Source organism: Equus caballus, chromosome 31, assembly GCF_041296265.1.
Source record: "Equus caballus isolate H_3958 breed thoroughbred chromosome 31, TB-T2T, whole genome shotgun sequence".
Taxonomy (NCBI): Eukaryota; Metazoa; Chordata; class Mammalia; order Perissodactyla; family Equidae; genus Equus; species Equus caballus.
Window position 1 is genome coordinate 20,372,922 of NC_091714.1, and position 144,179 is coordinate 20,517,100.

Consider the following 144,179-nt stretch of genomic DNA (forward strand, 5'->3'; position numbering starts at 1 on the left):
GCATTGAAAAACACCCATGTAAACAGGGGAATATAGAAAGTCATCGTCATGACCAGAGCAAGATGCATGCTTAGAAAACATCTAAGACTCTAGGCTTTCACCTCTGGCTGATCTATAGGCCCAGCACAAGCAAGAAGTGAAGGCTAAGGCAGAGTTGTAAACAGTCTGGCTGAGCTGAAGGGGCACCCCCAACACAGAGCAAATCTGCAAAGACTTGGAGACTTTTTCTTTTCTCTTTCTTTCCTTCTTTCTTTCCTTCTCTTTCTTTCTTTCTTTCTTTCTTTCTTTCTTTCTTTCTTTCTTTCTTTCTTTCTTTCTTTCTTTCCTTCCTTCCTCCCTCCCTCCCTCCCTCCTTCCTTCCTTCCTTCTTTCTTTCTTTCTTTCCCTCTCTCTCTCTCTTTCTTTCTTTCTTTTTATTTTTGCTTCCTTCCTCTCTTTTTTTTAATTTGTTTTGTTCTCTTTTTTTTGGCTCCAGGCATTCAAAACACTACCTGAACACAAGCTAAACAGTTCAGGGACCACGCACAACAAAGAATACAGATGTAAATACAAATAGTTTAGAAAGGCCATTAAATAAGCAAACAACTAGAATGTACAACGAACTATGAAAGCAAATGCTGAGGAAGGGAAAGAGTCTGATTTCCAGAGGTACCACATTATAATATTTTAAATGTCTCATTTGCAACAAAAATTGCAAAATATAAAAAAAAAACAATAAAGTGTGGCTTAATCACAAGGAGAATCAACCAAAAGTGTCCCTGAGAAGCACAGACATTGAACTTACTGGACAAACACTTTAAATCAGCTGTCTTAAATATGTTTATAGAACTAAAGAAAAAAATTGAAAGGGAGCTAAGGAAACCATAATAACAACAAATAGAGAATACTAATTAAGATAGAAATTATAAAAAAGAACCAAAGTAATTCTGGAGCTAAAAAGTATCATAACAAATAAAAATTCATAAGAGGGTTTCCACAGCAGATTTAAGCAGGCATAAGAAAGAATCAGCAAACTTGAAGTTAGGTCAATTAAAACAATTTAGTGTGCAGAGCACAAAGGAAAAACAATGAAGAAAAATTAACAGAGCCTCAGAGACCTGTGGGACAGCACCAAGGAGAGAAGGATATGAACGAGAGTCCCAGAAGAAGAGGAGAGAGAGAAAGGAACAGAACAAATATTTGAAGAAAAAGTGGTCAAAAACTTCCCAAGATTGATAAAAGACACTAATCTACACATGCAAGAAGCTGAATAAACTTCAAGAAAGATAAACACAAAGAGACATACTGACTATGAGGTGCTATTCTGAAATGAAGGATGGTAGATATAATGTGCAATTGTTAAATCTTATCAATTAATACCCAGCACTAGTCTGAAATTTCTCTGAGATCAATGCCTATGTCTGATCACATCCTTAGTTCCCAGCAAAATGGCTGGGAGATGTTGGTAAAGCAGAACATAAGTAAAGTTGAAATATCACTGAGATAAACAGAAAGGGAGCTCGATAGGGAAATTTAAAGACATAATGCAAGTTCAGCTGAGGGTAAAATTTAGGAAATTTGTGACACTATTCCGTATGTTTTCCTCTATCATTGGCCAAAAATTCAAGTTAAGGTGCTGAAAAGGAAAATAGTGGGAGAGGCAGATGGAGAAAAATGAGAAATAAAAAAGGTGCAGGAATAGGTTTATTTGGTACCTGTAGCCACCCAGGATGGTTGAGACATGATATAAAGATAAAAGACTGAAATATAGTTTCAAATCTTTGATAAGGATGATAAGATTAAGCACATATAAATGATTATTCAGTATGATCATTTCTGCACTAAAAAGCTTCAAAAGAGGGGACAGGAACTTGTCAAGAAATCAACTCTGTTAAAAGCAAGTTATATGTGGAAGAGAGCCCCACTCCTGAAGCTTAGGCACATAGGACCTGACTGAGACTGAGACTGACCTAGGGGAACTGAAAACAACAGTTGTGACCACGAGCTTTGCACCAAGTCATAAGAAACAGCAGTCTACTGCTGAGGGAGGGAGCACGGAGAGAGACCTCCACAGAGGCACAGGAGTTCCGGGCCTGCTGAAAGCTGAGAGTGAAGCAGGAATACAGAGAAAAATGCCCCCTCGTGCCAGTCCTCACACTAGTCATAAGAAAACAGCAGTCCCCACCAAGTAATATGAAAACTGTGATGCACTAAAGGGAAGTGGAATGAAAACAAAACCCAAATCTGGTTCAACTCCTGACTATATTAATTCAATCTTCTGTTGACAAAAACATAAGTGTGCCTACTCTGGGTAAAAATATTATTTACCTTGGTCTCTACTGTTCTTTTACATATAATGTCAAGTATTCAATAAAATTTTAAAAAAAAAACAAGAAAAAATTACTCAAAGTCTAGAGATAAAACAGTAAATAGAAACAGAATCAGGGATGTCCCATATGGTGGAACTATTATGCAAATAATTTAATACAACTATGGTCATATATTAAAGGATCTAGTCAAAAGGGTGGATAATATGCATGGAGAGATGGGAAATTTCAGCAGAGAGATGGAAAACATAAAACCAAATGGAAAAGCCAGGAAAAAAATCAGAGATGAAGAATTCCTTCAATGTGCTTGTCAGCAGACTGGACAAAGTAAAGTTAAAAAAATCAGTGGACTTGAAGACAGGTCAGTCGAAAGTTGCCAGAGTACAGACTGAAACACAAAGAGAAAAAAAGTTGAGAAAAAACATAACATAATATCGAAGTGCTCTGACACAATATCAAAAGGTCCAGCACATGGGTAAGTAAAGAAGGAGAAGGAGAATGGCACAGAAGATATGCCTGAGGAGATACTGGCCAAGAACCGAAAATTAGTGAAAATCAACAAATAGCAGTTCCAAGAAGCTCAGGGAATCCAAAGAAGGATAAGCAAAGAAAAGCGTATCTTAGAACATTGAAACCAGAGGTAAAGAAAAAATCTTGAAGGCAGCCAGAAAAAACTGCAGCATTAATTGAGAGGAATAAATAAAAGATGACAGCAGTCTTTTCATCAAAAAAGATGCAAGCCTAAACTCAAAGAAGTACAAAACAAAACAATAAAACATTGTCAACTTAAAATTCTACACCTAGGGAAAATATCTTTCAAAATGAAGGCAAAATAAAGACTTTTTCACATAGACAAAAGCTGAGAGAATTCATCTCAGCCAACCTTCATGACAAGTAATGTTTAAGAAAACTCTTCAGACAGAAGAAATGATACCAGATGGAAATTGGGATATACTCAAAGGATATGCGGGGAGAAGGAAGACAAATATAAAAGCAATTTTATTCTCACTCTAATCTCTTTAAGAAATAATCATCTAACATAAAAATAGGGGTAATGTATTACATGGCTTAAAACAAATGCAAAGTAAAATACATGACAGCTATGCAAAGGATGGCAGGGAGAAAATGGAAATATACTGTTACGTATTCTCGAAAGAGTCTTACATTCTATGTGAAGTGCTACAATATTATTTGAAGGTAGAGTGCGACAAGTCAAAGATGTATATTAGAAACCTTAGAAGAACCATTAAAAAATTTTAAAAGTGGAGGAACTAACATGCCAAAGTAAAATGGGATCATGAAAAGTCAAAAAAATAATTAATCTCAGAAAAAAGCAGATGATAAAACACTAAGAACAGTTGAACTTGAAATGGGCTGAAAAGTTTCATTTTAAAATAGAGCCTCATTTCTTAGAAATAATGACTTAGTGGGAGAAAAAGAAGCACATTAGCAGAATAAGATTGTCCTAGCTTTTGATAGTGGACAGATTCTGCCACGGGCAGCTATGAACTTGTTGGAGGACATAATCGCAGGAGTGAAAGCTTGCTCCAATAGAGAGTAGCAGATCAGGTATACATTTTTTTTCTCTTTGTTCATTCAGTTTTCACTTAGAAAAGAATAAAAACAGTTTATAGACATCACTGAGAAACGGGCCTAGATATAAGGAATCACTAATTAGAAGTATGAGGCTAAAATAATCTCTCATGAACTAAAGAACTCTGCAGCCAAGAAAAAGCAGAGATAAAGAAATGCTTTTAAAAGACAGAGAGTACATAAAAAAAATTTAAATCAAGTTTCTTGATAGAAAAGCAATATTTAATTAACTAGACTTGGAAAAACCCCAGAATTTAATGCTACGAGGGGACTATACCCTTGCCTGCATGTTACATTTCTTCTAAATCTCATAATAGCTTGTATCTCCAATCATTTTTCATAGAAAGGCAACGTAGAACAGATGAATGACTACACATTCTGGATTCAGGCAGATCTGTTTTCGAGTCCTAGATTTTCTATTTACTTACTAGGTAACTTGAGCAAGTTACTTATGCCTCCATTTCTTTAATATTAAAATACAAATAACGACAGAATGGGATCATTTTCAAGATTAATGAGACTGAGAATGAGCAGTGCCTAAGACTGCCTATCACGTGGAAGACACTAAAGACGTGATCGTCATTATTAGATTTAAAAAAGTTTAAAATCATATAGTTATTCTTATGGTTATATTTATCGAAAGCAATAATTAGGTTGAAGTGTCTTTTTTAAGTTATCATTCATGGAATATCTAAGCTGTAGAGTATATGCTATCTTTAAAAAGTCCTAAAGAGGGCCTATCTAAATGGTAATTAATCCTTTTATCACGAAGAAGGGTTACCCATCCTTTCATATTCTCTTCACGGATGCAAAGAATTTCAATGCTTTATTTACAACAATGCAAAAATTATGCTGTTGAACTGATATAACCCAGGCAGAACCTAAAAAACTAATGGTTTAGTTAGCCTAAGTGGCCTCACCTTGAAGAAACAAAACTTTCATTAGAGTTCTTTAACAATATTACATTTTCTAGTAGACCACAGAGTGATCTTTGAGAAATCTCTAGTGTTCCCAGTATCTCTGGTCAGGAAACACCGCTCTGACCAACCCTAAGGAATATGCCTTGCAAAATCAAATCATTTTAGTGCTAACCAAGTAATAGATAATCCTAGAAAACCAAATTACCTAAGTGATACATCGTTTTGTTTTCTTGACTTTTGAGGTTTTCTATTCAAAAATAGGCAAAGATTCAAATTTAAGAATACAAGAAAGGGATAAGAACAATGTGAAGAAACATCACATTGAATGACAATGTTTCCTTAAACACATAGAAATGAGATGACACTTAGCAATGGATCGCAGTCAAAGAGTCAGAGACTATTTCACAAAGGAGTTAAATTTGAATTCGGTTTTAAAGAGGAAAAGGAATGTGAATTAGTAAAACGATATAAGGAGAAGAGCCTTCCAGATGCGACATAGTAGGTTTGAGGGAGAAGAAGCATTACATGAGTGAGGAACAAGATTAGCTCGGATGAAAACGAAGACATATATTTGGGAATAAAATCCAGTTAAGTGTTGGTGTGACTGCGTAAGGTTATCTGTACCGTCTACTGCTTACCAGAAAGTTTATAGCTACACGATCATGATCTGCTTTTGTTTGTTTGTTTATTGTTCGCCTGTTTGTTTTTTAGGATTTCCATGTCAGGAATTTCACCAAGTCCTGGTAGCCTGCTCCAGGGTATGTAATAAAAAGGGAGTGAAGTCTCTAAGGTACAAAGGAGTTGCAATTGGCTGACTATATTCCCCTGTGCATGTTAATTTTGTTCTGCTTTGTTTTCGCCAATTACAGATTTCAACATAGAAACAGCCTACTAAAGAAAATAGCTCCTGGATATACGTTGTTCTTAATGATGGGTTACTAAGTATTTTCAGATCTTAATTTGGGGTCAGGTCCTTACTGTAGTTGCTAATTTCACTTTGAAGCTTAAAAATGAAGGGGTTACTGTGCACTCACATATCCACCCTGTATCCAAGTTATTAAAAATTGTGTTATTTTATAAGCCGCGTTTTAAAGAATTTTAATAATATTGCTAAGTGCCTCTGTTTTAATAGGAAGCGCTCAAATTTTGTCTCAGATATAATAAGGCACAATACCAGAAAGTCCAGGAGTCAGTCCATTGAATGACTAAAAACAATATATTCATCCATTCATTCATTCAACAAATATTTGTTAAAGGCCTGTAAACATATACACACATGCATACACACACACACACATATATGCACACATACACACATATATTCCATACTCTTTTGCAATGATCAACAACTATTGAACCACGTTTTCAGTTCTAATATGCTGAGCTGGGAGACTAGAAATAGCAAATAAGTGGGTATTTAACTCTGAATAAAAAACAGTGGGTCTTCATTCCTTTCAAAATTAGATTACACGTTATATTAACAGACACATTGTTCTCTTTCAAGAGAAGAAACTACAATGGAAATGTCAGCTTACTTGTGATTTCATTAGTCTCAGATAACCCTGACATTCAAACACAAAATTAGGAGCCATGAGAAAAATCCTAAGGGCTCCTCCTATAAAATAGTACAATGTTTGTCTTAAGTGATAGACATTTTTGTAACCAAAATGGTTATTGTTACTTTATTTCATTCAAATTTTCATTTTTTCAACACAATCTTAGGAAACACATCATTGGCTCTTCAGCAAGGATGATGCTGAGGATATTATTGTTATAGTACACGTTTTCTTTTGAGACACTCAAGGGACATCTTTTTCTGGTCTTAGTGAGGACCATATTTTTAAGCAACTACATAACTTCTGTATTATATTGCCTTGAATCCCATATAAAAATATGCTTCTGCTTTGCATTGGCTTCTAGAAAACTCAAAGTTAAATCTATGATTGACTCATAGCAAATATATAAGGAGAATACATGCTCCGTAAGAATAATGCTTACTCCATGATTAATCTTTCTGGAGTGTTTACATAAACACTGACATCCTACTAACTGCACCAATTCTTCCTAAGTTGTATTCTTTGGTGGTTTGCTTTTATCATTAAACTTTGCTCGTTTTAAATAACTTGTTGTTCTTTAATATTTTTTCTATTTTGAGTCATAGCTAAAAATAAATTTGTTCGCACATATCTTTATCCTTACACAATCACACGTGTGTACACGCACACACACTTCAGCACAGATGTGACAACCGTGTACTTGACATACAAACACAATAAACACATCTATGAGACTGGTTTATTGGAGAGTACATTGAATTATAAAGATGAAATAATTGTTTTTGATTTTTTTCCAAAGAGCTATACCAAATCTCTCCCAGTGGACTTCCTTTTCTTTCTGAGGAGCTATTCTCTCACTATCATATCCAGATTATATAATTTTTTAGCTATTTTAGTTATTAGAACAGTCTGAACCCCAGTAGCTTAGACTTAGTCGTGTTCATTTTAAAGTTTTAATTTTATGTCTGACTCAAGACCTTTTTAAACCATCATCCTAATCCAAGATAGAACTGTGACTCTAGAAGCCTACATCTGGGGCAGTGATATCTGCCTTTCACACACCTCTCACTTCTCTTGGCCTCTTCACGGTGCTGATTCTCCCATTATTGAGCATACCTGAACCAGCTGAGGAGTGGGACCAAATAGAATAGGATGACTGCTTAAGGCTTGAGTCTAAGATGCATGTCTCAAATCTACTTCACCAGGGGGTTATTGGAAGACTGCAAGATCATTGATAATGTGGTGCTTGGATGCCTCTTCTGCTACTGTTTCTTAGATGTGTGGTTTGACAGAAACCAAGGGGGGAAAAGGGAGAAGAGATAATCTGGATATTCTCGGGTCCCTGGCTGAAATACCATCAAAATAGTACCAAAATACATCACCACTAACCTCTAACAACTATGCCTCATATAACTATTCAGAACCATTGGGCATAGGAGTCAACAAAACGTCCTACATAATAAGCATCTATGCTAAGAAAGCAAATAAGTACACAATGAGAAAAGTAGTTTCTGTGAGTTCACTTGGGCACTTACGTCTATTCTACAAAATGATTAAAGAATTCAAACAGGCAGATGTGAGTGGATATTTTTTAAGAAACCCACAAAATTCAAGTTATTCTCTTGGGAGCGCCCCTTCCCTTAAGCTTAGGGAGAGGAGAGGAGAGAACAGACCTTCTTCACAAACACTGCATTTCTCCAAATGCCGTTCCTTACCCCTTATAGTGACTGCTAGTGACAGGACAGACAGATGGCATCAGAGCCTCTTCTCTGAACCGGCAGATCTCAGAAGCCCTAAAGGACAGTAGCTGGTCCCAATTACTGGTGGGTAAGGATTGTAATAGATGGAATATGTTTTTGTTTTTATTGCCACCTTTGAGTCTTAGCCATAATTCCAGAATAGCAGGAAAAATCTTACTCTATATCTTGTCAGGTCTTCCCTAACAGAATCTTGGTTGTATTCAGGTGGGCGGCTAAGATTTGTTGAACTCAGGGAAGGTAGGTTTTTTTGTCAGCTCTAGAAAATGACTCATGATTTATATAGAAGTTGTAGAAACCCAATTATCCCATTCTCCTTCATTAGACACTCCTTCCCATGTTCCTTGGAGTTAGAGGTGGCCATGTGGGAACAGTTATGTTCAATGAGACATAGGAGAAAGTCTGTTAAGAAGATTTAGGGAAAAATTTTGCTCCCGGATAAAAAGATCTTGCAAGAAGAAATTTTTGTGCCCCTGCCCCTTCCTCCATACTCAGGATGCTGGTTGTGCAGTCTTGCTGCCTAGAGCTGCTGCAACCATTTTGAAACCATGAAAGGAAGACCAATGAAAGCACAGAGATGACAAGAAAGAGAATTTTTATCCTTTAGTTGCTATGACCAACTTACTAATCACCTTCTTCCAGATTTCTTGTCTGTATTATTTAAGCCACAATCCATCAGGAATTCTGTTCACTGCATATAAAATCCTTCCTTATAAAATTAATTCTTTAAAAAATGCACAGTTAAATTATTAATGACCATGCATTTTTCATTAAAAAATTATATTGACCTCCAGATAATTTCCTTCCAGATATTAGTACTTGCAAACACATTCTGTCTTGATGACACTCTTTCTAACAGTGTGAGAGGCAAATATTGCTTTCTGAAGTAATTACTCATTGGTCTCATTATCTTCAACAGATGTGATTTCAAGAGATTGGGCATAAAGAACTTTTTTTCTTTAAAAATAACTAAAGAGTTCATTATCAACTTATTGAACATCTAGTTCTTGTAGTTAGAGCTAGATAATTCAGTGAAAAAATGGAATAAAGTTCTAAAGGGTGTTACAAATGGAAAAGTTAGACTAATTTTTAGAGTTAGACTTGAAGTAAATATATCACATAAAAATAATCCTATAATTTAAACATCTGTCTTGGCAAAGATATAGATGGTTAAACTTGGGAGAAACTGCTACATGGCTTTAATTCCTACTATTATTTGCTGAACAGGTAAATTCAACTGTCTTTTAGGATAGTTTACAAGAATGGTTTTATGTTATGTATATTTTTGCAAGTAAAAGCTTTTTAAAAATTAAATTTATCATGTGTGTGAAGAGAAAAATAGAGTTGTTAACTCATTATATTAATAATATATTTTCAGCTTATTTTTATTTTAAGTATATAATTAATATCATTCTAGCCAACTAACAACTTCTATATCCAAATTTACTTTACAGACAGAGGAGTATATTCCTTTTTCTTGAAATCTAATTCTTTTATATTTAATCTACCATTCACAATACATTTCAGTTACAAAAGCAGATTTATTTAATTTTATTGAACTGATTAAATGTGATAGATAACCATATGTAGAATTTACAAAACACAGCCTCCTCTTTCTGCTGGAAAGTACATAGTACTTCAATTGTTTCATAGTCTAGTCTAGTTATTGCGGCTGAAGTAAATGGTTATTCTCCAGTTGGAGATTTGATCTTAGAAAGAAATAAAATATTTGTTTGCTTACGCAGGTTCAAGCAGCTTTGTTTCCCACAAGATATATAAGACAGATATTTTTGATGCTATTATTCCCAGGCTAAATTTGCTAATATTTCAAAAACAAAATTGGTTTGGGATTTTCTTCTGTTCTCACTAAAGAATTATTAGGATGTGTATCAAACATAATCCCATTTATTGTTATACTCAAATTGCTTGCATGGTATTTTCCCTATTATATACTCAATGCATAAACCACACATACACAGATCTGGGCATGACTTGAAAAGTAAACCAATTTTTCTTTTCCTGAACTGGGATCTTAACCAACTAAACACAATATCTTCTGATTACGATGTTCAAAAAGGGACAGCTATAGGTGAAATTTTGACTTAGGCAATGCTCATTTTTTAATGCCTTCTTTACCTCATCTCTGGAACCATTCTTTCTATTTTCTAGAGCCTTGCCAACAAATCGTTAATCCAAGTGGCCACTCTCACAAAAGCCCTGAGTGTAATGGGCTTTGCAGGGTTATCACTCATCATATGTATATGCCCTCCCTCCCACTCCCTTAGGACTCAGGTTTCCCTGGTGAATCTCATACTACTGTGGCTGACACTGGTTTTATTGGATTGTTCCTCCCCCAAGCCACTTCCGTATTTAATAGAGTCTCTTAAAAATAAAGCAAATGCATTTTAAAAACTCTAAATTGTCATGTAAATACAAGCAATCATTGTCTTAGTCCCTTCTGGCTGCTATAACAAAATGCCAGAGACTGAGTAGCTTATAAACAACATAAATTTTTTTCTCTCACAGTTCTGGAGGCTGGAAGTCCAAAATCACGGTGCCAGCACAGTAGGGTGAGGGCCCTCTTCCGGGTCACAAACATGTCCTCACAGGGCAGGAGGGATGAAAGATTTATCCAGAATCTCTTTTATATGAGCACTAATCTCATCATAAGGGCTCTACGCTCATAATTTAATCACCTCCCAAAGCCCCACCTCCTAATACCATCACCTTGGGGGTTAGGTTTCAATATGTAAATTTTGGGGTGGGTGTTACACACAGATTCACCGTTGTTGTTGTTATTAATTCAACAACAGTCAATGCTTATGGAGTACCTACTATTGCCAGGTACCTTTCTAAGTGATTGGGACGCGTCAGTGAACGAACTACCCAAAAAAACTCTGATATCCTTCTACCAGGAAGAAACAAGAGAAACATGAAGCATAATAAACAAGTAAATTCAACATGTCACAAGTGCCCTGGCAAGAAGAAGAACTGCAGATTAGGAAACAGAAGTGTAAACTGGAGACTAGAGAGTGAGATTTAGTTTCAAATGGGATAGTTGGGCATTATTGAGGTGACATTTGAACAAAGATTGGAAGGAGGTGAGAGAGTGAGCCTTGAAGAGACGCAGGAATGTCCCAAGCAGAGGAAACATCCAGAAAAAGGTCCTAAGGTTTGAGGGGTCTTGGTGGGACTGAAAACACACCACGGCATCATTCTGGCTGGAACAAAGTGAATGAGGGAGAGAGCGGTAGGGGATGAGGTCAGAGAACAAGTGGGGATGGGTTTATATAGATCCTTGTAGGTACTGTGAGGAATTTGGTTTTTATTCTGCAGGAAATAAGGAGTCATTGAACACTTATGAGCAGAGAAGGGACATGATCTGACTTATAATTTAATAAGATTACTCCGGCTACTTGGAGAAGACTATACTGTGAGGAGGCAAGAGTGGAAACACTGAGACTAGTTAGGAGATTATTGCAATAATACAGACAAAAGATAATGGTGGCTGAATTAGACTGGGAGGTAACAGAACAGATAGTGAGAAATGGTCAGCTTCTGGATAGAGCCAACAGAATTACCAGTAGAGCGAATAGGATTTTCTGAAGGAATGAATGTGGGATGGAATTTTTTTTTAATGAATTAAAGATGACTCCAAGATTTTTGGCTTGACAAGGAGTTTTTGAAAGGATGGAGATGTCATCAACTGTTACTACCAGTAGGCTTAAAAGTTACCCCATTACCAGCGTCTCAAACAAATTTTGGCTATCGTTTCTTAGCTAGCTTCTCATCTTAAACAACATACCCAGGAAGGGTCAATTCTGTACATGGAAAGGGTGGTCTATGTGGCATGATTTCCAGGTACCAGGAAGGTACAACACCCTCCAAAATCCCCCATCTCTTATTTGTATCTGGAATCTAAATTGTTAGAACTTTTTTTAAAGGTTTTGAATACTTTTACAACACAAATAAACCTAAGACAGATGCCATTTAAGTTGTTATTAACTAACAAATATGTTGACACCTTTGTATGCAAGAGTGGTCAAAGAAGCATAGAAAGGGAGGCCGGCCTTGTGGCCAAGTGGTTAAGTTTGTGCACTCCACCTTCGGTGGCTGAGGGTTTTGCCAGTTCAGATCCTGGACACAGACATGGCACTGCTCATCAGGCCTGGCTGAAGCGATGCCCCACATAGCACAACCAGAAGGACCTGCAGCTGTGTACTGGGGGCATCAGGGAGAAGAAGGAAAAATAAGGATTGGCAACAGATGTTAGCTCAGGTGCCAATCTTTAAAAAAAAATTGAAAAAAAGAAACAAAAAGATGGAACTAGAAAGGGCCTTCTCAACTGTTATAGTTTAAAAATAAGTAACTTGAAAGTCATAGAAATTAAGTGACTTGCCCAGGGTCATAAAACTCGTTGGGACAAGACATGAGACTAGAATCCAAGTCTCCTCAATCCTAGCACAGTGCTCATTTGGGGTAGATTTGCAGGAGGCACCGAATGTGTAGTGCAAAATGGATCCTATTTTGGGAAGACAGTGGTGCTGAAGACTGAAACGAACATCAAACACAAGCAAGAATTATTCTAAGTTGTACACCTTGAACACATACAACGTTTACATGTCAACTATACCTCAATAAAGCTGTTTAAAAAGAAATAAAATAAACAAACAATACAAAAGTAAATAAAAATTCCTCCGTTGACCCTAGATTCTTCTTCACTTCCTACTGCATCTCTCCCCATTCACAACCAACTCCGAGAAAGAAACTCTACGCTGGATGACCACTTCTCTTCTCCTTACTCACTCTTCAACCTACTGCAAGCAAGTTGCCCTTTCAACACTACTTAAACTCCTCAAGCAAAAGTCACTAATGACCTTCTAAGAGATCCATGGGATCTTTCTACTTCTCTGCATACTTGATTTCACTCCAGCGTTTAAGTGCTAACTGCTTCCCCTGACATTATAGCTCTCTCCTTATTTGGTTTCTGTGACTTTATGTTTTGTGGGTTTCCCGTCTTACCACTCAGCCCACATATTCTCAGTGTCCTTTTCAGCTCTTCCTCCTATATTTGCTCTTTAAGTGGTGGTGTTCCCAGGGTCCTATACTTGGTCCTCATCTCTCCCTGCTTTACAAGCTGTCTCTGAGTGACTTAATCCTTTCCCTTGATTTCAACTAACACCTATGTGCACATCTCTATCTCCAGGCCTGACATTCTCAAGTAGTCATTCATTTAATCATTCAACTCATCTAAACCAAGTGCCCCTTCTGTGCATATCTATCTACAGGTATCTGAACCTCAACAAGACCCAAATTGAAATCATCTTTCTCTCCAAATTGTGCCTGCTGATGGACTCCTTACCTCTGTGAAAGGCACTTCCTGACTCATAGATTGCTCCCCTCCTCTCCATTCCTCCCAATACTGCCTTAGTCCAAGTCCTTATCATATCTGAGCTCATCAGCTGCAATGGTGTTCTAATGGTCCTTGTCTCCAGAGTCTCCTGATCCATTCTTCCCTCCATAGCATAACTGGAATTATCTAAGACACAAATCCACAAATCTGACCATATCATTTCCCTTATTAAAATCATTCTCTGCCCCCCATATTGATAATGGAATGAATCCCAAATTCCTCGTCAAGTTATAAAATGTTCCCCATAATCAAATTCTTGGCCACTCTCCCATTTTATTTCACTTTTTGCTCTTCCCTCACCACTCCTTCACTTTCACTCTTCATTCCACGTATGTCCAACAGTCTGAAATGTCTTTAAATAATCCAGTCTGTGTTACATCTCCATGAAGAGGCTCTTTTTATTGAGGATACCTTAACTGTTTGTTTACTTGGAACATACCCATAACTCCTTGAACATTCAATCATCCTTTCCTCTATGAAGCAATTTCTAATCATCCCAACAGAGTTTGTCATTCACTCATTTTTGCCCTCAAAATAATCTGCACTTCTATCACAGCACATACAGAAATTCATTACACTATTTTTAACGTCTATCTTTTCTTACTAGTGAGAAAATTGACTTGGACTCTACCTCATTCAATGTTATACTCTCAACAATTTGTAAAGCGTTTGACACACAATTCTGTAAAATATTTACTGAGTAGAATTTATCATATGTAAGGTAAAAAAAAAAAAAAGGATTCCTGCATATGTGATATCTTCATTCAAAGAAATAAACATCTAACTATATACTTTCAAGTACCAAGGCATCTGTGCGTGGATATTCTAGAGATGGAGGAGTGGAGTTGATTTCTTCATTTTTACGTTATTCTTACATTGCTAGTGCTTCTACTTTGCCTGCCTTGGGTATATCTGCCTCGTGGACTTCATAAATTTTCCTTCACATTATATTAGCAATAAGGTAGCAGAGAAGTCAACTTTGTGCAGAAATTGTTCTCTACTTTTACCTCTTCTGTGCATTACTTAATACCTCATTCAAACTAGCAAAACTTCCTATAACTTTCAGGCAGGGTCTCCACCAAGCCACAGCATTTTCCTTCAAATTGTGGGTAACGACCATTTTCCTATGAGAATTGATCCCACAGTAGCAAGGTACTTATGTTTCTCCAAGAAATGGAAGGATATTAAATTAAAAGGAGAAGTTCAGACTAAGTTAGAAAACCTGTCTAGATTGATATTTTGAAGCCTGCCACAAATTATTTTAATATATCTGGTTTAAAAAAAAACACTCTGAAACAGAAAAGGGACCCATAAGAGATAACAGTAGTGAAACATTATTCGTTGCTTCCACATAGTTATGTTTATCTCTAATTAGAAAATAAAGCATATGGCACAGAGAATCTAAAAGCAAGATTTATTTACATCTGCACAGTTTTTTTATCACTCATTTCAATATTTTGAATTTTCTAATGACTGTGTAGCCAGCAGTCACTATAAAATATTCCATTACACCTCCTTTAAGCTTGCACCATAAAAAGGATGTGAATGATGAAAAACTTAACTAAAACCAGTCCTTTAGGGCAAAGGAACTTCAATAAATCTGAAGAATTTTCTAAGTGCATATCTGTATTCAAAGCTACTAAAAACACACATTCATAAATATTCTATTTTACATAAGAATATGCCTCTTTTGTAATCAGGGTAATAATCACTAATGATTTGGATTTATTTTAAATACTTGATTAAATATTTCACTTCTGCCAACACATCCACTATGAATTATCCTCCTTAATGATACAAATTTATGCTTTTCAGGTTGATTTTAATATATTACATTTAACTACAAAGAAATTGAACAAATATTCTGCATAGGAGAAAGGCATTAAAGCAACAGGACTCTGTCATTGTTTTCTGGTAGAACAGAGAAAATATTGTCTCATGACCCTTTGCCAAACAAAATCTAGAAAACTCTCATGTATTAAAAATATTTGGAGCAGGTAAAGCTTTCTAGCTATTATGTTGTTTGGCTAAGAATTTCTTCTACGTAGATAATTACCCTTCAAATGATTGAAATACCATGAAAAATATAACGTAATACCCATTTGATTACAAATAATCACTTTTTGATGAGGGCAGTTAAAATTGTTAAAATTTCTCAATTATCACTCTTTTTTTTCAGCTTCATTGAAGTATTGACAAATATAACTTGAATATATCTAAGATGTACAACCTGATGGATTAATTTACAAATACATTGTGAAATGATTACTACAATCAAGTTAATTAACATATCCATCATCTCACATAGTTATATTTTTTGCAGTGAGAACACTTAAGATAAACTCTCTTAGCAAATTTCAAGTATACAACACAATATTATCAAACATACTCACCATGCTGGACATTGGATTTCCAGAACTTATTCACCCAGAATAATTGAATCTGTCTACCCTTTGAAAAACATCTCCTCATTTATTTCATGCCCCAGCCCCTGGCAAATACCATTCTACTCTCTGATTTTATCAGTTCAAATGTCATAGATTCCATAAATGAGTGAGATACCGCAGTATTTGTCTTTCTGTGCCTGGCATATTTCACTTAGCACAATGTCCTCCAGGTTCATCCATTGCAAATGGCAGGATTTTCTTCTGTTTTAAGGTTGAATAAGATTCTATTTTATATATACTACATTTTCTTTACCCGTTCTTCCATCAGTGAACATTTAGGTTATTTCTCTATATTAGATACCATGCATAATGAAGGAATGAATGTAGGGCTGCAGGCATCGCTTCAAGATACTGATTTCATTTCTTTTGAGTATATACCCAGAAATGGGATTGCGGTATTACATGGTAGTTCTATTTTTAATTTTTGAGGAGCCTCCATACTGCTTTCCATAATGGCTGTACTAACTTACATTCCCAGCAGCAGTGTGCCAAGGTCCTTTTCTGCCACATCCTCACCATCACTTGTTATCTTTTGTCTTTTAGATAATCGCTATTCTAAAGTGTAAGGTGAAATCTCATTGGGGGGGTGATTTGGATTTTTCTGATGATTAGTGTTGTTGAGCACCTTTCCACATACCTGTTGGCCATTTGTATGGGCTTCTTTGAGAAATATCTGTTCTGGCCCTTAGCTCATTTTTAAATCAAGTTATGTGGGGTCTTTTGGTTCAGTTGTTTGAATTCCTTAAATATTTTGGAAATTATCCCTTTATCAGATATATGGTTTGCAAATATTTTCTCCCATTTGGGTTTCTTTTTCACTCTTTTGATTGTTTCCTTCACTGTGAAAAAACTTTATAGTTTTATGCAATCCCATCAAAAAGTAGACAAATCACATCGTCTATTTTTGCTTTTGTTGCCTGTGCTTTTCAGGTCATATCCAAAAAATCATTGCCCAGACCAATGTCAAGAAGTTTTTCCCTAAGTTTTCATCTAGTAGTTTTAGTTTTAGGTCTTATGTTTAATTCTTTAATCTGTTTTCAGTTGATTTTTCTATATGTTGCAAGAGAAGGATCCAATTTCATTCTTCTCCATGTGGATATCCAGTTTTCCAAACACCATTAATTGAAGAGACTATTCTTTCCTCATGTGTTCTTAGCACCCTTGTCAAAGATCAGTTGACTATAGATGCATGGATTTATTTCTGGGCTCTCTTTTCTGTTACTTTGGTCTATATGTCTTTTTTATGTCAATACCATAGTATTTTGATATACCCTTGGAATATATTTTGAAATCAGGAAATGTGATGCCTCCAGCTTCGTTTTTCTTGTTCAAGATTGCTTTGGCTATTTGGTGCCTTTTGAGGTTCCATATGAATTTTGGAATTGTTTTTATAGTTTCTGTAAATAATGCCATTGTGATTTTGTTAGGGATTGTGTTGAATCTCTGGATGGCTTTGGGTGGTATGGACATTTTGACAATGTTACTTCTTTCAAAGCATGAACACAGCATGTCTTTCCATTTATCTGTGTCTTCCTTAATTTCCTTCACCAATGTTTTATAATTTTCAGTGTACAAGTCTTTCACCTCTTTGGTTAAGTTTATTTCTAAGTATTTTATTCTTTTTGTTGCTATTGTGACTAGAATTATTTCCTTAATTTCCTTTTTGGATAGCTGTTTTTGTATAGACACGTGACTGATTTTTGTATGTTGATTTTGTTTCCTTCAACTTTATTGAATTCATTTATTATTTCTAACAGTTTCATTGTTGTTGAGTTTTTAGAGTTTTCTACATATATGATCATGTCATCAGGAAACAGAGGTAATTTTACTACTTCCTTTCCATATTGAATGCCTTTTATTTCTCTTTTCGTGTCTCATTGCTCTGGCTAGAACTTCCAGTACAACATTGAATAGAAGTGGTGAGAGTAGGCGCTCTTGCCTTGTAGCAGATTTTTGAAGGAAAGCTTTCAGTCTTCCCCCATCAAATATGATGTTAGCAGTGAGCTTTTAATATATGGCATTTATTATGTTGAGGTAAGTTCCTTCTGTACCTGTTTCCTTGAGAGTTGCATCATGAATGGGTGTTGAACTTTGTCAAATACTTTGCATCTATTGAGATTATTATATAATTACACTATATATTTATTATATTCTTATTATATATTATTATTAGGTTGTTTATTTGAGATTTTTCTTGTTTCTTTCTCTTTATTTTTTTTAGAAGATTGGCCCTGAGCTAAAATCTGTTGCCAATCTCCCTCTTTTTTTTTCCTTCCCAAAGCCCCAGTACATAGCTGTGTATCCTAGTTGTAAGTCATTCTAGTTCTTCTACGTAAGATGCCACCACAGCATGGCTTGATGAGTGGTGTGTAGTTCCACACCCAGGATCTGAACTGGCAAACCCCAGGCTGCCAAAGCAGAGCACGTGAACTTACCCAGTTGGTCACAGGGCAGGCCTGTTTCTTGTTTCTTGATGTGGGCATTTATCACTATGAAATTCTCTCTTAGAACTACTTTTGCTGCATCCCATACATTTTGATATATTGTATTTACATTTTCATTTATCTCAAGATTTTTTTTCTCTTTGGATTTGTACTTTGACCCATTTGTTGTTCAGTAGCATGTTGTGTAATCTTCACATATATTTGAATGTTCCAGTTTTCTTCTTGTAATTTATCTCTAATTTCATACCCTAGTGATCAGAAAAATGCTTCATACAGCTTCAACCTTCTTAATCCTCAATCTTCTTAAGTTTATATGATCTATCCTAGAGAATGTTCCAGGTGCATTTGAGAAAAACGTGTATTCTGTTTCTTTTGGATGGAATGTTCTGTATATATCTGTCAAGTCCATCTGGTCTAATGGGTCATTTAAGGCCAATGTTTCCTTATTGATTTTATCTCAGGATGGTCTATCCATTGATGTATATAGGATGTTAAAGTCCCCTTTTATTATTATATTGCTGTCTAATTCTCCCTTTAGGTCTGCTAATATTTGTTTTATATATTTAGGGGGTCCTATATTGGGTGCATAAATATTTATAAATGCTATATCTCTCTGTTGGAATGACCCCTTTATTGTTATAGAGTGCCCATCTTTGTCTTTTATTACAGTTTTTTGTTTTAAAGTCTATTTTGCCTGATAGAAATATAGCTACCCCAACTTTCTTTTGGTTCCCATGTGCATAGAATATCTTTTTCCATCCCTTCACTTTGTGTGTTTCCTTATATCTGAAGTGAGTCTCTGGTAGGTAGCATATAGATGGGATTTTGTTTTTTTATTCATTCAGTCACTGTATGTTTTTTATTGGAAAATTTAGTCCATTTATGTTTAAATTCATTATTGATAGGTATTTAATTAGTGCCATTTCATTCATTGTTTTCTAGTTGTTTTATAGTTTTTCTCTATTCCTTTCTTCTTCTCTCACTTTCTTCCTTTGTGTTTTGATGACTTTCTTTAGTAGTATGCTTATATTCCTTTCTCTTTATCTTTTGTGTACCTATGATAAGTTTTTGCTTTGTGGCTACCATGAAGCTTGCATATAACAACTTATATCTATAACGTATATTTTAAGTTGATAAGAACTTAATTTTGATCACATTCTAAAGCTCTACATTTTTACTTTCCCCTCCCTACATTTTATGTTTTGGATGTGACATCTTAAGTCATTTTATTTGAATATCCCTTAAGTAATCATTGTAGTTAGAGTCCTTTACTAGATGTGTCTTTTGCAAATATTTTCTTCCAGTCTGTGAATTGCCTTCTAACCCTCTTGATGTTGTCTTTTGCAGAGCATAAAATTTCAAATTTAATGAAGTCTCACTTATCAATTGTTTCTTTCATGGATCATGCCTTTGGTGCTGTATCTAAAAAGTCATCACCATCCGCAAGGTCATCTAGGTTTTCTCCTATGTTATATCCTATGAGTTTAACAGTTTTACATTTTACATTTAGGTCTGTAATCCATTTTTAGCTAATTTTTGTAAAGATAAGTTTAATATTTTTAAGGTATGAAATGGGTTTCTGGTATTGGAGCCCCAGTTAATAACATTGTGGCTATAGGAAATAAGGGTTTGATTTATATGAGCTGGCTTTTTAACCATCCAGGAATCAGTTAGGTCATAAGTTTTATATCATCTGCTCAAGAAGTTCCCAAACAGTTGTCTTCTAATTGGCTTCACTAAAGTGGTCAATTGGAGAGAAAAACGAGACCCATATATGTGCTGCATACATGAGAGACACACTTCAGACCTGAAGACACTCACAAACTGAAACTGAAGGGATGAAAAAAGATATTCCATTGGGGCTGGCCCCATGGCCGAGTGGTTGAGTTTGCGTGCTCCGCTGCAGGCGGCCCAGTGTTTCGTTGGTTCGAATCCTGGGCGCGGACATGGCACTGCTCGTCAGACCACGCTGAGGCAGTGTCCCACATGCCACAACTGGAAGGACCCACAACGAAGAATATACAACTATGTACCAGGGGGCTTTGGGGAGAAAAAGGAAAAAAAAATAAAATCTTTAAAAAAAAAAAAAGATGCTCCATTCAAATTGCAATGAAAAGATAGCTGGGGTAGCAATACTTATATCATACAAAATAGACTTAAAACCAAAATGGTAACAAAATACAAAAAAGGACACTGCATAATGATAAAGGGAACAATCCAACAAGAGGATATAACACTAGTAAATATCTATGCACCCAACATAAGAGCATCTAAATATATAAAGTAATTATTAACAGACATAAAAGGAGAAATAGACAGTAACACATTAATAGTAGGGGACTTTAACACTCACTTACACCAATGGATAGATCACACAAACAGAAGATCAATAAAGAAACATTGGCCTTAAATGACACATTAGACCAGATGGGCTTAGTAGATTTTGTAGAACATCCCATCCAAAAACAACGGAAAGCACATTTTTTTAAAAACCACAAAGAACATTCTCCAGGATAGATCAATTATTAGCCCACAAATCAGGTGTCAATATATTTAAGAAGATTTAAATGATACCAAGCATCTTTCCTGACCACAATGGTATGAAACCAGACATCAATTACAGGAATAAAATCGAAAAAGTCACAAATATGTGAAAATTAAACAAAATGCTACTAAACAACAACTGGGTCAATGAAGAAATCAATGGAGAAATCAAAAAATACTGGAAGACAAATGAAAATACAACATGCCAAAATTTATGGGATACAGCAAAAGTGGTTCTAAGAGGAAAGTTGATAGCAATACAGGCCTACCTCAACAAACAAGAAAAATCTCAGATAAACAATCTTAGAGTGCCCCCAAAGGAATGGGAATAAGAAGAACAAACAAAGCCCAAAAATCAGTAGAAGGAAGGAAATAATAAAAAGCAGAGCAAAAAGAAATGAAACAGAGACCAAAAAAGAAAAAAAGATGAAAAAAATCAATGCAATGAAGAGCTAGTTCTTTGGAAGATAAACAAAATGGACAAACTTTCAGCTAGATGCACCAAGAAAAAAGATAGAAGGCTCAAATAAAATCAGAAATGAAAGAGGAGAAATTACAAAGACACCTCAGAAAAGCAAAAGATTATAAGACAATTCCATGAAAAGCTATCCCCCAACCAAATTGGATAATCTAGAAGAAATGGATAAATTCTGAGACTCACACAACCTCCCAAAATTGAATCAAGAAGAAGTAGAGAATTCAAATAGACCAATCACCAGTAAGGATATCAAAACAGTAATCAAAAACCTCCCGAAAAATAAAAGTCCAGGACCAGATGGCTTTCCTGGTGAATTCTACCAAACATTCAAAGAAGACTTAACACTTATCCTTTTCGAAGTCTTCCAAAAAATTGAAGAGGAGGGGAAGCTTCCTAACTGATTCTATGAGGCCAATATTATGCTGATACCCAAACCAGACAAGGACAATACAAAAAAAGAAAATTACAGGCCAATGTCACTGATGAAGATTGATGCAAAAATCTTCAACAAAATTCTAGCAAATCAAATACGACAATACATTAAAATGATCATATACTATGATGAAGTGAAATTTATTCAAGGGATGCAGGGATGGTTCAAAATCTGTAAATCAATCAATGTAATACACCACATTAACAGAATGAAGAATAAAAATCACATGATCATCCCAACAGATGCAGAGAAAGCATTTGACAAGATAGAGCATCCATTTATGATTAAAACTCTGAATAAAATGGGTATAGAAGAGAAGTACGTCAACATCACAAAGGCCACATATTAAAAACCCACAGCTAATATCATTCTCAATGGAGAAAAACTGGAAGCTATCCCTCTAAGCACAGGAATCAGACAAGGATGCCCACTTTCACCATTGTTATTGAACATAGTATTGGAAGTCCTAGCCAGAGCAATCAGGCAAGAAAAAGAAATAAAAGGGAACCAAATTGGAAAGGAAGAAGTGAAATGGTCACTATTTGAGGATGACATGATTTTATATATAGAAAACTCTAAAGAATCCACCAAAAAACTCTTAGAAATAGTACATGACCACAGTAAAGTTGCAGGATACAAAATCAATATACAAATCAGTTGGGTTTCTAAACACTAACAATAAAGTAGCAGAAAGAGAAATTAAGAATACAGTCTCATTTACAATTGCAAGAAAAAGAATAAAATACCTAGGAATAAACTTAACCAAAGGTGAAAGATCTGTACATTGAAAACGATAAAACCTTGTTGAAAGAAATTGAAGAAAACACAAAGAAATGAAAAGCTATTCCATCCTCTTGAACTGGAATAATTAACATAGTTAAAATGTCCATATATCTCAAAGCTATCTACAGATTCAATGCAATCCCTATCAAAGTTCCAACAGCATTTTTCACAGAAACAGAACAAAGAAACCTAAAATTTATGTGGAACAACAAAAGACCTTGAATAGCCAAAGGAATCCTGAGAAAAAGAACTAAGCTGGAGATATCACACTCCCTGATTTCAAAATATACTACAAAGCTATAGTCATCAAAACAGCATCATACTGGCACAAAAACGACAAACAGATCAATGGAACAGAATCGAGAGCCCAGAAATAAACCCACACATCTATGGACAGCTAATTTTAGACAAGGGAGCAAAGAACATACAATGGAGAAAGAAAAGTCTCGTCAATAAATAGTGTTGGGAAAACTGGACAGCCACGTGCGAAAGAATGAAAGTAGACCATTACTTACACCATGAACAAAAATTAATTCAAAATGGATTAAAGACTTGAATGTAAGACCTGAAACCATGAAAATTCTAGAAGAAGACATAGATAGTATGCTGTTTGACAGTCGTCTTAGCAGCACATTTTCAAGTACCATGTCTGACTGGGCAAGGAAAACAACAGAAAAGATAAACAAATGGGACTACATCAAACTAAAAAACTTCTGAACAGCAAAGGAAACCATCAACAAAATGAAAAGACAACCTAACAATTGGGAGAAGATATTTGCAAACCATATATCCGATAAGCGGTTAATATCTAAACTATCGAAAGGACTCATACATCTCAACAACAAGAAAACCAACAACCCAATTAAAAAATGGGCAAAAGATCTGAACAGATTTCTCTAAAGAAGATACATAGATGGCCAACAGGCACATGAAAATAAATTCAACATCACCAATTATCAAGGACATGCAAATCAAAAGTACCATGAGATATCACCTCATGCCTGTCAGAATGATTATAATTAACAAGATAGGAAATAACAAGTGTTGGAGAGGATGTGGAGAAAAGGGAAATCTCATACACTGTGCTGGTGGGGGTATGAACTGATGCAACCATTATACAAAACAGTATGGAGATTCCTCAAAAAAAAAAATAGAGCTATCATATAATCCAGCTATTCTACTGCTGGGTATTTATTCAAAAAACATGAAAACACAAATGCATAAAGATATATGTACCCCTATGTTCATTACAGCATTATTCACAATAGCCAAGACTTGGAAGGAACCTGGGTGCCCATCAAGGGGAGAATGGATAATGAAGATGTGGTATATATACACAATGCAATACTACTCAGTCATAAAAAAACAACAAAATCTGTCCATTTGTGACAACAGAGATGGAACTTGAGGGTATTAGGCTAAGCAAAATAAATTAGAAGGAGAAAGTCAGATATCATATGATCTCACTCATAAATAGAAGATAAAGACTACAACCAACAAACACAGAGAGACAGAGATTGGATTAGTGGTTACCAGAGGGGACGAGGGGAGGGAGGAGGGTGAAAGAGATGATTAGGCACATGTGTATGGTGGTGGATTTTAGTCAGTCTTTAGGTGATGAACATGATGTAATCTACACAGAAATCGAAATATAGGGCCTGCCCCCGTGGCCAAGTGGTTAAGTTCCCATGCTCCCCTGTGGCGGCCCAGGGTTTCACCAGTTCGGATCCTGGGCGCGGACATGGCACCACTCGTCAGGCCACGTTGAGGTGGCATCCCACAGGCCACAACTAGAAGGACCTGCAACTAAGATATACAACTATGTACTGGGGGGGATTTGGGGGAGATAAAGCAGAAAAAAAAAAAAGATTGGCAACAGTTGTTAGCTCAGGTGCCAATCTTTAAAAAAAAAAGAAATCGAAATACAATGATGTACACCCAAAACTGATATAACGTTATAAACCAATGTTACTTCAATAAACAAACAAACAAAAAATACACCGATGCTGAAGTCTAAGCATAACACTGCCCTTCTAGTGGATGGAAGCTTTGGAAAGGTTCTTTATTTTTGGACAAGTGTCATTTTATGCTAACACTACTATGACTAAGCTTCCATGAGATTTTCGATTCATTCTGAAAGTGTTACGACACTATTTTTGTACTTTAAAATGATATATGATGGTGACTCTTGAAATATTCAAAAAATGTTTTACTTGTTTTTTTCTCAAAACTGCGTAATAAATATTACCTAAGTCATAAGCGTTAATAGACTCATCTACAATTTTCCTGTATCTTAATGCCCAGAGGCCACACTGACAAAATTAGCTGGAAAAAAATAAGCCATTGAAAAAGTAATAGTTGGGAAAGAAGGCAGGGACGGACTGGGAAGCAGACCAATGATACAGATTTTTATCTTCATTGATAAACACTGAATGTAATCTCACATCTTTCGTTACCCAACAGACTCACCTTCAACCTTGCCGTTGCTGTTACCTAACTTACAAGCATTGCTTTATTAACACCCAAGACAAACACTTAAAAAGAAATGATGAATTTCCTTATCTTTATGTCATAAGTTCATGTCCAATGTAGCATTTTATGTACAGATTACAAATGTTACTTTACAAATTATAAGAGGCAGAAGGGACACAGCTTGAGTTTTTAGTTTGCAGGTTGAGCTGGCAGCAGGGGAGATAGAACAAACTTTGGACTTTGAAATAAATCCAATCTGCAAATTACCACGGAAAAATTTAATTGAAATTTAACAATTAAACCTATCCATGGCTGGCCTGAGGAAAAGCTGTGCAGCTCTAAACATGACAATTTGTTTTCAGGTCACATACCTCCTGCCCTCCACATATCCTACTCATGCTACAGCAAAGTGTGCCCAGTCCTCTGATGCCATTGCTTGCTTGTTTGACTTGGCAACACTCCCTTCAGGACAGCTGATCACCCCTGCCAGCACCAATTTTCCAAGACCATGTTTCTTTGTCCCACTCTCTGTTAGTACCACACATATTTTGACAATGGCTTTGGACATTGTAATTCATTCCAGAATAGTGACTTTGACCCTGATGTTTTCAATTTGTCTGGAAGAGGGAAAGCAATCCCAAGAGAGGTTGGTAGTAGAGGAAATGGCAACAGAGAGTCATCTTTGGCAACCATACTGAGTGGCCATCAACTTTGCTTCCAGACAGCAGGCAAAGATATGTAGAACATGGAGTAAATTTCTCAAGAAATTTTATTAAGGAGAAAACAGTGCTGGGCCCAAAGGATCCCTATTGTTGATATACACAGCCCTGTGTCATCAAATAATTACACACCTCTTGCCTTTATTTTTATTTTTCCCACGCCAACCTAGGAAGATTGGTGATAAATTGTTTATTTTTATTTGATAGAAAATATGACTTAGGAATAAGAAGCAACAGCCTAGACGGAGAAGTCAAGAGGAATTCTCGGTCTTCTTGTTCCCTTAGAGCTAAACTGTGGCAAATCACCAAATTTCTCTGAGTCTCAGATCCTTCTTCTGTGAAATAAAAATTTTAAATCTCATATTATCATTCTAAGAATCAAATGGAAAAATGAACATGAAAGAGCTTTGCAAAACATAATGTTCTACTCACAAATCATCAATTATCCTGTTTCTTCCCCCAAAGGGAGTTAAATTTGCATTAACTCAACTACTCTCTCTCAACCAGTCCTCCTCCTTGAGAACAACCTATAGCATTCGTTTCTAATACAGATGACTTGGGTTAGGGCTATGGCTGGAATAAAGCTACTGTCCCCAAAAGGAACTGGAGCTAAAGCTTTGGCCTCACACTAGGAAGCAAGTGGTCTGACTGCTATCACATTGATGGTTTCAGGAAGAAGCAGTTGAACTCTATGAGCACTGATTCACTGATTGGTTTATGTTCAATCAATTTATTCCCACTTGTAGAATGCTGTTAGGTCACTAGCATCTAATAAGTGGACAGTGTTGTCAGGGGTGAACAGGTGTTTCACAGCTGGGAGCTTCCAGAGAGCTAAGGTGCAAAAATAAACCAAGTTTTCTGAAATTAGCTCGAGTGATTCTAATTTGACAACATTATCCCATGGAGGTTTTTCAAAGATAATACAGGACACCTTGCAAATACAGAATTGAACATACCACTGGAAAATTGAAGAGAAAAAACTTTGTTTAATTGTCATCACTAAACGATAGTGTATAGAATTCCATCTCTGTAGCTGAAATCACCTCTCTCCACAATTACAACTGGATCTGTAGTTTAATATATTGCACAACATAACAATAATTATGTCTATAGAGATTAATTACCCCAATCAAGGTGAACAAAGATGAAATGATGCTGTGTTTATTTTAAAATATTTCCGCCTGGCACCAGCTGGACTCAATCAAACTATGAACTTAATTCCCTGCTCCGATGGTGAGAAGTGACATAAAATTATCAAAGATAAACTTTTGCAGCACAATATACATTTAAATACTGAATTGCAAATTACACTTCCAAAAGAAAGGTTCCACTATGTCTTGTACTTAGTAAAACGATCAGTTCGCCAATAAAGAGAGACCCTGCTTGCCCAATGCCCCCGCATTAGCACTATTTCTTCAACTTGACTCATGAAACCTTGGATAAGGTCTCTGATTTCCATCAAATTTTACAGGGTTTTGTTTATGTAGATGGCTTCTTTCTGGCTATCTGAGAGGTTTGTGATGAAGTTCTTTACTAGGTCATATAGGGGCCACTCTGGATCGTCTCTGCAACTACAACAGATGTTCTCTCAGGCAAGAGCTTACTTTCATGTTTCTGTGATCACACATGCCAAGATGCCCAGTCTTTTTGAATCAGCTGCTATTCACAGGATTTTCATGGCCAATTTTTTCAGAAGTGGGTGCCAGGTCCTTCTTGCTGACTGGAATGTCTGAGTCTAGAAGCTCCACTGAAACCCGTCCACCATGGGTGACCCTGCTATTTGAAATACTGGTGGCATAGCTTTCAGCATGTCCACCTTCGTGAGAAAGAGGCTTTCTCTCAGTGAAGAGAAGGAAAAAAAGGCTAAGATATTGGAAGGCCAACTTCAGCACAATACATGTAGTTTTTCACTCACCTTAAAATATTTACTCACATTTCCCTGGAAAGTCTTTTTCAAAAAACTTTTTTGAGGGAGATAAGCCTCATCGGTACCTAATTAGTGGTTGCTTTCTAGAATCAATAAAAAAGATGCGTTTGCACAATTCTTGTCTGCCTTTTTACCAAAGCTATAAATCATTTACACCCGTCACTTGCTTCAAGGCGAGCCCCGCCCCTTCAGCAGGGAGCCCCGCCCATACAGGCTTAGAGCCCCGCCTCCTCCTTAGAGGGTCCAGCCAATCCTGTACAAATTCTTTAATAGCGTCGGGCAGAGCTATCGCGAGACTTTAGCTGTAGCCTTTGATAGGCTTTAACCGTGTGGACTTGCGCAGAAAAGACTCATGAAGCTATTGCGGGAGGAAAGGGGCGGGGCGCCCCGACGTGCGCGTTCACCTTGACCCCACGCTCCAGCGCGCGCCCGGCAGCTAGGAGCTGTGGTTTCTGGGTCCCCACGGAACCCCAACATAAACCAGCATAAAGCGCGCGCCCACCTCAGGCGGATGTTCGGTGGGTGGCCCGTGATCTGCGGGGGCATTAGAGGGCCCCGGGCCGTGCTGCAGAGAGGCTGAAGAGGCTTGGAGAGCCAGTCTTGGTAGGCGCTTGGGTGATAGAGGGTCAGGGGTCAGAGGTCGGGGACGGGAAAGGTCTCTGGACGGAGACAGGGAGGGAGGGAGGGAGGACTCAGTTGCTGTGGAGCCCGGGAAGTTGAAGGGCTGAGAGGCAGCCGCAGCGCGAGTCTCCCCGACCCTTCCCCATCCCGGACGTGCGGGCCTCGGGACGGCCAGGCTCCCCCGGGAGAAGGTGAGGCCGTGGGAAAGCGGGCTGTACTTCTCCCAGGGGCCGGGGCCTGCGGAGTTTTGTTCGGGGGTCCGAGGGCCTGTCGTCGCGCCCCTTGGGCTCGCGGTGGCTTGTTTGCCCGGCTTGCTGCAGCGACCCGGCGCCAGCACCCTGCTCCGAGTCCCGAACCGCTCTGCAGCCTTTCGGAAGAAAACGGAGTGGGGATCACCGTTCGCTGCAGAGATGCCTCTAGAGGCCGCAGCTGGGCAGCCGCCGAGCTTCTGGGTGCGCGGGATCGCAACGCAGCAAGAGGGGAGGCCGAGGCTTCTAAGTTAGTCCGAAAGTTCTCAATTACCTTCGGGGTCTGGTTCATTACATTCGCATTCAAAGCCACCCTTGCACTTTGTACTTTTTGACTCCAACGTAGTTGCTAGGTTTATGAACGAAGCTGTGTTAGCTGATGATTGACAGTCACTGTCTGATATACAGTATTACTAAATAATGACCATTAGGCTTGTGCCTTTTTTCTAGGTAACTTGACATTAGCCACGAGGTAGAAGTCCTCGGTGTTTGATGTTTTCTTGCTTGTATTTAAATTAACTTGAGGCTTTAACTGAACAAAATAAAATAATTTTAAAGTCATTATACCTATCTTTTGATAGAAAAAATGATGAAACTCCCATGGATAGAAGTGATCCATGAGATCTGTACTGTCACCGAAAAGACTGGTTGGTTTATGATCATTAACCGTGCAGGAAGCAGAGTAGTAGTGGGCAGTAGTTGGTCTTCCTAGAGCCTGGAAGGACCAGTTAGCCAACAGGCTGGCAGATTGAGAATAGAATAGTTTACTTTTGAAAGATGCTGTTGTATATATCCTCTTTTTACCCAGCCTAAAAGAATTGTACTTATAGAATTATTAAATCTTTTGTGAAGAGTTCAGGCTAGAACAATTTGGGGGAAACAGAATCTACTGGTGAAAATGCCTCTTATGAGGGCATTTTTCAAGCTCATGCAGTTAACACATATTTTAGAGTTCAACAGATGTAAATACTCTCACCCTACTGGAGTTATCACTACAGAAAAAGATTGTGGGCATGCCAGGTCGTCAGGAGCTTTTCAGTCATCAGTAATGATTAGGCTTCATTTGCATAATGTTCACCCTGGACAGCAATGTGGCAAATGCATACTCCTTGTTGCCTTTGATAGCCTAAAACCAGATCTGTCATGCATTTGCTGTAATTCAGGATTGGTTTGTGTCTTTTAATGAAGAGAGAATAATTTGGAGGAAAAAAATCAATTTATTTGTTGTATTGTCTTAGTAGCTTAACATTTTGTGTTTATGTTTCTAGCAATCTGATAGAAGTCAGTTTTCTCTGTCTGATTCTGTGCCAGAAATAGTAAGGAATAGTTTCATATTACCAATAGTCTTCTAGAATGTGATTGAGAGACACTTGTTCAAAAAGAAATGTGAGTAAAGTACTGTTAGGTCCTTAGAAAGAGAGAGAATATTCAGGGAGTTAGAGATCTTTGTTTCGCCTTATTTTGTATATCTTTTTCATCCTGGCACTAACCTGGTATTGGGGGTACAATGCTTAATAGGGTACTATTCCTGCCCAGCTTTCAAACAGCTCAAACAACTGAGCAAACATTCATGATCCCCCCTGCCCCTCTCTCCAATCTTGTTTTGGTTAACTCTTTTTCTAAGAGATCTCTATCTAGGAATAACTTCATGAACCAAAGAAGATATCATTTAATCAACTCTACTTATCACCATAATGTTAACTGGCAGCTAGTAAGTCAAGTACTAATAAAATTCTATATATCAAACAGTTAAGAGCACTGTAGCAGTTGAGATCAAGGGGAAGAGGCCTGTAATTCAGCATACCTGGTCATGGAAGGTTTCATGGGGAGATTGGGACAGTGATAGGCAGAAAAATGTGAAAGGGCTTTTCAAGTATAAAGCTTTTTACATTTAAATGTGGGACAGTAAAAGTGTGGTCCATATAGAAAACTGCATATAATTGTGTTTTACCCAAACACTGATACTTAAGGGGGAGGAAGAAGAAGTGGAACCATCAAAGGTGTGATTCATGTGGTATGAAGAAAACCAGGAGAATGATTTGGAATTGGAATATGATTAGAGATATATAGAATTTTATTAGTACTTGACTTACTAGCTGCCAGTTAACATTATGGTGATAAGTAGAGTTGATTAAATGATATCTTCTTTGGTTCATGAAGTTATTCCTAGATAGAGATCTCTTAGAAAAAGAGTTAACCAAAACAAGATTGGAGAGAGGGGCAGGGGGGATCATGAATGTTTGCTCAGTTGAGAACTGAACAAAAGGAGAGCCTTGCTGGAAATCCTGGTATTTATGTTTCTCAGCTTATCATTATAATTGATAAGCACTTTCAGCCTGTAATGTTGAAAGAATCAGGTTGGAGGCAAACATCAGGAGTGTGCAAATTATAGTGATATAGGTAATTCTAAAAGAGACTGGATGAGTGTTACCAGAGCACAGAATAAACAGTTAAAGAAATGTGTTCTGGTTCAATATGTCTATTACAAGATTGTTGTAAGAGAAATGTCACACGTTACCTCCACTTACAATTCATTGGCTAGAACTGGTCATGGGACTATGCAGTGCCAGTTGGGCAGACATATCCCTCCATAATATACTTTGGAAGGAAAGAAATGGATTTTAGTAGGCAGCAGGTTATCCAAACTTGGCTACACAAAGGAATCACCTAGGGAGCCTAAAAACTCATGGGGCTAATGCCTGGGTCCTATCCCCAGAGATTCTGGCTTAATTGGCCGTGAGGTACCTGGGCCTCAGGATTTTTAAAAGTCCCCCTTCGGTGATTCTAAGGTGCAGTTAAATTTGAAACACACTGATCTAGGATCCCCCATCCCACTACATTAAAGTTTGGATATTGTAAACTGGAGTTTATATTGTTCTCAGGTTGGTGATGATAGCAACTGCCACTTACTGAATATGTGCTAAATTTCTGTTACTGTGCTGTTGTATTTCATTGTCTCTAACCATAGTCCCACTATCATTCCTATTTTAGAGAAGAGAAAACTGTCAGAGAGAGGCTAGATAACTAGTCCAGTGCCACACAGTTAGTAAATGCCAAAGCTAGAATTAGAACCTAGGGCTTCAAAGCCCACATTCTCACCTGTCCGCCGCATCACTCTGCAGATGTGAGACTCTATAGCTGGTTGCTTTGGGGGGCGTTAAGAGTTAATGATTCCATAATTACCATGTGATTAATACTACTGTGGTTGGTGTGATGGATTGTGTAACTGGCCCAATTCCCTCCCCACCCCCTACCTCATATCCACACTCTTTGCCATGACCAGTTGTACCCAGTAAAGAAGTGTAGTATATTTCCTCACCTCTTGACTGAAGTCCATCTGTGTCACTTTTCCTTTGGCTCATGGAACCTTAGTGGTTTTGCCATGACCAAGCACTTTGAAAAGTACTTGTGTAATTGGATTTGCACTTTCACACCTGAGCCATTGCCGGAAGAACATGCCTGGGTTACTTTGCTGGTCCCCGGAGGAGGATGAGAACTACGTTAAACAGAGCCAAACTGCCTCTCCAGAAACCTAGCCTAGATCAGCCAGTCGTCAGCTAACCTGCTCATCTGTGAAAATAAATGGTAGCTGTCTCAAGGCATTGAGCTCTAGGGTGGTGTGTTACAGAGCATATTTGTGGCAGTAGTTAACCGATAAGCTGGTAGAGCCTAACTTCTCAACATTCCAGCTGAGTGACCTAATTCCAGTATTCCACCCTGTGCTTTGAGGAGAACTGGACAAAGATAAACACTTAGGTTATTAGGGGCTTCCTATGCTATTCTGATCTCTTATCAAGATAAGAGAGGAGGTAAGATGCTTGAAAAGTGATTAACCGTAGTCAGATGGATTATAGACCATCACCTGCACATTGGTAACCAAGCGCTGGCTAAGGGAATGGAATTCTCATGATTGGCGTAGACCAGCCCTGGTGTGTGTGTGTGTTTGTTTGTTTGTTTTTTCCTCATTAATTTTTTTTATTGTGGTCATAACAGCGTATAACATAGTGAGATTTCAGTTGTACATTATTGTTTGTCAGACACCATGTAAGTATGCCCCTTCACCCCTTGTGCCACCCTCTGCATCCCTTCCCCCGGTAACCACTAATTTATCTCTGTCCGCAGGTTTGTTTACATTCCACATGTAAGTGAAATCATACGGTGTTTGTCTCTCTGTCTAGACCAGCACTGTTTCATAGACGTTTTGCAATTATGAGAATGTTCTCTGTCTGCACTGTCCAGTACACTAGCCACTAGTCACATACGGTTTTTGAGACCTTCAAGTGTGGTGAGCTCAGGAGCTGAGTTTATATTATTGTTTAATCTTATTTAAAGTTAAATAACTACATGCAGCTTGTGGCAACCTTACTGGACAGCAGAGACAAACAACTTCCTTGGGGCTGCTGAGAAAACCACCCTCCTTATAAGTCACAAGGCCACCGTGTTCCTCAATAAAAGGGAAGTTCTATCAGCAAGGAAGCAGGGTAGATCTTAGCTAGATAAGTAATGTTACTTCGCTTTCTTTTATGGTTATCGTTCTATTCAGATTTTCTATTTCTTGGGCCAATGTCATTCATTTATATTTTGTTAGTAAATTACCCATTTTATCTAGATATTTCAAGTTTATTAGAATAAAGCTGTTCTTAATATTCCCTTATAATTTTTAAATCCCTCCTGTATCTACTTTTTGTTTTTGCTTTTTAAATCAGCTTTATCAAGGTATAATTTACATATAATAAAATCCAACAATTTTAAATGTCCAGTTTGATGAGTTTTGACAAATGTGTGCAATCATGGAATCACCATTTGACAAATGTATACAATACAGGCTTTATGACACTTTCGTTACGATGCTTAGAACGTTTCTGTCACCCCACAGCTCTCCCTCCAGGTCCTTTACTGTCAGTTACCTCTTACCACTTCCTGGCGCCTGGTAACCACGAATCTGCTTTCTCTCACTAGGTTTTTGCCTTTTCTAGAGTTTCGTGTAAATGGAATCACAGTATGTAGCCTTGCACATCTGGCTTCCTTCACTTAGTGTAATGCCTTAATAATTCATCCTTGTTGTATATATCAGCAGTTTATCATGGAGTAGTGTTCCATTTGTTTATCCGTTCACCAGGAGATGGACATTTGGGTTGTTTCCAGTTTGAGGCTTTTATTAGTAAAACTGCTGTTAACATTCAAGTTTGTCTTTTTTTGTGAATCCGTGTTTTTATTTCTCTTTGGTAATACCTGGGAATGGGATTACTAGGCTTCGCAGAAGGTATGTATTTACTTTTATAAGAAACTGACAAACATTTCCTGTTGGCGTGTTGGAGAGTTCGGTTCCAGTTGCTCTATAGTCTCAGGTTTGTGAATTTTAACCATTCTAGTGGATATGTAGTTTCTCACTGCAGTTTGTGGGTTGTATTTGCCTTGACTTAATGACTGATGATGGTGAAGATATTTTCATGTGCTTATTTGCCACTTATAGATCATCTTTGGTGAAATCTGTTCAAAATTTTTGTCCATTTTTTTAATAAGGTTATTTGTCTCACTGTTGATTTCTGAGAGTTCTTTATATATTCCACATACAAATCTTTCATCAAATATTTGTTTTACTAATAGTGTCTCCCATCTGTGACTTCCCCTCTCATTTCCATAACAGTATCTTTTGAAGAACCAAAGTGTTTAATTTTGATGAAGCTTAATTTATCATTTTCTTATAGTCTCTGCTTTTTGTGTCCTATTTAATTACTTTTTTTGCCTAATCCACTGTTACTTAGATTTTCTCCTCTGTTTTCTCCCAGTTTTATAGTTTTAACTTTTATGTTTCAGTTTATGATCCATTTCAAGTTAATTTTTATATGTGGTGTGAGGTAAAGGTCAAAGTTCTTTTTTTTTTTGCATATGGATATCTGTTTATTGAAAAGAATATTCTTTCCCCATTGATTACCTTTCAACTTCTTTCAAAAATCAATTGACCATACTTAGGTGGGTCTATTTCAGGACACACTATTGTGTTCCATTGATTTACATGTCTGTCTCTATACTGTGACCACACTGCTTTGATTACTGTCAATCTAAGTGCTGGAGTCAGTGTAAGTCTTTCAACCTATTCTTATTTTTCAAAGTTGTTTGACTTTTCTAGAACTTAGGCATTTCAATATAAATTTTAGAATCAGCTTGTCAGTTTCTAAAAAAAAAATCCTGTTGGGATTTTGAATGAGATTTCTTTGACTCTAGATCAATATCCAGGACTTGGTATCTGGAGTCTTCCAGCCCATAAACATAGTACATAGGATGTCTCTATGATTATATTACCATACTGTTTTCTCTCTTTTTACATAGGCTTGACAATTTTCAGAATAAAAACTTTTAAAAATTTAAAAAAATTAATTATAAAGAAATGTAAAAACGAGAAAACATATATATTTATACACATATTTTTCATTTATGATGTTTTTATTCCTTTGTGTAGATCCATGTTTCCATCTAATATCATTTTTCTTCTGCTTGAGAACTACTTTTAACATTTCTTGTAGTGTAGGTCTATAGGTGATAAATTCTCTTGGCTTTTGTGTGTCATTTTTTTTGCCTGAATTTTTTAAAGATATATTGCTAGATTTAGAAGTTTATGTTGAGAGAAATGCCTAAAGCAGGAAGATGGGGCTAACCTGAAGAGATGGTCTTGCTTTTCAGCAATTTAATTAAATTGTATACCTTTTTGTGGTTGTCCTTGTGTTTACCCTGATTAGGTTTCTTTAAGCTTCTTGGTTCTCCAGGTTGATAGGTTTTAGCAAATTTGGAAAAAATTTTTGCTTCATTTTTTTCTTCTCCTTTCCCATTTCCTCCTGAGATTCCGGTTCCATGCATGCTGGACTGTTTGATGTTGTCCAGTAGGTCTCTGATTTTCTGTTTTTGTTTTTCCAGTCTTAGTTTCTTTCCCTGCTTCTTTTTGGTGAGGAAGATTGTCCCTGAGCTAACATCTGTTCCAGTCTTCCTCCATTTTGTATGTGGGTCGCTGCCACAGCATGGCTTGATGAGTGATTTGTAGGTCCACATCCAGGATCCAAACCCACGAACCCCTGGCTGTTGAAGCAGAGCGTCCAAACTTAACCACTTCACCACTGGGCCAGCCCCCTCTACTGCATTTTTGATAGTTCTGTTGTTACTGTGTTTAAACTCATCTGCGTTTTTTCTGCCATGTCTCATCTGCTGTTAATCTCATACAGGATATTTTTCATTTCAGATATTGTGTTTTCCATCTGCATAAATTCCATTTGGGTCTCTTGTATACCTTCCATATTTCTTCATCATCTTCATGTTTTCCTCTACCTTCTTGAACATATTCAAATTGTGTACGATGGCTGTTTGAGAACTCTACATGATGCTTTGTTTATTAGGAGTCTTTCCACAAGCAGTTCTAGCCATGTACGAGTTCCAGGGATTGCTCCACCTACTTCTGCTAGTGATTCTTCCTCCAGCTTTGAATATTGCCCTCACACAAAGATCCAGGTCATCGCCCTCTCAGAGACTCAAGGGACTCCTCTGCGTATCTCCAGAGCCTCCTCTATGAGCAGCTCCTGCCTCTCTGGTATTTTTGCCCCACAAATTCTAAGTTCTGTCCCCTTAACTCAAGAGAGACCACTGGACCCTGTTTGAGTTTCTTCTCCCTGTGCTGTGCCTGGAAAGTGTCTGCTAGGGGTAAGCTAGGGTGGGGAAGACCAACCATTCTGGTTTGCCTGGAAGTAAGGGGTTTCCCTGGATTTGGGACTTTCATTGCTAAAACCAAGAAAGTCCCAGGCAGACTGGGAAGAGTTGGTTACCCTAACTGGGGCTGTGGTAGAACTTCCTTCATTTGTTTCATTTCTTTGAGGGATCACTGTAGCAACTGCTCTGTAGTTATACCCATTCTGCTATTGAGTCATTGGCCAAGTTATTTTTTCTTTTAAATTTCAGTAATAGATTACTTTTCTAAAATTGCTAATTTTTTTTAATAACCATCTTTTTTGCATTCTGACTTCCTGCTTCTATTTCATGAAAACAGTATTTTATCTTCTTGAGAATGTGGTGATGTCAATTGTATGTGATATAAAGTCCTATTCAGATTACTCTACCTGTTTCCTTGGGTGAAAGTTTGTCTTTGTTGATTTATTCTCCTGTTGGAGATCCCTTAATGTTTGATTGTTGCTTGTGAGCTCATCTTTGTAGTTGAGTTTCCCTGCTTCACCTTCCATTGTCTCTGCTTGTACGGTTTGCTGAAGGAGAGGGTCAGAAGCAGCTGCTGGGACTTGTTTTCCATTGTGTTGAGTGAGAATGGGGAATTGGTGAGAACTCTCTATAGGCAGAATTCATTGTCATCTGCTTTTTTTCTTCTGTAGTCAGTAAGAAAGGGCATCTTTCCAGTTTAGGGACTGCTCTCCCCAGGAAATAGATACTCGCATCACAGCTACCTTGCCTTTAGGAGAGGTAGGACAGGCAGGGACCTGCCAGTTCTCACTTTATTGCTCCAATATTATCTGTGTTTGTAGCCCTGGACCCACTTTGGTTTCCTCTACCAGGTCCGCCACCATTGAGCTTGGAAGCCCTCTTGATGGTGCTCCCATCTTTTGTGCTAATACATTCACCTGTCACTTCGCTTTTCAGATTGATTCCCTCTGTATTGTTGTTTAGGAATTCCTCAAAGTTTCTCCTCAACTGAGATTTCTCCTAGTGGTTTTGTTCTGTTTTAAACAGGGCTGTATATTTCTGAATTGTTTCTTTGCAGCACATTTCCCGTTCTCTCCTAGATTTGCAGCAGAGTGGTTCAGGATGGGGGGAGTCTGTAGGGGTAGAGGGGTGTCAGCTGCTCTGTGTGCTCAGTTTGTCATCAGACATCAGTACATCATGTACTGTGCTCAGTACATCAGTCTGTACTCAATTAGAGATAGCGATTTGATCTATACGTCTTTTGTATCCTCCCCTAAAATACAGCACAGTACTGAGTACTTAATGGGGACTCAGCAAATACCTGATTGGATTCTACTGAAAAATGGGATTATTGAGAATATTTCTTAAACTCTAGTTGAAGTCAAATTTTAATTGTCTACACATTCATTTTTTTTCAGCTACATGGTAGGAATAGGCAGCAACCATCATTATGACTTTATGATTTAATCTCTTTGAATTGTTCTAGATTTCATATAGGAATTGGCTATTATTTTAGCAAGGGTGTAGTTTGGGCCCTACTTTATATAGGCTTCTTTCAGCCTGATTTTCTCTTTTGAGATCACAAATCTTTCTTTTCTTTTTTTCCTGCACTTTTTCTTTTCTTTTTCTTTTATTATCTCTGCCCCATTTCTTCTGGTTGCCATCATTACCTTATTCTTGGCCCAGCTAGCCCTCTCATCTTTTTTATCTGCTAATCCACAAAAAGAAATACATTTTGGTATTTTCATCATCCTTTTTTGAAAGAAAAGATACATTTGTAGGGATTTTTTAAACTATGTAAGGGTCAAGTGAAGTTTTGTTAACTCTTTGGGATTATAAAATAAAATTGAAATTCTGCAGTGATGCAGACATGAGTTTAAATGGTACTAAAACTCTTCAAATATGCATTTCCGGGATATTTGAGAGATTCACCTTACTGTCATGCTGCTCATTAAATGTATTTTTAGAATTTATTTTAGATAAATTGTTTTTATTAAATTTATCCATTGAACAGCAGTAAGACCATTAGAATTTATATCATGCCTGAGATTAAGGTCAGTATGTTCTTTAGCTATATTTGACTTATTAAAAAATACTATCCATTGTTTTGTGTATCTCTCTGAAGATTTCATACTATGGGTATGGACTATAAGTTTATGCTGATTTTCTCCTTGGGAAATTTGTCAGGAACATTTTGATACTAAAATCCTCTCTTGGAATGCCTACTGTTTTTTACCTTCTAGAATTCACGTTTACCAACCAAGAAAACTTGAAAATGAGCAGCCGACGGAAACGTGCTCCTCCGGTGAGGATAGATGAAGAAAAGCAACAGCAGCTCCGTTGGAATATGCATGAGGACAGAAGAAATGAACCCCTCCTCTTAACTGATGACGAGCACTCCTGCCCTGGTTCAGATTCCTCTTCTGCTCATTGCATCATCCTAGATGATAGTCTGAAGGAAGAAGTGGCTCCCAGAGATAAGAAGAGGTGTTCGGAAGTGGTGAGCGTCTCAAAATCAATCGACAGAGAAGAGACTGGTGGCACTTTTTCCCCTCTCTCTGTAAAGCTGAATATTGTGATTTCTCCCTATCACTTTGATAATTCTTGGAAAGCATTTCTAGGAGAATTAACTCTTCAGCTTCTTCCTGAACAGAATTTAGTTGAAAATTTTTCTGAAAGGAGTTTTACCTTGATGAGTTCCGAGTCCAGCAATCAGTTCCTGATCTGTGTTCATTCAGAATGCAAAGATGTAGAGAAACAGGAAAAAGGCCTCAATGAGCCAGTCAGTGTTTATGACAAAGGTATTCGAGTGGAAGCATCCTTCAGTGGAGAAATGTTAGAAGATTTGGGCTGGCTGCAAAAGAAGAAAAGAATAAAACTTTACCAAAAACCAGAAGGAAATCGCATAATCAAGGTACTCGATTTCTGTGATGTCTTTTAAGGCTCTTCTGCGTTGGGCAGTCCATTTTGAAGTTAACTTAGAAGGAAGGTCTAAAAAGCCAGAAATAAGTCTCTCATTATCAAGTTTCAAAGTACACTTTATTTTGGGCTTTCAGTAACCAGTAAAAAATATTTTTTTATAGCTAATCACTTCCAGGCTGTACTCCTTCAAGGAGGTCTTCCTGATTCCTCCTTTCCAGCTCTGCCCTCAGTGACTTATTTTGGTCTTCATTATCTCCTCCTCTTCCTGTGGCAGTCCTTTAACCATTTCCCTGTTTGCCTTTTCAGTTCCTCCCTCTACTTTGTCTCTGGAATGGCATATGAATGCAAATGGAATTCTCTTCTTTACTGCCTGCAGAATTGAGTATAGTCTGGCACATAAATCCCTCCTTTAGTAGTAGACAAGTAGCGCTTGTCAGCTTCTCCAGCCTCATCTTAGATCATTCTGCTTTGTTTTCTGTCCCAGAAATTCCAGATTGATATGTTTCCTGCACGTTCCCTGCCATCTTTCTGCATCTTTGTTCTTTTGCTCTCACAGTTCTCTCTGCCTGGGTTGTCCCCTCCTCTTCCCTGCTGACGCCTGCTCATTCTGTAATATTCAGCTCAGAGTTTGCCTCATCTAGGGAGGGCTTTTCTTAAACTCTGGATGCTGTTACATGCCCTTCCCCCGTCATACCTGATGCGCATGTTGATTTTTGCCGTGGTCACTTGTAGCATACTTAGATTTTAGATCTTTCTCCCTCACTACACTGTGAAGTCTTTTGTCTTCACAGCCTAGTAAAGTGCTTGATACTGAAAAGATTTTCAGTAAATGTATGAATAGATTTATAATTCATTTCAGGCTCTGCTGTGTAGTAGCCAAGTAACTTTATGTAAATCATTTAAATGCTCTAATTTCAGCTTCTTTCTGTATGAGATGTAAATCATACCCATTATTTTTGCCTCATACAATTGTGTTGAGAATCAGGTAAGAGAATGTAAGTAAATGTACCTTATAAACTATGAAGCAGGTTAATATGCTTTCATGCTAAAACTTGAAAAGAAATTCTAAAATGTTAAATTCACCTTTGTTCAATTGAAAACTGTCCTATACGTTTCTCACATTAAAAATAATTAGATCAATAGCCATGTTTATAGTTTCAGAATTGACAGGAGGAAAGGAGAAATTTTAGAAGTATTAGATTGTGATTAATTCTTCCCTGGATAATGAAACTGTGCAGCCAAATATTCCCTCACTTTGCTGATTGTGAGTGCCAAAATTGTGGCCCAAAGATAACAAGTCTGTAATGGCTTGCGTGCGTGTGTTCTATCCACCTGCCCCACACACCACGGCAGGTGGATAGAACACACACACACCACGTCGTGATCTCTTCTGTCTTCTCTGATCTTGATTTTTATAAATATTGCAACATTTATTGCTGCTGTAGTAAGGCCTCTCTAGGTGAACGCAAAGTAGAGTACAGATAATAATGGAATATAATCTGTACTGCTCACTCCTATAGGAAGCTGTTCGATTCTTGTTCTTTAGGGAAAGAATGAGCATCTCAGTGATTAGGGCTTTAGGTCCCTGATAATACAGAGAAATGAAGGGAACTCTGTTTATTGAGTATCTGCAATTAGGAAATGTTAAAATTGTATTATCTAGGCGTCTCATATAGGCTTCTCTCCATTTTGCAAATGAGAACTTCTCTCTAGGGTCGAAGTAAATGTTATGTTTCCTGTTTATTTAGCTCCTAAATATCAATGCCAGTATTCAAATTCAAATGTTTTAACTGAAATACTTCATACTGCATTGCTTCACCAGAATCAAGATATATAACATTAATCAAGGTCTGTTTTCCTAACCATTTTAGTGTTTGATCTGATAATAGGGATTCCCAAGCCTAATTGTGCTTAAGAATCCTAGCATATGTCAAAACCTCCTGGGAGAATCTGCATTTTTAACCAACTTCACTGATTATTCTGATCCTCATCAAGTTTGGAAATCATTGACTTGCTAGATAGAATTGGTGTTCTCATCACGTTCTCCCAGGTTCGGTTCCAGTTAGGGAAGTATTTTTTTCTGGCAACTTGAATGGTGCATCGACCCTAGCAGACCCTACATTTGTAGACTGAATTTGTTATTGCAAGTGAAAATGTGTGAGGGAGATTTGGTAGGTATATATTTAGTGTTTGTGGGGCAAGTACTCTGAATACTTTTAAAAATGGTGATGGTAAAAAATGTTTTTCTTATGTCCTCATAAAGAATGGTATAATACCATTAAAACTATTTTTATGTTGATTAATTCTTTCTAGGTTGGAATTTATCTTTTGGAAGATGGCCTAGCAAAACTAGACTTCTTGAGTGATGCAAATTCGAGAATGAAAAAGTTCAATCAACTCATGAAGAGAGTGATGGAAAAGTTATACGATTTCATTATTCCAGGTAATTTTTAAAGTAAACTTTGAAACTACTATTACTTAAGAGTTGTGGGTTTTTCCCTAACTCCTATAGATAACAAACAGAGAAACAGCTAATAAAACCATAATAAAAATTAAACAACCGGGGCCAGCCCCAGTGGCCACGTGGTTGAGTTCAGCATACTCCACTTCGGTGGCCTGGGTGCAGACCTCTACTGCTCTGTTAGCAGCCATGCTGTGCTGGTGGCCCACATACTAAAAAATAGAGGAAGATGGGCACAGATGTTAGTTCAGGGCGAATCTTCCTCAGCAAAAATTGAAAAAAAAAAAAACCTCTGTAAAATCACTATATGACAAAATTATGTTTATCTGAAATGTTCCCACTAATATATTGTGTCTTTATTTGCTTAATATTGTGCTTAGCTTATAGTAAGTAGTCAAGAAATATTTGCAGAGTCAGTAGGCAGAGTCTAAAGGAATCTGAGTGGTTGGAATTTTTGCATTATTCCTGTGCTTTTATTTGGCCATGGCCAGAGATTCTTGGCTGGCCTTTATTCCACCTCTCCTTTGCATTCTGACAACTCATCTCAAGAGTGTGCTTCCCATAAAGACCAGTTCATTTTGCTACTGTTCCTTGGCAAGAAGTTGCATCCTTGCTCATGACTGCAGGTTCAGAGTTGTCTGCCATTGCTTCCCAAGGGAGAGTGTGGATGGCTTGGCGCAGCTCATCAACACTGCTGGGAAATGGTTTAAATTATCCAGGTCCTGCTTATGGTCAGTCAGCATTATTTCAGGTGCAAATTATAGAACATTTCATACTGGAATATTCGGGAAATGAGCTTCTAAGCTTGCTTGTCGAATTGTTTCTGCAGTACGTTCTTTGCAAAGCTTCATAATATACTAATAATAGTAAGTCATTTGTGCGTGTTTTTGCGTGCATAAAGACTTAAAAGGAGGAACATCTCTGGTTTCAGAATTGGATGGAATGCTTTTAAGTACGTCTAGAGCTTTTAAAGTTATGGTAAGAACTCCATTATTCTGCCTTTTAAAAATGAAACAGTTTGAACTTTTCAAAGGAAAACTTCAAAGAATTTTGAAGGAAAACTTCAAATTTAGTTATCAATGCTAGATTATGCAACTACAGTAACAGTTTGAAATAACCAAGCATTTACACATCAATTGTAAAGTTTTAAGAATCTTAACATGGCATATTTTTTATTGAAAAAGTAAGTTATGTATTTTGTGGCTGTGCATAATCTTTTATATGGAATAATCTTTTCATTCTAGGGCCTATGAGGTATGTCCTATAAAAGTGTATAGGCCTTCTTGAAACAATTCAGGAGTAAATCATTAGCTAAAGAGGGTTTGTAAATACAAGATTCTGAGTTTTTTCATGTTATATAGGCACAAATCTTCCACAGGGCAATTGTGTCCAACAAATGAATCTGATATTCTTACAAATTTGTATTAATGGCAGAACACTTATCTGCTAATTGGCTGATGCTGCTATCCCCTATTCTTTTTTAGCACAGGAAATAGAATGGGAATCCTCGTCTTATTAGACATAGAAAAATTATGTCTGCATAGGGATTTTTTTATGTTAAGATGTAAAAGTGAAATAAATTATGCTTTTATAAACTGGCAAAGGATATTCACATTAAGTTCCTCAAATGTTTATTAAATATGTACAATGGGCAGAGCGTGTGCCAGTTGCTCTGAGGAGCTATAAAAACAGAAGACGCCGTTTGCTTTCAGAGCATTACAGTTCAGTGCAGAAGGGATGAATACACGTAAATGATTGCGCTGCCAGACAGACTGTGACTTATTGCTGTATCCAACGTGTGAGTATTACACGAACACAGGAGAACATTAATTCTAACCGAGGAAAACAAAAGAAAATGCCATGGAAAAAGTAGCAGTTGAACTATCTTGCTGGATGGATGGGTAGATTAATCAGGGAAGAATTAAGGGTAGGGCCTTCCAGACACGAAACCCACTCAGCAAGACCCCAGAGGTGGGAGAGTGCATGTATGCTCTTGGAATAAGAATGACTTGTAGGAATAAGAATGACTTGTAGTTATAAAAGGTGGATTGGGTTATTTTGAGTACATTTGTTGTTGGGTGTACAGATGTGTTGGAAGAGGATGAGGAAGATTCAGAGAGTGAACCAGAGGGACAGGACATCGATGAGCTCTATCACTTTGTGAAGCAAACACATCAGGAAGAAACACAGTCCATCCAAGTGGATGTCCAGCATCCTGCATTGACTCCTGTGTTGAGACCATACCAAAGAGAGGCTGTCAATTGGATGCTACAACAAGAGCGTTTCAAAAGCACTCCTGCTAGTGGCAAGTATAAGATGCTTAAAGAAAGGCAAATTGATCAGAGGGATTATATGAGAGAAAGGGTGGGGGGGATTGATTATTAAACAAATCATATTGAAAAGATTGATTTAGAATGGGTGTTACTATGAATAAAATTATTTTCTAAGAAATCCTTCATAATTGAAATCTGGAGAAATTCATTTGTGAGTTCCTTGTCCATAAAAGTTTGAACTGATTTTTCGTGTCAAAACATAATGTTTTGAAATCCGATCCATGCTGCGTGGATCAGTAATTCATCTGTTTTTCCACAGACTGGATTTTTTGATGAAATCCCGTGTGTCGTGTGGTAGTTCTTCTGTCTCCTATAGTTCCCATAAATTGAAGCTTTTTCTCTTTAATTTTTTCATTTTATGAATCCTATGTATCTGTGTTCCTACTTCATCTGTTAATCCCTAAAGAAGGCAACAAGAAATTACTTGCTGTTTCACTGACGGGTGGAGACATACTTCCCATTTGGCAGTTGCTTTAAACAACGTGAAATGTTAAGAGAAAGGACAGTGGAAAATTCTGACTGAAACAAACTTAGTTCTTGAGTGTTAGAGTTTTACCTATTTTTTCCTCGGTTAAGTAAGCCTTCCCTCTTACTCTCAGACTCATGCAAAATGTTAGGTCTGATCTGAGTTAATGTCTTAGCCCACTAGCATAGGTCTCTTGAGTTATCTAAAGACCTCACGTAACTTTCTGAAGGATTTGTAAAAGAGAAGCTACTTTGCTTTACCGTTAAGAGTTTGTGATATGTGTTAGTTTTCTTCTTAATCCTCTATAGTTCACTCTGCTTTGTTTTCTGTCTTATCACTTGCTTATATGGAAAATATTTGTGCCCAAAGCAAAGGATGCTAAAGAATACTATCTGAAGAAAAGAATGAGAAGAATCCTAGCCTTTTTCCCACGTGTATGTGGCTTTGCAGGGTATCCTGACTGTTAACTTATTTTTGTTTTAATGTGATTATCTGGCAGAAAGGGAAACAAACAAAAACTTGTGCTTACAGTTATATTCTTCTTTAGAAAATGCCCTGCACTTCTTGTGGCAAGAGATTGTTACATCTGAGGGTGTGAAACTCTACTACAATCCATATACAGGCTGGTAAGACGAAACTTTATTTATGTGCTTGATAGTAAAAATAAATGTTACGAAAACCTGTATGAGATTGGTGACGGGTCTTTAGCCTTGGCAGTCCCTCGAGAAGGAATACTAAGTTAAAGTCTCTTTCGCCTTTTTTATAGATAGCATAGATATAGGATTAATAGCACTTGTCATTTTTCAGTAAATGAATGCAATATAGTAGACTTCAGATGCTTAGTTATTGATATTTAAAGAGATTATGGGTCTTTGTAAAAATGTCGTGATATTACTATGGGCCAGTGTTTGTATTTTTCATTAAGTTTGTCAACTTCTATTCTAACAAAGTTTTTGGATCATTAACCGTAATTAGTGAGTCAGTAGGTATTGCCCTTCTTATTTTTTTATTCACAGATTCATAAAGGTCACAGAAAGAAGGCAGACATGTTTCCTTTGATTTATAGAAGAGAAAAAAATGATGGGTGTTTACCAATACCACTCCTCTTTCCGCAGACTTAGTTGTCAACTCGGGCAATTGTTTTTTAATTTTTTGTTTTGAGGAAGATTAGCCCTGAGCTAACTACTTCCAATCCTCCTCATTTTGCTGAGGAAGCCTGGCCCTGAGCTAACATCCGTGCCCATCTTCCTCTACTTTATATGTGGGACGCCTACCACAGCATGGCTTACCAAGCAGTGCCATGTCCACACCCGGGATCCGAACCGGCGAACCCCGGGCCACTGAAGCAGAACGTGCGAACTTAACCGCTGTGCCACCAGGCCAGCCCCCAGTTTGGGCAGTTTTTTGATTATCACAGTTCTTAATACTCATGACTGAGGGATATGAATTGTTTAAAATGTAGTCTCAAAAAACTTAAACTTTTATGCATTTCTTCCAGATCTCTTTGGAACAGTATCATTTTGATTTGCATTCCTATGATGTGTTTTTCTTGTTTATTCCTTTAGCATCATCCGCGAGTACCCAAGTGCTGGGCCCCAGCTGCTTGGAGGAATCTTAGCAGATGAGATGGGTCTTGGAAAGACAGTAGAGGTGTTGGCTCTGATCCTGACACATACTCGACAAGATGTCAAACAAGATGCTCTCGCTCTTCCGGAGGTAGGAGGAGTACTGTAGGGTTGGGAAAGCAGGAGACATATGTTCTCAAAAAGCATCATATGTCGAACATTTGCTTGGCAGTTAAGCCAACACTTTCCGTTTACTCTGCAGCTAATGATTTATATTAGTCATTAGTTAACTTCAAGTGGGCACAGAGAATGGGATGTTTGTGACCCGGCAGGGTTTTTTAAGTGATGTTGGCCAACTAGGAAGAAGATATGCTGTCACCAAGCTTCCTTCTGGCTGGCAGAGAAACTCCCTTAGGAAAGTACTATTATTTCCTCAAATATTTTGTCACTACTGCAAGTCTCCGTATTACCACTAAATATTTTTGAGAGCTAGTTTTAAAAAAATTGTACATATCTCAGATACATAAATCCTAGAATCTAATAATTAGAACGTTGTTAGTAATTAGATTGCTAGAGGAAACAAACTCTAGGTCCTTGTTCCAAAATATGTATAATTGTGTTTAAAAATATAAATTGTAGAGTTTACAAAAAAAAAAAAACTCCACTGAAGCAAGGATAGCTCATAGCACATATTTTCCAATAATAAAATCTAAAATCAGCACATTAAATCCTGCTGAAATGAGGCCACTAGTTAAGGGTATAACTAGTTACCTGTAGTGCCTACCATCCTCGCAACCTTAGTAATTATGTGACCTGTGATCTTTTGATAGGGTCAAGTTTGCAGAAGTAGCCTTTCCAATTTGAGTAGGGAATAGAAAATAGCTATTTCCTTTGCAGAAAGATGAGTTGGAGTATGCAGTTTTAACTCTCATTAACTTCTTTTGGGATTTTCTGCTCATTAGATATTTTAACTCTAAGTTATTTTCAATATTATTATAAGTTCACTAGGTTAATTCAGTATTTAAACAAACCTTAAGAAGTTAACTTCAGAAGTTCCACACTTAACATTTAGGTAATTCCAGATAATATGCACAATTTTGAAAAGTGATGGCTAGCTATAACCCCTGAAATGAAAAATAAGTTTTGTGTGTACGATAGCATATTTAGCCCTTTTGTTCGTGATTTTTTACAACTCTTTTGCATCTCCTTAATAGAAGGAGGATTCATTTTAATAAGCAACTCAGAATACTGAAAGCAAAACACTGTGTGACCGCTGAATGTTGTTTATGTCAGGGAAAAGTGGTGAATTACTTCATTCCATCACATCCTTCTGGAGGAAAAGTGAAAAACACAGAAACCCAGAATATGGAATTTGAACCAAAAGAAAAAGTTCAGTGCCCCCGTAAGTATGAAAGCTCTTAAAGAAAATACCTTTTTACAGTGATCTTTGTTACAGTTCTTGTGATCTTTGTATGGAGAAATCTTGTAATTATTATGAATAATTGTTTTTACAGTTGTTTATACTTTGCATAAATTGATTCCATTGCAAGCCATATTATCTTAACAAAAGTAAAGATTTATTCTTTCATTTGACTTGGTCCAGGTAGTTCTTGCTCAATCCATTATATTTAAGTTTCTTTAACTTACAGTTTAAAGCAGGCTTTGTTTATTCTTGAGTGTTGCTACTTCAATGTCTGCTAGCAAATGTATATTACCCTTGCTAATGGTAGCATATACATAGATAATTGTGAGAGCTTTTTTTTAAATAATTTTAAATGGTAGTTGCTTTGTAAGAATAACAAGGTGTAATTCTTCCTTAAGTTGTTTCCATTACAATAATTTATTTCTTAATGTGTTGAGATAAATTTTTATTTCATTGTCTTCTAAATGACAATATACAGACAATGTATCTTCAATAAATCTTTGATTTATTTTTTTCTTAACTTGGTCCTGAATGCACATTAAGATTAACTGCGTTTTATTTTCTTTGAATTTTAATTATTTTGACTGAGTTAGTGTATCGTTTTTGCATTTAGCTACACGTGTGATGATCCTGACAGCTGTGAAAGAAATGAATGGAAAAAAAGGAGTTTCTATCCTTTCCATCTATAAGTATGTCAGTTCTATATATAGATATGATGTTCAGCGGAACAGGAGTCTTCTGAAACGGATGCTGAAGTGTTTAATCTTTGAAGGTCTTGTGAAACAAATCAAAGGCCATGGTTTTTCTGGGACTTTTACATTGGGGAAGAATTACAAGGAAGAGGATATATATGATAAAACAAAAAAGCAGGTAACAGAGCATTTATTAAGTAGCTATATCTGATACCTTACAGAATGAGTTGACAGTTCCCACCTTGACCCTGAAGCTCTCACAGTCCGAAGATAAAAACAAACTAGTTAGGAAAAGCACTTGTGGCTGTGACTTTGGTTTTCTACTTCCTGAATCTAAGTTCCATCCCAGAGAAGAGGGCTTGGTACATAGCACGTACTCAATAAATACTTATTGAGTGAATTAGAAAATTAGTTAAGCATATTATAATTTAAAACAACTTTTCTATCCTCATCATGCTGTTTGTTGTCAGCAGTTAAAAAGTTTGGTCCATACTTAAAAATGTTAATGATACCTTATATTTGCCTAGCTCTTTATATACATTTTGAATCTTTTATCTATAAACTCTCATTTTTCTCATGTCATCATCTTATAAAATTTTTACATTTTGTTATGAAACGGCTTTTTTTGGGCTAGTAATTTCAATTTGCTTTTAAGAATATAGTTATAAATTTGTAAACATAAATCTAGAAAAGACTAATGACAACAAGTCAAAGTGTGGAGCTACTGGCTTGGCTGCTGTGAAAGAGATGGCAGACAAGAAAGTTCATTTCCTAGAGTAGGGGGTCTAAGATTTTGTCCCCGGCCGGGGTGGAAGACTGCAGCGAACTTCTGTGCTCTCCGTAATCCTTTTGCCACCAAGAAAAGAAAATCTCCTTCAGTTGATGCTATTCATTCCATGCTCAGTGTCCCAACTCCTCTGTTCCACCTTGGCTCTGACATCACTTCTGGGAAGTTATGCTGGTACCTACCTCTCTCTCTTATATACCCCTCTCATGCATCTATAGTGTCATTTTATTTTTTATTGTTTTCTCTTTTCCAACAGACCCCTTTGAGACCAGGAGCTAAATATTCCTCATATTTGTATCCCCAGCACCTAATACTGTGCCTGGCACAGAAATAGCATTCAATAAATAATTTGCAAGAGTGGGCACAGGTAGAAAGAAGAAAGAAAGAAGAAATTTGTTTGCTAATTGCAGTAACTAGTAGATTAACTTTCACTTTTTTTAATGCTATATTTTAGTACTTGGTATTTTTGTAATTGCCCTACTTTGTGTATTTGTGTACTATAAACTGCTAGTCTTTTATTGATTTAGGCAGACAATAAATTATAAGAAGTTGGTAGCAAAATATTAGTAGCTCCTTTTATCTTTCTAATTTTTATTCTCTCCAAATTTTAAGTATACAGTAGTAGAGCCTCCTTTTTCTTTTGGACCTGCAGACTGCAGGGAGGGTTCTTACAGAGATGAGAATGAAAGCCACCGATCAGGAGTGATCCTCCTCAGGGAAGAGGGTAGCAAACACTGGCTACTGGATTTTTATGTAAAGCGCATAAAGTTGGGAATTTAATTTCAGAAATCTAACTTTGTTGAAATAAACTCAATAAATAATATTTTTCATAGGCAATAGGGAGTCCAAGGAAAATTCAGAGAGAGTCAAGAAAATCGGGGAGCAAGGACACAGATTCTGAATACTTGCCATCAAACACCTCTGATGATGATGATGATCCTTACTATTATTACTATAAGGCCAGGAGAAATCGTAGTAAATTGAGGAAAAAGCCTGTTCCACCCACAAAAAAGGGAAAAAGTCAGCATGACATCAATCTTAACTCACAAGATCACTGTCCAGCTACCAGTGACTGTGGAATTATCGATGTTACCACAGCTAATAGTACATGTGTATTTGACGTCAAGCAAGAACATGAAGCAAAGGACCAAACTGAATCTCTAAACCCAGCGGGTGGTGATGTCCCATTTACTAATATCATGAGTCCCTATAATTCCTCAGATTATCGCTTTGAGTGCATATGTGGTGAACTTGACCAGATAGACCAGAAACCTCGTGTTCAGTGCCTGAAATGCCACCTGTGGCAACATGCAAAGTGTGTGAATTATGAAGAGAAGAATCTGAAGATTAAGCCGTTTTATTGCCCCCACTGCCTTGTTGCAATGGAGCCAGTATCAACAAGAGCAACTCTGATCATCTCCCCCAGTTCCATCTGTCATCAGTGGGTGGATGAAATCAACAGGCATGTGAGGTCGTCATCTCTTCGAGTCTTGGTAAGGCGGTTTGGGCTCTTTAAGAGGATAGGAAAATGTAAATGTAAATTTTTACTTCTTTATGATAGTTTTTATACTCTTCATTGCTTTGTTGTTTATCCCCTAATTAACTCAATGAGATAATAATAGTAAATGAGAACTTGAAGAGGAAATTGAGAATAAGAAATAGAACAGTAGACTGTTTATTCTTTTCTGACATCAGAAGTTAAAGCATTTTAAGTGGAAAGATGTGAAAGCTTTTGAAAAACTTTGTATAAGCATTTATACGCTTAGAGAGGAATACAATCCAAAGGCAGCGTTGTGTAACGGTAGCTGCTTGTCTGATTTGCCACCTCTTAGCTCCAGAATCATCCTCTGAAGCATCAACTACCTCATCTATAAAATAATTTAGTCATTCACCAAGTATTTATTGAGCACCTGTTATGTGCCAGCAACGTTGCTAAGTTCTAAAAATAGTACCTCTCACAGACTTAACTGTGAAGATTAAATGATGTGGTAAAATGCTGGCACTTATTAATGGTCATTTGATGTTACTGTTTACTAATAGTACTCTTCACTCCCTCAGTTCTTTCCACACATACGTCGTTGGGGGTTTTCTGTATTTCAGCCACTATAATAGGCCTGGAGAATATAGTAATAAGCAAAACACCTTTTTTGCTGTTGGGGAACTCTGTTCTGTGGGGCAGGCAAACCTTGGTTTGACTCTTAACTCTACCAGTTTTGAGCAAGTCCCTTCATGTTTCTCATGTGTGGGATAGGAATAATAGCTACTCACAGGGTTGTTGTTGAAGGAGATAAAGCGTAGCCCAGTGTCTGAAACGTGAAAGGCATTCAGTAAATACTAGTTCTCACTGTTCTTTTTCATACCATTGTGCTTTTGCACATGCTGTTTCTTCCAGCTTCTTACCTGCCTGCAAGTCCTTTTCGCCTTTTCTCCACCTGCAAGAACTCCTAAATATTTTTCGAGGTCCACCTCAAATGTTAACTCCTCTCTGATGTACCTTCTCAACCATAGAATTGGTCTCTCCCTGTGATGCTGTCACAGTTACTTCTGTTACCGCTCTTTTCACATTGCTTATGTTACTAGTCTCCACGCTAAAATGTGTCTTTCTCTAGACAGGTGTAGGATGTATCTCATAGCATGTTTGGTCCTAACCAAATAGAAAGGGCCCAGTCAGGGTATAGATGGATAAATGCTTCAGTGATCTTTGGTGAGCCTTTCCGCAGTGACTATGTCTGTGCTGACTGTTTCCTAGGTATATCAAGGAGTGAAGAAAGATGGCTTTTTACAGCCTCATTTTTTGGCAGAACAGGATATAGTTATCATTACCTATGATGTCCTTCGTTCAGAACTAAACTACGTGGATATCCCACACAGCAACAGTGAGGATGGGCGTCGCCTTCGGAAGCAGAAGCGCTACATGGCCGTTCCCAGCCCCCTGGTCGCTGTGGAGTGGTGGAGGATCTGCCTCGACGAGGCCCAGATGGTGGAGTGCCCTGCTGTCAAAGTGAGCACTTCCGCAGAAGCTTCGTGGGCTGGAGGAGACACGGGGGAAAGGGGTGGAGTGCCCTGCTGTCAAAGTGAGCGCTTCCGCAGAATCTTCTGTGGGCCGGAGAAGACACGGGGGGAAGGGGTGGAGTGCCCTGCTGTCAAAGTGAGCGCTTCCGCAGAATCTTCTGTGGGCTGGAGGAGACACGGGGGAAGGGGTGGAGTGCCCTGCTGTCAAAGTGAGCACTTCCACAGAAGCTTTCGTGGGCTGGAGGAGACACGGGGGAAAGGGGTTGAGTGCCCTGCTGTCAAAGTGAGCACTTCCGCAGAAGCTTTGTGGGCTGGAGAAGACACGGGGGAAAGGGGTCGAGGGAAGCTGTCCATGGAGAATTTAATAGTTATGGGGTAGTTAATCCATAGTATTGATATTGGCCAGAAGATGGCTATTAAACACTCCACATTCACTTTTCTCTTGTAGATAAACTACATACCCTCAGGAATTATCTTGGTACTCTGTGAATTGTTGCTGTATATGCAATGCTCACGTACATATGAATAAGATGGCAGTTTGTGTGTGATGCAGATCAAAGTAAACTCTATTTAGGGACTTTTCTAAGCATTTCTGCCAAATTGAAAGCTCATCATATAGGCTCTGATAGCTTTGGGCCAGAGTTGACTTTAGCAGTTTTTTTATCAGAGACCAAATGGTGACAGGAAAATACTCCTTTAGAGCATAGAATTTTTATTCAGTCTTTGTCTGTCATAGGCCAGTCTGTAACCTGAACTGAATTTATGAATCGTATCTATTGTCACAGTGGTTGATATCGGAGGATGGGCTGTTGAGAGGATGTAGCAGTCATTCAGGGAGCCTTTTCGTTCTACTCATACTGAACTACCTTTTCTCTTTGGGGAGAGACGTGGCAGCCCCCTTCTCATGAGAACCACTGTACTAGAAGATGGCCCATTGAATATGGCATTCAACACTGAGTGCGATAACACTGAAATAAGAGCAAGTGCATCTGACCTGAAGTAGGGCTTTTTGTAGGCTATTTTCATGAGTAAACATATTCCTGACTTCTCCTTTTTTCTGTCTTTTTCTCCTTTTTGTTTTATTTCATGTTTCTCTCTCATCAGGCTGCAGAAATGGCTCAGCGCTTGAGTGGGATTAATCGCTGGTGCATCAGTGGCACTCCAGTACAGAGAGGATTGGAGGGTAATCGATGGTTTCCTCCCATATTGCATATGTTTGAAAAGCTTAATTTTTTTGAAGAAAATGTATTGTTATGTTTAACGTTTGCTGAAATGCTTAAGTGTTGATACATGTAAAAATTTATATTTGACTCCTAATGATTTTAAGCATTTGTCTTTTTAAATGGATTCCGATGATTTTTGTTTGTATGTCTGAGGACAGCTGTGTAGTGAGTAGTCTCATTCTCCTAAGTTGAAGGGTTCTTGTGCCTGCCCAAGCAGTGTACATACACGTCTGGACCGAACTCAGAGTTCCAAAGTGGTAGGGAGAAAACAAAGAGAGAGACAATGAGAGAGGAAAACAGAATGAGTCTGAATTGGCTATGTCTACAAAAATAAGGACCATAGTTTTCATTGGCTGAATCCATAAATAGTGAGACCATAATTTTTCTTATTGTGAAAGTTATAAAATATTAACAGCTTTACAATGTCATACCTTACGCGTAAGCCGTTACTCCTTCACCCATTCCTCTTAAGCATTTAGATCGTGTCTAGTGCCCCCTTGCTCCCACGCACACATTCGACTCCTGCTTCCACATTATCTCACTCATATAACCTACTTTTTCTGTAGAGCAGACACTGCATTTTTAAAACTTTTATTCAAGCTTTGAATATTCAAAACTAAAAGTTTAAGTAAATGTTGTTTTGTATGATAAATTCCCTGAAAAGCTGTCATTAAAATGTAGTTAAATTATAAATATTCTTGGAGTCCTCTGGCAAGCATTCATCCTCAAAACTTATTTTTCTGAAAATTTAAGTTTTCATATATTGTTTTCAGCGGGGTGACTTATTCTGCTAAAATAAAAATATCAACATCCATTACTGTGACCTGAAAAACAGTACATTTTTTGATGATTATTTTTAGGGGAAAAACGGTTTTCTAAGAAGATTTTAAGTATATATTTAAATATTTGCATAATGTTAGTAAGTTACATTGATACATATTTATAGAATAATACCAGGCTAATTAAAAAGCCACATTTAGTGATCTGCTGTTACATTTGGAAACTGCCAAATTTGGGCAGTTTGTAAATATTTAGGTGTTAATAAGATCTCATTCAGCTCAAAAGTTAGCTGAGAGGGTACAGAAAAAAGGAAAATGCCTATCAGAGTTACTTTTACCTAGTTTTAATGTTGAAAGAATATGAGCAATAATTCCTCAGTTCCCTGGGTAGGTTATTTTGGATATATAGGATGTTGGCAGATGTTTGGAGCACTTATAATCATTCAACAAATTCTTGAGTAATTTTTTTTAAAATAGCTTTATTGAGGTATAAATGACGTGTAATAAAACTGTAAATATTTAAAGTGTAAAATCTACAAACTTTGGGCATATTTGTATACCCATGAATCTATTTCCACAATCAAGACAATGACCCTCCAAAGTTTCCTCATGCCCGGGTCTGGCCCGGTGGCACAGTAGTTAAGTGCGCACCTTCCGCTTCAGCGGCCCGGGGTTCACTGGTTCAGATCCCAGGTGTGGACATGGCACCGCTTGGCAAACCATGCTGTGGCAGGCGTCCCACGTATAAAGTAGAGGAAGATGGGCATGGATGTTAGCTCAGGGCCAGTCTTCCTCAGCAAAAAGAGGAGGATTGGCAGCAGATGTTAGCTCAGGGCTAATCCTCCTCAAAAACAAAAAAAAGGAAGGAAAAAAAAAAGTTTCCTCACGCCTTAGTTACTTACAAAAGAGCTTGCCAAACTTTCTGGAATTTGGGTTTCTCTTTCCTTTCTGATGTCTTTAACACTCTGATTCTTGCGATGTATCTGTTCTTTGTGTAGTTGCTGCAGTGCGAAGTTAGCCTGCCGGGACTTACTATGTTGTATTTGGAAGTGCAAGTCTCATTTGTTTTCCTTTTGTGTTAGACCAGGGTTTCTTAGCCTCATTGACATTTAGAGCCAGAGAAATCTTTTTTGCTGGGAGTTGTCCTGTAAATGTTGCATATTGGCTTCTACCCACTAGGTGCTAGCAGCACTCCCGCAATTGTGACACCCACAAATGTCTGCAGACGTTGCAAATGGCCCCTGGGGGGCAAAGTCACAGCCCTGCACCCCCACCTCAGTTGAGAACCACTGTGCTAGACTGATAGAGATAAATCAGATTTGATGATTTATTAATTAGCAACAACGTAGAGATCTGGTGAATCCCAGGTTGGCCACATATTGAGCAAGGAAGTGAGGCTAGGATGTTTTCATTCCATAGTTTGCCAGGCCTTAGTATGTTTCTCCCGTCAGGCTGAAATAATGTCCATCCACTTGGAAAGTCAAATAGGCAAGGACACTGCTCCTCTCACCCTCCATACCCGATGTCTGTATAATATACTTGTTTGTATAGTATACAGAGCATTGGCTTCGGGGGCTATATGAACCTGGATTCACATTCTGACTTATTAGCTATATATCCATAAACAAATTATTTAAACATTCAAATCCTTAATTTCCTTATTTGTAAAATAAGATGTTTTAAAGATTAATTATAACAAAGTGTGCAAAGTGTTTAGCATAGTACCTGGCAGATGTTAAATATTCACTGAGTGATAGCTGCTTCCACTGCTGCTGCTGCTGTTCTTATTTTCTATTTACGTATTCATATGTTTTGTTTCTTTGAAAGCGTTGACTTTAAAAAACTTAAGTACTTTGTGGTGCCTTTATTGGTTCATTTATTCTTTGTGACGTATAATAGCGAGCGAAAAATAGACAAGGTCCCTGACCTCGTTGAGCTTACAGCTTAGAGGGGAAGATCTATTTATTAAATACTTAAACAAATACGAGATTGCAATGAAGATAACTTTCATGTATGAGATAAATATAAAATTCTAACTATAACAGGTTTCAAAGAAAGAGGTCTAGTTCTGTGATGTCACATAAGAGGGATGCAGAAGGAAGTGACAACTGAACCAAGATCTGAAACATTAACATGAGCTAGGTAAAGAGGAGGGGAAGAATTCTCTATTATAGAGGAAACAGAAAATGTGAAGATCATGCGGCAGGAGGAGACCCAAAGAATGTCAGGGTGGCTAGAGTTCAGACTGCTGGGGAAAGCATGGTGGACTGAGAGCCTGAACAGGTGCATGTAGACCAGACCGTGGACACGTTGTAGGCCATGATAGAGAATTTTATTTATTTTCTTAAGAATATTAGGAGTTATCGAAAGGATTTTAAATGGTTGGGAATCATCTTGTGGTTAGAGTTATATTTCAAAGATCACTCTCTGGCAGTGTGGAGGATGGTTTAAGTGGGCAGAGTGGATCCTAGGACATCAGTTGGTTGGCTACAGTAAGTTATCTAGGCCCATGCCAGCACTTTTGTTGGACTAGGATTGTCCTGAGGAAATGGGAAAGTGGTTAAGGAAAAATTAACAAGGCTTGTAGAATGATCAGTAGATGTCCAGGACTTCTGACTTCGTGGCTTCATGGATGGTTACAGAATTCACCAGTGAGTAGCACTAGAAGAGAAGCAGGTGTGGCAGAAAGATTATGAATTTGATTTTTGCAAGTTGAGTTTGAAGCAGCTTTGAACCTCAAAGAAGAGGTAGCACATAGGCAATTGGATTGATTTGAACAGAAAATATAAATCTGTGGATATCTGCGTATAGGCAATGGTCCTTTCAGATGTTAATAACTCTCAGGAACCATCAAAGTCATTTAATTCAACCTAAATATTTGTTAATTGTCTTCAGAATAAATGTTGTAGATAGGGTCATAGCACAAAACATACAACAAAATAAATACTCAAAGGATGTAAGTAAGAGCCTATACAATCTGCATTTTAATTCATGGAAAGTTCTGTGTGCTGTGTAATGTCTATGAAAGTGGTTATTCAAAATAGTGATAAAGACATATAGAAACAGTTATTCTCAGTGTGCTTTTTTCTTTTTTTCTTTTCAGATCTTTTTGGGTTGGTGGTCTTTCTTGGTATTGAACCTTACTGTGTCAAACACTGGTGGGTTCGACTTCTCTATCGCCCTTACTGCAAGAAGAACCCTCAGCACCTCTACAGCTTTATTGCCAAGATACTCTGGAGGTCCGCAAAGAAAGATGTGATTGACCAAGTCAGTAGGATAAGTTATTATTGATTAAGGGTACTATAAGAAAAAGAGAAGCAGCGTTGGGATGGGAAGTTACATTTCCAGGTGAAATCATTTTTTTTTTCTCTTCTTACAGATCCAGATACCCCCTCAGACAGAAGAAATACACTGGCTCCACTTTTCTCCAGTGGAAAGACATTTCTATCACCGTCAGCATGAGGTGTGCTGCCAGGATGCAGTAGTAAAACTCAGGAAGATTTCCGACTGGGCTCTGAAGCTCAGCAGCCTGGACAGAAGGACTGTCACTTCCATCCTGTACCCATTGCTGAGGCTCCGGCAGGCCTGCTGCCACCCACAGGCCGTTCGTGGGGAGTTCTTGCCACTCCAAAAAAGGTTTTCTTATAATTTCCTTATGCTGCGATTGATCATATGGTGGTAATAAACAATATTTGAGCAATTAGCTTCCTAGCCCACAGTTGGATTCAGAGTCTTATAACTGAGTTGTCATTTTTAGCAACGTGGTGGTTTTTCTTTGGTATGGAACCCCATTTGTGAAAGAGAATCACATCATCAAAATTATCTTTTTGGTTTTGAACGTTGGTTTTAAAATTAAGAGTATTATGGGATTTGTTGTTTTGCTTTATGTTTTTGCTGCACTCCAGATATGAAAGGCTTTTGTTCTTTTCTTATCGTATTTTTTTGTTCCCACATCAGGTAATTAGATGAATTAGATATTCATTGAATATTTTCTTTATAATGTGCTAACTTTGTCTCTTCGATTATTTCTTCCTAATGTGTTAAGGTATTTATGTCCACAATACTCTATTGTCCCAGAAACTTTTTTTGGTTCATCAGATTGTGACTCAGGAACTAACCATTTTTTTTAGCACCTGATATTAAAAAGATACCCTTTCAGGTGCTGTAAGAGAAATTATATTTTTGTCCTTGCCTTTAAGCAGTTCATAGACAAATAAAGGAGATAACAAAGATTATAGATTTCTATAATATAAGGCAAACATGATATATTTCACAAGAGGTACATATAAATTGCTGTGGACAATTAGAGTATGGAAACAATTTCTATATAAATGGCTAATGTTAGCCTCCTGTAGAAATGTCATTTGTTCAGATCTTTGGAGAATCTTCATTTTTAAAGATAAAAAAATTCAGGCTTGTGAAGGTTAATTAAGTTTTGATGCTGAGATTCAGACTCAGTCTTACATTCTAACATGCATACTGCTTCAAATATGTTGTACTTTGTGCTTTAGGAAGATTTTTCTAGTTCCATTCTCCATTGACTGAAATGGGAAAAAGTTAAAGAATGATGGGATCAGACAGAAGATTCTTGCTAGAATAGTAAGAGATAATTCAGTTAAAATTGATAGTGGTAAAATGGAGGTGAAGAGAAAGATGTTGAAGATATCACAGAGTCTGTAAGAGTCTGGCACTCTTTTTTTTTTTTTTTTCTGATCAGGAAGATTGGCCCTGAGCTAACATCTGTTGCCAATCTTCCTCTTTTTGCTTGAGGAAGATTGTCACTGAGCTAACATCTATTCCAGTCTTCCTCTGTTTTGTATGTGGGACACCACCACAGCATGGCTTGATGAGCAGTGTGTAGATCCATGCCTGGGATCCAAACCCACGAACCCCTGACTGCTGAAGCTGAGCATGTGAACTTAACCACTATGCCACCAGGCCAGCCCATGATAGTCTTGATCTTATGTGATATAATACTCTCACTGAAATAACACTTAGAGTTTTCTTTCTAGTTCTAAACAGTCTGCCTTTTCTTTTAGCACCATGACAATGGAAGAGCTGCTGACATCTCTGCAGAAGAAGTGTGGAACTGAGTGTGAAGAAGCCCATCGGCAACTAGTTTGTGCTCTCAATGGCTTAGCAGGCATCCACATCATTAAAGGTAGAAGGTGATTGCTTTGTTAGCTCTGATTCTTCTAAATACTTAATGAGGAAGATTAGTTATAACAGAAATCAAAACCCCCCCCCAAGAAAGACACGCTCACTACTGAGCGTAATTTAGATGGCTTCCACTTAATGGAGAGCAGTTATGCAGACCATTTCAAACCTTCCAAGTTTATATATGCCTTCATCAACTTCCACTTTTAGAACTTATTTTTTTAGAGAAATTGGGATTTGAACAAAGATTTGGCTATAAATTATTAATCTTAGTCTGTAACAGTGAACAACTGAAAACAACCAAAATGTCTAGAAGTAGAAGAATGGTTAAATTTTGACATTCAGGGGAATATGTTGGTCATTGATTTACAAAATAGTATTGTTTGTAAATTCATTCTTTCAACTAATATTAAGAGTGTCTGCTGTGTGCTGGGCATGATCTCGGTAGTGAAGATGATACAGTAAAACAAAGTCAAGTCTCTCATTTGTGAACTTGAGATTCTTAACAGAGGAAGACAGACAAATACACATACACACATAATGTGTATGGGTATAGATATAGTGTTATATACAATGCACAAAATTTAAGCTGGTTGGAAAGATAACCTTATGTTTCATGGAAAGATGTTTACTTGGTGTTTCCCATCTCTTATTGATCACTGTTTTTCGTGGCCTGATGTCCAGGATCTTACAGACTGTTGTTTCATATATATTTTGTCTGCTATTTTAGTTGTTTCAGGAAGGAGGGTAAATCCATTGTGTGTTATTGGCCAGAAGCAGAAGTTATATAACTGGCTTTTCCAATGAGCACCATTTAGTAGACACCTTTCATAGAAATATGAGAATCATTATAACTGTATTACATAGGTTCAAGAATGAAGATTGAACATGTTAAGTAGAGACATTGAAACACAAATTCAGACTTCTAGAGATGCACATTTCAGAGCCTGATATGGAAATTATGCTTAATAAATAACAGTTTAGACACTGCGGAAAAAAAATTAGTAAAGTTGAAGAATAGAGTAGAAACTATCCAACATGAAAAAGAAATAGAATAAAGACTGAAAAATTTGAAAAGAGCATCAGTGAGATTGTGGACAACTTGACGTGGTGTAATATAAATGAATTGGAGTCTCTGAAGAAGAAAAATATGTGAAGAAATGTGTATTGTGGAATTTATAACATGTAAATGTAAAACGTACAGTAACAGTGGCACAAAGTCTGGGAGGGGACAAATGGATATGTAATGTAAAGTGTTTATACTGTATATGAAGTGGCATAATATCACATGACAATAGACTGTGACAAGTCAAAATATGTGCTCTACATCCTAAAGCAACACAGGAAAGAGTTAGAGGTAATAATCTAAAAGAGGAGATAAAGAGGAATAATAAAAAATCCTCAATCTAAGACAACAGGCAGAAAAAAGAAAAGAGAACAAAAGACAGATGAGGCAAATATAAAACAAATAGCAAGACAGTAGATTTAAACCCAGGCATATCAGTGATCACATTAGATGTAATGGTCTAAATATCCTAATTAGAAAGCAGAGATTTTTAGAATGGATAAAAAAACAAAAAGCAATATCCAATAATATACTGTCTACAAGAAACCTACTTTATATTTAAAGATGCGGATATAAGAGAATGAAAGAAGATAATACCATGTTAACTCTAATCAAAAGAAAGTGGAACGACTATGTTACTGTTAGGCAAAGAATATTGCCAAGGATAGAGAGTGTTATTTCATCACTGGAAAATAGCAATCCTAAATGTTTATGCACTTAAAATCAGGGCTCCAGAATAAATAAAACAAAAAGTGACAGAACTGCAATGAGAAATAGGCAAATCCGTAATTGTCGTTAGAATTTCAATATCCCCCTCTCAGTTATTGATAGAACAGGAAAGCAGAAAATAAGTAAGGATGTAGAAAACTCAACACTGTCAACTAAGTGACATGATCAATAGTTAAAGAACATTTTAGCCAACCAATGAAGAATACACGTTCTTTTCAAATGCACATGGAATGTTTACCAAGACGGCATATTCTAACCTGTAAAACCAGTCACTAAATTTAAATGGATTCGGGTCAAAAGAAGAGCAAAAAAATACCAAGTCAGCAAAAGACAGGAAATAGTAAAGATCAGTACAGGAGTCAATTAAAAGGAAAACAGAAAAACAGAGGAGAAAAACAATGAAATGAACAGCTGATATTCCTGGAGAAGATCAATAAAAATTTATAAACCTCCAGTCAAACTGTTCAGAAAAAAAGAAGACACAGATTACCGTTATCAGGAATCAAGAATAAGAGAGGTGACATCACTACAGATTCTACAGATGTTTAAAAGTATCATAAAGGAATATTATGAGCAACTTTATGCCAAAAATTTGACAACTTAGATAAATGGACAAATGCTTTGGAAGACAGAAGCTACTAAAACTCACTCAGGAAGTCAAACCACCAAAACTGACTCAGGAGGAAATAGATAACCTGCATAGCCCTCTGTCTAGTCAAGAAGTTAATTTTATAATTAAAAAGCTTACCCCAAAGAAAATTCTAGGCCCAGATGACTTCATTGGTGGATTCTACCACACATTTAAGGAAGAAATAATATTAAATCTCTATAAACATCCAGAAAACAGGAAAGGAAGGAATACTTCCCAACTTATATTATGGCAACATTATCCTGATTCCAAAACCAGAGACATTTCAAGAAAACAAAACTACAGACCAGTAACACTCAAGAACATAAATGCAAAATTCTTTAAAAATGTTAAACAAAATTAATCCAACAACATATAAAAGGGATAATACCTTATGACTGAGTGAAGTTTATCTGGGGATTGCAAGATTGGCTTCATATTCAAAAATCAATTAATATGATTCACCAAACTAACAACTAAAAAGGAAAACTTTGTGATCTACTCAATAAATGTAGGAAAAGTGTTTGGCAGAATCCAACATTCATTCCTGATAAACACTTTCAGCAATCTAGGTATCAAAAAGAATTTTCTCACTCTATAAAAGGTGTCTATAAAAAACCTACAGCTAATGTTACACTTAATAGTTGAAAACTGAATGTTTTCCCTCTAAGATCATGAACAAGTCAAGAATCTTCTGTTACCACCTCTATTCAACATTGTACCAGAGTTCTCTCCAGTGCTGTAAGACAGCTAAAAAAATAAGAGTTATCAGATTGAATGGGAAAAAAAATAAAACTATCTTTATTAGCTGCAATATGATTGTCTATGTAGGAAAACTACTAGAACTAATAAGTGAGTTTTGCAAGGTTGCATGATACAAGGTAAATATATAAAAATCTAGTTAATTTCTGTATGTTAGGAATGAACAATTAGAAATTCTAGCAAGAATATCATTCACAGTAGTATCAAAAAATATGAATAACAGGCATCAACTTGAAAAAGAGATGTATAATACCTATACAAAAATCACAAAAGCATTGAAAATTACATTGTTGAAAGAAATTAAAGAATACCTAATTGTTTCATGTTCATGGATCAGAAGACTTAGTGTAATTAAGGTGCTGATTCATCCCAAATTGATAAATAGAGTCAATGCAGTCAAAATCTCCCAGTCAAAATTTCTGCAGCTGTTTCCTGGAAGTTGACAAGCTGATTCTAAAATTCACCTAGAACAGCCAAAACAACTTTGGAAAAGAACAAAACAGTTGAAAGATTTATACTACCTGAATCAAGACTTACTTTAAAGCTACAGTAATTAAGACAGTGTGAGACATAGCCGTAAAGATAGGCAAGAAGACCGGTGGGACAAACTGGAGTCCAGAAATAGTCCCACTTATTTATGATCAGTTTATTTATTTATTTATTTATTTTAAGATTTTATTTTTTCCTTTTTCTCCCCAAAGCCCCCCGGTACATAGTTGTGTATTCTTCGTTGTGGGTTCTTCTAGTTGTGGCATATGGGATGCTGCCTCAGCGTGGTCTGATGAGCAGTGCCATGTCCGCGCCCAGGATTCGAACTAATGAAACACTGGGCCACCTGCAGCGGAGCGTTCAAACTTAACCACTCGGCCACGGGGCCAGCCCCATGATCAGTTTATTGTTTAACAAAGATGTAAAGGCATTTCAGTGGAGAGGTTAATGTTTTCAGTAAATGGTGCTGGAATAATTAGTTATCCAAGTTCAAAAAGTAAATTTCAACCTTGTACTACATAAAAATCTCAAGATAAAGAGAATATTAAACTGAAATTAAAACGATGAAATTTCTAGAAGAAAACAGAAGATAAATATTTGGGATTTTGGATTAGGTAAAGACTTCTTAGATATGACACCACAAGTACAACCCATAAAAGAAAAAGTGATAAATTTGATTCCAGCTAAATTATTAACCTCTGCTGTTCAAAAGCCACTCTTAAGAAAATAAAAAGATAGAGCCAGCCCTGATGACCTAACAGTTAAAGTTTGATGCACTCTGCTTTGGCAGCCCAGGTTTAATTCCGGGCACAGAACCACACCACTCATCTGTCAGCAGCCCTGCTGTGGCAGCGGCTCACATAGAAGAACCAGAAGAACTCAGAGCTATCCACAACTATGTACTGGAGCTTTGAGGAAGGAAAAAAGCAGGAAGTTTGGCAACAGATGTTAGCTTAGGGCAAATCTTTCCCTGCAAAAAGCACGAGAAAAAGAAAAAGATAAAGCATGGAATAGAGAAAATATTTGCAAATCACATATCTGAGAAAGGACTTGTATCTAGAATATAAAAAGAGCTATTAAAAACCAATAAGAAAACAACCCAATGAGAATAGGCAAAATATTTGAACAGAGACTTCGGTGAATATATAGAGATAGCAAAAAGCACATGAAAAGATAGATATTCAACATCATTAGTCATTAGGTTTATGCAAATTCAAACCATAAGGATGCTACTATGCCCTGTTAGAATAGCTCAGAATAAACAGATCAGATGTTGGCAAGGATGTGGAAACAATAGGAATTCTCATTCATGCACTGATGATGAGAATATAAAATTGTACAGCCAGCTTTCTATTATTTCATTTGCTCATTAGCTTCATTTCTATGACTCAATTTACTTTTGTAACTTGGAATTAACTCACTGCCTCTACCTTTGTGTTAGAATCGTTCATTCTTTGCAGAAACTTATTCTAGATTTTCTTCCTGATAACTTTCCTGGCTATCTGAACTCGTGTTACTTTTTTGCAACTTGAATGAATCATTAGTACTCTTTTCAATAACTGTTTCAATCTCTTATTGCATTTGTAATATAATAAGAGTTTTGTAGTTTTTATACCATAGAAACTCTTAGGTGCTTTCTTATAGTAATGAGGAAATTACTGATGTAAATGTACCTTTTTATAAAGCTACTTTAAAACCTTGTCTAATAGCTTTGGTTTAGATAATTTGATCTTAGCTCTCCAAAACTAAGTAGAATATAGTCCTTGAAATCATTATGTATTTCTTAATGGTGAAATAATGTACATTTTCCTGCACTTTGATAACCTAGGGTATACAAGGGCTGCTCTATTTCTACTTTCCTCACAAAATCTGTGGAATGAGCTCATCGTTACAGTGTTACAGCTGGAAAGGCATTTCATGATAAATTCCACTTCCTTTCACCTTCCCACAAAGATTACTGATCCATTAGTCTACTTGGGTACACGATCATGGAGAGAATTTAGCATTATTCTCATTTACCTAAGACCTAAAAGAAATCAGTTGCCCAGGAAAATGTGTGCTTTTGTAGAATATGAGGAGGTGTTCTAAGCCTCTTGGAACTGAGTGGCCTGTCTTTAGTTATTAGCTCTTCAGCATAACAGAACCAGAACTAGAAAGTGTCTTCCTGTCCTGGATAAGTGGATAGAGTTTGACTCACAGAGGCCACGTAGAAGTCACTCTAGACAAGAACTGGAAAAGATGCGGCTTCTTACTTGCTGTCGTTGTAGCCCTGTGAACTTGAGTGCATTTTTCAGCATTTCTGAATCTCAGTTTCTTTATCAATAAAATGCAGATAATACTGCATGCTTAGCCTCCCTTGAAGTATTGCTCTTAATGTGAATGTGTATGCACATTGAAAAAACCCTATAGAAACATATAGATGAGGAAGGATGTTATTGATTATGGTAATATGAAGTGACCTTAGAGTCTTACCACTTTTCAACCTGCAGCCAACACAAATTTTATTATCAGTACCCAATAAGAGGAGAAAGGGCATATTATTACATAATATTCCTGATAAATTGTTCAAATATGGCACGTGCAACTTTGTGAGCAAATCTCCCCCCTGGGGCATTCCCTAGGAATTCTGCAATTTAGCTAGCAGTGTTTGCAAGTTTGGATTCTCTAATAATTCTTAATCTCAGTTGCTAAGTGCGCCTGTGACACTAGTATTCCAGGCATCAATCTACAATCTGAAATGATCTGTGCTTTACAATCCACAGTGAAAGACTAAGTAAGGCAACTTTTCAATAGAAAATTTTTTTAAAATTACACTTTCCTTTATTTCAACTTAGAAATAATGAGGCAAAAAGTAGGAAATTATGTGTCATATCTGATACCAGTTTCTCACAGTCCCAAATTAATTGAGTGGAATAATTGTGATTAAAATCTACAGAATACTTGGCTAATACAGATAAGAAAGAATGTGTGCTTGGTCTTTAAAATACTTGAATAATGAATATACTAATTAAAATATTTTCAGGTCAGTAAAATCTAGCATCGTATCTGAGAAATGATCATTTTTCTACAAGCGTTTTATATTATACATAACACTTTCACGTATATATTGTTTTATCCTCATAATTACCCAATGATTGAGGTATTATCATCCTCATTATACATAAGAAAACTAGAGCTGAGAAGGCTTAGTTGTTTTCTCAAGATTATAGCTAATAAGTGACAGAATTTGCATTGGGCCTTTTAATTTCAAATCAATCTTTTTTTATTATACTATGCTTCTTTATCAAATAGACATTTATAAACCTCAATATTATGCTGTCTTTAGTAAGTTGAAACCCTCCATCAAAAATTCCTAAAATAGGGGCTGGCGCAGTGGCGTAGCAGTTAAGTTGGCACGCTCTGCTTCAGCAGCCCGGGTTTGCTGGTTCAGATCCTGGGTGTGGGCCTACGCACCACTTAGCAAGCCATTCTATGGCAGCATCCTGCGTAGAAAATGGAGCACAGATGTTAGCTGAGGGCAAATCTTCCTCAGCAAAAAGAGGAGGATTGGCAGCACATGTTAGGTCAGGGCTAATCTTCCTCAAAAGAAAAAAAATTTCTAAAATAGAGTACTATATTACTTGTAGATTGTCACATTAATAAAAACAAATTTCAGATTTTCCATCTTCTAAACATGCATCCCTCATTTATTCTATGTTGTTATCACTCAGAAGCTTAGACAGTGAAGGAATTTCTTCACTTGCCCTGTTTTCTACTCTCCTTTTTGGATTTCTTGACCCCTTTTCCCTGCTGTGAAGTTATGCATGATGTGGGGATTGGGGAGAAAAGGTTATTCATCTGGTCATTTCCAAACACCGGAGCGCTGTAGCAGGCTCAGTGTGTAGGTGGCTTCTGCGTGGCAAAACCCCGTGTTTGGCATGTCTGTCACAGCATTCCCACTGTAGTTCTTTGTCTTTCTGTGCTTGGAAACTACTGCTGTTTGTTAAAAGAAATCCTTGTCAGCAAGTCCTAATAAGGGATATGTCCATTCTTAGTTTAACTGTAATTATAAACTTAATTGTGACGGATTTACTGCTTTTAGTTTCCATTGCTTAATTTCATAGTGGTATGTTAAACAATAAACAATTTTTAAAGTAACATTGCATATTTAACTTACATAGTTCAAACTCTCCCAAAGTGAGATCAGGCAGTGAAGATCTAACTTCTGAAAGAAATCTAAGATTAATTTTAAACTCTAGAAGAATTTGCTTATATTATGTGCAAATGTATATATATGATAGACAATATACACTCTAAGGTCCTCACTGATTATGGTGTTAAAACGTGGTATTATTCCAATTTTGTACAATGTTTTTGGTACATATTGTTTGGTGAAGATTTGCCTGGCAGTATCAAATCCAGTATGATTTGTTTATTTGGAGATGTTAGTGCCCTCAAGTGGCAAAGAATGAGTATTTCCAAATTTGGCTGAAACTTGCATAACTTTATTCAATATGCCTATTTTTGTCTTTCTCAGAAAGCGTGTCTTTTTTTGTTTGTTTTTTTTCAAGTATGCTTTGTGGTGAGGAAGATTGGCCCTGAGCTAACATCTGTTGCCCATCTTCCTCTTTTTTTTCCTCCCCAAAGCCCATACATGGTGGTATGTCCTAGTTGTAGGTCATTCTACTTCCTCTATGTGGGACGCTGCCTTAGTGTGGCTTGGTGAGCAGTTTGTAGGTCTGCGCGTGGGATGCAAACCTGTGAACCCCAGGCTGCCGAAGCAGAGAGCGTGAACTTAACCACTCAGCCATGGGGCTCGCCCCAAGCATGTCTTTTTTTAATGAGCATAAAAAAACATATTATAATGAATAGTTCAGATTCAACTGCTTATATTATAGTCTAGTCATTGGACTTCCTTCAAAAGGTAAAGGAATTATGAAGGGAGAATTGTTAAATGAATTATTCTCTATAAATGATAGTATAAATACTAGAAATAAATAATAGAATCCATGTCTTTTGAAAAGCTTTACAAGAATCTTCAAAACTAATAAAAGAGCTCATTGTGTGAAGATAATTGTGTTACTCCTACATTATCATGTAACTTTATTCTCATGAAAATAGTCTTCTCCCTTATCAATGTGAATAGAATTTGGCTAACTATAAAGTATGTGAAAATGTGTGCTTTAGAAGCTATATATAAAGCAGTGGTATAAAAGCAAGTATTTGCACAAGAATGTGAATGTTAATGCCACTGAACTACACATAAAAACGATTGAAATGGTAAATTTTATGTATATTTTACCACAATAAAATATATGTAATTGGCTTTAACAAAAGGAAGAGAGAGAACCAATAACAAAATTTACAAAAGTATATATAGAAAACTCATATGGCTATGAACAAAGTCCTAAATCCATGATATTAATAAAACCAGTATGAAATTTAAAAAGAAAACCAAGTGTGTGAGGATCAGGACAAAAGCTTTCTTAGTAAACTGAAACTAGAACATCTCTGTACCATTTCTTTTTTTGTATTTCATGATTTTGCCACTGTTAGATTTTTATGTTAGTTGTATTTATAAATTACCAGTTTTGAGTTTTTCCCCAGGTGGCAAATAAGATAGCTTCCCTTATTAAAAATGTTTCACCTCTCCTTTTATTGCAGTGTCATCAGACTTTTTCCAAAAGAACAAGATAATTAATATTTTAGTCTTTGAAAGCCATAAGATCCGTTGCAACTGCTCGGCTCTTATTCTAATGCCAGAGCAGCCACAGACAGTACATAAACAAAGGAACGTAGCTGAGTTTCAGTAAAACTTATTCATGGACCCTGAAATTTAATCTTGTATAATTTTCACATGTCACAGATTATTATTATTCTTTTGAATTTTTTTTCAGCTATTAAAAATCTAGGGGCTGGCCCGGTGGTGCAAGCGGTTAGGTTTGCACGTTCTGCTTCAGCGGCCTGGGGTTCACCGCTTCAGATCCCAGGCATGGACCTACGCACCACTTAGGAAGCCCTGCTGTGGAAGGCATCCCACATATAAAGTAGAGAAATATGGGCATGGATGTTAGCTCAGGGTCAGTCTTCCTCAGCAAAAAAGAGGACGATTGGCAGATGTTAGCTCAGGGCCAATCTTCCTCAGCAGCAGATATTAGCTAATGTCTGATCTTCCTCAAAAAAAAAAAAAATCTAACAGCTATTCTTAGCTTCTAGACCCTACAGAATGCAGAGGGTCAGATATGATCCATGGACCATAGTTTGCCAACCTGTGTTTCAGTTGATACTTTTTGAACTATTTTATTTGAATGAACTATTAATTGTGAACAATAAAAAACAGCATAAATCTCAGACTAATTGTGATTCGTGTGACCAGAAATAGAAAGAAGAATCCCTAAGTTTTTTTTGGGGGGGGGAGGTGAGGAAGACTCTCGCTGAGCCAACATCTGTGCCAGTCCTCCTCTATTTTATGTGGGACGCCGCTACAGCATGGCTTGATGAGCGGTGTGTAGGTCTGCACCCAGGATCCAAACCTGTGAACCCCCAGCCACTGAAGCAGTGTGTGTGAAGTTAACCACTATGCCACCAGGCCGACCCCTAGAGTCTCTAAGTTTTTGAAATGCAGTTTTTAATTGTAAATCAAGTTGGCCTAATACCAAGAAGAATAGAACCTGTCAAGAAGAGTAAATTATTTTTCTGAGAATTATGTGTAGGTTGGTCATAATGTTTTGCATATTTGTTTATAAATATCTATAATTACCCCAAATTTGTCCTTAATTTCAAATATCATAATGATTCCTAGTTGGTGCCCTTTAACTTCAGTAAGAGGAAATCATTTATCTAAATTAAAAATTAATCCAGAATTTTTCATTATAATTTTTAAACATTATAAATTTATTTGTTTGGTGTTCTATTCTGTGGAATTAGGGAAACAAAAGGAGCTATCAGCTTTTTTACTAGAGCAGTCTTATTAATACTGAGTTAAATTCCTTTTCTTAAAAAAAATAGTGAGTTGTAATCATTGTGACGTTTTTAAGATAGATGTTTTTAGGTAATAGATTACTAGAGGACATGGGGAGCTAAACACATGAGTTTCTTAGGCTTTAAATACATTTTAATTCCTCAGGTGAGTATGCCTTGGCCGCAGAACTGTACAGAGAAGTGCTGCGTTCATCTGAGGAACATAAGGGAAAACTCAAAACCGATTCACTGCAAGTGAGTAAAAAGTAAACACTTTCAGGTATATGTTCTATTTGTTTTTTACAAAATAACTTTTCTGAATATTTAAGAGGATAAAGGATAACAAATGGACTGAGTCGTAATCTCTGAGGATAAAGCTTGGGATTCAGTTCTGTTAAAAAGCACCCAAGGTGATCTGTGTGTACACAAGAGTTTGAGAATCACTGCTGTTCCATCTGCTCAGGCCAGTATTGGCCACGAGACGGGCTAGATATGTCTCACCTACACTGGAAAAATGGCTCAAGGTATTTGTACTTTGAAGATTGAGGTCAGTTTTATCACTTTTGCATATCAACATATTTATTCAATGATATTCACCAAAAAGAAAAGAAAATGCGTCAAACTCAGCAATGGAATAGTAATAAAACTTATCCAGTGATCTTCTGTTGAACTTCTGGAGGTCTTTTAGGGAGATTTGGATGTTTGAATTATAACGCTTACCTAAGTGTGAAATATCTTCCCCTCCTTGGCTCTGTCCAGTGGATCATTTAGATAAGGCTTTCTTGCTAAGTGGCAAATAAGGACCACTTTTATTGATCTTGGTGAGGTTAGGCCTGAGTCCCAGGGGAGGCTTTTTTACCATTGAGAATCTAGACCTTGGGACCTCCGAGTTCACGTGTGCTTCATCGAGTGTGAGGAGATGTGTCTGCGAAAGAGGAGAGGAGAGAAAATTAAACACGAGTCTACTTATATTCTGCATGGGTAAGGATTACAGAAGGCGGGCCCTGGACCTTAGGCAAGTGTGCTTACCTTGTGGGAGAAGCAGGAAGCGCAAAGATGCCATGCCCCTGAATAAAGCAAACACAAATAGAGGTGTTGGCAAGAAGACAGATAGGTCCACTATGCCTGAGCTCAAGAGTGAGGAGTAAGCAGTCAGCCTGGTTCTGGCTTTGGAGTCACACCTACTGGTCAAGCATAGCCTCCTGAACGTCTTGCCTTGTCCAGTCAGATGAGCCGCTCTCTTCCCTCTGGATGAAGTGTGTGAGGGGGTGGAGGGAGGCAAGTATTCCTCACAGTGTATTCCTCCCTCTTGTGCATAAAGAGGCAGAAGTTCTCTTGCCCAAGAGTGCACATCGAGCAGAGGAACACGGTTCTGCTGCGTTGTTTCTCCAGTTGTATTCATACTTCTTTCTCTTGTTGCTGTTGAATCTGGTAGTCTTGCTGATTATATTATCTATGAAGCCGTGTTGGAGAGACCTAAGACAGTTGAGGTAGCTCTTCAAAGGTTGACTCCACAAAGATCCGTACAGTCGCCAAACAGAGTAAACCTTTATGCTCTCAAGTCACTGGCAGCAAATCAGATCTTACCAGGACTCTCCTGATCAGCCTTTAGCCCTAACTATCTTCCCAAGGAAAGACTCAAGTTAGATAGAAAATACTTTCAGTTTATGTCTTCTCATAGCCCTTGACTCCAGAGGGAGCCTCTAACCAGCCACAGACTCAGTATCACAGTGAGAAGCCTCCCTTACGTTGAATGCAGAGATAGAAGATGGAGTTTTGTCTTTCTTCCTACATCATCTTCACCTCTAGCTCCTCCCCTTTTCAGCCCTAAGTTCAACAGATTCAGGTCATAGCCCTGATTTCTTACGTATTTCCTCATCCTTATTTTTATCATAAGGTAGTTGCTCGGCTCATCCGGACTCATTTCCCAGGAGAAGAGGACTCAAGGCTGTGCAGTCAACCTTTCTACTGTACTGCACTTACCTAGCATACTTAGAGTTCCTCATCTAGACAAATGCATGCATATTAGAAGTATACCTATATCATATGTTCTGCAAAATAGACATATTTCATGAGACTGTATATTTTTAAGTGAAGAAAATTTATGTCATGAATTAAGACCTTTACTCTAAAACTGACTTTGGTTTTCTCTGAGAAAGTTGGTACTCAGATTGGTTTAGAGGAAAAGTATTCAGTGATCTGATCTTAAATGTAGTGTTAGTGCTGTGTATGGCAGATTAATAGTAGTTTCTCCCTTTAGTGTCCCCTGCATTGGCTGTCATAATTATTGCCTTCTGTGTGTTTGTAGAGACTTCATGCTACCCATAACTTGATGGAGTTGTTGGTAGCCAAGCACCCAGGGATACCTCCTACCTTGCGAGATGGCAGACTTGAGGAAGAGGTAATTATTATTTTTTCATTCTGTCTGTAAAAGAATATTTTTTTCAGACTTCATGCTCCATCGAATTGATGTTTCCTAGGGCCTACAACATTTAAAGATAACCGTGTTTTCCTCCTGCTTTGACCTTCCAGACTTTGGTGATTTTGGGTGGCAGAGAATGGCAATGCTCCGTATTATTTTGATTCTCTGGTGATCTGCTTGTGTTATATGGTAACTGCTTGTTGTAGATATGGCTGTTGGTAGCCGACAGCACAGAATGTAAATAAGCAACAAATGAAAAAAGGAGACCTTGCTGATCTCATGAGACAGATCTGCAAAGGGTGTAGTTTAGTAAAAATAAAAAGTTTTGTACTTTCTCCATCTTTCTGTGTATTATTTAAGGCAGTAAATAAACTCAAATTTTCAGTGGTGTTTCTTATGTCCTCCCAAAGAAGTTCCCTCTGCAATGAGTATTGACTCTCATTGGAAGGAAAGAGTGATATTTAAATATTTCATTATAAATTGTTAATGTTTATTATGCTAATTCCCCCATGGATTTTTGCCTTTTTAAAGATCAAAGAGAGATAGCAAAAGTAGTAGTTGTGTTTGACATGTGTTGAACCTACAAATGGAGCCTTTGTTTGAATCAACAAGATAAAAAATGAGATTGTAGGGCCCAGCCCTGTGGCCGAGTGGTTAAGTTCGCGTGCTCTGCTTCCTCAGCCCAGGGTTTCACTGGTTCAGATCCTGGGCGCAGATGTGGCACCGATCATCAGGCCATGTTGAGGCGGCGTCCCACATGCCACAACTAGAAGGAGCCACAACTAAAATATACAACTATGTACTGGGGATATTTGGGGAGAAAAAGCAGAAAAAAAAAAGCAAAAAAGAAAATTGGCAACAGTTGTTAGCTCAGGTGCCAATCTTTAAAATAAATGAGATTGCATACATATGTCCAGCCCTTTCTTGATGTTAGATGACAGTCTAAGTGTTGGAAACTTTTGAGTGAAATTTTATTCCCAGGGTAGGCGTCTCATCCTTGGATAATTAGTTACTCTTTGTTTAAATACCTTCAGTGATAGGAACTCTCTAGGAGACAGTCCGATCTGTTAGTAGGCAGCTCTAATAACCAAACAATTATAGCCAAGGAATTTTAATAGAAATTAATTGGAAGGTTGTGACAGGAAAAGGAAAAATGCATCGTAGAGAGGAGGGTTCGTACTATATAGATGTATTTCTGAGGAGGCCTCAGTAGCACTTTTTCCCAGGTCTCATAGAATATGAAGCCACAGTATTTCAAAGCTGGACAAGATCTGAGAAATCATCTATTTCAACCCCTCCTTTTGCAAATGAAGTAGTGGAATCCCAGAGAAGTGGACTGGCTGGTCTAAAGAGTTGTAGCTGTTCCGTTGAACATCGTGACAGTGCCATTTTTGTAGGTCAAAGTGGTCTAGTATTGGCAATTTCATACGACTCAACCCGCTGCTAAGTGGAAGCGTTAGGATTTCCAGTTCAGTAGTCTTTCCACGTTTTCTTCCACTAAGCCATACAGCCTCGGATCCCCTCTCTTCATTCATAAAATAGTTTCAAGAGCCAGTTAAGTATTTCAGTTAAATGGAAGAAAGTGAAGAATTTTCATAAGCTCCCTAATGGGAATTTATAAGAATAAAATTTTTCAGTATTTCTGTTGCTTGCAAATGCGATCCTTCTTGTCTTGAAAAATTGAAAGGGGAAGAATTTTTAAATCCTTGTACTAATCTGCTAGGGCTGCCATAGCAAATTCCACAGACTGGGTGGCTTAAACGACAGACGTTTATTTCTCACAGTTCTGGAGGCTGGAAGTCCAAGATCAGGGTGTGGGCAGGTTTGGTTTCTCCTCTCTTTGGCTTGTAGATGGCTGCCTTCTCTCTCTGTCTTCACATGGCGTTTTCTCTATGCACTTGAATTCCTGGTGTCTCTCTTTTCCTTTAAGGACACCAGTCATACTGGATTAGGGCTCTGCCCTTATGATCTCATTTAACTGGATTTACTCATTTAATTACAGTCATGTGTTGCTTAATGACAGGGATATGTTCTAAGAAATGCATCCTTAGGCTATTTGGTCGTTGTGCAAACATCATGGAGTGCACTTACACAAACCTAGATGGTACAGCCCACTACACACCTGGGCTCTATGGTACTAATCTTATGGGACCTCTGTCGTATATGCAGTCTGTCATTGGCCAAAATCTTATGCAGCGTGACTGTACCTCCTTAAAGCTCTGTCTCCAAATATGGTCACATTGGGGGTTAGGGCTTTACCACATGGGTTTTGGGGGAACACAGTTTAGTCCATAATGTTGGTGTTACTGTAAATTCTCAAGTATTATTTCTAAACTAAAGTAATTCCAAGAAATCGTAATAAACGAGAAATTCTAAAAGATATCCTTGCTTTGCCTCATAATTTAAAATATTAGTATTCTTCCCTCTCCCTTTTTTTTAAATTTAAAAATGATAGAAATTTGGAGAGGAAACCCTTGGGATTTCTTAAATTTTGTGACTTACAGGCAACTATATTCTCTTCAATGTATGTCTTAGGAATTTCTTGCATGGCTTTTATATTCTCTACAGTGTACTTGTAGAGTTTTATGCTTACATCGAATTAAGTAACTTTAAATTTATAAAATAATCACTTTCTTGAAGCATACTAAATTATTTTCTAGACCTGGAGTGAAGGTTTATACTTGTTTCCTGTTTCAACACAGGCCAAGCAACTGCGAGAGCATTATATGAGCAAGTGTAATACGGAAGTTGCTGAAGCCCAGCAGGCTTTGCTACCTGTACAGCAGACCATACGTGAGCTCCAAAGAAAGGTATGGCCCCAAAATGACTTTTCTTGTGTTTGTTTCCACGTAACATTTTAGTTTGGGGAGAAAATTGAACTTTCTTATTCATCTTGGAATTCTTAGCACCTGGTACAATACCAGGCCCACAAGAAAAATTTATTTGCCATTAGCAGTGGTATTGATTGAATGAACAGATGCACAGACAAATCACCTATTTTGAGGTTATTCTCTTTCATCTCTTGTAAGCTATAATGGGTTTCCTTACTTTGGTTATATAACAAATTGTCCTTTGAAGAAAGTAAAGACTTCCATAACCTCCGTTTGATCTTAGATGTACATATTTCCAAAATCTTTGCTCTTAAGATGTCAAAACGTTAGAACACAGGTATTTTTCTTCTGGAATGCATGCCGTTTGTCATTTCTAAAATTTCTCTTTTATGAAATCAATAGCAAAAGCTAAAGAGGAGGCTACACAGTATGCTGTCTTTTGCTTTTTCATTTTAGTGAGTTACTCCACATTTTATTCTTCCTAATCCATTAATTACTTAATATTCAGGCATATAATTTTGTTAGTTATCATAGGTTATTCATTGAGTAGAATCTAGTTCAGTCAGTTGAACATTAGTATGAGGTCTGTCTTTATTCTGAGAAAGAAAACTATTATCTTTTCAAATATATAGAGTGAGTACTGAATTTTCATTTTGGTAAAGTACTTAAAAGAGCTTTGTTATACAAGTGTATACAGTAAATTCAGATTCATCCAGAGTAGTCAGAAAACAGGTGTTCTCTTTAATTATACATGCAAAAGTTACTCACTCATGTATGTAGAGTATGTATATTTGTCTCCTCACTATTCTAATTCCCTTGAGAGTTGCATTTATTACTTCCTTTGAAGTTTTCACAGCATCTTTCCCAGTGATAGAGACATAGTGAGTACTGAAAAAAATTAATTCATCAGCGGTTGTGTTTTTTACAGATACATTCTAATTCTCCTTGGTGGCTGAATGTGATCCACAGAGCAATAGAATTTGCTATTGATGAGGAACTGGTTCAACGAGTGCGAAATGAAATAACCAGCAACTACAAGCACCAAACGGGCAAGCTTTCTATGTCAGAAAAGTAAGAAAATTCTACAAAATAGAATAATTATATGAGTAGTCACCCCAAATATTTAGGTCGTTTGGCATTAAGAGGTGCAATTAAATATAAGAACTCGTTGTGGTTATGACCATCTGGATTTTACATATTGTTAAGAGTACATTTCAAACCAAAACATTAAGTATAAATCTAAAAGAAAAATCTGTTTTTCTATGTCTTAGTCATTTTTAAATGTTCTCTTTTTATTGTTGGTTTTTTGTCTGCTTTAAGTATTTTCTTTTACTTTTGTTGGACTAAGTTGCTTAAAGCCAACTTTAAGCACAGTTTTTTGTTTGTTTTTTTTTCCTCAGGGGGGCTTTTAGTTTATTTTTTTATTTTATTGCAGTAACATTGGATTATAACATTATATAGCTTTCAGATGTACATCGTAATATATTTTGAATTCTGTGTAGATTACATCATGTTCACCACCCAAAAACTAATCTAATTATAGTCCATCCCCTCACACGTGAGCCTAATCACCCCTTTTGCCTTCCCCCCTTCCCCCTCCCCCATGGTAACCACCAATCCAATCTCCATTGTTATGTGTTTGTTTGTCATTGTTTTTATCTTCTACTTATGAGTCAGATCATACGGTTTTTGACTTTCTCCCTGTAACTTATTTCACTTCACATAATACCCTCAAGGTTCATCCATGTTGTCACAAATGGCCGGATTTCATCACTTCTTATGGCTAAATAGTAGTCCATTGTGTATATATACCACATCTTCTTTATCCATTCGTCCCTTGACGGGCATCTAGGTTGTCCTGGCTATTGTGTATAATGCTGCAATAAACATAGGGGTGCATGTATCTTTATGCCTTTGTGTTTTCAAGTTCTTTGCATAAATACCCAGCAATGGGATAGCTGGATCGTATGGTAGATCTGTTCTTAATTTTCTGAGGATACTCCATACTGCTTTCCATAGTGGTTGCACCAGTTTGCACTCCCACCAGCAGTGTACGAGGGTTCCCTTCTCTCCACATCCTCTCCAACATTTGTTGTTTCCTGTCTTGTTAATTATAGCCATTCTGACCGGAGTGAGGTGATACCTCATTGTAGTTTTGATTTGCATTTCCCTGATAGCTAATGATGTTGAGCGTCTTTTCATATGCCTGTTGGCCATCTGTATATCTTTTTTGGAGAAATCTCTGTTCAGATCTTTTGCCCATTTTTTAATTGGGTTGTTGATTTTTTTGTTGTTGAGATGTATGAGTTCTTTGTATATTTTGGATATTAACCCCTTATCTGATATATGGTTTGTAAATATCTTCTCCCAATTGTTAGGTTGTCTTTTCGTTTTGTTGTTGGTTTCCTTTGCTGTGCAGAAGCTTTTTAGTTTGATGTAGTCCCATTTGTTCATTTTTTCTTTTGTTTCCCTTGCCTGGTCAGACATGGTATTTGAAAATATGCTGCTCAGACCAATGTCAAAGAGTGTACTGCCTATGTTTTCTTCTAGCTGTTTCATGGTGTCAGGTCTTACATTCAAGTCTTTAATCCATTTTAAGTTGATTTTTGTAAGCACAGTTTTGAGGTAGACTTTGTTTTGGAGAAGTTCGTCCTTGGGGTAAGGCATTCATACTTCCTGTGGGATGTTCCCTAAGAGCTGAGCATAGTGCCCTGGTGGCCCGGTGTTATACTGTAGAGTTACCTGCTCTCTCTTCCCCATCTTTCTTCTCTTCAACACCACCCGTTCTTCAGTGTCTTCATAGGTAAGTTGGATTATTACTCTTTTTGTATAAATGGTGAATAATTCGTCCCAAAGAACAAGTTTACTCTTTATCAAAAGTGTCCTCGGTGATTTAACCCAAAGGAATGTCTGTCTAGTATGGGAATTTTAGATGTTGTGGCAGAACTGTTGGTTCTAGGAAGGGGAACAGAAAGAGGATCTTTTATTGCTTCTCAGATCATATCTCACTCTACAGTCAGCCTTGGATTAGTGTTAGTTTTCAGTGAATATTCAGCATAAGAATATTTTTGAAATGTTGCAGAATATTTTCATTTACCCTTCTAAAAACTTTTCTAAATGTCTGTGAAGACCCTAAAGAGATATGCTAAATTTCCATGTGTCATTGTTATCTTGGAGGTAGCTTATTACAATCATCATCTTTTTCACCATATAATACCTGATGAGCTTCTCATTTCTGATATGTATGCGGTATATTCTGCTCTTGAGTGCACTTCCTTTGTCCCTGGTAAGCCCAGGAGTCACCGTTCCAGAAGAAGTTGTCATTTAAGTCGTGATTCATTTTATCCAGTTTGAAGGGGTATCCTAATGTGTTGTGTCATCTCGTGGAATCAGTTGATAAAATATTTACAATATCTTGAGCTTGTTTTTCTTAAGTCATGCACAAACTACTTAAAAGTTGTACATCCCCATATTAGGACATATCCCTTATTAAATGTTTTGAGGTCCCAGGGCTGTAAAACGACCAATAGGAAATGTAAAACGTCCATTCATTACACACGTGTTCTTTTAAAAACATCAGGAATAAATAGAAGGTAACAAAACGCATTTTAAAATGTGTAACTTAACTATAGGTGAGTTAATGTTTTTTTGTATTACATATATATTCAGAGATCATTTGGACACAGTGCTGCCATGTTTTTAATGAGATTGCCATTTCTAAAGGCAAATTGCTCGCATGGGCTTGTTATTGATTCTTGGGAAAGGCTGTGTAGCTCAGTGGTTAAGAGCACGGGCAGGTTCTGCAGTCAGACCGCCTACGCTGTGTCCCAGCTCCACCACTCGCCAGCTCTGGACCATGGGACAGTTAGATAAGCTCTCTGCCTTAGTTTCTTCATCTATAAAACCACACAGCCTTGTGAGGGTTAATGGATTAATATTTGTACAGTGCTTACTTAAAGTGGTGCTACCATTTAGTATGATGTTTAAGAATTACCTTCTGTTAGTATGTTTTCTTCCCTTTCATTTATACGACCTGCAAGAGAGACCATTGCTAAGACTTGTTAGATGCTTGTCTGTGACAATATTTTTCAGCCCCTCGTCACGTGACTCAGACTTGAGTTAGTGGAGAAAATTTTCCCAAAGCCACTTCTTCCCTGTGGTTCACAACTTAACTTTTGAAGAGCAATTTAAATTTCTAATAAGTTAGAAGTAAAAAACTTTTTGTTTTCCTGGGTAATATTTGATACCTACCCTAATTTTGTGCAAGCATCTGTGCAGATTGCTTTAGAAGTTACTGAGTAGCTACTCTGTGTCTGTTACATAGGTTCTCAAAAAGGACCTGATCTAATTCTTAGCTTCTGAAAGTTAGCCCAATGAGAAGACGAGACCCATGAGTGATTTGAGAAATAGGAATGTGTGCAAAAACTGAACACAAAGGACTCGAATGATATTTTTAATAAACTCCATGTACAGAAAGAAACAGAGATGGGTGTTGTGAAGCATTGGGGAAGCCTTCAGGAAGGAGCGTGGGCTCTGGAACACTTTGGAGAGAAAGGCGTGTGGCATTTTAGGAAGGAGAGGAATATGCTCAACTTAAAAAGCAAACAAATCCTGTTTGTATTTTCCCTTTTTTAATTTCTTATTATTCTAGACTTTCATTTTCCTTTCATAAACTCATAACACACATTCATACATTTTTTTCTTAGCTCATTTCATTCACAGTTTATCAAAATGGTTAAGGGGGGTCTGGCCCCGTGGCATAGTGGTTAAGTTCGGCATGCTTGACTTTGGTGGCCTGGGTTTACGAGTTCAGATTCCAGGTGCAGACCCACCACTCATTGGCCATGCTGTAGCAGCAACCCACATACAAACTGGAGGAAGATTGGCACAGATGTTAGCATAGGGCTAATCTTCCTCAAGTTAAAAAAGAGGAAGATTGACAACAGATGTGAGCTCAGGGCTAATCTTCCTCAGCAAAACAAAACAAAAAAATTGATTAAGAGCATTGTGTTTGAGTTTAACTCCTAACACTGCCACAAAATAACTTTGTAACTTTAGTTAAATTACTTCAATTCATTAAGCTTTATGCATAATGTGAGCACAGTAATATCTATTGAGATTATACAGGAGAACTACTTGACAAAATTCCTGGCATATAGTAAATGCTTAATAAAAAAAAGAAATATATATATACATGTTTATGTATATTTCTCACATATATATAATCTCCTTGTAACAAGGAATATAATTCTTGGCTATTTTTCTTCTTTCTTCCCAATATTCTTTATTTTTCATCCTGCTGTCACTTCTCCACATAGAACAAGGATATCAAGAGGGACATCTGTAGTTAGTCAGCATTAAGAAGAAAGAATGTGGCACTCCTGGTCTTTCAAAGACATCTGAGACAGAGATTTTGCATCCTGTTTTTCAGTCCCCGGGAGCTATCAGACTTTTCGTTGTCTTTTATAGTAGACAACCCAAAGTTATTATTCCTTGTCTACTACTAGAAACCAATTGAGTACACTCCTAAGGTAAACTCACTCAAGTGTGAATAGGTAAAATGTTGCAGTTTCTTTAACACTTTATTTGCAGCTATTTTCTGAGTTTGAGGAAGTTGACCTACTGTCCTTTTCTTTGCGTTGTGCGTGGTGCTGGTGATGGGCATCAGGTTCCATGACTGCAGAGGTCTTCAGTTCTTACTTACAACGCAAATGGAAGAGCTCAGTAAATTCCAGAAGCTGGTAAGAGAGTCTGTGAAAAAACTGGAGGGACCTCCATCTCGAAATGTTATTGAGTCTGCAACAATCTGCCACCTGCGACCAGCCAGACTTCCTCTCAACTGGTAGGTAGTGGGAGACATCACAGTGAGAGGGCATTGTTCCACTCTGCGAGAGTTCTGCAGAGAGAAGAGACAGTGGCTCATATAAGAAACTTTTTTCATCTGAATTCAGACAGAAGTAGACATGTGTTATTAATCTAACTTAGAAAAAAGAAACTCTCAAGGACCACATACTGAAAACCATGTAACTTTTTTTCTAAAATGGCATATTTTTGTAAAGAAAAAGTGAAGTATAAAATGCTAAGCCTCTCTTAGGAAATCCTAATTGCTGGTTATGTTTGTGAATATTTCTCTGATAATTTCTTCTTTTTCCAGCTGTGTCTTTTGTAAGGCTGATGAGTTGTTCACAGAGTATGAATCGAAGCTGTTTTCTCAGACGTAAGTTCTCTGATTATTTCTCATCAAGAAAATGAAACATTTTACAAGACTTGGTGTTTTAATTTATAAGACTGTGTGTTCCTCATAGTAACCTTTCTCATATTTTTTCTCTTACTAAATCAATTCGGTCAACTTCGGCGTTTGGTCGTTCAGCATGCTCAGTTTCACCTGTGCGGAAGTTCCCCCCAAATGCTCATGTCACGTAGTTCTGTGTCATTGAGAGACTGTCGAGGGGAGTAACACTCTCCAGTCCACCACGTTTGAACTCAAATCTCTGCCCCACTGGCAGGCAGATGGCCTCTCTAAGCCTCAGAGTCCTCATTCGTGAAATGGAGATAACAACATGCCCTCATTGAGTTCTTTATGAATAGTAAATAAGAAAATGCACATAATTGCTTAGTTTAGTGTATGATACATGGTAAGTGTCCTATAAAATGTTAGCTCTCATTATGGATGCACTTTCTCCAACAGAAATTTGAGGTCTTCATCCCTGTGTTGGAGATTAAGCTACTTAGTGAGTGCGTATAGCCATGGCATTAGCAAGATTATCCCTAATTTACAAAGTGGAAATTGAGAAAGGGCTAAGTTCTGATTGTCTCCAAAAAAAAGAGATTGACAGTATACTTAAAGATCATCTGGTGGTGTTTTGTTTTGTTTTGTTTTTGTATGATTGATGATGGTGGTTTGTGTTTTGTATTGTTTTAATTCTCACAGTGAGAATTTATTTTTATAAATAAATTTATAGTGTGGAATTTATAGCCATTTTTCATTATAGTAGAGTGCGCTCAAGAAACACTGGTCAAATTTATGGTGCCTCAAACATTTTCAGAGTTGCTGTGGTTTTTCCAAAGACTTGTAGGCGTGATCTTAGAGACGTGACGTTGAAAGTTGTTGATGAAATTTTTGTCACTGACCTTGCTTCCCTGTTGGCTCTGCCAGTGTGACTTTCATAGTGCTTGTTAGCCACTCACAGTAGTTCCTGTTTTGTTCTCGTGTGTCTTCAGAGTCAAAGGCCAGACTGCAATATTTGAGGAGATGATAGAAGATGAAGAAGGACTGGTGGATGACCGGATACCGACCACCAGCCGGGGTCTGTGGGCCGTAAGTGAGACAGAGCGAGCCATGAAAGCTCTGCTGTCGTTTGCGAAATCCCATCGACTTGATGTTGAATTCATTGATGAAGGAAGTACTTCCATGGATCTCTTTGAAGCTTGGAAGAAGGAATATAAGGTACAGTATTTTAAAACTTCCTTCCAGTATTAAAAATTCTCCTCCACTACATTAATTTTAATTGCTACTTTCCTTTTTCTCTCTTTAGTTTTTAAAAATCTACTTAAGAGACTTCAGGTATCATAATTTCTTTCCCTAAAATATAATGATTGTAATGATGAATAATAAGTACAATAATACTGAACAAATAAGGAACTTCTATTTATTAAATTGCTAGAAGAAAATCATTAAAATGAAGTTTACATGAAACCTTTTATTTAGCTGTGAAATTGTGTCATTCTATTCTTAGCTTGATCGTACACTGTTATTTTGTGAAATTAGAGTACCATTTTGTTTCGAGTTTGGTTTTGTTTTGCTTGTGCTCTGTGAATAACAACCAAACATCAACAGCTTTGAAGATTGGAGAATACGGTAAATATTTCTCAACATACAAGACTGGAAACCATTGAAATCAATAGTGCACAAAATAACCTTTCATACTTATACTTTAATAATTTCATCAAATTATAACTCTGCACTTGAGATAAGATTCCAGAATTCCTTAATTTTGAATTATTCTTTATATTTAGATTTGTTAGTCCATTATCCTCCTTTGCAAGTGAGATGAGTAAGGGAATGAAAGAAGTGTTTTATTTATCATGTTATAATTACATTTTATGTCTTTTTTTTTTTTTTAATCTGAAGTTCTTGCCTTTTAGAGCAGGGTAAAAGTTTCTATCCAGAAAGAAGATATGCTATCTGTAATATCAGCTCACACATTTGATAAATTGGGAAATGATACTTTTATAGATTCAAAATCATTTGTTGATAATTTTTTTTCTTTTCACATTGCTATTCTAAATGCAAAAGCACATTACCACAGTTAGTTACAGCAAGCCATATAGGAAGACAGCACTATATACGTGGTCCATTTGCCCCTGCATTCTTCCTTTGGGCTCAGTTTGGCCACGTGTTGTGTGTCAGAGGAGTGCTCATCGTCAGTTCTCCCAGGTCTTTGTGCGTCTGTTCTCTATAACGTGGTAGACTGTCCCCTTTTACAGCAAAGCAAATGAATGAGCTACTGCTACACACAAGAATCAGGATCCGCCTCAAAGCATAATGTTAGTGAAGAAAGCATATCAAAACTTGTATACTGGGGGCAGCCCCGTGGCCTAGCAGTTAAAGTTCCACGCACTCTGCTTCAGCGGTCTGGGTTCCTGGGTTCAGATCCCAGGCGCAGACCTGTTCCACTCATCAGCCATGTTGTGGAGGCATCCCACATGGAAGTAGAGGAAGATGGGCACAGATGTTAGCTCAGGGCTAACCTTCCTCAAGCCAAAAAAGAGGAAGATTGGCAATGGAAGTTAGCTCAGGGTGAATCTTCCTCACACACAAAAAATTTATACCAATTAATACCATTTCAGTAAATTTTAGAAATAGATACAACCAGGTTATTAAGGATGTATAGATTAGTATAACTCCAAGGAAAAGTATGAAATAATAAGTCCAATTCAGAAGAGCAGTTGCCCCATTATTGGGAGCTGAAGGAAGAATGCATGAGCAAGGAGGGTGAGTCAGGTGAGACAGAACACTGAGGCGTTATAAGGAGTTGGTATTGTTCTCTTTCTTAAATTGGATGATGGGGACTCAGTTATGTATTTTAGTATCCTCATTATCATATATACCTATTATTTTGAATATTTGAAATATTTTATAATAAAAAATATTTCTTTAAAAATGAAAGCAGAGATTCCACCAGCCTAGTATTAATATATAAAATATCTTTAGCCCACCAAGAAATCTTGGGGTATTCGGTTCCTAAGAGTCTGAAGAGGCAGTCCTCTGCAGTGTCCTGTGGAGATTATTCAGTCGCACTTCCTCATCCTAAAAATGGCCCAAGAATTGCTGATACCTTAGACAGTTAGTGAAGAAAATGTCTATGTCGTAAGTTGTCACTGAAGACTTTTGACCAAGGTACATCTTGGTAGTTTTAAGCAATTTTAATTAGATGTTTCACCACTGTCTTTGTCTTTGCTGTTCCTCCAGTTGCTTCATGAGTATTGGATGGCTCTGAGGAATCGTGTGTCTGCTGTGGATGAACTCGCAATGGCCACAGAACGATTTAGAGTACGTCATCCTAGGGAGCCAAAACCCAGCCCGCCTGTGCTTCACATCATTGAACCGCACGAGGTAATTAATTTGCAAGTAGATCTCAGAAAAGAGCCCAGCAAGTAGATGTCACAGAAATCCTAGATCCACAGAAGAGAGAGAGTCAGGGCAGTGGTCTCTTCAATAAGCATGTATTTAATCTTTATTCTTAGTTTGAGCCATAAGAAGTTTGCTTTTATAGGTCAAAACATGGTCAAAGATGAGCAATTTCATATCTACTACATGCTTAGCATTCACTATCTTGGTGCATTTGTTTGTTTCTCTCCCGATTGCATATTCATTTATTTTTGAGCACCCTCTATGTGCCAAAACCTAAAGATATTCTTGGTTAGTTTTTAGATGTATATCCTATTACCTCAGCTTTTTCATAACCAGAAAAGCTTTCCCTAAGAACAACCAAAAACTTTTTTTCCAGTGTTTCCTTTGCTAATAATGAACAGATATTGATGACTTATCTTCTAATAAATCCCTTTTTGTATCTCAGGATTAAAAAATAACTCCACCAACTTTTTCTCTTTCACATTAAAAATATTATTTCTTTTATAATTTATTTTTATTCCTGTGTATGTCTAATTTTTAAATCTTTTTCTTCCTATAAAGCTTGGAGACTGTAACTTAGAAAAACGTACAAATATTTATTATATACTATTTCACTTTTAAAATAGAATTCTCAATAATTTTTTTCTTTGGAAACAAATTCCTCTTATTTTTATACTCCTTTCTGTCTACTATATTCTACTAATGGGGACCATGGAGAGGAGGTGGGCAGGGAAATTGTTTACTGCATTTCTTAAAATCACTTTGACCAAAGTAGCATATCATTTTGTTTTTCTTTAGCCCTTGGATATATTACTAAAAATGGTACACAAGTAGAATGTGGGTTGATTTTTATTTGACTTCAGCTGTATAGAGAAGCTTCCTATTTGAGAACTCTGTGTTGAATTTTATCTTTTATAAAGCAAAAATATATATATTTCCTTTTGAAGTATATTTTCTAGTATCCATTTTGAAAATTTAAGTTTTCACACGTAGATGGGTTTTTTTTTAAAATAGGACACATTTATATTATTGAGGAAGAATTATGCATATTTAATATAATTTTATCTTTCTGAGAGAGTAAAGAAATTATTTTGTTTTGTTTTTTAGGTAGAACAAAATCGTATAAAACTACTGAACGATAAAGCCGTTGCCACATCACAGCTTCAGAAAAAGCTTGGGCAGCTTCTCTACCTAACTAACCTAGAGAAGGTAATATTTTTAAAAGATACTACTTTTTCCCATGCCATATTATCAGTAAACCACTTTGGCGACTCCTTCCATTTAATCTATTAGTCCTATAATTAATGCTACAGGGGTTTTTTTTTTTAATCAATCTTATATTTGTATGTGTTAGTTATATGAGTCAGAACACTAGCTACGTCTGCGATAGCTACACAAATCACAAAAGAAGATGATATCTTTAGAAAATATTACATAGATAATATAAAGGGTGTGCCCTATATAGTACAGAACAGTGTCAATAGACTAAAGTTCAAAGCCTTGAATAGTGGAAGTATCACAGCTTACCTCTGGGCAAAGACTGCAGTATTTAATGTACATACATGCATTCGTTAATGCATACATAGATTTTTTTTAATTTGTTACTTGAAACCGTAAGAGGTATTCGGAAAGTTACTAAATCACAGGACATGGTAATAAATTATTTAATGTAATTCACAACACATTTTCTGAGTTGTGAGCAAAGTATTATATTGGACATTGATGAATCTAGTGCCATTTTATGGTGAGAATAAGAGGCAGTTGGCAGAATGCCTTATTAGAACGAGAGGTAATAGTAGATCTTTGGATGGGGCAAACAGAGGAGAGCAGTAGACTAGCGTTTGTCCTGGGCACTGGTCCAAAATACAGTGAAGTGAATCATTAAATCCCAATGATGACAAAATGCGAAGTTTACAGTTCATCATAGGTAAAATAGCATGGTGGTTAAGAAGATCGACTTTGGACCCAGACAGTTCAAGTTTGAATCGTGATGCCACTATTTTCTAGATAGAGGACTTTATTCAAGTTATTTACCTCTTGCCCTATCTGTAAAATGAGAATAATAACACTGTCTTGGCAAGGCTCTCTTGAGGTTTATATGAATTAATATATGTAAAGTGCTGAAGTAATTCCTGGCTTATTCAGCATTTTCTAGATGTTCGCTATTAATATTATTATCGTATTATTACTATGATGACTACTACTGTTATTCTGGCAGAATAAAAACTTTTTAGAAGTCAGTATCATGCAAAATGCTCGCACTGGAAAAATATTTGAGGAGCCAGCCCCATGGCTGAGTAGATAAGTTCACGTGCTCCACTTTGGCGGGCCAGGGTTCACAGGTTTGGATCCTGGGTGTGGACCTACACACCGCTCATCAAGCCATGCTGTGGCAGCATCCCACATGGAGGAACTAGAATGACTTGCAGCCAGGAGATACAGCTATGTACTGGGGCATTGGGGAGAAAAAAAAAAGAGGAAAAATTGGCAATGGATGTTAGGTCAGGGCCAATGTTCCTCAATAAAAAAATAAAGAAAAATAATAGTTGGGAAACAAAAAGTCTTGACATTCCTGAACATGAGCTTTTAAATGTAAGATTCTTATACTTTAAATGTGAGTCAAAATTAAGATAGTTAATCATGTCTTAGTTATAGGACAGAAGTTGATATTCTTTATATGTTGAATTGTTTTTTAAAAAATTAAAATTTTAAGGATCTAAATATCTGCCTAGGAAAACCCAATTTGGCCAATAATATAAGAAAAAATGTTTAATCTGTAAATGAAGGAAAATCAAATTAAGCAGGTGTCATTTTCTGCCAACAAGTAGGCAAGGATTTTTTAAAAACACTCCACAGTGGTGAAGGGGCAGTGAAAGGTATTTTATGCATTATGATGAAAATATATGGGCCAGCCCTAGTGGCCTAGTGGTTAAGTTTGGTGTGTTCCACTTCGGCGGCCCAGGTTCGGTTCCTGAGTGTGGACCTACACCGCTCATCCATCAGTGGCCATGCTGTGGTGACGGCTCACCTACAAAGAGAGGAAGATGGGCAGCAGATGTTAGCTCAGGGCAAATCTTCTTCAGTGACAAAAAAGAAGAAGAAAATAGAAATTTATATGGCCTTTCCCTGAAATCACTTTAACGATGTATTAACAATTTTATATACTTTGTATCCTTTGACTCAGTAATTCTTGGAAGTTTTCCTAAATATTCTAAATAGATACAGATTTGGGAAGTGAATTAGGTATTAAGGATATTTATTGCAGTCGTATTTATAATAATATTGATAATAAACTGGAAATACTAAAGGTCCAACAAAAAGTACAATGTTTATATAAATTATGGGTTATTACAATGAGATTATGATATAAATACTTTAAATGGTGTTTTCAGTGAATAAATTGAGCTAAGAAAATGCTCATGTTAGAAAGTTCAGAGAAAGAAATAACTAAAATTATAAGTGGAATATTATCCCAATTTTTTGTGATTATGTTTATTCAAAATAAATAAAAGATAATGAATTAAACTTCTTTAAATAATTAATTTTTCTGACAGTCAACAAATGTTTATTGGGCACCACCTATGTGCACTCATTATACTGGGAGTTTGAAATAGGCAGACTTGGTCCCTGGCTTCAAGCAACTTTGAGTAATTTGATGTGGACATATCATAGGCACTAGATCAAATAGTGATTAATAAGATGTTAGTGATTCAACCAGACTTGACAGATTAAATGTAAATTAATCACTTAGTGCAGAATGGCACGCATTTGAGAATGCTGCAGAAATTCAAAGATGAACGTGTTCTATTGTCGATCAGCATTTTTCAGTGTCAGGCGCCAAGAAGCTGATAAATTTCCAGTGAGAGTCCAAAGCACAAAGAACGTCTGCAGAAGAAATGTTCTGAATAATACTAGGCAACCAAGAGCATCTTTCATAAAGAGTCTACCACTTACTGGGGACTGCCGCTTCTTTATAGGAACAGCAGGCAATGGCAAGCCATCACTGCTCCAATAACTAGGGAGGGAAAATGATTATAAAAGCCTCCTATTTTTAAAGACAGTGGAGACTTGTGCAAGCAAAAGGTTGAGATGAAATGACATTCCAGAGAAGGAAGAGCCCTTTCCAGGTGAGCTGAGATTGCTGGCCATTGTCCTGCCTGAAAGCATTTGCTGAGTGATTGCGGGCTGAGATTAAGGCTGGCTTTGCAGAGGGACTCAAATAGGGGAAAGAGAAATCAGTAGAACTTTTAATGGCCAGGTGAGTTGGTGTTACATTTTGAGACCTAGAGGAGCTTCAATGCACAACAAATTTTACTCAGTTGCTAAGTGATAGGGTTGCGTGACAGCTGGGCCTGAACTGGGAATACAGAGTGAAATTTTTCTCAGTCTCGCGCAGCGTTTAGGAGACAGTTTCTCCCCACAAGAGCAAGGGACCTCAACAAACACATAACAGGTCTTACCCTTAAGACATTTGAAAGCACAGGTAGACTAATTTTGAACTAAATTTGCAACAGTCCCCAAAACCAGCTCAATTTTTTACTGGAACGAGGTGATCAGCCACTCATACCTTAACCTAACTGCCTGTGAAGGGTAAGGATAATCCTCTCGGGAGGAAAATAACATCTAATTTTGTCTCTGCAGTTGTTTGTATAAACAAACTAGCAAATCTGGCATATAATTTAAAAATTATAAGAAATGTGAAGGGCAGGAAAATGTGACCAATAATTAAAGAGGAACAAGTGGACAATAGGTCCACGCCCAGGATCCGAACCTGTGAAACCCTGGGCCGCCAAAGCAGAGAGCACACACTCAGCCACTCGGCCATGGGGCTGGCCCGCAATTTTTTAAAATGCCTGCATACTTACATTTTAGTTAATGGAATTGTTTTTGAACCCTTAGAGTTGCTGCATCCATGTACAATTTAGCTTTTTTTTTTTTCCTACTTAAAAACTTCAAAGGATAATCAAGAACCATTTTTTTTTAATGTTTAACTGTTTGGTTAGTGAAACCACAGGCTTAAAATCTTTAGTGATCTACAAGTCTAATTTACTTTTCTTTATGTTTTCTTCAGTTTTAAAACCTATTTGATGACTTTTTTGAAGCTGTTTCAATTTTTAAAATAGTTTTAAAGAGATTTTGAAAAGCTGTTATACTTCACTGTAATTTCCGGGCATAGATAGGTCTCAGATCAATAATATTTCTGCTTTCAAGTTATTTGCTTTGCTTTAATGAGATTAGACCAAGGATACTGAGAAGAAACCAGTATTAATAAGGAGTTTGGTAGATAAACGCTGCTTCTTCTCATGTCCGTAATCCCATGCCAAGGGGACATGCAGAATATGTATTTCTTTGTAACAAAATCTAGCTTGAAAGTAAAATTTAGCTAAGTTATATCACATTTTGCTTTTCATTTTGCCTTTTGTGATAATCACAAATGCAGTAATATGATAACTTTAACAAACTGTAATAAAAATTGTTTCCACTTTTTTGTTCTCTTCTTGAATAAATGTTATTTCTAAATCCCAGGAATGATAGTATTAGATAATAGATAAATTATTCGATCATCTCAATTATTAGGTTATTTAAATTGCAATTGTCAGCATTTACTTCTATAAATGAGTTATAAAACATGCATCAGGTTTTAAAATGTAACTAATGTACGCTTGAATTCTTTTTTGGATAGTCTCAAGACAAAACGTCAGGAGGTGTTAATCCAGAACCTTGTCCAATCTGTGCTCGGCAGCTGGGAAAACAGGTGAGATTGGAGTAAACATCACATGCATTTATAAAACGCTTTACAGTTTTCAAAGGCTTCTATAGACAATCAATCAATATTTCCTTCTCTCTCTCTCTCTCGACAACTTTGTATGCAAGGCAAATATTATCTCCATCCTAAAGATGGGCCAAAGGTTAGCTGACATGCTTAGTGCCACATATGTTTGAGCAGTGTTTTTCCTTAAGTGATAGGTGAAACATATTTCTAGAATAATCGTATTTTTTTCGTTAAAGATGCATGGTTTTGAATATTGTTTGTAGTTGTAAGATTGAGTCTTAAGTAATTTAACTTTGTTGGTTTAACATGCTTATTTGGTAATTGTACAGAAATATAATACAGTACACATGGATTTACTTAAGAAAGTATTACAAAGGTACAGTAACATAGCTCTTACTTAGCATTATTAATATCTAATAATACCAGGCTGTAGGGGCCGGCCCGGTGGCACAGCGGTTAAGTATGCATGTTTCGCTTCTTGGCGGCCCGGGGTTCACCAGTTCAGATCCCGGGTGCGGACATGGCACTGCTTGGCAAAAAGCCATGCTGTGGTAGGCGTCCCACATATAAAGTAGAGGAAGATGGGCATGGATGTTAGCTCAGGGCTAGTCTTCCTCAGCAAAAAGAGGAGGATTGGCAGGAGTTAGCTCAGGGCTAATCTTCCTCAAAAAAAAAAAATAATAATAATAATACCAGCCTGTAAAGTACAAATAACAGCAATTCTGAGGGAATTTAAATGCGATTTTTAGAAGACCATTTTATCAATTGCGTATATTTCTTTGTGAATATTAGTATACAAATGTCTATGAGCTTGATGGTATTAGTTCTCCTCAAAGAGATTCTTATTTTTATCCTGCTAGCTGATTTATGAAACTATAAATTCCTACTTTATATGATAAATATATACAATATCAGAATATTGATTGCTTTTCAAAATTTGAAAAATAAGCCTATTACTGTTAAATGAATAAGAATCTTCTCAGCTGTTTTTTTTGTATGGAACCAAGTACAGAAAATTAAATAGATGAATTCCACATTCTGTCCTCTCATAATCAAAAAGAAAGTACCTTTTAGTTTCCACAGTTTATGAAAAAGGTGAGATTTTAAAGGACACTTTATTGGTAATAAATATTAAAAGGATAGGTATTAAATTGGAAACCGAGCAGAAGAATAGTAATGTACAGATACTGGTGATTTCTGATAAAAGTGATAAAAATTTTGTGAGAAAAGTTATGAAAAAGTGGAAAAGATCATGATATAGGTAGTTTCTAATTTGCTTTTTGTTTTGATGAGATGCCTGCAACTGGATTGATTGTCTCAGAAATTTTATCTAATTTTTGTCTTAAACACTTTAAGTTTTTAAATTTCTTTCATATACATTATTTCATGTAATTCTAGCATAACCCAAGTCTCCCACGCTTAGGGGAACATGTTGGATTATAATAAGAGTAACAAAATTTTACTTTTCTAACTCTTTTTTTTCTTTTTTTTTTAAAGATTGGCACCTGAGCTAACAACTGTTGCCAATCTTTTCTTTTTGTTTTTCCCTGCTTTTTTCTCCCCGTATACCCCCAGCACATAGTTGTGTGTTTTTAGTTGTAGGTCCTTCTAGTTGTGGCATGTGGGATGCTGCCTCAGCGTGGCTTGACGAGCGGTGCCATGTCCTCGCCCAGGATCCAAACCAGCGAAACCCTGGGCCGCGGGAAGCGAAACGTGCGAACTTAACCACTCGGCCACGGGCCTGGCCCCTAACTCTTCATAACTATAGTCTGTAGGAACTCTAGATCCTTTCCTTTTAGCTTCCCAATTCTCCTCCTCTGTTCCTAATTTAGAGACTGTCTCGGAGTTAACTCACATATCCTGGCTAATGCCCTGGGAGGCATTGCCTTTTGTCTCTTCTTCTATTTAGGCCATTTTATTCAACTTCCTGTCACTCTAGTGCGCTCTGGTGCCCAATTTCTCTTTGGTTTCTCCTCCATCACAGATGTAGATGGACCCATCTTGCTGTTCAGCTTGTCCATTCTGAGCTTTCGAGAGCTGCACAAGTCCTCTCAAGTAGAGGAAGTGCTCTCCTCCCCCGGAGCACTAGAGGTACACTGAGTACAGATCAGTGCTGCTACGAAAATGCCAGAGGTACTTCTCTTGCAGCTGCAACTCCTGAGGACTCCGGCACAAATCCTTGAGAGCAGAGATGCAGCTAGAGAACAGCCTGACCGACATCAGCCAGTAGAACCCCAAATAACCCTCCCCCTTCCCAATAATTGTTCTAAAACCACATCTTTCTCTTCCCTTAGTGTGAATTCTTTTCCAAGGGGCTTCTTAGTCTGTCCTGCGAAGTACCTCGGGTAGGCCCAGCCGCACACCTTCTTTCCATGCAAGTCCATGCATGTCCAAATCCTAGAAAAAACAATAGCTCACAGCTTAGGAGACTTGTCACTCACAGCACCACTCAGTTCTTGTTGGTGGTGGTGGTTTTTACCACGTAAAAAAGGTTAAATTATGAGCATAAGATGCCATAGCTTTTAGAACTGACATGGAGACTAAATCTAATATGCTTCTACACCCCTCTGTTGCCAAAAAGGGGAGACATCTCCGTCATATGCTCCAGAGATTCAGAAGATTATTGGACTTTTCTTGAAATAAGACAAGGAGGTTTTAAAATATATTTTTATCAGTTTATTTGGGAGTTTTTTAATGTATTCAGAACCACTTTTAAAATAAACCTGAGATATTAGCCCATCTCATTTTGTATATCATAAATGCTTTAACATGTGAAAATGTAAATCTGTTTAATAAATTGTATAGAATATATTGAATATGATATTATCTCCAAATTAATATTGTTCTCAGTCTCTCTGTTGTATTTGCTGTTAGAGTGCTGAGGAGTAATTTGCATTTTTCCTAAATACTGAAGTGAGAACACCAGCTTCTTACAAAATAATGGTGACTGACTGACTATGAGGGTGAGCAGGGCTAAAGACTAAGAGAGCTTACTCTGATTGGTCTAAAAAACAGTTAATTTAAAAGTACAACTTATGACTTTTTAAGCTTTTATGACTTAAAGAATATTAATGTCATGAAATATTTGGGAAGTGGAATTATGACACTCTTCTCCTTTTAGCATATTTCTAGACTGGAAGGCATCTTTGAGCGCATCTCACTGAGGCATGTTCTCTGTGTTTTTTTTTTTAGTGGGCAGTCCTGACATGTGGGCACTGTTTCTGCAATGAGTGTGTCTCAATTATTATCGAGCAGTACAGCGTGGGGTCTCACAGAAGCTCCATTAAGTGTGCCATCTGCCGCCAGAACACGTCTCACAAGGAAATCTCGTACGTCTTCACCTCAGAGAAAGCCAACCAGGAAGAGGACATCCCTGTGAAGGTAAAGTAGGTTAAGAACGTGTAGACACCTAGTCAGGGCAGTGTAACAGGAGTCGGTATCTGGCAATGAGAGCATCGGCATCAGAACAGGCTGGCACGGTGAACGTGTAGAGACCTCTCTGGTCGGTCCATAGATCTGAGCCGAAAGCCTTGGCTTCACCATCTGCCTTTCCGCTGGGAGGAGCCCAAGGGCACTCTCTCAGACATAGGTAGCACTAGTCAGGCCCACTGTGGTAAAAAGCGCCGTCCTAGAATTCCAGTTCCCTGTCACATTCTGTAGCATCTCTGTCCGCTACAAATACATAGAGCTCTGGTTGAATTAGAGATGTATGTAAAGAAAGCTTCTTCCTCATTCTTTCATTCAGCCCTGGATATAAAGGGAAAAGGGTGTGCACAGCCAGATGGGTTCCTGAATTAGTGAAGGTGGCCTCAAGAACACAAGAAAGGTGTAGTGCGCTTCGCAATGGCGTGGATGGACGTTTCAGGGTACAGCCCAAACCTGGCTTGATTTTCCTAATTTTTTCCCCTGCTTCATTCACAATGTTAAGAAAGTGACTATAATTTGAAATCAAAACAGGATCCATAACTGGACTTTCTGTCTAAGGGCCATTTATTTAATGAAAAGCCTTTACTAGACGTTTTTTGTTCTTTGTTTTCCTTAAACATGCTCTTTTTTCTAAGCAAACTTAGACAAAGGACAAATCGATATATGAATGTAGAGGGAACATAGGGAATGTAAGGAGCAGTTGAGAGAATGGTGGAGCTGGCTCTTAAGCAATAGGTAGTAGAATCTTTTTCATTAATTTCTTCTCCTTCTGGGTTCTTGATGCTCTCTTCTCACTTAGTTATTTATTTTTTCCTTGGTGAGGAAGAATCACCCTGAGCTAACATCTGTTGCCAGTCTTCCTCTTTTTTTTTTGGCTTGAGGAAGATTGGCCCTGAGCTAACATCTGTGCCAGTCTTCCTCTATTTTGTGTGTGGGTCACCGCCACAGCATGGCCACCGACGAGTGGTGTAGGGCCATGCCCTGGATCCAAACCCACAAACTCAGGCTGCTGAAGCAGAGTGCACTGAACTCAACCACTAGGCCATAGGGCTGGCCCCTCTTCTCACTTATTTTTGAGGATTGTATTTGATGAGTAGAATTAACTACAAGTTGAAACTGCCAAGAGTTAGGCAGTTATTAGGATGCCCCTCTCCCAAGAAAACTACAGTTGAACTAAAGAATATCTAATTGCTGTTTATTCTCACTGTTATTTTAATAAAACCTGAAAATCTCAGTCACGTTGCTCTTTAGTGTGTTGAGACAAACAGAATCTCAAAGTTGAAATGAACTTTCATTCATGCATTCTTTGCATACATGTTTATTGGACACACACTGTGTGCCAGGCAGTGTTCAGGCCTCATGGCTGCAACATACAGTCATGAATAAAACAGACATGACTGCTGCTCTCATGGATTTTACAGATTGGCAGTGGAGGGAAAGAGTTTGAGTTGAGGCAGAAAGCACAGACATTAAACAAATAATTAATGTGGTATGATGTTTGTAAGCACTACAAAAGAAAATCAGACCTAGCCTCTCTGAGAGAATGACAGTTAAGCAGGTGTCCAAAGGATGAATGGATGATCCCACCTAGGGAGAGGGTAGAAGTGATCTTATGGAGAGGAGGCTGCCAGGCAGAAAAAAACAAACAAGAGCTCAGTATGTGCAAAGGTCTGAGACAAGAAGGAACTCAAATGGAACTGAATGGCTGTGGTGTAGAAAACACAGAGGAGAAAGGAATGAAATGAGCCTGGAACCTGAAGAGGGGCCACGTGGTAAAGGGCCACCTGGAGATTTGAGAATTTTTGTTTCAGATAAACAGAAAGCCGTTACATGTTAGAAGCAGAGAAGCTTCGTGATCAGATTGGGATTTTTAAAAGATCCCTCTTGCTGCAGTGTGGAAATGAGATTAGCAGGGACAGAAAAGAATAGAGTAGAAGAAATTGGAGAGCTCAGTGTAGGAGGCTACAGCAGTAGCAGTGGTGGCTTGGATTAGGTTGGTGGCGGTGGAGATATAAAGAAGTGGATGCAGTCAAGAGATATTTGGAGTAAAGTTGATTAGTAAGATAGAAGGTTAGAGGGCTTGAGGAAGAAGGAGATTTCGTGAATGACCCCATGGTTTCTGACGTGAAGAACCGGATGGATCATGGTGCAGTTACTGATATAAGGTATTTGGAAGAAGGGTACATTTAGACATACTATATTTGAAGAGCCTCAAACATCCCGGTAGAACAATCCAGCAAAGTGTTAATATGTGGAGCTGGAGGTAGAAAATTCAGAGTCATTGCATAAGTGGTCTGTGAAGCCATAAGAGTGAATGAGATTACTTAAGGAGAGAAACATAGCAGTTAGCTCAGATGAGGCCCTGCTGAAGTCCACAGTTTTTAAAGGTGGAATAAAGGGAGAGGAGCTGCAAAAGCAGACCAAGAAAGTGCAGCTGGAGACATAGGCAGTCCAGGAGGGCATGCTGTCCACAGAGGCCCCAAGAAAACTCTGCTTCAGCCAGGGGCCACTTACCAGCTGTGACCAGTGAGGCTGAAGGTGGCGTCACTACAGTGTGGACTGGTTTGGCTAATGAGGGTCACTGGTGACTTCAGAAGGACCTCTCTCAGTGGAAATGTACGGGCAAAAAGCAGATTGGGAAGGAATGAGGAGTGACCAGAAAGTGAATAAGCAGAGAGAAGAAATGCCCAACTATTGTAGAAATTTAGCTGTAAAGTAGAAAAGTGAGAATTGTAGCCAGAGGAGATAGGAAGTGCAAAAAGTCCCTATGTTGTTTTTTCTTTTTGATTTTGTTTAAAATAAAAAATTCTTGAGTATGTTTAATCTCCAGGAAAGAAGAATGGACTGAAGATATAGGAGAGAGAAGAGATAATCTGTAATAAAGTTTTCTTGAGAAAACGGGAAGGGTGTCGGTGGACAGAGAGAAAGTCGAGATCTCATTGAAATCAAGGAGCAGGTGCAGATTGGGCTGTTGAGCAAACAGACTGTAAGGGTAGGCGTCCGTACCAGAGAACAGGAGACCTTAATTAGTCCTTTTCAGAGAGGACAGGTATTCAGGACTCCAGATGTGACTGTGGGAATGGGTGGTCCAGTGAAGGTGGAGGAGGAAAGATGCTGGCAGATGCAGCGGTGAGACCTGCGTGTTGAATGGGTTGTCCAGGTGGACAAGTGCGTAACCTGCAGAGTTAGTTATACTTTATGCTACTCCCCCCACGAAGAACTGCCTTCCTTCTCAGTGCCCCCTCCCCTTTCTTCCCGCTTCTGTAGTTTCTCTCTTTCCTTCCCACAAAAATAGTCTTTCTTCGCCCTTTCTTCCTTCTCTTCTATCTCTTCCTCTGTCCTCAGGCATCCCAAGGACCACAGATGGCATTCTTGGCTAGGAAGGGCTGCTGACCCTTAGGTGAAAGCATTCATCCCCGCACAGGGACGGAGCAGAAGAAAGAACTGCTGTGTCAGGCTCCATGCAGCTCATGCAGTTGATGCAGTGAGGTTTAGGAAGCGATTGCTCTGGCTACTGGTAAACAGCACAGCCTCTGTGAAACTGAGTCACTGGGCCCATCCAACCCAAACACCTGCTCATTTTATGGCAGCTTTCCTAGACACCAGGAGAGAGATCAGGACAGTTACGTTTGTTGTCCTGTGGGGACAGGATTACCAGTCATCTGTTTATTATGCTCTTTCTTTCTGTCTTTCATGGGTACAGATGAACACATGAATTAATTGAAGCGTCTTGTAAAAATTTTGTAAGGTACAGAATTACTAAAGTTAATTTCCCTTTTGTTATAGATGCATATATACTTGCATTTCCTTTTTATTAAATATGTGACTGAATATTACACCTGTTATGCAAGTAAGTTTGATCCGTCTTCCACATTCTCATGGTGCTTCTTGCCACGTTACTTTTGCTTCTCACTGCCTTTTCTGTCACTGTTTGTGTCTGCCACTTCTACTTTCTGCCTCCTGTTCTATTTTCTGACTTCTGTCAAATTTCTGCCCTACCTGCCACCTTCTCCTTGAAGCATCTGCTTGTTGTTTTCTCAGAGACTCATGGCGCCCTTCTGACTCTCTGAAACTGTCGCACTAAATGGTCAGCTCATGTATCTCAGAACTGAGGGAGTAATCATATGTAAGATAAAGATAGCTCTGTGTGAATAATGAAAGCTTTGAAATTTTTATGTATTAGTTCAAACTGTTCCTAAACTTAGGGTGTTTTTCCTTTTGTGGTTGACTATCAAATCCCTGATCTTTCTTAAACAATCCTGAGAAGTAATTTTTTATTTTATTAAAGTTTTTGTGTTATCTGAAATGTTTATTTCACTCTAAGCAGTCACGTCGACTCTCAGACGTAGCAACCAGCATAATATAATATCATACGTAGTGCTTCATCATATGGCTGATCTCGGAGAAAAGCTATTTGGAGAACATAAAAATAGCATTAAATAATATGGCATTTTTTTCTGCTAGTGTTTCACAATGTGAGGAATCCTACTGATTGACCGTAGAAATAAACCGAATGCTGAGATCACAGTGTGCCCTTCAGTGGATACATTTGCGTTACAGACTGTATCTGCCTAGCGGCAGTGTGACAGTATTCCTGAATGACCCTTGGAACCTACTGGGCATTTCACAAAGTAAACAAAATTCCCCTTGCAAGTTCTGACAACTGCCAGGCATTTGGGATGGTGAAGTAGGCCTTCTGGCAGGACATAGGCCCCACGTGGCATGTTCTCTGTGTCCTAAGTTGGCTGGGTTTCATATAAAGCATTTTTGTCACTGGAAACCCTGACCCTATAATGGACAAGATTGTTACGTCATAAGAAGTTTCTGTCCAAGAGAAGATATACTATATGGATTTATAGCCACAGCAAAACAGCAGCCACACACAAGTGCAATGCTTCATCTTCTCAAACTTTTGAGTGACTAATAACTGGCATGCTTTTTAAAATAAAGAGTTTTTTCAAGCCCCATTCCTATAAATTTTAACTTATTAGATCTAGGATCTGGTCCAGGAATCTGCATTTTTAACGAGCAAATCTGTTGATAATAGAGATGTTTTATACAGTCCTTTTGTAGAGAAAAAAAATACTGTATTTCTATATTTATTTCTATAAGTTCCCAGAGAAGCCTAGGAATGCCATGTGTCAAATTCTACAATGTATAGAATCCTATCGTTTCCTTCCTTTTCTTTTTTTTAAGTTTTTATTCAGTTGATTCAAAGGTGACTTGTGAAGTCTGTCTTGTACTTTCTAAATATAATTAAAATAAACTTCTAGGTGGAAAAAGAATGATTACAAAATTCTGAGTTTAAAGTTGGCATAAAATAATTTGGTAAATATAACCCACAAGTAATTATATTTAAATACGCTTAACTAAATGTTTTTATATAAGATGCTTGCACGTGAACATTGCTACATTTAGAATGCAATTGTTTTTATCAGAAAATGTCATGAGTAAATATTATAATTGTAGAAAACAGTTTCTACTCACTGGCCAAAACTTGTAATTCTGAACTTAGTGAGTCTTGTGTTGAAGTTAGCAATAGCTTGCAATAAATTGAACTTGCAATAGAGACTTCTAAAATGAAAACTATAAATTATCTTTATGAAATTACCTTTGTGGAAAACTTATACTTTGTAGAGTGTAAATTCCATTAAAATGTGGAAAGGACATTACTCATGAGATGGGGCCTTTGTTTTATTCACTACTGTATCCTCAGCATCTAGAACAATGCGTAGCATGTAACAGGTACTCAGTAAGTGGATGCATGATGGATGGATGCATAAATAATTGAATAGTATTTCCATATAATATCCCTAAAGGGCTTTGTGTCCAAATAAAATTTTTAACCTTTTTGTAATTGCTAGCTTATCTCTTTGAAATCATTATGCAAAATGTTTAAAAGAATAGGGTAATATTTTGTGGCCTAGCACACTCGTAAGATTTCCCACACCCTAGGCAGAGTTTCCATTGAACTTTATTCAGGTAACATGTGAATGCTTGAAAAACCCAGCACTTGCCCCAGGAGTACGCTTGGAAATTATTCCTACTTTGTGAGACCAATCACACAAGCTGCATCACTGCGCTAAATTGTATCTGTCACTACCAACATGGGTTTTTAGCATGATGAACAGGTGCAGACCGAAATAAAACAATGTTAACTGATCTTACTCAGCTGGAACTACTATGGACAGCACAGGCACATTGAAAGAGTTAGCTCTACTTCAAAAAGAAATGTCCAGAATAAAAGTAGTGAAAGTGGGAAAATACCAAGACAGGAAATGACTTCCTCTATGGCGAACAATAATAGGAAACATTCAAGTTATTTGCAAGTTACAAACCACCAAGGAAAACTAAAGAAAGATCTACTACCTATCACCGAGTTATAATCCCAGTTGGTCATATTACTGATTACAGAACGTGGGTCTGTTTTGGGGGGAGGGGCGGGGAAAAGCTAAGTTGTGTAATTTTGTCTTCTTTAAAGTGTTGGTCCTCAGTGAGCTGAATCTTCAAAAAAATCTCTAGTCTCAAGACCTTTGATTCTTTTTTTTTTAATTAATTCTTTTTTTAAGGAAGATTAGCCCTGAGCTAACATCTGCTGCCAATCCTCCTCTTTTTGCTGAGGAAGACTGGCCCTGAGCTAACATCCACACCCATCTTCCTCCATTTTACATGTGGGACGCCCGCCACAGTGTGGCTTGACAAGCAGTGCATAGGTCCGCACCCGGGATCCAAACCAACAAACCCCAGGCTGCCAAGGTGGAGCGCATGAACTTAACTGCTCATGCTACCAGGCTGGCCCTTCAAAACCTTTGATTCTTATAGTATGTTTAAAAAACTGTAAAAATCTACTCAAGTAATAACTGGAAAGATGCAAATATTCTTTGTGCTCTGTTTCAGATGTGATTGCCCCACCTCTGACAAAGCTGAGACTCGGCGTCTGTGGCAGGTAGCACAGATTAGGCACCCATTTGACCCTAGAGCAGTGAGAGACTCTGCAGGTACAATGGCTTGCAGCACAAGGGTAGTGACGTAATCCGAAGACTAGCTCACTTGTGCTGAACAATTCCGATTGTATCATTGAAATAATAAGTTTAAAAGGGGCCAGAATTACAGGCCTCCCACCCATTCCCCTAAAACCCTCGTTTATCCATAAGAAATGAGGGTAGACAAAAAGCATATTGTTTATTTTTTAGTAGAAATAATTCATTCAAAATAAAACAGAACACACAAAAGTAATGCTCTGCTCCGTTCTCCCTTCTTTGCCTTGCCACTGTGACCAATTTCTATTTTTAGTTATAGACATCGTGTATGACTTTCAGTAATATATGTAAATTTTGTTTCTTGAAATACTAGCTTTCGACAGTATCTTCTGATGCCTCACTTTAAAATATGAGGAAATTAATGCATCTGTTCCTTCTTCACTCTTTCTTCTCCCCTCCACATCCTAACCTGTGTTGTAGTATCATTTTTATATTATAATGTTTATAACATTCACATTTGGTTATCTAATTATAGACATGTCTTCCAGACTAGAGAACATCAGTAAATGGTGTGTACAGCATTATAATATAAACACTGTTCACTGTAGAACCAAGTAAAGTGATTGAAGTCGTGCAGACGGGACTGTCACCCTAACCCTGTGTCATTTAAACTTTGCTTTTCAAAGAAGACTCTTCCACGCCCCCCAGTCTAACAGAATTTGTTATTTTTTTAGCCAGCTTCCCTCATTTCTGTGTCAGCTTCGTCTGGCACCGTTATCCATGTAATCCTCATTCTACAGTTCTTTTTTCACTACGTTATACTGCTTCAAGAAATTTTAGCATGCTGAGTATGTAAATGGCAAATTTCAGAGTTTTTACACTTCTGAAAATGACTTCCTTCTGCCTTCATTTTGGAGTCATAAGTGACTGACAACCCCCTTAATGTAAGACATTATTTGACATGTTGAGTATGTGTATTAGTGTGTGTGTATTTCATATGTATGGAATATACATAAACTCTCTAAAGATATGGCCTGCCTCTTGACATAAGAGAGTCTGTGAGCATGAATCGTCTGTCTCTCCAATGTTTGATGAAGAATGTGACTGAGAACACCACGGACTCCATTGTGTTGACTTTTTTCTGCTGTTCCTCAGGACACAGCAGCCACCTTCGCCCTTAATTCTACCAGTGGAGCTCAATAAGCACGACCCTCAGAATCCACAGATTTTACAAAGCGGAAGGGCTGGGAGGGGAGCGTGGACACATTAGGTAAAGAGGGAAAGTAAAAGGGGTGGAAGGAGGACGAAGGACTAGACCAGGGAATGAGGGAAATACGGCAGCAAGCTCACGGTTCAGGCTCATGGGCTGCCACGCCCTCCTTCCAGCCGCCCTAGTTTCCACTTTTATTGTAGAAGTTATTAAAGAAAAATGCAAAGCAACGATAGCTTTTCCGTCGTAGAGAACCATTTTTCTTTTATTTGTGTAAATCAAGTGTAAGTAGCCTTTGCTCTTGCAGTAGGGAGATCTCACATCTGCTCTCCTTCCTTCCCTAAGTGAGGAATCTCAGCAGACAGGAGGTGGAGGGAAAGGAATAGAGTGAAGTCAACTGCGGTGTATCCTCTACGCCTTACTCAAGGATTTTTCCTATCAATATTATTCTCTCCTCTTTCTCCAATAAGACTTCAGGGAATGAAAAACAGTACCTCACTCTAAAAATGCATTGGTAAAATGTTTAGGCCCAATTTGGAGGGCAGGGGTTGAATAAAGTCTAAATTAGATACTACTTGATAGCTTTTTATTATAATTCTTCCAATCTACTAAATATATGTCAAGGAAACAAAACTGAGTTTTCCATCCTTTTAACATGTTTAACAACTTTTCACTCAAAGTTTAGGTTCTGAGAATTTTACAACAGGAACCTGAGACTATAGAGCTGCCTTGTTCCAATCAGGGTTAACTTGGTGATGAAAATAAGTTTGTTTACCTATTTAGAGTAGACAAGAGCTTACATGACATTTCTCATCTTTAGCTGTGCTACTGGACAACCTCTAGGCCAGCTTCACGAGTAATATTCTTTGTTGGCCTTTGTTGCTAATGGCTCTTAATTGTTTTCTCATTGTCTTGACTTCCTACCCAAAAGTCTGGAGCTTTTAACTTTGTACTTAATTTTCCAGAAAGTGAAAGACCTCTGGTTTGTGTAGCTTTGCAACCTTGTTTGGTTTTTTGTTGATTAAATTAAAAGCAAGGGAGCAAAGATCTTCATAAAGAACAATTTTATGTGATTCTTTTGTTGTAAGGAAGGAGCATTCCATCCTTTTTCTTCCTTGTTGACTATAATAGGGCTCTTGGCTGCTCACCTCATGAGTGGAAAACCAGGAGAGGCACTGACTTGATCTGAGTGGTCACACTGTATCTCCCTTCCTGATTCCCTTGTTGACCTTAGAGAGCACTAGTGCCTCAGAGAGAACATCCACGAAGATATGGTCAAGGCAGGGCAGAGGACAGACGATGTGTCTTCACTGCAAAGCTGAGCCTTGGTCATGGATGTTTCAGAAACATGAAGAAAAACCAAGCGTTGATCATGAAGTCATGGTTGATGGATGTATATCTGGAAGAACTGATAAGATTCGCAAGAAAGGATGGGAATGAGGAAAGGGACAAGAACTTCAGAAGAGAACAGAGGTTCTTAGAATTAAATGCAACTTCATTAACCTAATATATTGTGAAATTATCTGGCAGTTTTGTGGGATTTCTATTCCCATGCACCCTCCTTCCTGATACATGTCATTCCAGCTTAACTTTGCATCTGTGTTTTTACTGGTACAGCTAAAAAGTAAGCTAAGTTAGACTGAGGCTACCAATTTACCTGTCTTGAGAATATTCTTACTCTAACACCTTGCATAGGGATAAATTGATGTCTACATGTCCTCATCCTTCTCTCGTTTGCCTTTTCTGTGATCCCCTCCAGGCCTGTCTATATATAACCCATCTCTTTCTTCCTGTTTTAATCTTTTTTAATGAAGTGAATATTTTTTTCCTGTAGCAGTAACCACATTGAATAGTCTTCTCAGAAGCAGGCAGATTTGAGCCCAAGTTCATTTATGTATTTGAGATAGAGAGAAATAGTTTAAAAAGCTGTAGAATGTGTATAGTGCTCATTAAGATGGTATAGTAAAGCATTCACTTAAATTGCTTCCAAGCCAAACCAGCAGTGTAAACCATCCTTTGCTTTCTTCTCTACTCTAACATGCATTCGGCTGTACCTGTTTGGGAGCAAGGGGGTGTGTCTTTTCATCTTTGGATGTCCAGTGCCTGATGTAGTTCTTGTTATTTAGGTGGACAGTAAGTTTTTGTTGAGTGATAAATGAATGATTTGAATAATCAAACATGAACTTCCTGAGATGTTGGAGGGACTTGAGTGATGGGGGAAATGCGGAAGAAAGTCTGCCTACGTCTCTTCACTTTCATTGACTCTGCCCTTAGACCAATCATGGTCTTTTCAGTATTATTTTGGGACTCTCACTTTTCACTTGCAAGTGAGAAAGCACAAGCAGGAAAGAGAAAAAAACTTCGTGAATAAGGGCCTACGTGGTAGGAATCTATGATTCTGAAGATGGAGAATAAAAGCCCACCAAGTCTGCTGACTTTATTCACCTGTCCTATGGCTGCTGATGGGTAGGTGACAAAATGGTTGATCAGCATGAATGAGGTGGCACCGCACTCCATCTGACAGCTTCCTTTAAGAGCAGTTCCAGTGATTTCCTTACACACTACCCAGCACAGAATCCACCAGGAGCCTGCTTCGTGTTAGATTGCATCCGTTGTCTTTCATGGCTGCTCTTGTCTGAGTCTCTCCAGCTTTTATAAGTGGGAAAGCTAGAGATTAATCACAAGATTTGATTTATCTATTGTTACCCATTCTGAATGAATGAAAAATATGTTGAGAATTTTAAACTGTCTTTTAACCCCCTTTGATTTTTATTTTGTTTATTCATTTGTTTTACTCAGGTGTGTTTGGGACTGAGAAGCCTAAATGTAAATATTAAATTTTTTTGCATTAAATAAACTGAGTGAGTGTGTACTATTTACAGAGGACCATGCTAAGCTCTAGGTGATATAAAAGTAAATGGCATTTTCTCCTTGTTTTCAAACATTATATTGACAGATGAGTGACAGAAGTATACTATACTCTGAGGTATGATATTATGTGAAATCATACTAGACAGGACTATGGCCGGGCAGTTGATTGAGGAAAGAGCTGTTCTTCTCCAAATAAAATCTTTGATTTTCCCCTTATGAAAGACAAAGTTAAATCTCAAGCACAGAAAAATCTAATAAAATAGTAAAGTCAAAAAATACTTACTTTTAAATCCAGATGTCATTTGTTAAGCAGTTGAGAATTTCTGTAACTAATATAATGTATTAATAGAACGCTTTTCCTTACGTTATTGCATTTAGTATAATTAAATGTGAACTACATACAGAGAGGTAGGAAAATATTTACAACATAAATTTAACATGTAACAGTATATGAGAAGTCCTACAAATCAATAGAAAGAATAACCCCTTTTTTTTTAATTGGCAAAGGATATGGATAGACAGTTCACAGAAGAGGAATAGAAAATGGCCAACAAATGATGTTCAAACTCACTGTCAGGAAAATGCAGACTAAAAGAGAATTTGGTTCCTCATTTTGCCTATCAGATTGGCAAAAAATTAAATTTCAACAAGTGTGCAAAGAAGCAGGCACATTTAACTGTTGATAGTTAAAAGTTCTAGCATTTTTAGAGGGCAGTTTGATAAGGAATCTACCAAAATCCAAATATCTAAAAAGTTCCTTTAACCTTTGACCAACAATTCCATTTTGATGTGCCTATCCGACAAAACTATTTGCAACTTGTACCCAAAGCTGTAGGGACAACCATAGTCACTGAAGTATTGTTTGTACACAAGAAAGAATGAAATCAGGGGCCAGACCTGTGGCCTAGTGGTTAAAGTTCCACGCACTCTGCTTTGGTGGTCCAGGTTCACTGGTTCAAATCCTTGGTATGGACCGACACTGCTTGTCAGCCATGCTGTGGAAGCGATCCACATACAAAATACAGGAAGATTGGCACAGACGTTAGCTGAGGGCAAATCTTCCTCAGAAAAAAAAAGTGAAATCAATCTAGATATATTTTAATAAGCAAATATTTAATGAAATTGTTGAACCCTAAATATTGTGCAACCATTGAACTGAGGTAAATAAAAAGGTCCTACATGAAAAGATTGCTAAAAGACAGGGTTAAATGAAAAGGCCATGTTACAAAATATGTTTAAGAATGTTTGTGGGGTGTGTGTGCATTTTTATGTAGTAGGCTTCTAAAATATATAAGAAGGTCTAAGGATAAATGCCAAATTCTTAGTGGTTTTCAGATAAGGAAAGGCATAAAAAATAGATATAAATTTTTTAATCCTATATACTTCTGTTAGCTTCGTTGTCGAATAAACATGTTGCTTTTTTTGTAATTTTTTTAGAGTTATCAAAAAAGTTCTTGTGATATATCTAGGAAATAGGACAGAAACCAGATCTTTACCTAACTTCTATTCAGTTTTTTTCCTACTGTTTACTACCTTTCTGTGTTACCTTTTTAGATCAATAATCCTTCGTTGTCTATAGCATTTTCTTTTCATTTGAAACAAATTATGAATTCTTGTTAAAATAGACTCGTAGAGGCAGTGGATTTTCAACATAGCATCTTGTAACTTGAAGCAATTTTTAATGATAATTTATGATAATTTAAATGTCTTCAAACAGTCTAAAACATGAAATCTTTTGTTGTGGAGAAACTGCTTTAACACATTGGTCTAACATAAGGATTATGCATTTGTTGGCTTTGTTTTCAAAAATTGTACGGGGCATGCATGCTTAAACCAAGAGCCACGGACATATATAGGCCACCCACTTTCTCCATTGTTCTCATTCTCAGTAGCCACTTTCTGTCCATCTGGAAGAAAAGGGTATTAAGCTCGGCTCACTGCCTTACACAGCTCCTGCCAAGCAGAGTTGTCCGTGCCTCGGCTTCCTTATTCTTCTGTGATCGTGGAAAGTAACTGGACTGGGCCCAAATGAGATCATTGGGAACTTCCACTGAACTGGTCAGACTTTGATAAAGGGGAATGTTTTGGTCTTTTTCTTTGTAGAGTTAGCATTCCAGCTGGGAATTTTCCCCACAAAAGATTATTCTGTTTTCTTTTCAACTTTTGTAAGAAGTAGCTTAATAGATGGAAGGGTTCATAGTTATCCTGGTATTTCACTTGAAAATATTTTTGAAAATGAGACCTTGCAAAGAACATGGATGTTTCTGTCTAAACTCCTAAATGATCACTTTATCCATGATTTCCTGTTTTCTCTTGAGATAGTTTTGCTCTTTTTTTTTTGAGGAAGGTTAGCCCTGAGCTAACTACTGGCAATCCTCCTCTTTTTGCTGAGGAAGACTGGCCCTGAGCTAACATCTATGCCCGTCTTCCTCTACTTTATATGTGGGACGCCCACCACAGCATGGCTTTTGCCAAGTGGTGCCATGTCCGCAACCAGGATCCCAACCGGCGAACCCCGGGCTGCCAAGAAGTGGAACGTGCAAAGTTAACCGCTGCACCACTGGGCCAGCCCCAGTTTTGCTCTTATTTAAAGTAATTTTTAGACTGAAATAGGTCCCTTATATTTTTTAACTTTTCAAGTATAGTTGAAAGTCTACATATCCAGAGAAATAAGTGTAGACTCAGGATTTTAGTATGAGAATTTTTAAATTTTTCCATAATGCTATCTTGCGAACTTAAAATTAGTATAGCTCTCTTCCTTGGTTTGTTTCTCTTTTTACCTTTGAGTATCTCTTCCTGTAATGGGGCTGGGGCTTGAGGAGAAGAGTAGTGCTGCTGTGAGAATATTTCTGCTTCTTTCTGGTTAGATCTGCCCCCTTGTGAGTAGTCTGTGTCATTATAGTGCTCATGTTTAAGGTCTCAGAAAGATTGTAAGTTGCTCTCTACTGTTTGCCGGGTGTTTGGCTCAGCGTTTGTATGCATTTTCTCATTTAACCATCACAACAACCTGTTGGAAATGAATATAATTATCATGCTGCTTGGCAGCTGTGGAAACTAAGGCTTAAAAAAGTTGGAATTTGTAAGACTTTGAGATGCAGAACTGGCAGTTGAATTCAGATTTGTCTCACTCAGAAGTCCGTGCCTTAATCTCCGTGTCATACCATCTCCCAGAGCTTTCCAGGAGGGACACTTTCTCAGTGAAGCCTACAGAAACGCTTGCCTTGGGGCCGGCCCGTGGCCGAGTGGTTCAGTTCACGCGCTCTGCTTCTGTGGCCCAGGGTTTTGCCGGTTCAGATCCTGGGAGCGGACATGGCACCACTCGTCAGGCCATGCTGAGGCGGCATCCCACATAGCACAACCAGAAGGACCTACAACTAGAATATACAGCTGTGTACTGGGGGCCTTTAAGGGGGAAGAAGAAGGGAAAAACAAAAAAGATTGGCAACAGATGTTAGCTCAAGTGCCAATCTTTAAAAAAAAAAAAGCTATATTCATTTTCTTATTTTCACACTCATAGTGGAAATGGATTATTGAAAGTGCAAAGAGCACTCTTTAAATATTTATCTAGCTTTGTATACATCTGCTTCAGTCCACGGGGACATCATTTGTCCCTCTGTCATTGTCCTTTGTCATGCCACTGTGAGAAAGGATTCTTTGTGCATCAGATCCTGCGCTGTTTGCTTATGTAGGAGTTTTGATTCATTGTATTCTTACCATTTCCACCACCATAATAGCTGAAGAACAGAGTGTTTTTGAATATCAGATCTTCTTATCTAAAGTAATGAAATTTTGTAACTACAAAACCTAACCGCTTCACTAAAAAATTATATCTTCAGGGTCATAGCACTGTGTGCCTTTCTGGTGTACTTTTATAGTTGATTCTCTCAGGGTATAAATTTTGGAACTTCTGCAATTTCAGACAAAAGAAAATTTCCAGCAAATACAAAATAAAAAAGGATAAACACATATGCACCTGCCCTATACTTTTGATAATAAAGTGTTTTATGTTGGTTTTCCATTCCATTGTTATCTACATTTTATTTTATAGTAATGTGTCTTCTCCCTTGTGTTCAAAGGGCAGCCATTCTACCAAGGTGGAAGCTGTGGTCAGAACTCTGAAGAGAATCCAGCGTAGAGATCCAGGGGCTAAGGCGCTCGTTTTCTCAACGGTATAATCATTTGCATTCTCAGTCTTAACTCAGACTGGCTTTCTGTCTCTGACCAGTTTATATCTGAGAACTAATTGTTACTGTTTGCCAGAATACACTTGAGATGCAGAATTACTAATAGGTTTTTCCACGTTACCTTTTTTTCTATGTTCATAGGTCAGAATTATCTGTACAGAAATTTGATGCTGCTTCACAAGGCAATTCCTACAGCTGCATCTCATGTTTTTATATTAATTTTACTTAGGGATTTTCTTATATTAATATTTTTAAAATTGAAAATTGTAACCTTGGAAGTCTCATTTCACAAATGAACATGATTGTTTAAAATAAAGAAAATTAATCTACTGAATGAAGTATTGAGTAAAAATTCTAGTTTTCATTTTTGAAAGATAAGTAACTACATCCATTAAGCACTTCATTATTTATTTTCTACTACTTTTGTTTATCTTAATTCATTTCTTGAAGACAGTCCTGTTTTTTACTCTATCTTTAACCAGCATTTAATTTAAAACAAAAAAAAAACCCACAACCGTTTCAAGGTTGAACTAAATAATATTGATGGTGCTTCATTTGAAGGTTTTGTTTTTGTGTTTGTTTAGTTCTGAGATACAAAATCATTTTGATTTAATCCCTTTTCATATCCGCTTCACATGAAAGCTGTGTGTAAATATTTGTTTTCTTATTGTTTTATGTGCTTTTAGTGGCAAGATGTATTAGATATTATTTCAAAAGCTCTCACTGACAACAGCATGGAATTCGCACAGATCAGTCGTGTAAAGACATTTCAGGTACGTCCAGAGATTTTACTCATATTTTCGGAGTGGATTCAGTTGCAGATTAAAGCTGCTGTTAACTAGCTTACTTGAATTTATTGTATTGTGTCATATATAGACATAAACTCCAGGATTTGAGTTCTTGAGTAACTATAAAATTAACATTCAAAAGCAAAGTAGGGAAACTGTAGTTATTTTCTTCTATTCGGTTATACCCAGCAGCAAGACCATTTGTTAAAGATCTCCTGACTTGAGGTGCTTTTCTTTAATAGAGGAAAAGATGGCCTCTGATCTGCCTTTTGAATGGACAGGGGCCTCATGCCCCTGGGATTGGGTTCTAAAGACACTGTATCAGGCAAGACTGCCTAAGTTCAGGTTGTCCTTACGTGACACCAGCACAGTGACAGGTGCACACCCTAAGAGACAAACACAGAAAGACCAAGTGACAATTTAGCAGATTCACGTCTTTATCTCATACTCATTCTAACACATTCTTTCGCTTTCTGGCTCTCTTTGTTCTCTAAGCTTGTATAGTTTAATGTTTATACATCCCATACACATATCTTGTGATGCCACTATATATTCTAAAGGACAAGAGAGCTTATGTGACACTTCTCCTCATAAAGTCCAGCAGCAAGTTTACATTTTCTAAAATTGGTATTTTACTTTTTATTTTCTTAGTTATTACATTTCACAATGACCTGGATACCATTAGGCATATTTAATATGAGCTATAATATACTGCTCTTATTTTTAACTGATCCAGCTAAAATTTAAATGTACCTTTCTTTTTTAGGAGAACCTTTCAGCATTTAAATATGATCCCCAAATCAATATTTTGCTGCTGCCCCTGCACACAGGTTCTAATGGATTAACCATCATCGAAGCAACTCACGTTCTCTTGGTGGAGCCCATACTGAACCCTGCCCATGAGCTTCAGGCCATAGGAAGGGTGCACCGAATTGGACAAACAAAGTAAGGACTATAATTAACGTCAGTCACGTTTGCTTCACGTTTCTCTGATACGAATCAGCATTTAAACTCTTCATTTATGTTCATCATAACCTAATCATTTTGCTTACCTCCTTATTTAATTTTCAAGTATTATATAACCAAAAGACATCTTGAGATCTCCACCCCTCCCTCCTCCAAGCAGCAAACACCCCACATTCTCCCAGATTTTTGTCTTCCCTCCTTCAAAAACTACCCTGATCACTTCATCAAAACAGTTCTTAAAAGGCTTAAGACAACTGTGTGGTGGAAGGCGTCCATGATGACTCTGAGAAGTGTTGATGTCTGAATACCTAACGTAGCCCGTATTTGCAAGAAGGCATATGTCAGGCACGACTGGAAACAAATAGCTCCGTTTTAAATTCTACCCTTTAGGAAAAGACAGCCCCCCAGGTCCACTCTGAGAGAGAATTAGATTTAGTTTAAGCCCCAGAGCAAACCTAAGGTGAGTATTTATAGTATATGTTACTTTTATTAAAGTATCAGAATGGACAATTATCTTTCATAAGTCATTTCAGATGTATTACCTCCTGGATGTGCGATACTTTGAGTGTTTAAAAAAGAAATACATCCTACTGAGCACTCATTAAATAAATATTGACTGAGCACCTCCTATATGACAGGCATTATGTTAGATAACATTCAACTGAATAAGACGTAATGTGTTGCCCCAAGGAGGTTAGTGTGTAGTATGGGAAACAGATGACTTACCATGTTACTGCAGAGTGTTCAGACATGTGGCTAGAAGTACTGTGGTCACAAAAGGAGGGAGTGATGGGTTGTGTGCCAGAGAAACAAGAAGGGCTTCATTAGGTTCAGTCTTGAGGGAATAATTATTTCAAAGTTGGGCTAGAGAAGGGGGTTCATGCAGCCAAAGAGAGTTGCATGTGCACAAACACAGCGGGGAGAGCAATGTGGTATTTCTAGGGGCTGTGAGGAGTTTGGAGCTGCTGGAGTATAAAGTATGAGGAGAGGAGTGGCAGGAGATGAGGTCTTGTGTGCCCTAATCAGCAATATAGACTGCTCTGTAAGCCATAGCCGGGAGAGCAAATGATGAGTTTTCATTTTAAGCAGGAAAGAGACCTGTTCTTCAAACAAACCCTTAGCACATATGGCAAAGTAATATAATTGTAGTAAATGCAGGCTTGTTCTAAAGTATTGCCAAGTGTCATGGAAAATGCAGTCTCGTCTTAGCTGGTTGTGTTTTTTGTGTGTTTGTTTTGTCTTATATTTTTAAACATTGACTTCTTGTCTTATCAGTGTTTCTAAAGCATGTACTGGACTAATCTCAGCTGTGAGGCCACAGTCTAAACAGGCCGTCCCACACGGCCCCCCAGCACCGCTGTGCATCCCTAGTCAGTGGATTGTTCTGCCTTCTGAGGAGACTGTCTGAAGTCTTCGTATCTTCCTCCTCCCCGTTGACGGTGATCTTGCCTCATACGGGGAAACATGCCGTCAGATTAGAGGGCCCTCATCTTTCGTCACCCCCTTGCACAGTCTGCCTGCATTAATGCTCACGTACTTCATCCAGTACGTTTTTGTTGAGCGCTTCTGTGTGCCAGGCACTGGTCTAGGTACTTGAGATGCCTTCATGGAGCTCAAATTCTAGTTGTAAGGGGTTGGAAGACGGACAGATGGTAAACAATAAACATAATAAGTAAACACAGGCCATGTTAGGAGTTGGAGAAGTAGAGCAGGTGAGGGGATTAAGAGCACAGGTGGCTGGGCAGGAAGGCATGGAAGGTCGTATGGGGAAGGTGACATCTGAACAAGGAGATGAGAAATGAGATAAAGAAAAGAGAGGAAGTCATGCAGAGGTCTTAGGGAAGAGCGTTCAAGTCGACAGCACGCTCGGCCCAAAGGCCCTGAGGCAGGAGTGTGCCTGGTGTGTCTGAGGCCTGGCACAGCGCCGACTCGCTGGAGGAGAGTGAGCGAAGCGGGGAGAAGTAGGAGGTGAAGTCAGAGGGCTTGGAATGGGGGTGTTATATGGGCCCAGGAGGCTTTCGCTGCGTGTGAGATGGCGAGTCCCCGGAAGGCTCGGAGCAGAGGGGTGACTGTGATCTAACCTGAGTGCGAGGTTGAGGCCTGGGGGAAGGGCAGCAGGGAAGAGGAGAAGCAGGGAGAATGGTTAGGAGGCTGTTGCGGTAGTCCTGGTGAGAGGTGAAGGTGACCTGGACCACGCTAGAAGCAGCGGACGGAGTGAGAAGTGGTCAGGTTCCGGATAGAGTTTGAAGGTGCACAACCAATAGTATTTGTTGACAGGCTGGACATGGGTGTGAGTCAAGGTTAACACCATGGTTTTTGGCCTGGACAACTAGAGGATAAAGTAGCTTTCAGGTGAGCTAGGAAAGACTGCAAGGTGGAGCAGGTTTGGTGAGAGAAGAACAGAGTTTATTTTAGATAAAAGTTTGAGATGTTTATTAGACGTCCAAGTGGAAATTTCTCTTCTGTAATTGGACACATAAGTCCAGAGTTCAGGAGAGAAATCTGGACTAGAGAGATACATTTGGAAGTCACCAGCAAGTAATGGTATTTTTAAGTCATGAGACTGAATGAGATTTCCTGCAGAGTGAGAGTAGATAGAGAGGACTAAACTCCCGAGCCCACCAAAGGTAAAGGCTCTGGGAGAAGAGGAGGAACCAGCAAAAGAGACAGATAAAGATCATACGGTGAGTTGGGAAGAAAACCAGAAGAGAGAGGTGTCCCGGGAGCCAAGTAAAGGCTGTAACTCAGGAGGAGGATGTGATCCACTGTGTCATCCTGTCGAAATGTCAAGTAAGTGAGGATTGAGAAGTGATCATTAGATTTAGCAGCATGAGGGTCAAAGCCAGTTTTGGTGGAGTGCTGGGGGTGATAGCCTGATTTGAGTGTGAGAGAGAATAGGATTTTATTTCTTTATTAACAGACACTTATGTAACAGAGAGAGTAACTTGCCCCAGGTCACATAGCTGGTAAACGTGGCAGGCTTCACACACAGCCATTCTGCCTCCACAGTCCATGCTTTTACCCACAATGCACTGCTGCCTCTGTGTCACTATAGGACTAGTATTTTGAGGAGTTTTGCTGCAAAGTACAGAGGAAAGGAAGAGAGTGGGATCAAGAGAGGGGCTTTTTTTCCTCTCATGTGGGAGAAATAATAAGAGAATGATTCATTAGAGGCAGAGAAACTAGTGAAGCAAGAGAGGAGGGAGAATGCGGGCGCAGTGTCCTTGAGCAGGCGAGAGGTCTGAAACTCAGGGCTGGGGATTGGCTTTGGGCAGGAGCGTGGATCTTCCTTCTGTAGTAATAGGCAGCAAGGCACGCTGTATTCCTTCCCTTTTATTGTGGTGGAAGAAGTGTCCCTTTTCTTTCAAAAGCCAGCCATTCCACTTGTCCTGGATCCCATCCCTTCTCATCTTCTCAAGGATGTTCCTTTTGTAATACATTACCATATTCATATGCCTTAATATCTATCTTTAAAATAAAGTCACTCCCCTCCATTCCGCCTCCACCTCCACTTCCTTACCTCTCATTCTCTCTCACCCTTTCTGGTTGGGTTTTTGTCCCCACCATGCCACTAAAATGAGGCTCCCAGTGTTATTAATGTCCTACTTCTTGCCAGTGGTTCCTGAGGGTTCTTTTTCCCTCTGTACACTCTTTAGGTGAACTCCTCCACATCCAGAGCTTTAAGTAGCATTTATATGTGGATGCTTCTCTAATGGATGTCCCCCAGCCCAGACATGCCCATTTAGCTCCTGTCCCAGATTCATATATCCAGTTCTGTCTCTGCACATGAATCTATGAACTCTACACCTCCCCTTCCATACCTATCTAATAGAAAACTCGAGATTAACAAGAGCAGAACAAAACCGTGTTCCTACTGCACTCCCACCCACCCCAAGTCTTCCTCATCTTATAATGTGGCACTGTCATCTATAGTTTCTCAGACCGGAAATCCAGGACTCTTCCATGTTTCTCTCTTACGTCACATCCAAACCATCATTTAAGTCTTGTCGGCTGTACCTCCAAAAGGTATTCCAGACCTGCTGACTGCCTGCTGTCTCCACAGGGACAGCTGTGGTGCAGTCCACCCTCTTGCCTGGACGACTACGAAACTTTCTAACTGGCTTCTCTGCCTCCACCCCTGCTGCCCCACAGTCCATCATCCCACAGCAGCCAAAGGGATTTCGAAAGTATAACCAAGTGCAGCTCCAGTCATGCATAAAACCCACTGATGGCTTCCCCTTATAACCACAGTAAAATCCAGATTCCTGCCGTGTCCTACGAGATCCTCATAATCTGACCTCTGCCCCCTCTCCACTCTCATTGGCACCTCTCTACCCCTCATTTACAATAGGCTGCTGCCATGCTCACCTTCTTTCTGTCCCCGGACCATTTTCAGCTTGTGCCCAGCATATTCTCTTCAAGTCCTTCCCAGGACTTGGCATGTATTTACTGTTTCTTCTGTTTCAGTGCTCTTCCCACTCCTACCTTGCTTAGCGTCCTCATTCCCATCAGTCATGTTTCAACTCATGTCAGCCTCCTCATGGCATTATCTGGACCTGAGACTGTCTCAGTTGTTTATGTGTTCATTGTGTGTCTCCCTCATTGGACTGTTAGTTCATTGAGATTAAATAGTTTGTTTTATTCACTGCTGATCGCCCCCCAGCACCTTGATTAGTACCTGCTGCAGAGCACCACCTGACTGACAAATACAGCATGTAATAGATGAAGTCTGTTTGTTCTAACTCGATGTTTTTAAACTTCTCATTGTTACATACCTTCTAGACCTACTATTGTACACAGATTCTTAATTAAAGCAACGATAGAAGAAAGAATGCAGGCCATGCTGAAAACTGCTGAGTGGAGGTAGGTGGCAGGGGACTGCACGTCCATGGGGGATTTTCAGTGTGTGTAAGATGCTGTCAGCGTTTGGAACTTCTCCGTTCACATCACCACTTAGTAAACCAATAGATATAAGTACCAGTACTTTCTGAAAGCAGGGTATGACATTTTACCCATTCAGTGCTTCCCAGTCAGTGCTCGGGACATTTTAATTTTTGAGTTAATTTATCAATAGGTTTTGTAATGTTTAAAAGTATCCAGACTATCCTACATTTTTTTGCCACATTGAATTACTTTTTAAATGAGGTCTGTCTTTATGCTCCACCTAAAAGCCTTAGTCTGATATCTATAAAACCAAACTTACACTGCTCTATACATCACTCTTTTAGTCACGCGTGGATGGGAAGGTCTGGCTGTAAAACTCGGCTGGTCATCCTGGTGTTAATTCCAAAGGCAGAAGAACAGCAGAGAGACCAGAACAGCATTTATTTTAAAAACTTAACTTTGGAATCATAAGACTTCCTAGTATTTATTCCATAATTTTTCTTTAAAGTCATATTGAAAACATAAACAAATGTCTTACTCCCTCCTTGTGAGATGGATGCGCTGGGAAATGCACACAGGGGACCATGGCCTTAGAAGGGACTGCTGCCGCAGAGCTACTGCGCGCAGCCAAGAAGCAGTTTGAATTCAGAAATTGTCTTCCGTGGGTGGCGTCTGGGAAGGAAGGAGGCTACCACAGAACTTTTTGCCTCAAACGTGAAGGCTTTTTGTTATTGATGTTTCCATATGTAACGGAATTCAGTGATTATATTTAAACTGCCTCGATAAAATAGCAGTTAGAAGAGCTGTTAAAATTCTCTCGAAACAAATTAACTTTGGATAGTAAGAAGGTAAATTGTAAGGTGAGAGCCTTTGTAGCAGTTGGCAGGGGTTTTGTTTCTTTGTTTCATTAATGGCGCAGAGAAAAAACATTTTATGACAAAGTCTAAAAATAATACATAGAAGTCTTCACTAATTTAACTGGCTGGCATCATGATCCCATCCCCTCCTCTCTTCTGCGAGTCTCTCCTGGCTCACTCACACCACTTAGGAACAAATGTGTTCTTACATTCTTATAAGAATATAGTATTTTTATATTGGTATATAACTAGAACAATAGATAAGGCAAATATAGTAATTTATTCCCTGGGGTTTCTTTCTGACTCTGCTCACCTGGGAAATCCTGCAGTCACACGAACTCGTCGGCGAAGCATTCGGAGGCCTCCGTCTTGACCGTGGCTGATCTGGCAGACCTGTTTACCAAAGAAACTGAAGAACTTGAATGAAGTCCCCTTGATTCAATCCACAGACGTTTATGTATCTCAAAACATTCATAGCTTCTAGAGCAAAGTTATAAGAAAAAAATCCAGTAGATGTGAGTCAATGCTGTTCTCATTTGAATGGATTTCTCTTTTTTAGTTGTATAATGTTCTAGTAGTTGAGTCCTTTTCAATATACTGTTTCCAAAAGATCTATAACGATTTTTAATTTTACTCTCCTAATAAAACATTTATTTTTGTTCCAAAGAATATCTATATCTGAGGGAATTAAGAGAGGTAATGTGTACTTTTCTTTTGCTAAGATCAGTCTTTAAAACGGTTGGACTAAGAGAGAAAGTAAACTAGTCTAGTTTTATATGACCTGATATATTTAACCAACATAGATCTCATTTTGGGGAGGGCCTTCAGTGTCTTTAGCACATGATTCACCAATGTTTCGTTAGTCATATTTTAAGTAAATGGTGAATTATATGAACTCCTAGTTATTTGAGTAGGTTTAGACCGTAACTCCATGCATAGTAACTTTACAGTAATAGAACTCTTCACAATAAGTTCATATTAGGCAATTTGTTCTTTTCTCTGTACCTTGCTACTAAAAATCAAACCACTGAATAGTTTCCTATTCTTATTACATGGTAAAGAGTGTTGATGTAAGCAGTTTAAGTAGCTTTTTTAAGGGTATTAATGTTTACCTTAAAATTATCTAAACTGCTTCCTCTACTTTTGATTTTTCCTTCTGTTAAGTTTTTACATGTCTTAAGATTGACGTATCTGTAAATATTGCAATTTTTGTAATTTTAGTTCTTATCGTTATAACATGGAAATATGGCGGGGGGTTTTTAGTCATCATTATACTGATGTGTTGGATTCTTTTCCTTTCCCACATTCCTGTGTGACTAGACTTTAAACTACTAACATCTAAGTTGATGATGAGGTTTGTTATGTTATTCCACTAGGACTTCCCTCAAGGCCTAGTATTTGATGTGTGGAACAGAAGATGTCATATTCACATAAGCAAATAATTGCAAATGATAATAACCTAGGTTTTCTTCTTCTGTGAAGAATGAATGGACTTTGAAATTGCTAAATAAGGAATAGCTTGTGTTCTAGCCCTTTGATGCAATACAAATGTGCTTGTTTTGTTCTCTTTGAGCTTCCGAGTTTTAAATGGCCCTCAGGACTCATTAGCTCCTACTTAGCTGCCCAGAAAACTGTAGTAGAAATATCCCTGGGTCACACTGTCCAAGAGGCTCTGGTGCTCAGTTAAGGTGCATTTTCTTAATCTAGGTTTATGGGGTGACATAATTCAACTGAAGAAAACACATGTTTTTGGTGCTTATTCTTCAGTTAAAGGGAGATATGCATTGATTCTTTTATAGGAAATTAAACAGAACTATTATTTTTGTAGCTCTTGACATATTATAAAGAGCTTTCCTATACATTCACATGTTTAATTTGCCCAACAATCCTGTGAAGTTGGTATAGTTAATATCATTCCTGTTTTAAAGGTAGAGAACTAAGGTTCGGAAATACTGAGAGACGTGCCTCTGACACGTAGCAAGTAAATGGTGGAGCCCAGGTCCCCGACTCCAGCTCTCATGTTCTTTTCTCATTCGTATGTCGTGCTGAGACTCAGAAGGTCCATGGTTATAATTTAATGATGAGCATATTTCAATATTGATGAGAACATTTCAATATTTCTTTTTGTTTTTTTCCTAGGATTCCTTTTTAAGCTCAAGTTTTAGGGAAAACAATTTGATATGTTTCAATTTTGTAAAAAAAAAAAGTATATATATAAATATGAAAATATAGCTATCTGTATTAGAGAAAAACTGTTCTTATTTATTTCTGTAAGATATCAATTAAATAAATATTTTAGTGGAAATTGAAATTTGGGGATTTATTTAATTTCTGAGCTGTAGAACGTGCAGCGTGGGTTTTTTTGTTTTGGTCTCTCAACAAAAGATGTAAAAATTGTTTCTACTACAGAATTTTATATTTCACAGACTTCTGTTATTTCTTCAAAACAGTTGTGACTATTCTTCCAAATAATTGTTGGAAACAAATACAGATCTAATCCCCACATGTCCTTGGCTGCAAACAGAAAACTTTTCTGTTTTCTTCCTCCATCACTTTATATTCTCTGAAATATCACTGTGCTCACAAGTAGTTGTTCTTCAGTGGGTGCTGGACTGACGAACCAGCGAGGGAAAATGACGTAATCCCAGTCCTTAGAGAGCTTGAGCTCGTCTGGACCTGGGGACGCACTCTCTGCTGATGAATCCAGGTGAGCTTACTTGGCCTGAGAACTGACTCATAGACGACGTAAAATACATGTACCTAACTCCATGGTCTTTTGCCTCAAACCCAGATAGTTTTACTATGCTAATTGCAGCTTCAGCTTTTCTCTTTGATGTGCTCTAGACAGAATGATCCATGCGTTTAGTTTCAAGCCTTAGTCCCTTTCATATCACCTTAATAACAACAAACTAAAAACTCTCGACAAAATGATTTGACATGTAACCACAAATTCTTTACAAATAATTATGAAAGTTAATACTTATCAAAATACTTAGGAATTGAATTTAGCGATGCAAGGTTCATCATCAACTCAAGCTACTCTTTCAAGTGGACAAACTTCTCTTGCTCTCATTTGCTGGTTCTCCCAAGATTTAGTGTGGTAGAGTTCTTGATGTTTATTAAACTACAGGATAACCTTTGAAAATGCAAAACCACCTATGCTAAAGGACCTCAAGCTTCGTTAAACTGACTAAAAAATCTTTCAATTTTTCTAGAATTTAAAACAAAATTCCACAATAATATGCCATTTCATAAGGTTTAACTGGCATACCACTGTGAAAATGAAGTCATTAAAACAGTACAGTACAAGCAATGCATTTTAAGCCTATGTACTCTGATAAAGGAAATCTTCAATAATATTTCTTCAAAGCGAGATGAATTAACTCTGTGTTTTATAAAATTTGCAAGAATCTCCGTGTACCTCTGTCACATTGTGAGGCCCACATGAGTGCTGTCACATATAGGGTTGAATGTGACCCACTTGCAAGCCTCCCTTTAGAGGAGGGCTGGGTGAGTAATTGATCACCCCAAAGGGAATTCAGGTCTCACAATAAATAGGTTTGTGGTGTTGCCTCCGAGTTATAGAACAGATAATGTCACATAGAGAAAACAGCATGAGAACTTGGCAGGGACCGAAGGTGGCGTCCCCAGCCTTCCCTGGCCTTCAGTGAGCCTTTCAGAGCCACGCATATCTAGTCTTTGAAGGGCCCACACCATCCCTGGGATCCTAGTCCATTGTTTAATATCAGTGACTCGCGAGACTGATTTTGTTTGTGAAAACTGACTTTGTTATATTCAAACCAAACCCTTTGTGCTGCAGCTTATGCTTTTTTGTTGCAAAAGAGAAATCAGCTTTAACTTTCGTTCTCTGTCATAATCCTTTGTACAGGTAGCTATTGTTATGAAATTGTTCACTAACTTTCTTTCTGCCTATCAGATATTCCATTGCTTCAGCCTTTTCTTAAAAGTCTTCCTGTCCAAACCGCTTTGGTGTCTTTGTAAACCTGCCCTGATGCTCCACGCCCCGACAGAGCCTCTTCAAGGAACACTTGTGTCCAAGGATGTGTTTTCAACGTGTGGATCCTTCCAGATCTGTGAATTGTGTGCCTCACAGTTCTGACCCCTGACCCCTGACCCCTCCAGTGCCTTAAGGAGCTGACATTTGTACCCAGATTTCCTTAGGAATCTAGTTTCTCCTCACTTCATTAATAAATTATTTAGGGTGTATCTACTGAGATTACCTGTGCTGTTTTCAAGACCTAAATTTAGTTTGTATTTACCACATCTCTAATTCTGTACTCAGAACTGTAAAGGCACCCTAAGCCCCTTCTGTTTCCCAGCTTCCCATAATCACAGTGCTACATCCAGTTGTTTTTCCAGACTCTTCATAAAAATTTCCATTGACTAAGATGAGGGCATTGCTGCCTCTTGGTCATGTTGAATAGCTTTTCCCTTTACTGTCACAGAATGATGTTTTCTCGGTAAATGCAAACCTATGTTTTAAAAGGGAATGTATTTTAGTTCCTGATCTTGCTTTATTGTATCAGAATGTTTATCAATGATTGGCTATTAAACTGGTAAAGCATCATTGTAGAATATTGTATTTCCTTTACACATCCTCAACGCTTTTCACTTTTTAAATCCTTAATTGATAATCACGTTACTACTTATATCTGCAGGTGACCATTTCTACCCTGCACTCAGGCTCAGTTTCCCAGAGCATTGCCTCCCGCGTGAGATGGTTCAAGTAAAGACATCACATGGCATTTCTGTCTTCCTCTTAAGTTGTTAAGGACAACTCAGTTGAGCAGACGCCTATTAATGCAGCGAGTAGTTTCCAGGGGATGATTATTCTACTCATAATCTCCATGCACACAGCAAAGATTAACACATTTCCTTCTTTGATGGCTTTGGCCTTTCAAGCATCAAGGTAAAAATCTTTACTGATTAAATCACTTTTTTTTTTTTTTTTTGAGGAAGATTAGCCCTGAGCTAACATCTGCCGCCAATCCTCCTCTTTTTGCTGAGGAAGACTGGCCCTGAGCTAACATCCATGCCCGTCTTCCTCTACTTTATATGTGGGACGCCTACCACAGCATGGCGTGCCAAGCAGTGCCATGTCCGCAGCAGGGATCCAAACTGGCGAACCCTGGGTGGCTGAGAAGCAGAACGTGCAAATTTTGCTGTGCCACCGGGCGGGCCCAGTAAATCACTTCTCAATTCTCTCTCTCTTCCTATCTGTTCTTTTCCTCCTCGCTTTTTAAACTGTATGTCTAGATATTGGAAAAGCAGTTTATCCACCTTTCCACGAAGGAGTGTTGTCTCAGACCCCCGCGCCAGCAGGGGCACAGATGTTCCTAACCTGGAGGCAGTGGGCCCTGGAGGACGCAGCTCCTCAGATGAGCCTCGGAAGGTGAACGCCCAGATTGCGGACAGTCTGCCGCTCCCGGGAGAGGGTCCGCCTGTCTCTAGCAGCCCAAACTGACAAAGACATAACTTGTAAACAAAAGGTCTTTAGGGTCTTCAGTAATTTTGATGCATAAAAAGGTCCTGAGGCCAGATTTTTGAGAACAACAGTAGCCTGTTTGTAAATTATCTTCAGTGTCTCCTCATCAAGAACAAGGCAGGGAATGGGCAGACTTTTCCTAGCCATGCCCTAGTGAGTTGCTGTATGTGCATTTTTATTGACCACTGTCAAAGGCCTGGTTTAGAGAGAATCTACCCACACGGCAGCGACAGTATCTGCGGGCGTGGTGGACTTTGTATAACAAGTTCCTTTTCATTTTGCATCTTACACTTTGTTTAAAAAAGAAATTAAATGGTTGACGTTGCATATAGCAGCTGACTTTTTAAACCACCACTCACTCCATATGAATGTAAAATAGATGGTGATAGTCTGTGACTGCTCTGTGACCACAGAATTGTCACCTGTGATAGTTTTATGAGTCACCTTGGCTAGGCTGTAGTGCCAGTTACTCAATCAAACACTAGCCTGTGTGCTTTGTGGAAGTGTTTTGTAGATATGATTAAAGTCCATGAGCTGCCTTTAAGGGAGATTATTCTAGATAACCCGGGTGGGCTAAACGTTGCAACAACAACAACAAAAAGAGAGAGAGTGTTTGGAATAAATATCACTGGTGTCCATTATGGCCTCCAGTTTGGCATATACACATTCCAGGAAATGCAAGGAGATCATTGAGGTGTGGAAAGAAGATAGTGGAACTTGTATTGAGTGGGGGATTATTTATAAGAGAGAAATTAAGCTTCCCCTTATTTCATATGCAGATCAACACTAACACCCTTATTCCCATCCACTTTGTAGGGCAGTCACATGTCAGTGACTCATAAGTGAATTTGGGAGCTACTCGTAGGATCAGGCAAAGAAGGCGTGCTGAAGAATTTCATCCTTGTATCAAGACATCAGTGGGGAGGAGCTAGTCACCTTTTCTACTGAATGCAGAGCAGAAGAGGCCTAAAGCATCCAGTACGATTTTAATTATCCATGAGAAAACAATTTTAGAATGCAAAGTGAGTTCTCAAAGGAGATAGTGAAATTGTTTCTGAAAGATCTTAAGAAAAGGCCAGGATTTTTTTTAAGTGCAAGTGAACTTTAAGGCTAAGTCTGTAGTGAAATAACTATGGTATTTCCCATTTTAGGGTTTTTTTCTTTCTCCCAAAATGTGTGGTGTTAGATTCCACAATCTCCTTAGCCAAAAGAATAATAAATACAAAAAAAAAGATTTCCTTTTCTACAAAGTTAGTAAACATAGAAAATGCAAGTATTTATTTTTAAATTATCAAGGAATTCAATGAGTTCAGTAGAAAAGGCATTCACTTCCATTGGGTGTGCAGTAAATAGTCATTGAATTTGATTGGTTGGCATAACTGATAAACTTGGTTCACATCAGAGTTTTGTGAGTTACTAAAACATTTGCAAGCATCCCGCCCAGTAGAGACCCAGCTAATAAACACCAAGAAATCATTTAACGTTTCTCCTCTAACTGCACTATGTCTATGTTTCATATTTAATAGTAAGAAGTACTTATTTGTTGATTTTGATATCAGTAATTAAGTGTTACACAAGAATAGTAAAATCTATAGAGTCAAACAGTACATTCACAGTTGCCTAGGCCTATGGGAGGTGCTGGGGTATGTGGAGTGACTGCTAGTGGGTATGAGGTTTCTTTATAGGATGATGAAAATGTTCTAAACTTAGATGGTAGTGATAGCTGCACAGTTCTGTGAGCATGCTAAAAAAAAAACATTAAATCATACACTTTAAATGGCTAGATTTTGTGGTATGTGAATTATATCAATAAAAATATTCTTAAACATTTTTAACATAGCACAAAGATTTTTTTTGTCATTTGGCATGCAAAGCTTTGGCAGAGCCTATTCTAGATTAAAATGAGACAGATGGTCTTCAAAATATGAGACATACATTGTAAAGAATATTGTACTTGGGGCCTGTGAATCTCATTGATATCTGGCATCCACAGTTAAAATGTTGTAGCTTCTGGAATTGCTGGCTGTAATTGACACTCAGTTGAACAGACAGCCATGCAACAGGGGTACTAAATAATGTATGAAGTTCTTAGTCGTGAAACAAAAGAGACTAATTTTCTTTCAAAAACTTATTAATCATGATATTCTTACACAAAGCCCTAATCAGGCACACTTCCCAGGTTCTAACAAAGAATCAAAGGGTCTTCCAACTCAAGTATTGACTAGCTATAACATGTAACCTCAAAGTAGTATGTTCTTTCCATCCTAGAAATGTGTTGTAGTGCCAATCTTCCTTAGGCACTCAAACATTGAATTGAACAATTGAATCTAAATCCTCAAGAAGGTAGAAGGCCCCAGCCATTCTGGGCCTCTGTGGCTTCTGTGTCCTCATCATCCACACTCCCCACTATCCCTCCGTTCCACTCTCAGGGAGCTTCCTGTAACTAGAAGATGCCAAGCATGCTTCTGCAGGGCCTTTGCAATGGCTGTTCCCTCTGCCTGTATGCTCCAGGATCCCCCAGATACTCATGTGGCCCACTGCCCTGCTTCTTTTGAGCCTCTGCTCCAATGTCAACTTATCAGTGATGCCTTCTTGAGCATCTATTCAAGATTGCACCCTTCCCTCCCACCACTGTTGTTCTATCCCCCTGATTATTTCCTCGAAGCTCTTATCGCCATTTGATGTATATTCATTTAAAAAATTCTCTCTGGGGCCGGCCTGGGGGCACAGCGGTTAAGGTCGCACATTCCGCTTTGGCGGCCCAGGATTTGCCAGTGCGGATCCCGGGTGTGGACATGGCACCGCTTGTCAAGCCAAGCTGTGATAGGCGTCCCACATATACAGTAGAGGAAGATGGTCACGGATGTTAGCTCAGGGCCAGTCTTCCTCAGCAAAAAGAGGAAGATTGGCAGCAGTTAGCTCAGGGCTAATCTTCCTCAAAAAAAAAAAAAAAATTCTCTCTGTCTTTGTCAATGAAAACAAACTCCATAAGAGCTGAAATTTTATTTTCTTTACTGCTATAGCCCCACACCTGGTACACAGTAGGAGCTCAATAGATATCTGTTGAAAGGATAAATGAATAAGATGGAGTAAAAACTAGTACTATTCTAAAAACCTCCCAAAGAAATTGTTTTTTCTTTAAAAAAAATAATATTAAAAGCTTATAATTTCTCTCATTTTCCATAAAGTAGACTGTGGGCTATATTTTAGATACCTATGGATTTCAGTTTTTTGGACTAGTTGCTGCTACTTGAGGCTTTGCCTCATAATCATGGCTTCAACGTCACCTATGACATTTATAAATGATCCCCTAATTTTTATTTCCACTCCTTAACTCTTTTTTTCAGCCACAGATCCTTCATTCTAACTTACCTTTGAATATACCCAGCAGCACCTAAGTTTGGAGTAAGGCCATCTGAGCTCTTGACTTGATCTGATTTGTCACTAACAAGCTGGGTCTCCTCAAACAAAACATATATTCTCTCAGCTTCCTCACGGGTAAAATAGAGAATTGGGTTAGCTCAGCAGCTCTGAACAATACATTGGCGTATTTTGATCACTTGAGAGAGATCTGGGATGGGATGAGAATCATGCTTAACCAAAGCCTTTATTTTCTGTACTCCAGTTGGACAGTCTAAAGCTGCATATGAGTGCAAATATTAGTCACAAGTGGAAAAAAGTAACCGGAGTAGATCATCTCTAACCATTCTAGCACAAACATTCCATGACTCCTCCTTTCCAAACAAAATCTTCATCCTGCTTGCTTTCAGAGTTCTCTTCCTCTCTCACCATTTATCAAGCCTCCAAGGCTCTTTATGAACTTTTTTATTCCTCACTTCCTACATAAGTTCTGTTAATTTCGTATACAAAAGATGTCTCTCAAATCATCATCATTATTCAAATACACATCTTCATTCCTTCTCATCTCAACTTCCCATGACCAGACTCCTTCTGAATTTTAGCTCCAAACATGATCAATAGTTCCTCTTTGCCTGTAGAATAAAGTTAAAATTCCTCAGTTTAGAGTTCAAAGTCCTCAGTGATACGCTCCCAAGCTACCCTTCCAACCAGTTAATCCGTGGTGTTGAATACATCCCATCTAATTCTCCAGCTCCACTCTCATCAGAGCTCACTGGTCTTCTAATTTCACTTTGGGCTTGGCCCATGGGGAGCCTGAACAAGAGATTGGATGGAGGAAGGAAGTGAGGTCAAGACATTTCTTCTCCACCTGCCTCTCTGCAGAGTCCACAAGGACTAGCTGCTTTCCTCTACCAACGATCACATCTCTCATCCAATGGCTCTATCTAGTTTCCTATAACTGCTCCTTCTTCTCTCCCCTCAGGTAGTAAGCTTGCCCAGCTCTTACTAGAATCAGAATGCTCATTATTCCTTTGCTTTCTCTCGACTGTGCCCAACCATTTTTAAATCACTCCTTTATTAATTCTTCCTCAGATTACCCAGTCTGAGTGTGCCTACAGGGCCCCTGGGATGCATCCGCCTATCTGTTCTTTTCTGTCATCTTATATTTTAACTACAATGATCATTCTAGGTGCTTAACTGACTTGCTCTTCTGGAACAAGCTCTAAGCGACACTCTCTGCCTTTGCACCTTTGCCCCTGTTCATTCCCTAAGATGGAATAAAAATATCCTTATGCCCATGACCAAGTGGGAATTATCCTAGGTATGCAAGGCTGGTTCAACATTCAAAAATCAATTAATGTAATCCAACACATCAACAAGCTAAAGAAAAATCACATGATTGTATAAAGAGATGCATAAAAAGCATTTGACAAATTACAACTCTCGCTCATGATAAAAACTCTCAGTACACTAGGACCAGAAGGGAACTTCTTCAACTTGATAAAGAATAGCTACAAAAAACCTAAAGATAACATCATACTTAATAGTGAGAAATTCAAAGCTTTGCTGCTAAGATCAGGAACAAGGGCAAGGATATACCCTCTCACCACTGCTTTTCAACATCGTACTGGAAGTCCTAGATAATGCAATAAGACAAGAAAATTTGTTAAAAATGTATACATATTTAGGTAGAAATCCAAAAAAAATATGTTAAAGATCTATATATAGAAATAAAGATCTATATGTATAAAGAAAACTGTAAAACTCTGATGAATGAAATTGAAGAACTACTAAATAAGTAGCAATATATTCCACGTCCATAGATAGGAAGACACAATATTGTCAAGATCTCAGTTCTTTCCAACTTGATCTGTAGATTCAATGCAATCCCAATCAAAATTTCAGAAAGCTATTTTGTGGATATTGACAAAGTAATTCTAAAGTTTAAATGGAGAAGTAAAGGGCCTAGAACGGCCAACAGAACGTTGAAGGAGAACAAAGTTGGAGGACTGACGTTACTCAATTTCAAAGCATACTCTAACAGCCACACGCAAAAGAGTGAAAGTAGACCATTCCCTTACACCATGCACAAAAATCGACTCAAAGTGGATTAAAGACTTGAATGTAAGACCCGAAACCATGAAACTTCTAGAAGAAAACATAGGCAGTACGCTCTTTGACATGGGTCTGAGCAGCATATTTTCAAGTACCATGTCTGACCAGGCAAGGGAAACAAAAGAAAAAATGAACAAATGGGACTACATCAAACTAAAAAGCTTCTGCACAGCAAAGGAAACCATCAACAAAATGAAAAGACAACCTAACAATTGGGAGGAGATATTTGCAAACCATATATCAGATAAGGGGTTAATATCCAAACTATACAAAGAACACACATCTCAATAACAAAAAATCCAACAACCCAATCAAAAAGTAGGCAAAAGGTCTGAACAGAGATTTCTCCAAAGAAGATATACGGATGGCCAACAGGCATATGAAAAGACGCTCAACATCATTAGCTATCAGGGAAATGCAAATCAAAACTACAATGAGGTATCACCTCACTCCGGTCAGAATGGCTATAATTAACAAGACAGGAAACAACAAGTGTTGGAGAGGATGTGGAGAGAAGGGAACCCTGGTACATTGCTGGTAGGAGTGCAAACTGGTGCAGCCACTATGGAAAGCAGTATGGAGTATCCTCAGAAAATTAAGGATAGATCTACCATATGATCCAGCTATCCCACTGCTGGGTATTTATCCAAAGAACTTGAAAACACAAAGGCATAAGGGTACATGCACCCCTATGTTCATTGCAGCATTATTCACAATAGCCAAGACTTGGAAGCAACCTAGGTGCCCATCAAGGGACAAATGGATACAGAATATGTGGTATATATACACAATGGACTACTACTCAGCCATAAGAAATGATGAAATCCGGCCATTTGTGACAACCTGGATGGACCTTGAGGGTGTTATGCGAAGTGAAATAAGTCAGAGGGAGAAAGTCAAATACCGTATGATCTCACTCATAAGTAGAAGATAAAAACAATGACAAACAAACACATAGCAACAGAGATTGGATTGGTGGTTACCATGGGGGAAGGGGGGAGGGGGGAGGACAAAAGGGGTGATTAGGCTCACATGTGAGGGGATGCACTATAATTAGTTTTTGGGTGGTGAACATGATGTAATCTACACAGAATTTGAAATATATTGCGATATACATCTGAAAGCTATATGTTATAATCCAATGTTACTGCAATAAAAAAAAAAACTTACTCTAAAGCTACAGCAATCAAGATAGTGTGGTATTGGTGAAAGAATAGACAAACAGATCAATGGAACAGAATACAGCCCAGAAATAGACTCAAATAATATAGTCAAAGGGCAAAAGGGGTGATTAGGCATATGTGTGTGGTGACAGATTATAATTAGTCTTTGGGTGGTGAACATGATGTAATCTACACCGAAATCAAAATATAATGATGTACACCTGAAATTTATGTAATGTTATAAACCAGTGTTACCAAAATAAAAATAATTAAAGTAAATTAAAATTTAAAAAATAATATAGTCAACTGCTCTTCGACAAAGGAGCAAAAGCAATACAACAGAGGAAAGATAGTCTTTTCAACAAAACAATACTAAAACAACTGGACATTCACATGCAAAAAAATAAATCTAAACACAGACTTTATACCCTTAACAAAAATTAACTCAAAATGAATCACCGGGGTTCGCAGGTTCAGACGTGGCACCGCTTGGCAAGCCATGCCGTGGCAGGCATCCCACATATGAAGTAGAGGAAGATGGGCTTGGATTGTTAGCTCAGGGCCAGTCTTCCTCAGCAAAAAGAGGAGGATTGGCAGCAGATGTTAGCTCAGGGCTAATCCTCCTTAAAAAAAAAAACACACAGATTGCTGGGCCCCACCCCAGAGTTTCTGATTAAGTAGTTCTGGGTGGGGCCTGATAATTTCTAACAAGTCCCCAGGTGATGCTGAACCTGCTGGTCCAGGGATCACGCTTGGAGAGCCCCTGCTCTGTGAGTACAGTGCCTGCAGAGAAACCTTCCAAAGGTGTGTCTCCTTTTTAATTGTGAAGACCTTAGGTTGGTCAGAACTGTGATTTGTCAACATTCTAATACTCTATGATGTTAAATGATATTGAAATAGAAAGACAAGCTGCATTTGTGTACCATCCACTTAAAAGGATCAATGCTTTGATCTTCCCTTGCCACCAAATGAAGTAAGTATAACTTCAAAGGGTCTGAGGAACCCTCTTTAAACAGGGTGTGAAAGGAAGGGTGACATAACTGTCATAGGCCTTGGGGCAAATACATTTGCAATTTAAGTGAAGGCATGCCTGGAGAAACACTGAGTGTGGCTGTTAGTCTACTTATGTCAGAGAGCCCTAATGCAAATTCCTTTACAGCCGGGTAAGAAGAAACAGGATGACACTGAATCTTTAAACATGGTTGAAAGATAGAAAATTAGCTATGCCCTAATAATTTTGTATAAAGATTTATGTTAACATTAGCAGCAAAATAACACATGCTACTTACTAGTGGGTCATATTCTGACCTTCAACGTTAACTCTCACCCAGAAATCATGAAATCGTCATCTGAACCAAAGATTTGATTCAGGGAGAAATTCCAAGAAGTGTTTGTTGTTGTTTTTGTTTTTTACAAACTCCTCAGTCTTATTAATATGGACATATTTGAAATACATAAATGTGCAGATTTTTCTCCTGTGTAGATACCACCTCTTTAACAGGTGTAACCAGAGCAATCTCTAAGAGGTTCCAAACAGTTATGGTCAACCAATTAGACACACATATCTACATACAATTAGGACAAGGGATAAAAAGCAAGACTCTTCTATGACAGCTATGGCACCTACCTTCGGATTCTTTACTTCTCATTTACTTTTTATATTCTCAAGTACAAATATTAGAAGTTCAGATATGTCAGTCTGCCTTTAATTTCATAACACACACCAGGGGGCTCTCTCATTTCCATTGACTGTCTCTGTGTCCTAACTTAACTCTGATGACCTTATCTCAGCCTGACTGAAAATGGGTGACCTTATCAAAACTTTCTAACAAGAAATAATATTCAGCAAAAGTTAATTCTTCTTGAAATAATTTATTCCTGTTTTTCTTTTCTTGTTAAGAACTCAGTAATGAAATCAAGCGGCTTGATTTCAAGTCCAAGCCTATCAGTTGTGTTATATTAAGCAAAGTTTTGGGCTTTAGTCTTTCCTCATGAGTAGAAATGGAAACGATGGTGTTACTTGGTGTTTTGGGCTGAATTGTCTTCCCCTCAAAATTCCTATGTTAAAGTGCTAACCCCTAGTATCTCAGAATGTGACTGTATTTGGAGACAGGATCTTTAAAGAGGTAATTAAGGTACAGTGAGGTTATATGGGTTGGTCCTAATTCAATGTGCCTGGCATCCTTATAAGAAGAGGAGATTAGGACACAGACATGAGGGGCCAGCCCCGCGGCATAAATAGTTAAGTCCTGCATGCTCTGCTTCAGCGACCCGGGTTTTGCAGGTTCGGAGCCAGGACGTGGACCTAGACCACTCATCAAGCTATGCTGTGGTGGCATCCCACATACAAAATAGAGGAAGATTGGCACAGATGTTAGCTCAGGGCTAATCTTCCTCAAGAAAAAAGAGGAAGACTGGCAATGGATTTTAGCTCAGAGACAATCTTCTTCTTCAAAAAACAAAAAAGGACGGAGACATGAGTGTACACAGAGGGAAGACCAAATGAAGATGTGGGGAAGAGACAGTCATCCATAAGCTAAGGAGAGAGGGCTCAGAAGAAATCAGCCCTGTTAGCATCTCAATCTTGAATTTGTAACCTCTAAACCTGTAAGAAAATAAATTTGTGTTAAGTGACCCAGTCTGACCACAAACTCATTGGCTTAAAACAAAAGAAATTGACTCTCTCCGGTCTGGAGGCCAGAAGGTCAAAGTCAGTTTCACTGGGGGAAGTCAGGTGCTAGCAGGGCTGCACTCTCTCTGGAAGCTCAGGGGAAAATCCTTTCCTGTCTCTTATAGCTTCTGGGGCTGCCAGCATTCCTGGCTAAGCCTATATCACGCCCGGTCTACGTGGATAGAGTGCCTTCTCCTCTTCTCTCTGTGTCAGACCTCCCTCTGCCTCTTCTACGATGATGCTGTGATTGCATTCGAGGCCCACCAGATTAATCCAGATAATCTCCCTTTGTCATGAGCCTTCGCTTAATCACTTTCATAAGGACCCTTTTTCCATATAAGGTAGCATTTACAGATTCCAGGGATCTGGACCTGACGGCTTTGGGAGCTGTCCTTCAGCCTACTCCAGTATCGGACGCATTCCGTGCATTCGAACACTCACCTCATGAACACAAGTTGCCTTCCTGTGCACCTTGAGTTAGTAATGTTTAATGAACCAGATTTTCAGTGCACCGATTTACTTTGAGATCAGGGAGAGACAAAGAGAGGAAAAGTGAGGCTAAGAATGCAGAGACTGTTAAAAATCCTATTTCTCCAGTGACTTCTATTGTGAGCTTTAGCTTCCTATTTTAAACTTTTAGATTTTATATTTTGGAACTGAAATAAGTAAATTAAATGTAAAAAGAAGGATTTGGATTCAACCATTAAGTGTTTTAACAAACAGTTACATTCACTGCAAGATTCTGCATACCAGAAATCTTGCTCTCTACCCCTTCTCTGTCTATCCTCCCACCTCAGTCAGGACAAGCACAGGCCAGGAGAAGTGACAAGTAATTGAGTGCTAGAGCAGCTGATGTTTGTCTAGAGAAAGCACTTTTGACCTCTGAATCCCTGGTGGCAGGGGGCCCAGAGAGGAAGAGGCAACTCTTAAAGTCTCCTTTAACCCCTTCCTGCCACCAGGGGCCTCTTCACCGGAATCAGAAACCACTGGGTGTGTCCATGTCCCCGTTTTGCTTTCGGCGCTTTGAATGCTACCTAAGATGAACCAGCTGGCCACTTTCAGAATGAGGTCAGAGGTTGCCGGCTCCTGTGCTCCCAGTAATGTCTGACAATAATAATAATACCTGATACATAATAATAACAATACTTCCTATTAGTCTAGTATTTTCTAATAAAGAGGACTCTTTCCCAGATACAGGAATACAAAAGTAGATAAGATACATTTTCAGCCCTTAGGCATCATTTCAACCCAGTTAATTATAACTCATTCAATGCCCAAAACTCAGGGAGGAAGTGAATTGAAAATAGAAGCAAAACTGGGCACAGGGGGGTAGGGAGGTTGGGGTAGAGGGTTGTCAATAAAACTCATACCAAGCAGGACCCAATTTGTGTGCCTGTTACTTGCAGCGCACAGAGTTGTAAAATGGCTTGATGGAATCAAAATCAAAGAACTCAAGGGAAGATGCAGAGGCAACACAGAGCGCTTCCCACTTAGGGCCTGAAGGGAAATCTTAGACTCACTGGCACCAAATTCAGAGTTTGTTCTATTCTACTGCGTGGTCCCAGCTTCTGGGCAAGGTACTCCTTTGTCGCCTTGATTTGGTGAAATAAAGATACCCCCCAAAAATTGCAAATTAAATCATAAAAGGTAAACCAGTTAAAGACTGCCTGCTCTCCACAGTCAGTTCCACTTTGTCTTGAAATGCTCATTGAAGCAGCCCAGAAACCAAGATGCAGCCAAACCCAGCTCTTGGGGACAGTGCCCAGACCTCTCCTCGTACCAGGCGCAACCCCTGACACGAAGCCAGCTTTGAGATTTGCTCTAGTGTGTATTGCTTCTCACTGCAGGTGGAACAGCAGCTTGAATTGGAATAAAAAATAAGCATCTGCTTCCTTCCAAAGTCAGGTGGGAAGAGCATGAGGGATCAAAAGCCTCAACGTGTGAACTCAAACAGGGACTTACGTGGAAGCCTGGGATGGTCAGAACCACAGGGAAGAAAATATTCAGCCCAGGGTAGTAAAACTATCGCAGTTTAGGAAAATGCGACAGCTTGTTCTGAACGTTCCATCCTAGAAATAAATAGAAAGGCACCACAGTCTCAAAATATGTGATGGTGTTTTAAGTTTTATTTGATTCTTTAGATTCATGAGGCTAAACAAAGGGGCATTAACAAAAAAAGATAGTGGCATTAACAACTTTGCCTACCACTAATGACCTAAAAAAATGTGGCAACTCAAAAAGAAACAAACAATCATTTCAGTGCAGACTGTCCCCAAAATCTAGGACATCACATCAAACCTTGCTCCTTTTGGGCTTTTCACTTGGAAAGAAAGCTGTGCTTTTTTCTTTTATACTTGCCTTTATGCTCCAAGCCTTTTAAAATCTTGTTTATAAGCTAAATGATTTTTAAAAACCCACGCCTATCTTTGCACCAGATAGCAAAATACTACCTCTTTGCAAGAGGCTTTGTTGTTTGTTCTGGTTTTTGTTTTGTTTGTGTTATTGCTGTTGGTTTTACTTAAAAAAAATCTTCCATTTCTTTTTCAAGGATTTTTTTCAGCCTTACGATGTTTGGCATGAGTAAAAATAGTGGAGGTTATTCAGTAATAAATATCCTTAAGGAATAAATGTGAAGACCCCCAAGTTAAGGTCCAAAGCAAGGAAAGATGAAAAATGAAGAGAGTAATGAAACAAGGAGATGAGACTAGAGGAGATAGCCCAGAGGGGCTTGTCTTAAACTATAGTCACACAACAAGGAGAGGAGAAGCAATCTATTTGTCCACAAGATGAAAGGATAAACCACTCATGTAAACAATGCTTTGTAACTCGTGGAACCACTGCCCGACACTCTTATGATTCAAATGACTCATGTGGATAAATACCAGGTAAAAAAGATGATCACAGAAGATTTTAACACAATCCATTCAGCAACAATTTTCCAATAATACATCACAAATAACTGTAAGTCCTCAATACCCTGCATCCTGCTGAGTGTGGGTCCTGCTTCCTGACAACCAGCCACTTATGAGTCACTAAAGGCAGCAGACAGCAACAGCCAGAAGATGCTGCTTGTCAGTAACCTTTCTAAAAATACTTTGATCATGTCACTTCGATACTTAAAGACCTTTACTGGCTCCTTGTGACATTGGAGATGTCCTGAACAAGACAAAATTTGTCCTTTACTAGCTGGCCCAGCTCTACATGTCTAGTCCCATGTTAGCCACTGCTATGAACGGAATTGTGCCCCCCTCCCAAATTCACATATATTGAAGCCCTAACCCCTCCAGTGCGAGGGCATTTGGAGACGGAGCCTTTGGGAGGCAGGTAGAGTTAGATGAGGTCAGAAGGTTGAGGCTCTCATGATGGGATTAGTTTCCTTATAAGAAGAGACACCAGGGGGCTTGCTACCCGCCCCCACCCCACTAAAGCCTGCACTGAGGAAAGGCCAGGTGAGGACATAGTGAGAAGGCTGCCACCCACAAACCAGGAAGAGAGCTCTCACCACAACTCGAATCAGCTGCCATCTTGATCAGGCAGTTCCCAGCTTCCAGAACTTTGAGAAATAAATTTCTGTTGTTCCAGCCACCGGTCTATGGCATGTTGTTATGGCAGCCCAAGTCAACCCAGACAGCCACTTTCTCCTGACAAAACTCTAGTCACACTAAGCTCCTATTCACTCAACCCATGAGTGCCTTTGCATATACTGCTGTCTTTGCTAGAATGCTCTCCTTTGCCTTCCCTGTCTGTGTAACAGCAGGCAACTGTTGCAAAATGAAACTCCCTACTGTCATTTTCATCCAGGTGCCTTAAAATATTCGTTGCTCATGGAGGAGCTACACAATTTAAACTCAGGAGATCCATTACAATATATTTGCATTTATCCATGCATTTCTTTGGAAATTTGGTCTTATCTGTGTCTACTTTTGTATAGCTAGTCTTGGTTCAGTTATTTCAAACACGTATTCTTAAGACTTCTTCCCTGGTTAACTTTAATTAGAACTTCTGCAATAATTTCTCTTATTTTTAAGTCCCAACACAAGAGCACTTCATCTCGAAAAGCTTCACCCCTTTACCGGTGCTGCCATAGATCTTACTTCACACTTTAGCTGTTGCACTTACACTGTGGTATTATAATTGATCTATTTGCATATTTGCCTCCTTCTGGCTGAGTGGGTCTGCCATATGCACCTTTCTATCCTCAGCACTAATACAGAGTCAGACGTATACTTGATGCTCAACACCTGCTATCCTTAGGGTCAGACACCAGTCTAATGAGATTTAACATGACACGGAGTTTGGTCTTATTCTCATGTCCATTCATTCAACCAAAATTAACTGAGCATCTAGTATGGGCCACACACGGAAATACAGAAACAAACACAACATGGTCCCTGCTCAGCACTCTAATCCAGGAGAAAGGAACAATCTCACACCTGGGCTGCAAGTGAGAGAGGGTTTCCTAAGACATAGAAATGGTTTGATGGAAAAAATAGGAAAATAAAGGCAAAATGTTCTATGCTACTTCATCACTTTTCTACAGACATGAAAACACTGTTTCAGAGAGAAATGCAGCACCTCACACATTCTGAATATAGAGTTTTATTCCTACAAATGTTCTTGAGCTTTGTTCTGAGATGCAGATAAATTACTTTGAAATCATTTGATCCTTTTGGGTCTTGCCTTTAAGATTTGTTAAGCAGATCTGAAGCGGTGCTAGGCTGAGGGCTAATTATTTCTCACCACTGAGGCAAGACTTTCCTGAGTATCCTACCCAAGGCCTCATGAATTATAAGAATTTCTACTCCGGCTGGTTGGAATGTGCACCACTCTCAGCCCTTGTGAGTATCAGGAACTGTTCTCACTAATTCTTCCAGACTTTTCTCCTGGCCTAAGGTAGTTTGCTACATGTAAGCACTGATCTGTACTCTGCTTAATACCCAAGGAGTACTCTGCTTATCTCTGGGGGTTTTTCTTGGAGCAGTGCTCCTCTCTTTGGTACTCTGTCCTGTGAACTCTAGCCACCTTGGTCCTCCCAGACCCTTAATTCCCTGCCATCAACTCAGGGTGTCTTCCGGGACCCCACCAATGATCCCCATCTTTGCGCCATGACCTGTCGATGCTCTCAAGGTAGTAAACTGAGGCAGTCATAGGGTTCACTTTGTTTCCCATCTCTGCGGGATCACTCTCCTACACAGCCTGATGTCTCCTGTCTAAAAAGCAATTGTTTCATATATTTTATTTTATTTTTTAATTTGTTTCATATAGGAGCATAAATCTAATCCTTATTTTCTTAACTTGCCAGAAAGCAGAAGTCTTTGTCACCGAGTTTTGCAGCAGAAAAGGATTGTTGTTGAAGGCCTATTTATCCCTTTCTAGATTTTTTAAACATTTCTACCTAACAAATTATTCTTGTACATAACGTGTTCTACCATGACCAAAAAAGTGGATGACGTCAGGCAGCATCAGTTCACTCTCAGGGGACACAAGAAAGTAACTACTCATGACCTCTGCCTGGCCAAACTTGTCCTTAAGAGGATGCTGGCACATAGTTGCCTTTCCTTGTAGAATCTGTGTACTAAAAGTTTCAAAAAAGACAAAAAGTCAAAGGATATTCTACAGTTTGGTGCTGTATATATTGAGGAATAAGGCAATTTGTGGGGCTGGAAGTTTCCAGCACCACCCGTCTCTGTATAAAAAATTGCATTTCATAAATTGACTTACCAATCTTTTGCAAATACTATTAATTGCCTCTGGTAATACTGCCATTTGAAAAATAACAACAACAATAATAATGATAAATGGGTACTAAAGGCTTCCTATGTAACAGGATACCAGCTCAGACCAGGCTCAGAAACGATTCTGAGCCAGTGCTGCATAGTGCCAATTCAACAAAAAAGGCAAGCTGATTAGTAATATTATTAACTAGTACCAAAATCTTGTATTATCCACCAGGCACTGTTGTAATTCCTCATATATATTTATTTATATGAACTTTTTAACAGCCTTATGGGAAGGGACTGTTGACTCTCTCCTTGACCAAACTTTTGTCAGGCTCCTCTGAATCCTCTTCCCAACTAGCCTTCAACTTTAAGACTTCCATGTTCATCTTTGCATCCCCCAGTTTTAGCAAGAATTCTGCTAAGTTGCATTAGCCAGAATCCCCCACCCTCAATCGCTAATCACCCTCGATATCTGATCGGGTTCCTCATCGTCCACTACAAGGCAACATCCGATTAACCTGCCTGCCTTCAGCAAGAATCCTGTTAGGTTGGTTTAGCCAGAATCCCCTCTTACCTTCATGTTTCCTCTTAGGAAATTTCCATCCACCAACACCATCCGTCTCCCCGCCCCCCTATCCTTGGCTATAAATCCCCACTTTTTTCTTGTATTTAGAGTTGAACCCAATTTCTCTCCCCTACTGCAAAACCCCATCTCAATAGCCCCTATACCTGTCACGATAATCCTGAATAAAGTCTGCGCTACTGTTTTAACAAGTATCATGAAAAATTTTTCCTTGAAAATATTCCTGTTACAGATAGAATAATTAAGGCATTAGGAGGTTCAGTTATTTTTCCAAGCCATCCCACCTCATAAGTGGCGAGGCCAAATCTGAGCCCAGGAGTGTGACTCCGGAGTCTTTCTCTTATAACGTCTTTCAATTAGCCTTTACATTTGTTTTCAAAGTGAAAGCCAGGCACTGTCACAGCTCCCCGCATGGCAGGAGTTTGATTTTATTCGGAAGACACAAAGCCAGTCTCTGTCTTATTTTGCAGCAGTGCCCACGTCCAGTTACTGAGCGTAGGCCAATATTTTCTGATTAAGTTCCTTGCCAAGGTTCTTTGTCTTCTTCAGGGCAGAAGTAATATAGTGAAAGCTGAGTTGTACATTTTCCATTCAGTGCTATCCAATAGAACGTTCTGCAGTGACCTAAATGTTTTATGTCTGCACCATCCAATACACTAACCACCAGCTCAATGTGGCTATTAATGCTTGAAATGTGGCTAATATCACTAAGAAACAAGGGTTTAAATTTATTTTAATTTTAGTTAATTTAAATTTAAATTAAACGACCACATGTGGCTACAGGCTACTGTATTGGGCAGTGCAGATCTATCATGGAGAAGTTTCATTTATCACATGAGGTAGCATAACAAATCTTTGTAAGATATTAATTCAAATCTACGAGAACTAATTAAAGCTCTTCCAGCCACGCTCTGTGGTTTCCTTCCACCCACTCTATCTCGTCCCTCTTCCCCTTCGGATAAAACACACACACACTCAATCTCTCTTTAGCTATCACACTAGACAAATAGCTGTTTCCTGAGTATATCCCGCACTTCCACGTTGCCCGTACCCAGACCATGTTGTCGTTATTGTTTTATCTGCCTGAAGTGCCCCTCCCCTCTTGTCTTGCAAATGTCTCCCTCCTTCTCAACATGTCATGTTGCTTTCTTGCTCCCCTGGTTCCCCTGGACAGAACTGATTGTTCCTGTGTCCCTAGGTATAGACCACCTCTGTGATGTAACATGGAGTATCTATCTATCAAGTCGTGCACAGAGACTGGATGGATGGGGAAGGAAGACGAAGAGAGAGAGACCGGCGTCAGGAAGGCCAGAATCCAAACTGATGTCACATAACTGCAGGGGGGCATGGAAGGCCCCTGGTATTACATCAAACATTTTTTTTTCGTAACAATCTTAGCTTTTGCCCCAGCTATCCATAAGATGGTTTAGTACATGTTATTGTTTTGGACAGCGTTGCTATATTTCCTTCAGTTGAGCAATAAGAAATTGTGTCATAAATGTACCTCATTATCTTGCATAGAGCACAGAAATGCCAGTTTGAAGCTTTTCGCTAGACAACTAGGACCCACAGAGTACTCAGATATGACATCCATGAGTGGGTTGAGTTCAGGAGCCTAACTGCACGTACTCTTTTACTATTCAATAAGCCCAGGGTGCTCCGTAGTTGGTAAGGATAGTGCAGACTACAAGAGACGTCTTTAAGGACATTTTTGAAGGACTTTAAACATAAAACTTAAGCTATATCTCATTCCTAATAGGACAGCCAAGATGTGCCACTCACACAAAGAATTTGCCCTCCAGCTGGAGGAGTGCAGTTGGCCGACAGCCTAGTGCCTTCAGGAGCCTGGACAGCTCCCAGCCACTACTCGGGATGCCACACTAGGGCCTCGCCATCTCTCCCCAATGCCAGACTGCATTTCGGTCAGTCTTTGCTCCAGAGCTCCCTTTTGGGCTGGCCAAGATTTTCCCAGAGCTGTAAGTTGTTTGAGCTGTTCCTGCCCAACCCTCTTTCCTTCCTACTCTCCTTTCACATGGGTCAGACACACCAAATGTCAGACCTGAGGCTCCCTTTCCCTTTATCTTTCACTAACATTACCCCTGATGAATTTCTTGCACTTACAACTACATCTTGGTGCCTCTTCCCAGGAGACCTGAACTAATACCATTAGATAAGTCACTTCCAAATGTAGAAACAGGAATCAGGCCCATTTAAGCATAGGATGTGCCTCCATGGCCTCCCCATCCACAACTACATTAAAATAACAAGAGAAACAGAAATATTTTCTCCGCTGTTTTTGGGTGGAGGCGGGGCGAGGAAGATTGGCCCTGAGCCAACCTCTGTTGCCAAACATCCTCTTTTTGCTTGAGGAAGATTTTTGCTGAGCTAACATTTGTGCCAATCTTCTTCTGTTTTGTATGTGGGACACCGCCACAGTATGGCTTGATGAGCACTGTGTAGCTCCACGCCTGGGATCCGAACACACGAGTCCGGGATGGCCAAAGCCATGGAGCATGCGAACTTAACCACTATACCAGCTGGCCAGCCTCTGTTGTCTACTATTTCTCACTTGTTTTTACTAGAAAAGTCGGTCTTTCACGGAACTGTTTTCCTGAAATAGAAATAGGTTCAGTTACTGCCAAGAACATTTTTCCCACCAGATCCATAAAGTAAAATAAGGGATAGGTCACTATTTGTCACTGCAAATGACAAAGTGGGATTACCACGTTAGCCAACCAGAACAGATTAGGCTAATTTTTTTTTTCATAGGAGAACACACAAACAGAAATTTATACAAACATGTATGGGGATTTCTCTACTGCCTGAAACAGATCTATGATTCTGTCTCTTAGAATATATGCTTTCCATTTGCCCAAACACAAATGTGGAGGGGAAAAAAGTATTCTGGAATTGATCCTTTAGTGGAAGGATTTACGATCTATTTATACTTAGACTGATTTAATCTTAAATTCACTGTCTAATGCAGAATTCTCCTGATTCCTTTGCCTGTTGTAGACACAGCTGGAACATTGTGATATTCAAAGTTTGACTTCTTAGAATGACTATACCTCTATTAAGTCAGACCATCTTGTGGAAATTTAGATTATATTTGGTGATAAACCATAATGCTTTGGACATATTACAAAATTTATAAAGCTAGATGAGATTCTCCTCACTTATTGAAATAAATAATATGTTGGTCTAAACTGGTTACAACTTCTCTTTTGATAGCGCTTTTCAAGATTGTTTTTTAAAACACCATCCACACTGACTTCACTGGTTTATAGCTATTTCTTAGCATTTTATGGAAAAAGTGAAAAACGGGGTTACCTGGATTGCTCACAAATTAACTCCAAATTACTCCTAGTTTATTTTTTAAAGTAAAATCCCTCCTCAAAGAACAAATATCAGTCACGTCCTTATTGCCCTGGAGAGGCTGTAAATAAATACTGTCGGGTTAGATAGCCTTGGGAATGATGCGTTAGGTACATGTAACTCAAAGACAGACCTGGATGACATGCTGTTCCACAGGCTGACCAGATCAAGTGGTGAAAGACTAAGACCCAAAGTGGGGGTCTGGGGAAAGATCCCAGGACACCTGGATACTAACCCTGACTCGGCCATCTTGGAGGAGCCCCTTGACCTCTCTGGGCCTCAGTTTTCATTACCTGTCTTGTGAGTAGGCAGCTCTCAAGGATGTCTAAGGTCCACTCTGGGATTAGCAAGGCCACTTCCCTTCTTCCCTTCTACAAGAGGCGCCAGAGGTGACAATAAAAATGGCCAATGTGTAAAGTTGGAGCACAAAGAAAATCTAACCAGTTTTTTTCCACATTCACATGGAAGGTTGATTTAGAGAAAATTGTCAAGGGCAACCCAAAAGATATTTAACTAGGCATAAGATCTGCAAGTGTGGTTAAATGCTGGAGTCCCTGGAGGCAAGAGGCCAAACAAAAAAATGGGGTTCTTTGGGCCATTTCCAATCTTTGATCTGCCCTTTAACACACCAGGTGCTTGGGGATTACAACAGAAAACTGGTTTTTCCTCCACAACACACTTTTATGTACATGATGATCAAAGAAATTTAGCCCATTTGACTAAATGGAGCTATTGTCTTCTGAGCCATTATTTTAAACACATGAGGTGGAAATTTTCAGTTTTTAAGACCATATCAATAGCATTCCTTACCTAATCTGGAAGACACATTACTATCTTAGTTGATATGGCATCTACTCAGGTACATTCCTTATTTTCAAGTTAAATTCTTCTTCTGGGTTCAGATCACTACACAAGAAAGAGTTGAGGATATGAAATATTATTTATGAAGAATTCAACATCTAACTTTCATGTCATATTTCTTTCTTTCTTTTAGTCAAATTTTAGGTCTATAATTATTCAATGTGAAAACTGCTGGAGTATCCTTCACATAATGCCAGGTTTGATATCATATGCAAAACCCTGTTAGTGAAGAAAACAAATGAGAAAACAGACAAGTACCACATACTTCATGAAGCTCTGTAATAGAAGCAATACCTAAATCCAGTTTGGGGAGATTAAGAAAGTAGGATATGAATTGAAACCTAAATGACGAGTGGGAATTAGGTTTTGGCAGAGACTGGGAGAAAGGAGAGAATCCTCAGTCAGAATAAACAGCTTCCAGAGGCAAAAAGAGATCAGATAGTATTTAGGATTAAGCATAAAGTTTGAAGGGATGCGGGCAGATAATGGTGAATGATAAGACTAGAGAGGGAAGTGGGACCAAATCATGAAGGAAGGACCGGTGTGTTGAGCCTTAATTTCTAAACACTTTCCACATATCTACTGGATCTTCATTTATCCTCCACAACAAACATGCTTAGAAAATGTATTGTCATTTTTATAAAGGAGAAATTAAGGCTCAGAGTAAAATATTTTGCTAACATGTGTTTAATAAACGTGCTCTATATTCTGTTCATGGACTGTCTTCTTGATGCCACAATGTCAGGTGGTGGTGGGAGGAATGTGGATAGCAGGTGTTTTTTGCTTTTCATTCTGCAACTCACAAGTTGTTCCTAAGCCACAGATTTCCACGCCCTTCTGCATAACCCATTAGGAAGTTCATCCATGACTCTTGTGGGATTTAGACCTTAGACTGATTCCCTAGGGGGTCGTTGGCAGAAATAAAAAGTGACTCATTGGACAGAATTAGGATCCTGGGATTCTTGCTTCTATTTTTAAAGGTATTAGATCCAGAGAATTCACGTTATAACGACAGACTTCGTGGGTAAGTTAACCGAGTGAGAATGACAAACCAGATTTTCCCTGGAGTGTAAATTGCACAGTCACAACGACTTGGCAAGGTAAGGAGAAAGCTTGTACAATGGTTGAGTAATGTGGTGACCCGGGTGTCCTCTCCACATGAGTGACTGGTCACCAGGTGTGACATATGCTAAGCTAAAGCCAGTCAAAAGAGGCTTTTAAGTAATATAAACTTAATATGGACTCTGGGTCTTTGCATTTATTGTTCATTTGTTCAAGGGTCCTTGCTTCAACCTTATGAAACAATGCTTACGACACTGTAAGTTAGTATGTGACAGCAGCAGGCTTCTTGATCTTCGATCAAGCGTAATCCATGGCTTTATGTCCTCTCAATCCTTTCTAGCCTCCCTTAAGTTGGGAAGGATAAAACACTACTGAAAATAATGAATAAAAAACTCTAGAAAACAAATCCAGATGTTCAGTCTTGTTGAGATTTCTGATGGTGACCTGTTCTCCACGTCACAGTTCAAACATACCACACTTCTGCTATTAGCAAACTGCTAAGCTTCCCGTCTAGAAAAGGTTTAGGGTTGGGCGTGCAAAAAGAAATAAAAATCACATTCTGTCTTAGAACTAATATGGCTCTGTGACACTGCATTTCAATCAGAAATTAATGAGCATGGGGCTGACCTGGCGGCATAGTGGTTAATTTCACTTGCAGTGCTTCGGAGGCCTGGGGTTTGCAGGTTTAGGTCCTGGGCACAGACCTACACACCACTGCTCAAGCCATGCTGTGGTGGCATCCTACATACAAAATAGAGGAAGACTGGGACAGATATTAGCTCAGGGCCAATCTTCCTCAAGCAGAAAGAGGAAGATTGGCAGCAGATGTTAGCTCAGGGCCAATTTTCCTCACACACACACAAAAAAATTAATGGACATATTGGAACTTTCTCAAAGTTAGGCTAGAAATCTATCTTAAACCATTTTAAGCGAAAAACCAAAAGGAAGGGATTTATTTATTGTCTTAAGTAACTGGACAGTCCTTCATAGGTCAGTTGTAAACAGATTCAGGAGACCATGCATTGTCATCAGGCTCTTTTCTTCATTTCTAGCTGTGCTTTCCTTTGTGTTGTCCTCATTCTTAGGCTCCTTCCAAGTGCTAGCAAAGATGGCACCTGGCCACTCTAGGCTCCATTATCCTTATGGCTACAGATGTCAGTAAAAGGGAGCAC

The 144,179-nt window shown here is 38.3% G+C and overlaps 1 protein-coding gene across 4 annotated transcripts; it reads left to right on the plus strand.

Moving 5' to 3' along the window:
* Positions 1-28,060: 28,060 nt before the first annotated feature.
* Positions 28,061-118,902, plus strand: SHPRH (SNF2 histone linker PHD RING helicase). 4 transcript variants are annotated; one of them, XM_070256205.1, is made up of 30 exons: positions 28,061-28,395; positions 38,576-39,246; positions 41,568-41,697; positions 43,802-44,020; positions 45,062-45,140; positions 46,080-46,230; positions 47,373-47,481; positions 48,116-48,372; positions 49,815-50,474; positions 51,731-51,982; positions 53,098-53,176; positions 57,099-57,262; positions 57,375-57,631; positions 59,035-59,156; positions 69,932-70,020; positions 72,074-72,166; positions 74,890-74,997; positions 75,947-76,089; positions 80,687-80,860; positions 81,173-81,235; positions 82,240-82,465; positions 84,491-84,634; positions 85,760-85,861; positions 90,336-90,407; positions 93,618-93,806; positions 108,989-109,081; positions 109,783-109,869; positions 110,651-110,829; positions 115,633-115,713; positions 116,921-118,902. In XM_070256205.1, the coding sequence occupies exons 2-30, from the start codon at positions 38,608-38,610 to the stop codon at positions 117,015-117,017; spliced, it is 5,058 nt and encodes a 1,685-aa protein (XP_070112306.1). In that variant the 5' UTR covers positions 28,061-28,395; positions 38,576-38,607; the 3' UTR covers positions 117,018-118,902. The 4 variants fall into 4 exon arrangements, 2 of the variants coding, with proteins under 2 accessions (XP_070112306.1, XP_070112307.1); XR_011434358.1 differs by having other exon boundaries at positions 28,112-28,395; positions 110,715-110,829; XR_011434359.1 differs by lacking the exon at positions 28,061-28,395 and adding an exon at positions 28,427-28,604 and having other exon boundaries at positions 110,715-110,829.
* Positions 118,903-144,179: the final 25,277 nt, after the last annotated feature.

Excerpts from the sequence above, each read along its gene's own strand:
- SHPRH (XM_070256205.1), top strand. The coding sequence starts at position 38,608 with ATGAGCAGCCGACGGAAACGTGCTCCTCCGGTGAGGATAGATGAAGAA. Across the intron at positions 70,021-72,073 it reads TCAAAACCGATTCACTGCAA|AGACTTCATGCTACCCATAA; the intron begins GTGAGTAAAAAG and ends GTGTGTTTGTAG. Across the intron at positions 115,714-116,920 it reads CTGAAAACTGCTGAGTGGAG|TCACACGAACTCGTCGGCGA; the intron begins GTAGGTGGCAGG and ends GAAATCCTGCAG.